The sequence below is a fragment of the Bubalus kerabau genome, chromosome 21 (genome assembly GCF_029407905.1).
Source record: "Bubalus kerabau isolate K-KA32 ecotype Philippines breed swamp buffalo chromosome 21, PCC_UOA_SB_1v2, whole genome shotgun sequence".
In the NCBI taxonomy this organism is placed as follows: domain Eukaryota; kingdom Metazoa; phylum Chordata; class Mammalia; order Artiodactyla; family Bovidae; genus Bubalus; species Bubalus kerabau.
Window position 1 is genome coordinate 49,209,307 of NC_073644.1, and position 121,896 is coordinate 49,331,202.

Here is a 121,896-nt window from a genome sequence, read left to right on the forward strand (position 1 = left end):
AGTGAAGGACATGTGCCTGCTGTCTTTTTGTGTATTTCTTACTTTTAAAAAATCCAATATAAACTGCATTTGTCAGAGTTCTCTGGAAAAATGGAACAAACAGGACACAGCTCTATAGAAGGAGATTTTTCAGTAAAAGATTGACTCACATGATCACAGACACTGAAAAGTCCCACAGTACACTACCTGCAAGCTGGAGGCCCAGGAAAGCCAGTGGATGTGGTTCCAGTCAAAACCCCAAGGCCTGAGGACCAGGAGAGTCAGTGGCCTGCATCCCAGCCTGAGTCCACAGGTCAGAGAACCAGGAGCACAGTGTCTGATGTCCCAGGGCGGGAGACAATGCATGTCCCAGCTAAGCAGAGAGCAAATTCGCCCTTGACTTGCCTTCTTGTTCTAATGGGGCCCTCTGTGGATTGGGGGATGCTCACCCACATTGATGAGGGTGGTCTTTACTCAGTCTACCCATTCAAATGCTAATCTCTTCCAGAGACACCCTCACAGATACATCCAGAAATAATATTTTACCATTTATCTGGACATCCTTTAGCCAAATCAAGATGTCACATAAAATTAACCATCACATAAACAAAAGTAGAGAATAATATGATGAACCCTCATGTATCCTTCATTTAATTCCAACAGTTATCAACTCAATGTCGATCTAGTTTCATCCATATCCTTCTCTCTGGGTTTATCATTTAGTATATCTGTAAAGCAACTGAAAATAAGGGTTTGTTGAGGAAATACAACCACAATATGATTATTCTATCTAAAAACCCAACTAATAGCATTAGTATCGAGTCAACTTGCATTTCCCCAGTTATTTTTATAGCTTATTTGTTCATCACATCTCACAAAAGTCTGAATGCTACACTTGGTTGATATATTCCTTATGCCTCTACAGGGAACCCCTCCATCTCATTTTGTCCTCCTTGAAACTCCAGTACTTTGGCCACCTCATGCGAACAGTTGACTCATTAGAAAAGACTCTGATGCTGGGAGGGATTGGGGGCAGGAGGAGAAGGGGACGACAGAGGATGAGATGGCTGGATGGCATCATGAACTCGATGGACATGAGTCTGGGTGAACTCCGGGAGTTGGTGATGGACAGGGAGGCCTGGTGTGCTGCGATTCATGGAGTCACAAAGAGTCGGACATGACTGAGCGACTGAACTGAACTGAACTGATAATTTGTTTTTGGAAAAACATTTCTGTCCCATAAAGATTACATGATCTGGATTTTGCTAAGTACACATGTATGTTATTCAGTTGCTCAGTTGTGCCTGACTCTTTGTGACCCCATGGACTGCAGCATGTCAGGCTTCCCTGTCCTTCACTATCTCCTGGAGTTTGCTCAAACTCATGTCCATTGAATCAGTGATGCCATCCAACCATCTCATCCTCTGTCATACTCTTCTCTTTCTGCCTTCAATCTTTCCCAGCATCAGGGGCTTTTCCAATGAGTCAGTTCTTTGCATCAGGTGGCCAAAGTATTGGAGTTTCAGCTTCAGCATCAGTCCTGCCAATGAATATTCAGGACTGATTTCCTTTAGGATGGACTGGTTGGATCTCCTTGCTATCCAAGGGACTCTCAAGAGTCTTCTCCAACACCACAGTTCGAAAGCATCAGTTCTTTGGTGCTCAGCCTTCTTTATGGTCCAACTCTCACATCCATACATGACTACTGGAAAAACCATCATTTTGACTAAACAGACCTTTGTCAGCCAAGTAATAAAGTATTCTTTTAATATATTTCTCTGTTTCCTGTGCTTCATATCAATTGGAAATTAGACCTAGAGATTTGATTAGGTTCCATTTTCTGGAAAGACTACTTCATGAGTGGTGGTCTGTTTTTTCATCAGGAAGCAAATCATGTCCTATATGTCTCTCTCTTGCTGATTTTATCTGCTGTCGATGGTCATTGAGTCAGTGATGCTATCTAACCATCTCATCCTCTGCTGCTCCCTTCTCCTTGGGCCTTCAATCTTTCCCAGCATCACTGACTCAATGGACATGAATTCGAGCAAACTCTGGGAGACAGAGGAGCCTGGTGTGCTACAGTCCATGGGATCACAAAGAGTCAGACACAACAGGGTGACTGAACAACGATGATCATTGTTGTGCTTAAGAATATTGTTTCATTAAGATGGTATTCTCATTATAACACTTATTTATTAGTCAATTCTTCTATAAAGAGAAACTTCCCCTCATCCAGTATTTCATTATCCTGAAATGGAGTTCATAGAAAGAAAGGAAGGCTAGATGCTTGATTCTATTTATCAGCTTTTTTTTTTTTTTTTTTAATGGCTTCTTAGCATCTTCCAAATCAGCTCTTTTCTAAGAAAGCCATCCCACACCATCCCTGCTTCCATCTCTTTGCCTAGGATAGGCAGAGTCACAGGACCCCACCACCCTGCCAGGGTATCTGGGATCTTCAGCATTTAACCTGGGCAGCCAAGTACTCAGATGATTTCCCTAGCACAAAGGAGAAGCGGTTCGTGGACCCTGGGTACCTGCTGTGTTTCCTGTTGGCTCCACCTGCTTGAGGGCTGAGACAAGCTCTTGGGGCTCAGTGAGTAAGCATGTTGCACAGGAGTGACCGGTTCAGTCCCCGCGGCTCCCATCCTTGCCACGCCTGACGTCCCATTCAGTTCTGAGCTGCCTCCTACGCCTCACTCAGCCCAAGCTGCCGCTGCTACTATAGTTCCTTTTCCTTTCTTTCCGCTTCCTCTTCTTCCCTCCCTCTCCTCCTCCTTCCTCTCCCCTGCTCTTTCCCTTCCCCACCTCCAGCTCCTTCTGCATTTACTTCTGGGCCTTTGTTCATGTTTTGCCTCCTTGAGCTGATGCCTTCGCCTACTTTCTCAGTCTGTTGGAAAAGGACCCAGCCTTTAGGGTCCTCTGCTACCCTTGCCCTATCCCGAAGGAGTCCCTGAGGACTCAAGTCCGCCCTGACTTCCATCCGACTCACCATCATGTTTGGTTAAGCCCCTCTTGGATCCTTTTCTTTTCTGGTGTTTATGCCCAGACCCCCCAGTGACTGTCAGTGCCTGGGGCCATGCTTCAGCCCCCAGCAGGCTGCATCTGGACCTCCTGCCTTGCTCAGCACAGGAGCTGTTGTGACACCAATCATGGGGATGCATTGGTTGAGGCACTGCTGTCTTGCACCGATTTTGAAAGCAATGTCCACCTGATACCAACACAACCTGGAGAAGAGCAGGAATTTGGTCATCAGGCTTGGAAATTGTTTGAGGTCTACATGACTGATGAGGTGGATTTGTTTTCATTTGTGGACTAAAGGGCAGTGGTAGTCACAACCCAGATCTGATACTGGGCTCCAAAGGAGTAGTTCTTGAAACAGTTGCTTCTGGGTGCCAGAAACACGATGCTCTATAGAATCCCTTCTGCAGGTGGCCAGAGTGGAAACAAAAGAGAGTGAAGAATCAAAGCGTGGGTCCAGGTTCCAAATGACAGTGCTATTTCTGCTCTATAGAGCCATGTTTCTCCATTTTGGACCAGGAATTATGGACGGACCTTCACCTTGCATTTTCAGTATTTCCTCCTGAGTCTTACATGCTAAGCCTGCAAACATGCTCTAGATATTGATTTCGGCAGTGGGCAAGAATAATATACAAAGAAAAAACCGGGATGAATGAACTTCTGCGGACTTTACGTCATGGGAAGGGGAGAGAAAATAGTCCTCACCAGCATAATGGGAAGAAAATGGGAGGTAGAACAATCTTAGGCTGTGTGCTGGGGAAAATGGATCTAGCTGTAATCCAGCCTTGAACGGTTCTGATCTTGTTCGTGAGCCCATTTCTGAGCCTTGGTTTCTTCATCGGCAAAACAGGGAGGTGGGCAAGACAATAATCAAATTTCATTCTTGGAGAGAAACTTGAGACCAAGTTTCATTCTACGGTTCTAGAATTCTCTGTATTATTTACAGACTCCGTAACTATCTTCTCATTTGATCCTCACAGTAAACCTTTAATGTGGGTTATTATTACCCGTATTAGACAGATGGGCTAATACACTGAGGACTGAGGCTGAGGAATGGTAGGTTTTATTACAAATGAAGCTTGTTCTCCTGACCCACAGTCCTTCTTAGCAGGAGGTGCAGGCCGGTGTGGGAATGTTGTTACATTGATGAATATGGGCAGCTGCCAGTTATGTGTCTCTGAAGCATATGAAGGCAAGAAGGGTATGGTTAGTAGGTGGATTTCCCTAGCCATAGTGCTGGTCTGTTCCTTGATGATTGCTTTTGTCTAATGGATGTTCCACGTTATGGTATAATGTCCCCTAAATACATTAACTAGGCAGTCATAAATAACAACAGGAGGACAAGAGAGTCCTTGTTAGTGGACAAGGAGAGATGGACAAGGGGAAAGAACTAAGGGCTGCAGAGCCAGGCACTATTCTATGTCCTTGACAAGTATTAACTTACTTGGTCCTCACCTCAGTCCTTTGGGGAAGGTTGCTATAATCATGCTCATTTTACAGCTACTGAAACCAAGGCCCAGAGAAGTTAAAATAACTTGTCCAAGCTAGTAAGTGGCAGAGCCAGAATGTGAAGCCAGGCAATCTGACTTTGGAGTGTGTATCCAAATTGCTCAGCTGACAAGGTCAGGCTGGGCAGTCATAGCCTTTGTGAGCTGCTCTAATATAAAGTAAGATAAAGAATGCTCACCCAAAGCTAGCCAGGTTGCAAAGGAACTGGCATACTATAAAGCATCAGCCTGCAATGTAGGATCTGCAGGAGACCCAGGTTCGGTCCCTGGGTCGGGAAGATCCCCTGGAGGAGGGCATGGCAATCCACTCCAGTATTCTTGCCTGGAGAATCCCATGGACAGAGGAGCCACAGTGGGCTACAGTCCATGGGGTCGCGAAGAGTCAGACATGACTGAAGACTTAGCACACATGCATGCATATTGCTGGTAGCATTGGCAATGAGCTTAATCTTTTTATAAAGCTTTTAAAATGTATGGCAGGCAACATAAAGTTTTCTATATTTACTTAAGAATGCCAGCCAATCCTCAAAGTTTATTCGAAGTTACAGCTCAACAAAAGCTACCAGCTACAAGAATGCAAAAGTTCCTTGTATGATTTGCAGAAATGAAAAACTGAGAGGAAATTAAGTGCCCAAGAATAGAGGATGATTAAGTAATTTCACAGTACATTCACTTGTTGGAATACAGTGAAAACATCTAAAATGAAAATTAGGAAGATAATTATGGGAAAATATTTCTGATAAAATTTTATTATTTTAAAATTTTATTTATGTACTTATTTATTGCTGTGCTGGGTGTTTGCTGCTGTGTACAGGCTTTCTCTAGTTGTGATGAGTGGAAGCTGCCCTCCCATCCAAGTTCTAACCAGGCCCGACCCTGCTTAGCTTCCGAGATCAGATGCGATCAGGCGTGTTCAGGGTGGTATGGCTGTAGACCAGGGCTACTCTCATTGCATTGCCAATGCTTCTCCTGGTGGTGGCTTCTCTTGTTGCAGAGCACAAGCTCTAGGGCACTCGGGCTTCAGTAGTTGGGGCGCATGGGCTTAGTTGCCCCTTGGAATGTGGGATCTTAGTTCCCAGATCAGGGATTGAACCCATGCCTCCTGCACTGAGTAGATTTTTAACCACTGGACCACCACTGAAGTCCCTATTACTATTTTTATTATTTATTTATTTCCTTAGATACTTGGCTGTCCTGGGTCTTCATTGAGGTGCTCTGACTCTTCGTTGCAGTGGGCAGACTTCTCTGCAGCACAGAACCTTAAAAAGTTTTGGCGTGTGGGCTTAGCTGCCCCCAGGCATGTGGGACTTTAGTTCCCTGACCAGGGACTGAACCCACATCCCCTGTATCGGAAGGCAGATTCTTAACCACTGGACCACCAAGGAAGTCTCTAAAATGTTGAGTTTAAAAAGCAAGGTAAAAATATGTAGATTCTGATGACAAAAGCTATATTATATAATTAAACTGGCAAAGCCTGAAACAGAAAAGGAAAAAATTTTAGTAGTTAGGTGTTCTTAAGTTCTTTTCATTTAAAATTTTATTAGTGGTGGCATTATGTTTATTCGATCGGTAATGAACAAAGGAAAGAACTGGGGGCAGGAGTGGGTTGAAATGATTGTCAAGAGTGGGGCTTGGAACTGTTGGTGTGCTCTTCTGACTGCCTTCATCTCCGAGTTCTCTGAGGGCAGTGGAGGTGTTCAGGGTGGGGAGAGGTCTGAGGAATATGCATGCACTGGGATCATGCCCAGCTGTGGCCACCCGGAATACGGTGGGTGTCTTGGCAAAGCTTGCCTGCAGTTTTCCCTTTGCTGTGTTCTTCTTCTCCTGACCTCACTTCTCCCGTTCTTTATTCAAGTCGCACTTAGAAGTCAATTTTCTGGAGTCAACCCTGTCTGCTCTCCCCCCCTCCCACCCACTCTGCTAGGTGCTCTTCTTAGGTGTCCCCTCCCCAGCACCCTGTGCTGACCCCCGTCTCTTCCATTTCTGAAGCCCCTCTGGGCTGCAAGTGTTGGGGCCTCCGTAGGATTTGGATCACCTCCTTAGGCCCTGACAGCACAAAGTGTATTCAGTAAATGGGCTCCTTTTCCTTATCTCAAACATGGAAGCAGGTTTGGTTGAGTAGATTCTTTTTTTCCAGTTCCACCTACTGCAATTTTCCCATCTAATTTTCCCAAACTCATAAAATAAAGGAGCCACTGAAGACAAGTTGAGATGGAGGAAATGTCCTCTGCCTTGTGGATGCCAAGCTCACTCTGGTCTTGCCTTGGACTTTGAACTGTGAGCCTGGTCTGGGGGCTCTGCTGGGAGTTGCCATAGCAGGTAGGCTGAGTGTAGGAACAGGGTCTTAGCAGTCCACCTGACAACTGGGCTGCTGGGTGAAGCCTCTTTGCTTCTGTCTTGCTTGTACCTGGCAGACCAGCCACAGGACCCATGAGACCCCATGGCTGGGCAGCCACGTGTGACTCTGAGGAGCCTCCTAACCCTGATATCACATATGTGCCTGTCAGCAGTGGAAGTGGGCGTGTCTGTGCACATGGCTGGTTGCACCTCTGTCAGAGTGCAGAGAATGGTGGTCGAATGGTTTTCTGGGGTGAGCATGTCTCTGTATGGAACCTGTGCACACATCTCAGTCTAGGAACAGGGTTTTCCATTCTGCAAATACATATTGTGAGCTTTGTGCTCTGCAGAAGCATCATAGCGGTGCGACAGGCAGAGAGCCTGGAAGTGTGCATATCTGCATTGTGTGTCCTCTCTGTGTGTCTTTGGGAATGCGTTCTTGGCACGTGTTCGGTTAACCAGGCTTTTGGTGTGTGCATGCCCGTGTGACAGTGCCTGGGTCCCGTGTGCGGCGCTTGCTCGCTTTCCAGCTCCACTTGTGCCCGCAGTCGGGCTCTGCACGTGTGCCTGCCTCCATGCACACGTCCCCAAGTGACCCGGGCGCGTTGTGCAAAGACCTCTGGGTCGTGTGCACTGGAAACGCTCGAGCCAGTCTCTCCGCACGCACGAAGGCACCTTCACATGTCTGGGTGCACGTCGCTCTCGGTGTGTGCACGTTCCGTGTGCACGCCGCGCGTGTCTGGGTGCAGGGCGCTCCACGCGCGCGCGTTCCGGCCCGTGGGCGACCAGGGACCCATGCGAGGCTGCAGGAGCCCCGCGGGGCTGACCCCCTTCCCGCGCCCGGCCGCGGGCTACGGCGATTGGCCGCCCGCTGCTTCTCAGCCATCACCCCTCCCTCCCTGCACCCCCGCCCCCCCGCCACCCGCGCGCCCGCGGTCCCCGCTGTCCCCCGCGGTTTCGGCGAGGCCGCGCCGCGCTGCGCTCCGTTCCCATTGGCTGGGCGCGCCTTTGTGTGGCGGCAGCTGCGGCCCCAGCGCCTTTGAATGTCGAGAGGGGCCGGGAAGGGAGCCTTTCCATGGGCCATCTGTCTCTCCGCCAGCCGCCGCCCCGCCGCCGCCCGCGCCCCGCGCCCCGCCTCCCGCCCCGGCGGCTCCCGCAGCCCCGCCGCCGCCCGCGCCCGCGCCCCGGAGCCGCGCCACAAAGGGCCCGCGCGCAGCCGCCGCCGCCGCCGCCGCCGCGCGAGGAGCCAGGATGGTCCTGGTCCACGTCGGCTATCTCGTGCTTCCAGTGTTTGGCTCTGTGCGAAACAGAGGTATCGCTTTTTGCTTTCGGGGTCCTCTTCCGAGCGTGGATCGCCGCGGACACCCGGGCGGGGGCTGGCGCCGAGGGCGGCGGGTGGCGGCGGGGGGGGGGGGGCGTTCAGGGCACACCCGGGAGGACGCGGGGCGAGCGGTGGCTTCTCCCCTCTCTCTTCTGGGGGACCCCGAGTGTGGAGGTGGCCGCCCTCGTGGGAGCTTTTGCAGTGAAGTTAGGGTTTGGCGAATTCGAGTCCCCTCCCTCCCCGGCCCCAATTTTTTATTCTTTGCGGCGGACGCGGTTCCCCCAGTCATAGCCCCTTCCCCCAATACCTAGCCCTGTGTGATCGAAGGACGGAGAGAGATACATGACTGTGTGCGCGCGCGCCTCTGTGTGTGTGTAAGCCTACTTGGCTTTCTGTGATTTTTTTTTTTTTTTTGAGATGTATGTGTGTTTCATGTCATTTGTGTTCGTGTTTCTCCATTATTTAGTCACTGATACCGATGGCTGCCTAGCTGGCATCTGGCATCTGCCCTGTCCCATGCCCCAGCCCCCACCTTCTCGTGGGCACTTGCACGATTTCCCGTCCCATCTTTTCCTCCCCTTTAACCCTTTTTTGTGTATCGCCCTTCTGCTATCCACCCCCCACACCATGGTCTTTGTATGACAGTTGTATTTATGGGTTCAAGATGCTTGTGTGTGTGTGTGTGTGCGTGCGTGCGCGCGTGTATGTGACTGTGTGCAAGTGTGTGCGCGCCTTGGAGAGTCAGGCGTGCACTGCTGTGCACCCCTGGACCTGGCCGGCCGGAGAGGGGTGCTGGCCCTTGGGTGTTGCGCTGTGTGTGCGAGGATGCGGTGGGATGCTGCCCCCAGGCCAGGCCTTTGCCCCCGGCAGGCGTTGACAAAGCAGCAGGCCGGCGCCGGCTTTGTTTTTAACTGTGATATATGGGGTGTGTTTGCACGGTCCCCTTCCCCACATCCCCTTTCCCTTACATTCTGCTAACAACAATAGCTTGATTTTCCCCCTCTTCTCCACGCTTCACATTTCTTCCATTTTCTTTTAATCAAAAACTCCCACCTCCCAAAGCAAACCCGAGATGCATTTAGATTCATTATTATTATTATTTTTTTTTTTTTTGCATTCTGCCTCTGGACTCACATTGCTCTTCTTGGAAATGTTTCTGCTATCCTCTCCCACTCCACGTCTGCTTCAATCCCACCTTGGCTGAAGCCCTCCCCCGGCCCCCCTCCCTCACGCACGGAATGATGTCTTCCCTTTGCGACCAGGGCTGCTCCCCCAAGTCAGAGTGGGGGGTGGGGTCGCGGGCTAGCGCTTTCGTGCGCCCCAGGGGCCCGATTGGGCCAGAGAATGAAAGCCCAGCCCTCTTTCTTCCAGCCCAGCTGTCCCCAGCCCCAGCCTCTCCCCAGAACCTAAAAGGCAAGGTTGACCCCCTTAGGCCTGTTTGAACCGCAGTTTTTTTGTGTGATGATAGAATGATGACATTCTGCATTTATCAAATCTTTTTTTTTTTTCTTCATTGTGTAGCTCAGTGAATGGTCAACTCGCTGCTGTGTGCGCTGTGACCCTTCTGCCTCCGCATTTAGCTGTATTGTGACACCCCTCTTAACCATCTCCTGTCTCCATCTGAGGAAGGCATTGCTATTTAAGCGGCAGTATCCCCTGTCTCAGGCCAGCCTAGCAGTGGGGGGCAGGGGTGGAGGGGATGTGTGAAGAATAGGAATGGGGGGGGCTGGGTGAGATCTCCCTTGAAATGCCAACCCCTCCCCCAATACACAATTATATCTCATTACTTGGCATTTCCGTTTAAAACGGGTGTGGAACATTACACTAGGCAGAAATTCAAAAATGATTAAGATGGATGTTGAGCCTGAAAGTATAATTATCCTGATTAAATCATTATCATCCTCATTAATACCACCGATCTCTAAATACCATTGCAGGATGCTGATTCCATGTTTTGAAATTCAAATTGCTCAGCTGCCTTTAAATTTTGTTTTTAATACACCCCCCTCAAAAAAACAAAAAACACCTAAGAAAACAAATTCTGCCAGTCAGTCAAAGTTTACTTTCATGGCAAACACGCCCATAGGAAATCCAAGGGCTGAGGGTTAGTCGGGCTGTGAGTAAAATTTAGCACAATGTGATAAGAATTCATGACCTTCCGATAGAGGATACTAATGCTTAACCCAACAAGGTCCTAAACCACAATCTTCTTGTAAAACTATTAGATAGCTTGCCAGCTTAAATCTGTTCTTTTTAGTTTCCATTGTAGTAGTATAGGATGTAGGCCATTTCAGAATAGATGTAGAGAAATAACCATTTTTGTATCTCATCTTGTTTAGCCGAGTACATTGCACTGTAAATCCCTGTTAAGTGGACTCCTTTTGCCTTGGCTTGGAGGCCGTAGCACCCCATTTGCCACTTATCTGGGTGGCTTCAGCTAGCTCCCTGGTAGCACCCTGGCATAAGTGAAGAGATTACATCTAGTCAGAGGCAAAAAATAATAAATATATATATATATGAACAATTTTGATAAAATGATAGTTGCTGCTACTCTGAAAATTTGGTGCAGCAAGGTCTTTGGCTTAAGGGGGAGCCCTGGCCACGGTGTCTTAATTGTTTAATTGTACAATGTCAAGAGCATCTTTGGACATCCGCCCTGGCCCTCAGAGCTGCCCCTTTAACAGCCGGCTCCCTTCTGCTGCCTCGCTGGCCAGACCTGCTTGAAAACTGAAACAAAACAGCAGCAATAAAGAAAGAATAAGGCCCCTACTTTGAGGGCCCTTCCAAAGTAAAGTCCCAAGGGGCCTCCCCAGATTGCCATTTGGCAATCTGAAAAGAAGAAGAGAAAAAAACGAAAAGAAAAAGAATCCCCAGCAAAATGGTTTTCCATTAAACAGGGATCGCGTGTTCTGCTGTGCTGAATTACTTCCTGTTCTTATTTTGTGGGTAATTTTTTCTGTATCAAATATCCTTTTGGTTGTGTATCTTTTTCACCTTTTCTTGTACTAAAACTAAAGCATGATCTGTATTTTTTTACATCCCCCAGTTGACAATGTACAGCGCTCGGTTAGAGATGTTACCCTGCTGAAACCTACTGTGCTCGTGTAGCCCGGGCCATCTGCTCATTGTACGCTGCTTTTGTTCTGTTGCCCTTCCGAAGCATGGTGGGCCCAGCCTTTTTTTTTTTCTTTTTTTTTTGTATCGTGTGCATGACGACATTGTTACACACAGAATCCACTAATACTAATATACAATCTCTCAATAAAGAACTAGTTTCCTATATTAACCTAGTGTGCTTTTTCTCTTGCTGTTTTCCCATTTATTGTCGTATCCTGCTGTTTAGATTTCCCCCCTTGCTTTTCTATCCCCACCCCTCACCCACCCACCCACCACTCCCACCTCCCATTGTAAGATTTGAGTGAATGCCTTCTGGTTTTTTTTTTTTTTTTCTTTCTTTCCTTTTTTTTTTGTGATACAGATATGGTGACTTTAATCTCATCTAGTCCATATCTTTCTACAGTAGATGTCTGGGTAATGTGGTGGGGGATGGGTCAGTTGTCCTGACACACCAAAATAGCTCTATTACATAGAAAGAACTCCTATCTTTGGCCACCTATGTACCCACCCGATAGCCTCTACTTTTCATCTCAGTTTCCAAGTTTCATGGGCACCCGGTTTATGATGTTGATGAAGAGATGGGCTATAACCCTTAGGTTGAGAAAAGGGATACTGTTCTTAACTAGCAATCTTGTAGCATTTCAGACTCGCCTGAAAAACCCATTTTCAGTTGTCTTTTTTTTCTTTTTACTGTTTCATTGATTTACTGTCCTTCTAAGTCATGCTGGGGGTGACATGTTACATGCAGTTGAAGCCTTGATTTGGAATTTGAAAGTATCCTCTCCCAGGTGCATATTTAAATTGTTGGGACCTGCGATGTAAGTTTTGCATGGAGATCCTGCATAAGGAAGATGTTTGAAACAGAAACCAACTCAGACCACTCCCACATTCATCCCAGGGCCAGCAGCCTGACCTGTTACTGCAGGAATAAGAGGGTCTGTGCCCTCTGTAGGCTGTGAGCCAGTGAACGCTGATTACAGCCCCGTTTCCTGACAGCTGCCTCATCTGTGGCCGGCCGGAGTGCCCCTCTTGAGAAAGAAAGCCAGATCTCTGTCATTGTCCGATTGTCGGGGGCGGGGATCAGGAGGGAGGTCCGAATCTACCCCCAAACTGAACTGGAAGAAGAGCCCTTAAAATATATCTTTGTTCCATAATTATATTTGAGGAGCCAGTGGAGAGGTATTTTTTTTTTTCCCCCAGAGTGGAACCCAAATTCAAACATTTGTCAATTACACCTATTCAATTTCAGCTCAGAATAAGCCTTGCTAAATGAGGCGTTTTAGTCACCGAGGAAATTAGTTGATTAAAGAAATTCACGGTTCCTTCAAAGGGTCATCATTTTGAAGCTGCTCTTCCTTGGGCCCAGGTGCCTCCTGCTCGCCTCTGTGGGCTGTCTCCCAGCTCGCCTCTGCCCCCTGCCAGCCTTCCCTGCCAGGCGGGCGCAGCCCTGCCTGACCACAGCGCTTCCTCGCCTCCTTTGTGGCTCACGCAGCTCTGCTCTCCCCCATGGCTGCCCTCTCTGCTCTGGCCCTTTGTTCTCGTGCTCTCCCCAGCCCGGGTGGGAAAGCTGAGCTGATTTACTGTAACACATGGACACACATGCAAGCTCCCAGCGGAGGCTCGTACTGCAGTTTGCGTGAGGCGAGATAGGCAGGCCTTGGGGATTCTGTTTCTCTCCCTCCTTCTCCCTCCCCTCCGCCTCCTTTTATTTTGGTTTTCATGAAACTTTCAATTTTGTTCCCAGTTTGAGAAAGCAAAATAAACCATCCTCCAACCAACCTCAACAAGAAGGAAAACGATCCCAACTCAGGTGATCACCCTAGAGAGCAGTGGCTATTAACCAACTCTCGGATTTTATTTCTTTAAACCAGTATTATGTATTATATTGGAATTATCTGGTCAATGTTTTGAGAATGGTTTAGTAACCTAGTAATAACATAGAAAGTTAGTAGGTTACTGGGAAGTCATGTTTTAGCAATTTATCAAATGCATGCCATATTTTTGTCTAGACTGTCAGAATAAACTTACTCATCTGAAGGAGCCTTTTTCTCTAACTGGATGGTCCAGTCATTACAAAGCCACTGTACTTTGCATCTACTCTCTCAGCCAACAGACACATACCTGTTTTAATCAATTTTAACTCTTAAGATTTTGGAAAATCCATCTACTCTGTAGATTCTACGCTGGACTTTGTAATAAGATGGAACATGGTTTTTATTTACCACTTTTCCTTTCGAATAAGAGAACTTCTCTCCTGAAACCAGCATTGGATAAGGCCCACCTAATTGAGGGGCTTACTTAAATAATAGTTTCTCACAAATCGGCAGATACTATTAATTACTCAAGGCTAGGGGAAAAGACGACCAAGAGTCTCCATGCCGCAATATGCAGATAACAGACACTGGGTCACCTCTCATCTCTCTTCCTTGCTCACCTCCTGCCCTACCTGCCATGTCCTTCCCGCCTTTAAATACGCAGCCTGCAGTGTCCATTGGAAAACTTAATGCTTTTCTGAGCTAGGGAAGCAACAGCTCTGTGCTGGATCCAAGTGCCATGGGAAACTCCTGGCCAGGAGACACAGGCCCTTGACTCCAGCTCAGGACATAACTTTGGGTGTCTCAGACCTTCCTGACCACAGTTGCTCAAATGTATAAGACACTTACTTGTACACTTGCGCCTTGGTTCCTCTATGAATCTAAATAGTTCTTTAAAAAGTCCTGGCTTAATATAATATGAATCTGAATTTGCTTTTATGAGGATGGTATGGTTTGGCCACAGATGAGCCAATATATTTCTAAGAGAATTGGAGGGAAAGGCTTACCTTAGGCTCAGATTTTCTGGCTGATTTAAGAACTAAGAGCAAACATTCATAACCCCACTGCTGAACCACTTGCAATGCCTGTATTTTCATGTATTCATTCATTAAGTCATTCATTCACTGACTCACTTGTTTGTTCATTTAGTTAATGAGTGTTCACTGAATTCCTACTTGGAGCCAATTGAAGGGGGATATGAAAGCCATGTGGGACCTGGATACCTGCCCTCCTGAGGCTTATGCTGAGGCTGGGAGATGGATGCTTAGGAAACCAGACACTGTCTAAGGTATTCGGTGCCTCGGCACCCAAACAGATGGCACAATGTCCTGATTGGTGCGATGGGAAGAGCTTGGAGCAGTCCAGGAGTTGAGTCCTATCCCAGTCTTGACCAGGAAGGGTGAACTTAGGCCACTGCTCTGAGTGTTCTCTAAACAATGACCATCACTATATCTACCTGATAGAGTGTGTGGAGACTTTTCAAAGACACCGGGCACAGAGCAGGTCCTGAGGCATGCTGGGTGGCCGCGTGCATCCTGCACAACTCTTGGAATATACTGGCCAAGGGATCAGATAAATCAGGGAAGATGTGCTGAGGAAATGGGGTTGAGTTGTGCCTCAAAGGTTGGTATGTATACAGGAGGGAGAGGAGAAAGACTCCAGGCAGGGACAGGAATGGAGGGAGACTTCGGTCAAGGCCAGGTAGCTCTGCTGACTGGGCAAGAACAGAAAGCACTTATGAGGAGGGGTTGTGTGTGTGTTGGGGTGTGGGTGCGGCCTGTCACCTTGCATAGCTATGGGAAGCATTGGGACCATTGTCCTGTCTTTGAATGGTTCTCGGGAGAGCATTACTCCAGGGGTTAAGCAGCGTAAGGATGGAAGAAAATGGGAGAAAAGTCTGATAGAAATCCATTTCTTAGGCCTTTGGAAGCTCCAGTAGAGGGATGAGCCCAAAAGAGCTTAGCTGGGGAGGAGTCCACGGCAGGCATCCAGGGGTGTTGGAAGTCCACACACCAGTGGTCTAGAGGATGAGGAGGAGGGTTTATGGGGGGCGGGGGGGCTTCCCATAAGAGGAAATGAGCAGAGCTGAGTTGATGTGGAGGGGCAGAGGGGTGGGGAGGTCTGGAGGTGCCTGGGAGAATGTGAGACCAGGAAGGCAAGCAGGGATGGTGGGTGGAGCAGACAATTTGGGGGAGAGGTTAGTTCAGCATGTAGATAAATAGAATTTGAGATGCTGAAGGGGGCAGAAGGAAGGGCACTGTGGCAGTGTCCTGGGATTTGAGACTTCTAGTCCTGGATGGAGTACTAGGTGATAAATGTATGGGACATTTATGGGACACACCCTCAAAGAACTCTCACTCCCTGCCTTATCTGGCCAGGCACCTGCATCCTTAGTCATGCAGGTCACGTTTTCAGCAACCTCTCTACCAACATGCACTCCCTCAGGGAGCTGTGCTCTGGTATCTCAGTTTGAACTTCTATCAAACTTCATCTTTCTTGAGAAGAGGGACCCAAGGCCAGAAAGTGGCAAGTTTATTGCCTCCACGGGTTTGCAAAAAGGTGGGGCCTACCCATGTGGGGAGGAGGGCAGAGTCGCAGAGAAGGAGGGGGTGGGGGGGTGGCAGCTGAGGCCAAGGACAGGGCATGAGGGGTGAGGTGTGGGCTCCAACCTCAGGCTTAGCTCTGTCTGCAGAGAGTGGATTTTCCCTAATTCAAAGCTCTTCTCTTCTGTTATCTCATTTCCTCCTCAACACAGTCTGGGAGGAGGTAACTGGGGACCAGAGGAGACAACTGAGGCCAAGGGTGGGGAAAGTTGTCCCCTGCTCGCCTTGGGTTAGGGAATGGCTGAGCCAGAAGTGGATGTGGTATGACTGGCCGGCCAGCTGTGGCTCCCTGCAGCGCTTCCCAGGGTCTGCACACTGTTAGGAATCCTCTTGAAACCAAGAAAACACTGACTGGAAAGGAATCCCTAATTTTCCTCCACATCTGGGGACATCGGTTTGTCTGCTTTGGGAGAGGCCTCAGTCTAGCTTGTGGCCAGCCAAGCTGTGAAGCAGGTCAAGTCCCCAAACTAGAGCCTCCACCCTCTGGAAGGGGAGTCTGAGAGACAGGGAGGGTGCGTGGTGGACCAGAAAGACCCCAGGGTGGGAAACGAGCAGGGGCTGGAACTGGGTGGTGAGTCCTTTAGCCTGCAGACTCCGGCTCGGAGGAGGCCTCGCCAGCTTAACCGGGGGACCCCTGCGCTCAGGTTGCCGCCAAGATAACTAGGTGTACCCCTTCAAGGACTTTGGCTCCCAAGTCATGAGCACCTCTCCTGGGTTTTCTTAGGTCATCATGATGCCTTCTATCTGTGTTATATCGTCAAGTAATACACTCACATTTTAATACACTCACATTTTGGAAAGTTTAGAAAATAGACCAAAGGGAAAAAATCTCTTAGGAGTCCACCTGTCTGTGATCACTTTAGTGAAAGGCCTTCCATCAGTTTGTTCATACTCATGTACATATTTTTTGTAGAGCTGTAAACACAGTAATATACACTTTTGCATTCTCCGATTTTTCAGATTTAACCTATTAAAAGCCCTTTCATGTCTTGCTAAGCTGTTTTCACAAGCATCACTTTGACTGGCTTCAGCAAATTCCACTCGAATGGTGGCTCTGTGTTCAGACTCGTGGCTTGTGAGGCACCCAACGGCTCTGGGTCTCAGGCCACTCCTGCTGGTGTGGTCTGTGGCCTCCCTTGGGCTGTTGTTTGGCCACGGGGAGGGTGGGGGATGGTGGACTCTGACAGCTCCCAGGCCTCTCTGCTCACCATCAGTCCAGGCCCAAAGGGGCGGGAAGAGGGGGCAGGAAAGAGGGCATGGGGAAGGAAGCTTCAGATAAATTCCTCTGAGATTTGGCTTCTGGTCTCTGTTCTGCCACCAAAGTCCACTGTGATCTTGAGCCAGTCAGCTTCCTCCAGTGGGTCTCAGTTTTCCCATCTGTCAAATGGGGGCGATGGGTCTACCTTACAGGACTTGTCACATGAAGTGTGACTTACGCGAAGTGAAGTTTGAGAAGCCAGCCAGAGACAACAGTTAACAGTGATGCCCATTATTCAGGCTGGTGGGCCCAGCCCTGCTTCGAGGCTGCTCTGCCAATAACCACCCTTGTGACAGGGCTGGCGAGCCTGACTGCTCTGGGTCTGCACTTCCAACTTGCCAGGGGAGATAATTGGCCTAATTGCCCCTTCCTGCTGTAAAAAAAATGGTGATTTCCTCTGGATGAGAGTCACTTACACTTCCATTGTCTTTTGGCCCATTCGCGGGGCAGCAGCCATGCCTCGGAGCTCAGTAGAGAGGCTCCGCCCTTCCGCCGGCCGCAGAAGTGACTGCAGGCAGCACAGGCCCCGCTGGGGGTCCAGAGCCTCGGGTCCCTCCTGCCTCCTGGGACTGCCTCCTGGGACTGCCCCCGCTCCCGTTTGGCTCCTCAGCAAGAGCTTCCCTGGGGCCTCCTTTCCTGAGGTGTGCCACTGCAGGGGAGCAGGGGTCAGCCAGCCCTCCCGCAGGTGACCTCAGCAGAAGGGCTCAGCCGCACCCCCCGGAGGTGGGGGCTGGTCTCCCCGAGTGGAGGAGAGGAAGAGGCGCTGCTGACTCAGCACCGGCCTGCCGAGTGGAGAGCGGGTGGAGGCGCTCTCTGAGGCTGGGAGGAAGTGAGAATTCAGCCAACACCTGTCTCGAGGAAGGGCGGGAAGCTTTGGAACAGCTGCTGCTGTTTCTCTGGGGGCTGCTGAGTGGGAGGCAAGGGGGCGGAAGCCCTCCCAGGGCTTCGCCTCCCCGCACAGCCTGCTTGCTGGGCTCCAACTCGCCTCCCCCAGCGGCCAGTGCCTCCAGGCAACCCCCTCCCCATAGCTCCCAGGCCCCTCTGTGGCGCCTGTTCCCAAGACCACCCCATCCTAGAACAATTAGTTCTGCTCCCAAACTCTGGGTGCTGACGGGGTTAACGTATCCCCTGCCCCAGGGCTGCCTACACCTGCCATCCTTAAGCCAAAGGGTGGCTCTTCCAGTGGGGCCCTCCGTCTCCATGCTGTTCTCTGGAGCAGGAGCTGGCCTGGGCGGGCCTCTTCTTCCACCAGCCTGGACCTGCTGAGCTGCGCGGAGAAGTTCAACTCGGGGGCAAGTGAGGCAGGGATGGGAAGACCTGGGTCCGTGGGGTGATTCCCTCCTACAAGGCCCCCCGAACTGCCAGTCACCCCTGGCCCAGCACCAGGACCCAACTTGGTACTGGTGGTACAACTTGGTACAACTTGGCCCAGTACCCAACTTGGTTGTCAGGGAGGGACCCCAGAGAGGCAGCTGGACAGAGCCTTGACCCCAGTGCAGTCAGAGGTGGCCAGAGCCCCTCCTGGACACCAGGTGGGTCGGCCCAGCCTTGGTTTCACCTTTGGTGGACTCACATCCTTTGGAGCACAAGGGGAGTCGGGCATGAAGAGGAGCCCAGTTGGCTGGTCTAGGGAAGCTGGGCCTGGGTGGTGGGGGTGGCGGGCAGCTCTCATCTTCCTGTTTCTGGCTGGGAGAAACTGAGGCTCCTGGGCAGGGTTGTCAGGAAGCAGGGCGGCCACAGAGCCAGAGCCAGAGTTGGGGAGGGGGCAGGGTAGGGAGTAAGGGGCCCCCAAGAGGGAGCCTGGGCCCCCTGGAACCTGAGGAATCCAGCCTTCTCCCCAACAGGAGGGGTGGGGCTGAGGGAGGGGTGGGGGGAAGAGGTGTCACGGGGGCAGGGGTGTGGAGGAGGGGGGAGGGTGGGTAAAGGGAGCTACAGCCATCAGCCCTCACCTGAGCAGGTGAGCAGGGAGTGTGACGACGAAGGTGGTCCAGGAGCCCAGAAAGGAACCTGGGATGGCCTTTCCCCAGCCCATCCCACCCTCGAGGGCCCTCACCAGCCCACGCCGCCCCCAGGAGAGGGGTGGAGGAAAGAGGAGCCAGAGGCACAGGAGGGTGGGGGTGGGTGAGGTCAGAGACCTGCCTCTGTCCCCGTCCCCCAATTCTCAGCAGGAAGCGCCCATCTCTCAGGGACTCGCTAAGTCCATCCTGGCATCTACTGCAGGTGACTTTGGACCTCTCTGAGCCCCAGTTTCTTCCTTAGAAAAAACTGGAGATAATTGTTATCAATACCATTGTCCTGGGGAGGTGAGGATGAAAGAAAGTTTTGATACATGTAAAGTAACAAGACACGGGAACCTCTGGGAAGTACTTAGAAAAAGATGTTCATTCTTGGTTCCTCCCTCACTGGAACAATTTCAGGGGCCCAAAAGGAGTGCAAGGGGAACAGGGAAAGAAGGGCATGTCTCAGCTTTCTTGGATAAGCAGTTACTGAGAATCTACGCCGGGCTGCGGGCATCTGAGGCACAGATAGGATCTGGCCTGCAGCCTGGCTGCGGAGACCCCTGAGGACCCCTGGAGTTGGGTGGAGAATGCACAGATTAGGCTACGGTCTAATGAGGGCCAGGCTGATAGTCGTGCTGGCCGGAAATTATGACCCAGCCTGGAGGCCGCTGGCCAGTGTTGGTGCCTGCGCTGGGAAGTCACGGGGGCCTGGCAAAGTCAGGAGGGCCTCTTGGAGGAGGCGGAACTGGATCTGGTTTCCGGAGCAGGGGGTGATCTGCGGCTTGCTGCCTGGGACCCTCTCAGGTCAGCCTGCACCCTGCTCTCTCCCACGGAGGCCCAGAGCTGATCCAAGAGGTGAATGTTCAGAGTCCTGGGGCTGTCACCTTGCCTGATTTTTCTTTTTCTTTTCTGGAGCATCGGGCCCTCTCATTTCATTGTCATCCTACCCATGCCAGTCTCCATCTTCCCTGCTATTCCCCAGCCCCAGCCATTTCCCTGGTAATCCTCTGTCCCCTCCCGCCCCTCTGCCCAGCCGGACTGCCTGAGTGCTCCCACAGGTCAACGTGTTTTTCCTGGGAGGGCCACGCTGAGGGGGAGGCTGCCTGGGGGGAGCTGAGGGCTTGTGACCTCCTCTGAAGTGGGTAACCCTCTCGACCACGGGTTCTGCTCCCTGCAGAATTGGGTACTCAATCTTACCTGCCAGGCTGAGTGACAGGTGAGATGGTGGATGGAGTATATCCACTGTGACACCTGGCACAGAGCGTGGGGCTACTCTCATTGTTATACATGGCTACCTGCTAGGTCATTGCCATGTATAGGATCCCTTGACTGCTTCTAGGAAGCACTTTGACTTTGGTAAAGGAGACAAAGGGTAGGGGGGGGAAAAAAAACCCTCCAAGTCTCAGTGTTCTCATCTGTAAAATGGGAACAATTCTAGTAACCTTTGCAACTGGTTATAATGAAGCTCAGATCTGATCACGGATTTGTTAAGCTGACCTAACAGATGTGTGTCTGAGTTGGACCAGGCACTCTGCCAGGCACTGGAGACATGGGGATGATAACAATAACATGAGCATCAGCAAATGCTCACGTAGCACTTGCTCTGTGCCAGGTATTCTCCCAAGCACTTTAACTGCCCTAAAGAAAGGTAGTCCCGTGGGAAACCAACATGTGAACAAACAAGAAAGTATGGCTCAAGGTATGGGCTGAGTGCTCTTTCAGGGGGAGCTTGGGCTGGGCACAGTCTTAGAGGATGCATGGGGTTGAATTGGAGCAGAGGTGGGGGCAGAGTGTTGCAGGCAGAGGGGCTGCAGGGCACAGGGCAGGCTGGGGAGCAGAGGACTGCAGAGGGGACGGGAGAAGAGGCAGATGTCCTATGGGGCAGCTGGGCCCTTGTCACTCCTAATTGTCACAGCAGTGTTGCCTGTTGATCAGCGTTGCCAGCGGCTGACTGGCCTTTGTCAGGAACAAAGGGCACACTGCCCATGCGCAGCTCTGGTGTGTCCGGGATGAGCTAAGGGCTGTGCTGAGGCCTCAGTCTGCTCAGGACTTCCTCCCCCTTTGTATGTTTATGACCTTGCCCAGGTTCCTTGGCTTCCCAGGTGGCTCAGCAGTAAAGAATCAGCCTGCAATGCAGGAGCCGCAGGAGACGCGGGTTCGACTCCTGGGTTGGGAAGATCCTCTGGAGGAGGGCATGGCAACCCACTCCAGTATTCTTACCTGGAGAATCCCATGGACAGAGGAGCCTGGCAGGCTACAGTCCATGGGGTCACAAAGAGTCAGACAACAACCGAAGCGACTCAGCACAGCACAGATACACACCAGGTTCCTTGGGGTGGGCTTTCTCCCTAGCTGCCTATGTTGAGAGCGGTACTCACCTGTGAGTACGCGCAGCAGCACCGTGATACCCAGGCATGCTGTCTCTGGAGACACAAGTTCAGTGTCCGCTTCCCCTTCTTTCCATTGACAGGTCTCTTGAGCCCCATGAGCTGGACACTGTCACTGAATTCACACAGTTAATATTCCCACGAGACTTTAGCCGGGATAACGCCACCAGGCCTGACCATGGCCACGTGCCCCACTAGACCCTGTGGCCCCCAGTTCTCACCGTCCTCAGGGCTCTGCTGTTTCATCGCTCTCACACGACCCGTCTAGCACTTGACGTGCACATAATTGTGCACCTGGATGCTCAGCCCAACACACGCCTGTCTGTACACAGTCCCCGAATCATGCACATTTGCATAGTCACACACAGCCGCACACCCGCGTGATGTCAGCACGTCCACTCATCAACACGCGTAAATATCTGTACACACAGCACATTACACAGTCTCACACACAGGTGACAACTGGCACACACAGCCACTTGCTGCTCACACCCGTGAGTACACGCAGCAGCACTGTGATACCCAGGCATGCTGTCTCTGGAGACACAACTTCAGTGTCTGCTTCCCCTTCTTTCCATTGACAGGTCTCTTGAGCCCCGTGAGCTGGACACCGTCACTGAATTCACACAGTTAATATTCTCACGAGACTTTAGCCGGGGTAAGGCCACCAGGCCTGACCATGGCCACGTGCCCCACTAGACCCTGTGGCCCCCAGTTCTCACCGTCCTCAGGGCTCTGCTGTTTCATCGCTCTCACTGCAGCCCAAGAGGGGCAGAGGCTGTGTGGGCTACGGAGGGAGGGGCCGCTGACTCGCCGTGGTCTCCACCCTAGCGCCCGCTGATGGATGCTACAAACATGGCGGAGCTCCTTTGGGATGCCATGTGGCCTTGGGGGCTTTGTGGAGGAGGTGGCCCTCGAGCTGTGGTTGAAGGCTGAGGTCCCTGTCAGTAGGAGGTGAGAGAGGAAAGGGTACCCAGGTGGGAGGAGGCCCCGTGAGGGGTATGGGGAGGCCTGAGCATGGGTGGCAGCCCCCTAACCCTGAGAACCCCGGCTGTGCTTATGAGGGCAGTTTGGGCAGGGATGGAAGAAGAAGCCGTGGGTCCAGGAGATGGCCAGCAAACCCCGCTCTCCTGGGCTTTCCACCCGCCACCCTGGGTGGTGGTCCTGGCCCCTGGGAGACCCCTCGGCCAGTGCTCAACCTCGGCGTGCAGATGGCGGGGGAATTAGACCATGCGGTATTAATGGTGCTACCCTGCTTTATAAAGTGCCCTAACAAGCTGGCGAGCCAGGCACACTCAGTCTTATTTACGGCTGCTATTATTTCTCTGACATCGAGATTAATTTGACGATAGCTGTTTATAAGCTCTTCTATCATCAGATGGGCCCATTACCTGGGAGGAGAGGAGGGCTGAATTTAATTTGTGAATGGTGTGCTGGGTTCTCTGGTTCCTGGAGTGTGTGTGGGAGTCACAGCCATAAATCATGGAAGAGACCAGCAGTGCCGAGACTAGAGGCCTAGGAGTTGCCCGGCCGGCCATGTGCCAGGGAGGGATGTGGGCAGGTGGGCGAGTCTGCAGATCCAGGGAGCCCGGCGGGATGCACACCATCTGTGCTGGGAGAGAGACCTGGGGCTTCACCTGGCCAGAGAGCTTCAGACTCTAGGGTCTACAGCAAGTGAGAATCATTTGGAAGTTTGTTAAAACACAGGTTTTCCCAGCCCTACAGAGTGACCACCTCTGGGTGGTGGGGCTTGTGACTTTCCCAAGTCTGGAGTGTATCTCTGTCAGGTACAGTCCACCTTGCTGGGCCTTGGCCTATGGACAGGATGAGCAGCCCCTGGGATTCCCCCTGCTCCAGGCACGGCTCCCCTCTCCTGGGTATCTGCAGAGAAAGGCACAGGAGAAGGGCTGGCAAAAAGTAGACCCCGAGTGACAAGCTAAGAGGTTGGGTCTTGAGAAGAACAGTAAATTAGCAAAAGCTGCCTCCTTCCTCCCACGGGCCCCTCCCAGCATGGTCACTCCTCAGCTGTGAGCCCCTCCTGCGGACAAGGGAGAAGCGTCACCTCATGAATGTCGTGTTGGGAGCTTACAGACACCATCTCTCTGTCTTCTTGCATTGATCTTTGGGTTCAGTTCAGTTCAGTTCAGTCACTCAGTCGTGTCTGACTCTTAGTGACCCCATGAATCGCAGCACGCCAGGCCTCCCTGTCCATCACCAACTCCCAGAGTTCACTCAGACTCACGTCCCTCGGGTCAGTGATGCCATCCAGCCATCTCATCCTCTGTCATCCCCTTCTCCTCCTGCCCCCAATCCCTCCCAGCATCAGAGTCTTTTCCAATAAGTCAACTCTTCGCATGAGGTGGCCAAAGTACTGGAGTTTCAGCTTTAGCATCATTCCTTTCAAAGAACACCCAGAGCTGATCTCCTTCAGAATGGACTGGCTGGATATCCTTGCAGTCCAAGGGATCTTTGGATTACCTTTCATTAAACGCAATTGAGAGATAAGAAAACTAAGGTGTTGTAGGAGGTGGTTTAAAATTTCATGGCCTAGAACTGAGGCTGGGGTTTCAGTGCAGCTGGGACGTCAGGTCCCTTCTATGACCCGAGGCAAAGTTCTCCCCTCGCCAGGGGCAGGGGCCCGGCTGTGCAGCTGCACACTTCAGACTTCGCATCCTTCAGCACACAGTGACTCTATGGACTGTGTGTGTCAGGTGGGGACAGGGTCCCAGAGAACTCAAGCTGTTAAAGGGGCCCCTGTGCTCCTGAGAAATCTTCCTCTGATGAGGGGTACATTTCCCTGGTGCCCCTGGAGCCCAATGCAGCAGATCTTTCTCCACTTGTGGCCTGGCACACACTGTCACTGCAGATCTCTGGGCGAGACGGTTGAGGAGCAGGAGGGCCTGACTCACACACATAGCCCCCGACTTGCACTGATGGAGATCGGTGGCCCGTGGGCAGCGACCAGGCCCCTTGCCTTTCCTGGGCCTGTCCCAGGATGCCAGGCTCTGTCCTCTGCCTCCCAGACCCTGGCCTTTCCTTCCCCACCGCTGACTCTCCTCTTGGCAGCCTTCGCAGGGCTCTGCTGGGCACTTTTAAGAATCCTTCAGGCCAAGCATCCCTGGTTCCACCAGTGTCGTTGCTTCCAATCAGATGCTGACCTGGATGAACTCCAGTTGGTCAAATTCCATAAAATGAGAAGGACGCCAGTGGGAATTCCATCAGATGCCCCCCTCTTTGTTGAAAATCTACACTTCCGTTACTGTAGTCTGAGTGTGCATCAGATGTTTTGAACACACATCGCCTTATTACTGAGCTTAATTCATGCAGACCTGAACTCTCGAATCTGTTAACACCTGCTTGGAGATGCTTATGTCTTCACGTGGTGAAATTGGTTTATTGGGTAGGGTTTAGTCTGGTTCTGGTGCAGAGACTCCAGATAAAGGGGGTACCAACTATCTCAGGTCAGCCTGGAGTTCGTGGTCCTGGGCAGGCAAGGCAGGCAGGTGCAGGTGGCAGGGACTCGGGTATCTCTTCTTGCTCCACCCTCCCTGGGGTATGGCCCTTTTCGGCATGTCCAGGATAGTTCACATCATGTCCACTTTCTAAGTACCGGGATGGAGGAAGAAGAGAAAGGACAGGAAGAGCATGATGTATTGCTGCCTGGCACCTCCACTCTGTATCTCATTGTCCAGAACTTCTTCACATGACCATGTGTTGCCGCAAAGGAGGCTGGGAAATGTGGTTTTTATTCTGGAAGGCCAAGTGCCGAGCTAAATTTGAGGGTTCTACTACAATCTACCTGCAGTGCAAGAGACCCAGGTTCCATCCCTGGGTTGGGAAAATCCCCTGGAGGAGGAAATGGCAACCCACTTCAGTATTCTTGCCTGGAGAATTCCATGGACAGAGGAGCCTGGCGGGCTACAGTCCATGGCGTCACAATGAGTCAGACACGACTGAGCGACCAACACTTTCACTTTACTGTAGAAAGAGGGGACGGGTATTGGGAGACGACCCATCATCTCTGGCCAGTTGGTCTTAGTACCCACAGTTGAAGCCTTACGTTGATCTATTTAAAAACTGTCTTGTGAGCAAAACTTACAGACTCACAGGGAAACTCCTTGCCTGTGGGAATAAAAGAGACTGTCTGTGTCCACGCCGCTCAGTTTAGTGTCATGGTGGTGGGCTAACATGCCTGCAGGGCTTCGCCTAATAGGCAAGGGGCAAGGTCCCAAGGCGAGAAGTGAGAAGCCACCTGTCCAAGTTGGTGTCCGACCACTGACCTGGGTTGACGGGTGGTGCTCATTTGTTTATTGACAAATTCTTCTCGTTGTCCTGGCAACTAGCTTGCGTTTTCCATCTTGTCCAAAGAACACAGTAGAATGTGTGAGCTAAGGAGGAGGTTGTAACTGGGAGCGCCCAGCCCGGGTATGGTGTACAGACCCTCCACAAAAGCTGTGTGTCCTGGGGCAAGGCATGTAATCTCTCGGAGCTTCGTTTTCTCATCTGAGAAATGGGCATATAACCATGACCCGCTCCTGGTTGTTGGAGAGACTCAGGGAGAGCCCCCGGGTAGCACCAGTGCAGTGCCCGGGGCAGGGATGGAAGCTGCCACCGCGACAGGTGGCCTAGGGGTCAAGAGCACAGGCTCCAGGTCAGACTGCTGGGAGAGAGGTAGACTCTACCCCCCGGAGAGATTGTTTCTGTAAGAATTAGTGGGGTATGGACAGCATCAGCACAGCACCTGATAAAGGGTGGGCACTGGGCAAATGCTAGTCTGCCACGGGCAAGGAGCACCACTTTACCCCTCTGCAGATGGGGGGTGGGGGCAGGGGAGGGCTGAGAATCAGAGCAGAGTGACGGGTCATGGAGACAGGAGCTGCTGGCGGGTAGAGGCCCAGGGCTCTGGCCCCTCAGTCCAGCGTGGTGCCCACCGCCCCAGGCTCTTGCCTCAGGTCCTCCCTGAGGGAGGTGTGGGAAAGGAGGTTTGCTCTCTAGAAGTGATAACCAGACACAGATATCCCAGGTCGAGGACTCGGGCTCGCAGGGGCTCCTGGTGGCCTGGCTGGGCCTTGTCCATTGAGACTCAGCTCTCAGGGTTTGCACTGGAAGCCCAGAAAAGCAGGGCTGGAAGGGACCCCAAAGATACCCAGCCCTTCCAACCAGCCCCATTTTGCAGGAAACAGAGACCCAGAGAGAGGAGGGGACATGGCCAAGGTCACTCAGTCAGGGTGGAGACCCGGGCTCCCTCCCCTCACTCCTGGACCAGGGGACAGAGGCCACAAACCTCCAAGCTCCCACTTTCTTTCGTCTTCCTTCTACCCCCAGTTACGAATCATTCCATTTCTTCTCAGCGTTGGGTCCAGTCTGAGGGAGGTCAGGGAGGGGCAGACACGCTGGCAGAAGTGCCTGCAGGGAGTTGGGATGACCTCTTGAGGGAGGCAGAAGGAGCTTCTCAGGGTCAAGGATGGGGCCTGGGCTCCAACGCCAGTCCCGGGGCTCACTGGTGTGTGCTGAAGGCGAGAGTGGGCAAATGAGACCCGCTTCCAAAGCCAGGGTGAAGATTTACCCACATAAGTTTGTGAACTATGAAAGAGTGTATATACATGAAAGTGAAAGTTGCTTGGTCGTGTCCGACTCTTTGCCATCCCATGGACTATACAGTCGATGGAGTTCTCCAGGCCAGAATACTGGAGTGGGTAGCCTTTCCCTTCTGCAGGGTCTGTTCCCAACCCAGGGATTGAACCCAGGTCTCCCACATTGCAGGTGGATTCTTTATCAGCTGAGCCGTAAGGAAGTCCAAGGTTGCTGGAGTGGGTAGCCTATCCCTTCTCCAGGGGATCTTCCCAACCCAGGAATTGAACTGGGGTCTGCATTGCAGGTGGATTCTTTACTAACTGCGCTATTAGGGAAGCCATTCAGATACAAGGTTGCCTTCATTCAGGCTGAAAAGCTGAGGTTCTCATGCACAAAGCGCAGGATGAAAAGGACTGATCAGGGTGTGTAAGTATCTGACTCCAACACCGCTATTGACAATACAGGGTCTCCTTTTATCTTAGAGGCCAAACAGGAAAAATCTTTATGAGAGTCTGAATATCTGGTTACAGTATTTGCAGGGCGTTCGCGCGGTACTACAGGGTTTTATGAAACACACTCAGTCAGTCAGTCACTAAGCTCTAAGGCGCATACACTTGCATGTCTCCCAGCTCTGAAATTGGGATGCATCTTCTAGACGTGTGTCCCAGTTACATTGTCTTTTAAAAACTGGTGGTGGTTCATGAAGTGACAGTGTACCATCCAACTGACGGCTTCCTAGAACTGATGCAATTTAACACTTTTTTTTAATGCGTCTCATCCACAAAACTTTGAGGGCCACAAATAAGTCTGTAGAACTCTCGAAGGCAGATAGTGCCAAGTTTGCAATTCATAGGATCTTGGTTTCTTTCTCATCATAAACATCCCCCTCCCCTTGTCTTGTTTTTGACATTGCACGACCCCTCATACCCAAGGGCCCAGGCGAATAAGCACGTCCTGCAGGACTGGAAGGCAGCAAATCTGGAGACAGGAGTCCTGGGGCCACTGTGAGCTTTGTTAACCTCTCTGGGGGCTTTGGGCTCCTTATAGATCCAAGGGAGAAGAGCATCCACGTTGTGCTTCCCTCCTCAGGGGCTGGTGAACACTTCAGGGAAACTTGCTGTCTAAAAAGCTTTGGAAAGGACAGATGTGCTCTAGAGTTAATATTCTAGGAAAAATGCTAACCTCCTTAACTTTCCCTCTCTCCCCAAACCAGCTAGCCCCTTCCTATACCTCTCTGAGAACCGCCAATCTTCTAGACACACAGGTGACCCTGCTGGAATGCTGACCCCTCCTCCTCCCACTCCTCCAGCAGCCACAGTCTCCCAGAACCCCGGGATGCCCCTTCCCGGGGCCTCTGCCCCCCTGCATTCAGTGCTTGCTGGCTTCCCTCCATCTCTCCCCCCGCCTCCTCCCCGTGTACTCAGCTGCCCTCTCAAGACTTTCCCTACCCCAGCTTTGTACACATGATCCAAAGCCTTGCATGGCCCCATAGTACCTGCAGGACCTCTATACCTACATGCCCGGTACAGCCCCACCTCATGGACTGCCAAGAGTGATAATGACATGACAAGGATGACACAGAAGGACCTCTGTGTTGGTGGGGGCATGGCCAGGTAATGGGGCCTGCTGAGCCAAGGCCACGGTCTGGTCCTTGGCAGGTTTTCCATGGCTCTTGGCCTGAAGTCAGGATGAGGTTGGCTCAATGCAGGCCCAAATCTCTACCTTTCCTCCCTCATTCTCTGCTTTATCTATTACTTTAATATTTATTAAGCCCCTCTTCTGTGCCAGGAACCGTTAACCCTGGATTCAGACCCATTCAGAAGACCCCAATGTCTGTGGAGAAGCTGAAAAAATATTGCTTCATCTTCCTTCTTTTCATTCATTTGTTTATTCACTCCCTCATTGCACAGATGTTGACCGAATGGCCTGTCCTGCTCCAGATTTGTTCTAGGCACTGAGGACACAACAGTGGACAAGTCAGGGCCCCTCCCCTGGATTTAGGGAGCTTACCATCGGGTGGGGGGATGATGGCAGACAGCAAATGAATAAGCAGGTAAAAGATAGCATGCAGGAGGTGATGGGGCTAGGGTGCAAAATATCACAGCCAGGGGCCAGTGGTGCTGGGAGGGGTTGGGGGAGCGGCAGGGATGTCACTTTACTTCCACAGTCAGGGGAGCACTGTTGTCAGTGTCAGGCTTACGAGGGCCCAGAACTTCAGGGCAGTGAGAGAGGAAGCCCAGAAGGTGTAAGGGGGTGAATCTTGGCTCCCTTGTTGTTGGGGAGGGGGGCGCTGGCTGCTTCTTGCCTCCTGATCAGGGCAGGGTACCCACACTTCTGGTACCACTCTGTACTAGGCACCCTAGTAGCATCGTCTTCACACCAGGAAGGTAGAGACTGTCATCCCCATTTTACAGATGGGGAAGCTGAGGCACATTACATGTGTGCTCAGTTGCTAAATTGTGTCCAACTCTTATGACCCCATAGATTGCAGCCTACCAGGCTCCTCTGTCCATGGGATTATCCTGGCAAGAATACTGGAGTGGGTCACCATTTCCTCCTCCAAGGGGATCTTCCCAACCCAAGGATCGAACTCGCGTCTCCTGTGGCTTCTGCATCAGCAGGCGGGTTCTTTCTTTACCACAGGGCTACCTGGGAAGCCCTCTGAGATGCAAAGAGGTCGTGAAAGGCTACACAGCTGGGAGAGGTGGAGCCAGGAGTTAGACCCGGCAGGGGACCCTGGAGTCTGATCTGTGACCACTGGGCTACCCCGGCTGCCCATGTCTCTGTCACACCCCTGGTCCTCTGAGCCTTGGGGTCCCCTCTGCAGGGTGCTGACTGGTGGGTGTGGCAGCGGCCAAAACCTTTCTCAGTTCGTGCCTTGCTGTGGCCCTTACACGTGAGGAAACTGAGGTCCAGGGAGGGGAACTGACTCACTTAAAACCATATACTAATTAATGGCCAAAGAGTTTCAAAGACTTTCCTCTCCTTTGCCTCCTCCCATTGTCCGATTTCTTTGCCTGGGAGCTTCAGGGCTCCTTGGTGGGGGGCGGGAGGAGGTGGGAGCAACGTGGGTCTGTGCATATTCTGGGAACCATCTCTGAGGACAAGATGTGTGTGTGTGGGGGGCGCATCTGTATGTCGATGTGTGTGTGAGCTGTGTATGTGGGTGTGTGCACGTGCATGCACATGTGTGTATTTTCAGATTCCACCAAGGACACCCAAGAATCGAGTCTGAGACACGCCAATTGAGGGTTGAGAGGGCACCAGGGCCTCAGCACCCGCTTCCAGGACCCTACCACCCCAGGCCTTTCTCAATGGCACTGCCATCTGCTCTTCTCACCGTGTCAGCTCTCCGGCCCCTGACTCCCTGCCTCTGTTCTAGACCTTAGTCACACCTGGTCATGGTGCAGGTGTCAGAGCTTTTACCCTTGAGACCCCAAAGGTTGGAGGATTCTGTCAGAGCCGGATGGAGCCCTGGTCGGAAAGGCAACACTATGCCTTTGAGCTGCAACATTGGCTTCAGGTGGGACAACTGGCTTTGAGAAGTCCTCATATCTGTCACCAGGGTTATCTGGGGAGCTTGCAAGGATCTGTATGTCCAGCCTCCAAGGCAGAGCTACCTTAATGAAGTAGGAATCTGCATCTATGGAAATACAGATTTGTGAATTTTAAATACAAGCCAGCTTGTATTTGAAATTTAAATACAAGCCTGTCCTTTGATCATTAAAGAGGAAAGATGTGTATGTAGGGAAGGTGGAGGCAGTGCAGCAACTCGTGGCTGAACTCCAGCTGCCACTCCTAGCCTGCGCTCTCAGGCCCCTCCCCAGAGGCAGGGACTGTATTTCTCACCCCTGGTTTAGTAGCAAGTGCTACACGAGACTCGGTGCATGCACACGTGCACCCGAACGCCCCTGCCTATGTGGAGTGTATGGTCTAGTGCAGGTGACCGGGAGTAAACAAATGACCCACAAATACACATATGATCATGAAATGAGACAAGGGCCAGGCATGATCAGAACGGTGTGCTGGGGCCAGAATAGCAGGGACAACCTCATTTCGGTGGGCTGTGCCGGAGCAGGTGGTAGTGGACGGAATGAGGCTTCCTCATCTCCTGTCCAGTCTCGAGCTGGGGGCTGGTGGTGGCAGGGACAGGGGACCCTCTCCACTCACTTCTCACTTGATGTCTGGGGTACAGAGAGGAGAAAGACCCCTCCCATTTAGGGGGACTCTCCATGCAGGTAGGGAGACAGGACCTCGCCCACGATAAGGATTGTATGGGTTTCCTAAGGCGGCCGTGACAAATAAATGGAGGGCTTGAAACAATGGAGACTTATTGCTTCTCAGTTCTGGAGGTTGAGAGTCTGAAATGAAGGACCATGCTTCCTCTAAAGACTCTGGGGGAGGATCTTTCCTTTCCAGCCTCTGGTGGTTACTGACGATCCTGGCCTTTTAGACCCATCACCCCAATCTTCACCTCTGTTATCTCATGGTGTTCTCCCTGTGTGTCTCTCCATCCCTACATGGCCTTTTTACAAGGGTATCAGTCATTGGATTAGGACCTACGCTAATCCAGGGTGACCTTGTCTTAACTGGGTCACATTAGCAAAGACTGTATTTCCAAATAAATCTCATGGGCTGAGAGTTCAATGTATCTTTTTGCAAGGACACAACTCCACCCACAACAAGGGTGAGACCCGTAGGCCCAGGAGTGGGACAGCCTGTGAGGGCTGCAAGGATTCATGGGATATCTCCAGGGTTTGTGAGGAGCCAGGTACTCCGGGAAGAGGACAGAGAATGAGCAAGTGAATGAGTAAAAGACAAAAGAGGCAGGAATGCACAGTGTGTACACAGCCATAGGGAAGAGGCTCCCAGGACCTGCTCAGAGCTGCCTTCTAGAACTGCGAGTCCAGGGAAATGAGGCCACCAGGTGTGAAGCCTGCAGCGCATCCTAAAGGGAACCCATTTGCTCCTCCCCTGCAGGAAGCGATGGGGCCCTGGGTGTTCTCAGTCTTCCTCTGTGAACTTCTTCCCTCCTGGCTCTGGCTTTCAGGTGTGGCGACTGCAGGAGGAGGAGTGATTGTCACCGGGGCTCCGGGGATGAGCTAACACATGTCCCCAAAGCTCATAGCCTCTGGCCCTGATGACACACTCCAAACACCCAAGACTGTCCCTTCCTCCTCTGCAACCAACTTCTTTTTCCAACCAACCATTTTTTCCTCACTTATGAAGGGAGAAACCTGTGGGTGGGATCACCCCCACTTTGTCATCACTTATTCCCAGCATCTAGAGAGGGTCTGCTAAGAGCATGCAGGCAAAAAATATTCCTTAAAAAAAAAAAAATTATTTATTTAGGCTGTGCCAGATAGCTTAGTTAGTAAAAGAAACTTCCCGCAATGCAGGAGACCCTGGTTCAATTTCTGGGTCAGGAAGATCTGCTGGAGAAGGGATAGGCTACCCACTCCAGTATTCTTGGGCTTCCCTTGTGGTTCAGCTGGTAAAGAATCTGCCTGCAATGTGGGAGACCTGGGTTTGATCCCTGGGGTGGGAAAATCCCCTGGAGAAGGGAAAGGCTACCCACTCCAGTATTCTGGCCTAGAGAATTCGTCCATGGGGTCACAAAGAGTTGGACACAACTGAGTGACTTTCACTTTTCAGGCCTTAATTGTGGTGTGTGGGATCTAGTTCCCTGATCAGGGATCAAACCCAGGTCCCCTGTACTAGGAACACAGAGTCTTATCCACTGGACTCCCAGGAAAGTCCCAAGAGATCTTCTTTGACTTAAAGAAAAACCGCAGTGAGATGAGAACATCTGGACAGTCACACCCTCAGATTTTTGTCCCTGCAGACACCCAGTCCCCCCTGCCCTTCACATACACTACTGCTCAGGAGGACTGCGCCCAGGTCTTACCACAGCCGCTGAGCTAACCTGATGCTTGGGCACATCTCCTTCCTGGGCCTCAGTTGCCCTCTTTGTAGTTTGGAGGTGATAGTACCCACTTTATACCCTTACATGTGAATAGCTGTCACGAAGCTGCTGCTGCTGCTGCTGCTGCTAAGTCGCGTCAGTCGTGTCCGACTCTGTGCGACCCCATAGACGGCAGCCCACCAGGCTCCCCCGTCCCTGGGATTCTCCAGGCAAGAACACTGGAGTGGGTTGCCATTTCCTCCTCCAATGTCACGAAGCTAGAACTATGCAATTTATTTCAGCCCGACCGTGTGCACTCCTGCTTTGTAATCTGAGCCCTACGCCAGGCCAGCAAGGCAAGGTGGACCAGGCAGGCTGCCCACTTCTTGCGGAGGGGGTGGATCATGTGTAAGGAGTTCACAAGATGAGGAACACTACAAGGGGTGGGGAGGTGCAGGCAGCGCTGAGAAGGCATGACCAGGATTTCAGCTGGCTCAAGGGGCAGTAGAGTCCTCCTGAGGACCTTCCTATAAAGAGGAGTTAGCCAGGCAGAGGGGAGCAGAGGATTTCTCTGCAGAGGGAACAGCCTCTTGGACATGAGAGTTCAGGGCTTGCCCTAGAAAGAGAGCAGTCTGATGTAGTTGGAACAAAGAGAGCAAAGAGGACGTGAGAACTGAGCCCAGAGAGACCAGATGGACTCCAGGGGAGAGGCCATTCCATTAGCATTCTGTTTGGTTTAGCAAGTACAGTCATTTCTCTCACTTCTCTAAAAGAAGTCTGGCAGGAGGAATTCAGGGCTGGTGTGGTGCCTCACAGTGTCAAGGACCCAGGCTCTTCCTAATCGCTCTGCCATTCTTGACTTCCATTCCCAAAGTCACTCATGGCCCAACAGAGCTGCTACTGCTCCAGCCTGTGTCTGCATTCCACCAAATACAAAGGAGCAAGGGATGAGGATGTTTTCTCAAATTAGGGCACTTCCTAGAAATTGTACACAGGGCTTAACAGGTGGCAGTGGTGGTAAAGAACCTGCCTGCCAATGTGGGAGACATAAGAGATACAGGTTTGACCCCTGGGTCAGGAAGATCTCCTGGAGGAGGGTATGGCTATCCACTGCAGTACTCTTGCCTGGAGAATCCGATGGACAGAGGTGCCTGGTGGGCTACAGTCCATGGGGTCACAAAGAGTCTGACACAACTGAGTGACTGAGCACAGGCTGTGTATCAGTGTATGTATCAGTAGATACTGATGCATAACCAACTACCCCCAACTCAGTGTCTTAAAACAGTAAATATGTGTTGTGGAGGGGGGTTCCCAGGTGACGCTAGTGGTAAAGAACCCGCCTGCCAAAACAGGAGACATAAGAGATGCAGGTTCAATCCCAGAGTCGGGAAGATCCCCTGGAGGAGGGCATGGCAATCCACTCCAGTGTTCTTGCCTGGAGAATCCCATGGACAGAGGAGCCTGGCAGGCTATAGTCCACAGGGTCACAGAGTCAGATACGACTAAAACCACTTAACACACACACAGAAATTGTACACGCCATTTCCATTTAAATCTTACTGGAGAGATTTTAGTCTTGTAGTCAAACTTAGCCTCAAAGGAAGCTGGGAAAGGGTCTTTATTACAGACAGCCGTGGGTCAGCTAAAAATAAGGAGTTTTATTGTTATGGAAATGGAGGAAGGTGGATATTGAGGATAACTCACGGCCTCCACCGCAGTCAGCATGTTTAGTATTTCACTTGATGAGGGCACTCTAGAAAATCCCGAGAAGCATCATGAATCCACATCCTGGCTTCAGTGAGGGGCTTCCTCATCACTCTTCCAAACAGAGCCCTTGTCCCTCCCACCAACACGGTTAATCAAGGGCATGCCTCCTGTCCTCCATGGGCCTCTCGCTCCCCACCCAAGGTGCTGTGGCTGTGGGAGATCTTCAGTGCTGCTAGGGTGGGAGGAGGAGGGACCCTGTGTTTGTGACCAGCCCTTGGAGGAACAGAAGCTGTTTGTTCTATGATGGGACTAGAGGGGCAGTCAGGCCCAAATGGAAAAGCTGTCTTCCTGCTGTGGTGGGAACCTGGGAGCCCAGAGTCCTTTAGGAAAAGGCAATTGAAATTCCAAACAACATGTTGACTAACTCTTGAGACTGGGTTGCCGGTGTCCTTTTCTCAAAGACAATACCATGGCAATCCCTGCTTTCTGGCCTGGCCCTCCTGGTCTCTCTTTTGGGACCAAAGCCCCAGGCAGCACTAGGCAAAATGTCCGTGCAGTAGGAAAGGTGGCAGATTCTCCTGGGGGCCAGGACCTGGGGTGCAATGGGAGGACACCGCCTTGCTTCTCCCAGGCGCACGAGACGGGGTGTGGGTTCTGCCTGGGGTGGTGCCAGGCAGGGTCAGGCACGGAGTCAGGCAGGGCCCAGAGCACTCAGGTTGGGAGATAGCTAGATGTTGTCCAGCCTTGGGGTGTTCAAGCCACTCTTGGGGACCCCTGGGACCTGTAGAGGGGGCTGTGGTGGAGCCAGGGGCTCCTTTGAATGCTCCCACCAGCTTTCAAAAGTGGGCTTCCACACACATTCCATCTGAAGGAAGATCTCTGTGACTAGAAAACGCAGGACTCCTGCCAGCTGCTCAGTGAGCAGCTGATGGGAACCGGGCAGGGAAGACGACAGCGACTTGCCTGCGGTCCATGCTGCTTGCTGCTGCCCCATCTCCAGGCCGACTGGGTGCGAGGGCCTGCCCCTCCCCGGATGCGGGCCGGTCGTCTCTGGAGCCTGCTGTCCAATGCCTGCTGGCTCAAGGGGGAGCAGTCTCTGACCCTCCCTGGATCTCAGTCTCCTGCTCTTGGTGATTGATGAGGCTGGGTGAGAAGCTCCTAAAGATCCTTTTTAGCTCAAACTCCCATGATCCTATTATCTACTTCATGCCCCGTTTCCCCACTTAAAGAAATTAAGAAATAGGGCAGCACTGAAGATAATAGCTCATTTATGTCCCAGAAGGATTTTAAAGGCCTTTACGGCATGCAAGCAAAATACTGCTCAAGTTCAGCTGTGGCCAGCCTGCCCCCGGCCTTGCTCCCACCTTATCCCCATTCGGGAATGGGGGTGTGGTGGGCCGGCCCCGGGGTCTAGGTCCAAGGTCACAAGGGGGTCAGGGGGCAGTGGTTTGCCCTCCAAGGCCATTCTCTTCTTCACCAGGCTGTGCTGTGCACCCTGTCAGCTCTTGGAATGGATTCTTGAAAAAGCCAGGTTTTCCCTTCAAGTTTTTTGCGTAAAAATCGGTTTCTACTCATGATTTCTTAGGCCCCAGGTTTACTTACTTCCTCTTAACTTCCTCACTCGACTTCCCTGGTGACTCAGACAGTAAAGCATCTGCCTACAATGCGAGAGACCCGGGTTCCATCCCTGGGTTGGGAAGATCCTCTGGAGGAGGAAATGGCAACCCACTCCAGTACTCTTGAAAATCCCATGGACGGAGGAGTGTGGTAGGCTACCGTCCGTGGGGTCGCAAAGAGTCGGACACGACTGAGCGACTTCACTTTCACTTTTCACTTTCTTAACTTAGAGCCACCTGGGCAAGTCCCTCAGAGCGCCCCTAAAAGAAATAGCAGGTTTTCCCACAAGGCTTGTCTTCCAAGAGCCAGCGGTCCCGGGACTGCCTTCAGCTCTGTCCTGCATATTTTCCCTGTGACTTCTTCTGGTCCTGGAAACCCCGAACGCAGCCCAGAAGCAGCCCAAGTAGATGGCAGCACAGCCACGCCTCACTCGTGTGAACAGGGTGGGTCTCAGAACTTTGCTACTTACAGACTCAGAGCCACGTGACCGTGGCCGATGACACTTGGAGAACCTGCCTTGGTGAACAGATAAGAGGGATGCGTGATAACCCCACTGAGCTCAGCTGTACATATGTCAGTGGATTCAAAGTGCTTGATGAGTTCCTCTCCCCAGTGGTCCCCGCCTCTGGTCCTTTTCTTCAAATTACAGAAACTTAGCACATCAGAGCCGAAAGGACTTCAGAGAGGTGTTCACTCAGCCCCTCCATTTCACAGAGGTGGAGACTGAGTCTCCAAGAGCAGAGTCGCAGGAGGAGAGAAGTAACCAAGGGCTCTTGTGCACAGGCTGCAGAGACCTTTCCGCACCTGAAGAAAGAGCAAAGAGTTAAATCCAGGTCAGCTTCTGCAGCACCCAGGATGGGGGTCATGAGGGCCCAGGATCTGCCCGACTGCCCACTGTGTCCCTGGGGCTGACCCAGAGCTAGCGCTCAGTAAGTGGATGGGAGTTCTAGCACATTCTAAATCAGAGGGGTCAAGAGAGTTGTGGCTTTGCTGTGCTGCCAGTCTAGAACATCCCTCCTTCTCTGGGGTTTGAACGTGGCCTTGAAGATGAGCGAGCGCTCTTAATTCTTTCACCTCCTTCGGTCACAGAGGAAGCAAAGGCCAAGTCTCCTGGAGAACAGGCAGCTCTAGTCTAGGTGTTATTAATAAGAAGATTGAAAGGAGTACACCTCAGTCCTCCAGCCAGACCTGCTGTTTGCAAAGTCTCCATGGGAGCCGTGCCCACCCCGAAGTGGTGCCTGTGCCCGACTTCTCCCAGCGCCTTAGCTGCTCCCTGACTCCAAGCACTCGTGAATCCAGGTTCACTTTTGTTCTCTGGGTCCCTGATTCATGTGGGGAGACCAGGTCGCCAAGTCACAGCCCAGCGCTCAGGGGCCCGTGGGCAGGTAGAAGAGCACTGCCTCTCATTGCCGTGATGAGCTGACCTTCAGGGCAGGGAACATGCCTCCGTGTCTTGGGTCTCCCTGGACTTTCTGAGTGGAGTTTCAGATGTCTCATGAAGTTGCTGGGGCCACTGGTAAGAGGGTGACCAGCAGACTCACCTCTCAGAGGGCCTGAGGGCCGGGCTGTCCTCCCTCAGCTGCCTCCCTACAGACAAGAGATCTTCCAAGACCTTCTTGTCCTCCCCACCCCCTACCAGAAGTTTGCTTGACCAAAAATCCTTAAGAATTACCCAAAGCATATTTTGGTGTGGTGAGCTTCCCAGGTGGCTCAGTGGGAAAGAATCCTCCTGCCAAGCAAGAGATACAGGTTTGATCCCTGGGTTGGGAAAATCCCCTGGAGGATGAAATGGCAACCCACTGCAGTACCCTTGCCTGGGAAATCCCATGGACAGAGGAGCCTGTCAGGCTTTAGACCATGGGCTCGCAGAGTCAGACATGACTTAGCAGCTAGATAACAACAACAAAGCTTTAGAGAAAAAGCTGTAAGGACACGAAATACACGCACTCTAATGTGACCCCAGGGAGGCTCACTTTGTGGGGTCCCTAGGAGGCCCTTCCGGATGCCCCCTCACTCCTAGGTGAGATGACCACCCAGACCTGTGATTTCAGGTCATTTCCACCCCTCACTGTAAGATGCCTTCCTCCATCTAATGCTTGGTGCGGAGATTTTAGGATTGGTTTACAATTGGATTTTTTTGTCTTTAAAAGAGGCCAGAGGCTAGAGGTACCATGAAGTCTCCTTTGGTGGCTTCAAAACGTTGTCCTTTGGCTCCCTCTGACAACCGAGCTGGCTGGGGGCCCCCAGGAACATAGAATCACCAGAAGAACCAGGGCTGATGGATCCCTCTTTGTACCTCCTTGTTGGGCTCCAGGCTGGAGGCTGGTTGGCCAGGTTTCTTCATTAGGCCGTCAGGGTGCTTCAGGAGGTGAGAAAGAGCCCTGGCCTAGGATTCGGAAGGGCTGGGCCCTCTGATCCCTGCTATACCCCTCGCAGGCTCTTGGGGGTCTGTTTCTGTTTCTGACGAGAGAAGGGCGGATGGGTCGGGGGTCTTTGGGACTCCCCTTGCTTCTCAGCCCTATGAGTCTCTGCTTCCCCAGGGCGCCTCTGCTATATCACCTGCCCCTGCTTCTCCTGCTGCGTCCTTCCCAGGCAGTTTCCTGCCTTCTTGCCAGAGGAGGGGGAGGGGAATTTCTCTTTGGAACCAGACGGAGGTGAGAGGGGAGGGCGCTTGGATGGCAGGTGGCCTGAGCCTAGGCTTTAAAGCTCCATTGTGGACTCTTCCAGAACCCATCTCCTGTCTGTGTTACCCACCCCACACCCTGGGTCAAGGGCCCAGGGGTTCTGTTTGGGGTGACCAATGTTTGCCTCCAGAAGTCTCTAGAGGAGGCTTTTCTCCGCTAAGCAAACGCAAGTAGTTGTTCCTTTACAAGGATGTGGGCTCTTGTTATGCAGGGTCCCAAGTTCAAAATCTGGCGGGGGTAACTTTTATGGCCTTGGACATCTCACTTCACTCTGGGTTTCCACATCCTCAGGCTAACTTCATGGTTAGATTGTCCTGAGAGTGCAGGGTGTAGGTGAGGCGTAGAAACAATGACAGAAGAGTTATCAAGCAAGGGGGTCACCCTGCAGGAAGTTAGAATCATCTGCAAAGGAAATGTCGTATCTTGTGACCAAACCAAAGTGGGACTTGTCAGTACAAGTTGGGGTCTAACTAAGCGATAGGTCTTATGACACAGGCTTAAGCCTTGCGGAAGATAAGGGGGCATGAGCTGGGACCAGCTGACACTGTTACTACCTCCTGTTCCCCCAAGCCCAGCCCAGGCCTGGACAACACCTGGTTCTTCTCAAGTGCTCCTCAGATGCTGTAGTTCATGTTATGAGATACCGTCAAGAACTTGGTGAGGGTTCTGGAGAGTTGCTCCCTGGTTTCCTTGTGCTCTTAGTAAGTGGAGTGTCTAGCAGTGTCTTCTGGAGGATCCTGGGAGAACTTGATGCCTAGTGATATCATTGATATCAATGACGAACCTGGGTCTCCTGCATTGCAGGCAGACTCTTTACTGTCTGAGCCACCAGGGAAGGCCCATGTTGATAGTGCAGTTAAACACTGGAGTCCTGACTGAGAGGAAGAGTCGGATTTCTGAAAAGCTTCTAAACTGGGAGAAACGTGTTTCGTTCTGGAAGGGCTCAAGTGCAGCTCTGCCTTGGGACTATTCTCTACCCTTCCTAGTTCTGAGATTAGGTCAAGTTCATTCATTCATTCTTGTATTCATTTACTTAACACACATGTATGGATTGTCCCCTATCAGTCAGGTGCTGTGCTAAGGGCCAGGGAAATAAGAGCCATCAAAACAGTCTTGGAGAGTGAGCATGCAAGTCTAGTAGGAGGCCTTCTGTGTCCTGCTGGAGAGAACGGATTTGCTGCAACTGGCTTAGGGCCCAGTCCTCCTGTTGGGCTTCTGGGATTCACCCCAAGAGGAAATTCATCATATACTTAATTTCCAAGAAAAAGGAAATAAATCAGCAAACGAAGCAACATTGTGGACCTTATAAAGCAAACACAACAGGGAGACCCTGGCATTGGAAGGATAAAAGGCTTCTTCCAGGCTGCCCATCTGCTGGGGGATGTGGGATCTCTCCTTACAGATGCTGAGTTTTGGGAGTTTTCTAGGAACCTTTTGGGATTTAGCTTCCTAGTCAACTGGTTCAACTCTCTGCAGATGTAGGGTAGACCAGATGACCCCTGAGGTCTCCATCTGCTTTGAAATTCAACAGTTCAGGGACTTTCAGAATCTGAGCTCAAACTGGAGGATTGTATTAATGTTCGGTTCGGGTGGTGGGGAACAACTTGTCCAGAGTAATGACCTGGAAAGGAAGTGGGCTCCTGCTAGGAAGAAAAGTGGCTTTCTGTTCCAAGCATCTGAGCCAAAGACTTATGCTGATTCTCTCTGAGGCAGGGTAGAATTGGCTCTTGAATTACAGATGGGTCTACTGGAGTCATAATTAGGCAATTTCAATCAAAAGTGACCCCCAAATGGGGCCTTAAAACTTATGTTGCATAAAGCTTCTAGCATGGAGCAAGATGGGTTTATCCATCTGACCTTGGTTTTCTCCCACCAGCAGCTATGGCTTTGTGTTTCAGTCATTATCAGACACCAGCTCCCCTGAATAGCAGGTTAGGGGTGTGCTTCTCTAGGCTTCTCGAGCACCAGCATCTCTTCAATGCTTTCAACAAATCAGACTGCTGGGCTCTATTCCTGAATATCTATTGCAGCTGGTCTGGGATGGGGCAGACATCTCTATTTTTTAACCACCTCCCTTCTTGATTTTGATGTCCTGTTAGGGTTGAGAACTTTGGGCCAATAAATCTCCAGGTATGGTCCCCTGAGCAGTGCCCTCACCAGGGGCACATGTTGAATGTGCATGTTCCTGGGCCCCAGAGCTACTGAATAAGCATCTGCATGGTAATTTGGATGCACACAAATGGTGGAGAACCACCTCTCCAGGGCCTGTCTACCCACCTCTGTGCCCGTGCAAAGAAGTCCTTCCTGGGGGAGTTCTTTGGAGGTTCACTGTGGGTTCATCCCTGGAGATGTAGGTTACACCCATCTGATGTGGCTGAGACTGGCTTGGGATGTGAACCCCTGAACAGAGACTAGATATGTTGGTTAGATCATTCGCTGTCCCCTACACCCTGCCCACATCATCACCGAAACCCCAGGGGTCCTGAGTGGGAAACCAAGACTTTTGGGGCAGGGCCCAGTGAGGGGATAGAGGAGCAGGAAGAAGCCCATGGGTGTCCCCACTTCCTTGGGGGCACCCTGGTCACAGTTTGGCACCAGCGTTATCCTTGGTGCCCTTGGCGGTCCAGGAGAAGTCAGCTGGCCTTCTCCAGCGCTGTCTTGGTTCTGCAGTCCTGTTGTTTTGAGGAAACTCCATGGAGTTGAATCTTTCCAGGCACGTAGGGGCCCTGAAGCACTAGCCATGGACCAAGGCCTGATTGTGAGTAAAGAAAAGTGGTCTGGCTCTGCCTAGTGTCTAGTACATTCTGGGGTTCAGACCCCAGTTCTGCCATTCACTGGCCGAGTGGACCCCTCTGAACCTCCACGTCCTCAGGTTTGTTTACTCTTATCCCATCAACCAATATCTATTTATTAAGTACCTATTGAATGATGAGCTGGACTTGGCCTCTTGTCATTTTTGAGAGCTGTCAGGAAGTGTGACCTGGGGACCAGATTGCTTTTAGGGTAGCACAAGGGAGTATCTAAACAGGAGTGCCCCGGGGCAGCGCTGGTGGCCGAGCACTGGTGGCAGGTCCTTGCAGGCTGGACTGTCTGCTGTGTCCAGGGGTCCTCTGGAACCCGCCAGGTCTTGCATGGATGCTTCAGGGCACGCTGATCAGGGTGGCAGCATACTTTTCTGCAGGCAGCCTGGTTGGAGAATGGGGAGCCCAGTGTAATGCCGACCCCGCCTCTCCCTTGCTGTGCCTCTCTAGGGAAGTCACTTCATTTCTTCATGCCTCAGTGCTGGAAGCCTTAAGCCTACCACTGCCCCTCCCAGAAACCCATGCAGGGACCCCAAAAAGTAGAGCACAGGACAGCTTGGAAAGCAGCCTCTGTGACATTAAGCGTGGCACCGTCATCTCCACCATCCCTGTGTGGGCCCCTATGTGAGCTCACTCCCACTTACTCCACATTCTAGCTTATTTTGTCCTGGAGGAGAGGGCCATCAGCTATAGAATGAGTCCGTGTCTCCATGGCAACAAGAAGACAGAGCCTTGGGAGGGGCTGGCCTGAGGGGTTAGAGTTTCCTGTTGGGACTTGGTGGAGGGGAGACGGGACTGGGAAGCAGGTCATCTCTTGCTCTGGCTACAGGAACCAAAGGCTCTGCTGCCTCTGGCTGAGCCATTTTATCCATACATGTTATTATAAAACCTGAAAGGGACAAGATCTGTGTTTCCTTTAATCGAGCCACACTGCAGTGCTGTTATGTAAGGGCTGCGTGGTGTCCAGGAAGCCTCTGGGGCACAGGGAAAAGGAGATTTCTCAACTCTGCAGCCTCTGCCTCGCTCTTCTTTTCCCAAAGTCTTGTAGGGGCACCACCAGCCCTCATGTGTGTGTGTGTGTGTGTGTGTGTAGGAGGAGGATATGCCTTCTTCTATGTCACACACAGTAAACTGAGCAGAAGAGCCTTCTGCCACTCACTTGGCCCCTGCCAGGCTGCGGTGTCCTCTAGGGGCGTCCAGGGCCATGAGCTGGATGCCAGGGCTCTGGGTCTGGTGTGGCTGGTGCTCAGCCCTGGGGGTGGTGAGTCCAGCCAGAGCCTGGGGGTAATAACAGGGCACGTTTCCTCCAGAGCTCCACCCGCGCTTTCTAAGGATCGGTTATTCCTTTTGCGTCCTGATAAGCACCTGTGAGGACGGCTGGCCCACCAGGCAGGTGAGGAAAGTGAGGCCCAGGGGAGCCGAGGGAGCTTGGTGATGGCCCAGTGGAGGGCCCTGTCCATGCCCCCCGGCTCCCCAGTGCCCACGGTGTCCTGGCTGGGATGACAGGCTGACCTGGCTGCATCCCACAGAGCAGGTCAGTTCAGTGCCGTTTCTCGCCATTGATGAGCCAGTTGACAGCGATGTGGTGACAATTGAGAGCACAGTGTGGGGGACACAGAGTGTTAATAGACCCCTGCTGACGCCGAGGATGGAGCTGGGCACCCCTGCGGTGGCTCAGGGGCTCTGGGCAGCCAGCAGTGGCCGCCCGACCGGATGCACGTGCACCCAGCCCCCCGGTTCTTCCCTGGGACCCCAGCTGTAGGAGGCGTTGTCATCTGCACCCCGCATGTGGGAGTCTGGGCTCGGGGCGGCCTCAGCCCCCAGCCCCATGGCCGTGAGTGCCCTGGCAGCTGCCTGCTTTCCTGAAGCAGACAGACAGTGGCTCCCACAGAAGGGCTGTGTGGTGCCCATGCTGCGGTTCCCATGGCAAACTCAGCACCCCCCCCCCCGTGTTTTTCTTTCCTCCTGGGGTATTTTTCTCCCCTCCGTGTGAGCATGACCAGGCTGGTTCCCCCACCTCCCCTCCCCACCGAGTGTCCCCGAATGGAGCCCTTCTCGCAAACAGGAAAACTGGGGCCCAGGCAGCTTGTGCACCAGCCAGGCAGCTTTGAAACTTGTTGTAGTTTCATCAATTAATTAACTAATTAACCATTTTTTATTGTGGTAAAATACACGTAATATAAAGTTTATCATTTTAACTAAGTGCACAGTTCAGAGGCATTAAGCACATTCATGGTGTTGCATGACCATCCCCCGATCCATCTCCACACGTTTTTCATCTTCCCAAACTGAGACTGCTCCCAATAAACACCAGCTCTCAGCCCCTCTCTCCCAGCGCTGGTAACCTCTCCTCTACTTTCTGTCTCTATGATTTTCTTTAGCTAGGGACCTCCTATAAGTGAAATTATACAGTGTTCATCCTTTCATGACCGGCTCCTTTCACAGAGTAATGTCTTCAAGCTTCATCCACGTTTCACCGTCTGTTAGAATGTCCTTCCCCAGACAGAGAAAGGCGGCCTTTTGCCTTTTCTTTTGCTCTAATTCTTTGGTTTTTAAACAAACAAAGCAAGGGAATCTTCCTCCAGCTATTTGTTTTCCGAAACAAAACCGTACCTGGAGCCCCAGTGTGTAAGGCACACCAAGCAGAGACACTCTGGCTGAACAAGGTGAAGGGGGGCCCTACACCCTGAAGACTCTTGGCAGAAGCTCCCAGGCATATGGCAAGGCTTCTGCCCCTGTTGCACCTGCGTGTCCCAGAAGGGGGTGACAATTTGGTTCATGGTGGGCTCCCCTGCAGGCACTGGGGGCCTGGGCTCGCTCCTGTCTCCTCTGCGTTCTTCCTAACCACCTCTTCCTGCCTGTGGGCCCCAGCCAGGACCCCAGGATTTAACACAAGGGAAAATCCAGAGAAATTAAAGACATTGCTTCCCTGGGGGGTTTGGAGTTTCTCCTTGCAAACCTTCCCAGGCTGCCTTGATCGCATCTGTCTGTCTGAGTCTCTTCTGGGACCTGGTGGAAGCCCCCTGCCTCCCCTCCCCTCCGATCCCCACTCCCCTCTGTTATCTCCCATCTCTCTCTCTGTGCTCAGAGTCTTCGAGCACCTTCCAGGCTGCCCATTCTGTTCTGTTCCCACTGAAAAAAGGAAAGTGAAGTCGCTCAGTCGTGTCCAAGTCTTTGTGACCCCATGGACTATAGCCCACCAGGCTCTTCTGTCCATGGGATTTTCCAGGCAAGAATACTGGAGTGGGTTGCCATTTCCTTCTCCAGGAGATCTTCCCAACCCAGGGATCGAACCCGGGTCTCCTGCATTGCAGGCAGACCCTTTACCCTCTAAGCCACCAGGGAACTCGTCTATATATTGGCTCTAGATCATTCCTTTCCTTTTCCGCAAACATTTCTGGTCCTGAGTTCTGTTTCCTTAGCATCTAGTGAGTATTCTGTTTGTAGTGAGTATTAATCTGCATCTAGTGAGTATTAATTAACTGCAGCATTAAGTCCAATGTTAGTTGCTGCATGAGTTTATATGCTCTGAGGAGTTCCCCATTATCACATAGCAGTTCCCTGCAGTTTTACATAAGGTCTGGAGCACACAGAACTTCAAGCCCTATGAGAGGCAAGGTGGGGGCGATATTTCAGGATAGGAGAAGCACATGGAATAGAATACCTTTGGATGTTCTGAAATCCATCACGATAACCACTGACTCTGCTACATGACACACAGCTGTGTACAGATCATTGCCTCCGTCCCAGGTCTTGGGCTGAGAGCTGGTGGTTTAGCCCAACCCCATGGACTGTAGCCTGCCAGGCTCCTGGATTCTCCAGGCAAGAACACTCGAGTAGGTTGCCATTTCCTTCTCCAGGGGATCTTTCCGACCCAGGAATTGAACCCAGGTCTCCTGCACTGCAGGCAGATTCTTTACCAACTGAGCTATAAGGGAAGCTGGGCTAAAAGCTGGGAAAATAGCAAAACAGGCTTAGACTCCTCTGCCCTCAATGAGAGCATGGTTTGGGGCAAGTTACTTCCTTTCCTTTTGCTTCTGTTTCCTTATCTTTAAAATGGCATGTAATCTCTTGGGTTGTATGGGGATTACGTGCGATGGAGCCTGAGGAATGCTCCCAAGGGGTGGGCACGGTTGGTCACAGCCAACACTGGCCACTCTGAGCCTGCCCCTACCTGTGTCTGAGGGGACCACGGACTCCTCTATGCGCCGCAGTTGGGCCCCTTGCTTCAAACAGCAATACAGCCGTCACCTATCACCTGAGCTTCCTGTCCACTTTGTCCTGTTTACAGTTAACATACAATGGGGAGGGAACTGACATTAGCTGGGTACCTTCTCTGTGTCAGCATCTCTGTGAGGTAAGCGTTAGTTTGCCCATCGTACCAACAAGGACAATGAGATTCTGAGTGTTGCCGAGCATGCCCGGGACAACATGGTCAGGACATGGTGGAGGCCACAGGCAGGCCAAGCCTGCCCAGGCAGGTGAAGAGGAGGAACATAGACACAAAGGAAATAGTAGAAGCAGTCCCTGGGAGGAGTCTTTTGAAGCTTCCTGGGTGTGGGACCTCATTTGTGCACGAAATATTAGACCTATATCCCCAATGTGTGGGATGTTGCAAAATCATGGCCTTGTGACTTGAAAAGGAATTTCTTTCGAGGCCTCAATCCAGTTTATCTGAAGTAATTCAGCAAACACCACTTGAGAGTCTTCTAACTGCAGGCACTGGAAGAGACTCAAAAATGCACAACTTACCCCTACAACCTAGGAACATCTAGGCTACTGGAAGGAGGTGGTCAGACATGGGATACGCACTTAGAGAAGTTCAGATGTGGCCATTGCATCTGAACCCCAACTCAGCGCAAGGTCTGACAATGGGTTGTTTTAAATTGTGAATGTATTTATAGGGAAGACGTTAAGAAGGTATAGATTGCATACCATTTCATTACATCTTCAGTAGATAACTTAATGAAAAGAAAAATCTTTCATAAAACTGAGGCTGGAAATATTTGACTTGTAGTTAATGTCCTCTCTCTCTCCCTCCTTCCTCTTCTCCTCCCTTCTTCCTTCTTTCTTTCCCTCCCTCCCTCACTTCAGCAGGTATTTATTGGAGCTTACTATGTGCTAGACACATAATGAATAAGGAGCTTTCAGGAGATGAGGGAGGCAGACAAATAAGAGGCAATATCAAACATATGACTAAAAATATCTATTTAAAAAGGCAATATCAATATTGCTTCAAAATGACTATGCATGGAGATGTGAGTACTCAGGAGGGTACCCAGTCAAATCTAGGGCAGGGAGAGGCTGGAGGAAGTTTTCTGGGAAGAAGTGGTGTGGGAGAGATAACTGGAAGGACAGTAGTATATTGTCAGGTGAAGCGATGGAAGATGGGGTGGGGAGAAAGGGTACGAGGCAGAGAGAAAAGCTCTACGAACCGAAGGTATAGGAGGTCGAGAGAGAGGGTATAATTAATTTTGCTTGCGGGTAGAAGCATGGGAGATAGACAAAGGCTTTAGGGAAAGGCTGGTGTTTGGGGCTTTGTGGGATGAGTAGGAGTTTGATAACCAAAGATTGAGGGCACTCTGGGCAGAGGAAGTGGTGTGAGCCAATGAATGCATTTAGGGTGTGAAGTGCAGGCCACCATGTCTAGAAGAAAGAGTATAAGAAAGTGTGACTTGACATGATCAGACATGAGAGGATGATCTGGGCAGGAGGACTGCTAACAGGTGATGGAGGGCTGCCTGAGGGAAGTGGCACAGGAATGGAGAGGCAGAGTAGATTCAAGAGGCATTTGGGGAGAGGGTGGTGGATCTTGGCAGCCAAGTCTCAGTAATTGAGGCCAGTAGAAAATCGCCTTGGGGTTTGCATTTTAGCTAACTGCTCTGCCAGATCCCCACACCGACTTCATTACTGCTCCATGGCACCCCCAGTCATTTATCACCTTGTACTGAAGGAGCAAGTACAAGGGTATACAGTACCACACAGTACCACTCATCTGTACAGTACTGCACAGTAGCTTCTCCCTTTGCCCACACTGCAGATGAGAAAATAAGGCTGGGTGTCTGCAGAAGTCCACACAGCCCAAGGCCTAACAGTCAGGCTCCTGGGGCACACCCTCTAGAACATTCTGAGCATGCTCTGTGGGAGGTGCTTGGTAAAAGTGGTGGCCTTTTGCACATCTTTCTCTAATCAGTACCCAGACTGCAAAGGCTTAGGGGAGCTTGAGTGGAAGCCCTGAGCTGTCTTCTCTGCAGGTGTCTAACTTCCCTCCCCCTCCTCTTCCACTAGTACTACTTAGATGGATAAACAGTTGAAAATAGCCCTGTGTCAACAGGTGGGACCCTGGTGCCTCTATGGGGCTCAGTTCAGTTCAGTTCAGTCGCTCAGTCGTGTCCGACTCTTTGCGACCCCATAAACCACAGCACGCCAGGCCTCCCTGTCCATCACCAACTCCCGGAGTTCACCCAGACTCACATCCATCGAGTCAGTGATGCCATCCCGCCATCTCATCCTCTGTCGTCCCCTTCTCCTCCTGCTCCCAATCCCTCCCAGCATCAGAGTCTTTTCCAATGAGTCAACTCTTCACATGAGGTGGCCAAAGTACTGGAGTTGCAGCTTTAGCATCATTCCTTCCAAAGAAATCCCAGGGCTGATCTCCTTCAGAATGGACTGGCTGGATCTCCTTGCAGTCCAAGGGACTCTCAAGAGTCTTCTCCAACACCACAGTTCAAAAGCATCAATTCTTTGGCGCTCAGCTTTCTTCACAGTCCAACTCTCACATCCATACATGACCACTGGAAAAACCGTATCCTTGACTAGACGAACCTTTGTTGGCAAAGTGATGTCTCTGCTTTTGAATATGCTATCTAGGTTGGTCATAACTTTCCTTCCAAGGAGTAAGTGTCTTTGATTTCAAGGCTGCAGTCACCATCTGCAGTGATTTTGGAGCCCAAAAAAATAGAGTCTGACACTGTTTCCACTGTTTCCCCATCTATTTCCCATGAAGCGATGGGACCGGATACCATGATCTTCATTTTCTGAATGTTGAGCTTTAAGCCAACTTTTTCACTCTACACTTTTACTTTCATCAAGAGGCTTTTGAGTTCCTCTTCACTTTCTGCCATAAGGGTGGTGTCATCTGCATATCTGAGGTTATTGATATTTCTCCTGACAATCTTGATTCCAGCTTGTGCTTCTTCTAGTCCAGCGTTTCTCATGATGTACTCTGCATATAAGTTAAATAAGCAGGGTGACAATATACAGCCTTGACGTACTCCTTTTCCTATTTGGAACCAGTCTGTTGTTCCATGTCCAGTTCTAACTGTTGCTTCCTGACCTGCATACAGATTTCTCAAGAGGCAGATCAGGTGGTCTGGTATTCCCATCTCCTTCAGAATTTTCCAGTTTATTGTGATCCACACAGTCAAAGGCTTTGGCATAGTCAAGAAAGCAGAAATAGATGTTTTTCTGGAACTCTCTTGCTTTTTCCATGATCCAGCGGATGTTGGCAATTTGATCTCTGGTTCCTCTGCCTTTTCTAAAACCAGCTTGAACATCAGGAAGTTCACGGTTCACATATTGCTGAAGCCTGGCTTGGAGAATTTTGAGCATTACTTGACTAGCGTGTGAGATGAGTGCAATTGTGCAGTAGTTTGAGCATTCTTTGGCATTGCCCTTCTTTCGGATTGGAATGAAAACTGACCTTTTCCAGTCCTGTGGCCACTGCTGAGTTTTCCAAATTTGCTGACATATGGAGTGCAGCACTTTCACAGCATCATCTTTCAGGATTTGAAATAGCTCAACTGGAATGCCATCACCTCCACTAGCTTTGTTCGTAGTGATGCTTTCTAAGGCCCACTTGACTTCACATTCCAGGGTGTCTGGCTCTAGGTCAGTGATCACACCATTGTGATTATCTGGGTCATGAAGATCTTTTTTGTACAGTTCTTCTGTGTATTCTTGCTGCCTCTTCTTGATATCTTCTGCTTCTGTTAGGTCCATACCATTTCTGTCCTTTATCGAGCCCATCTTTGCATAAAATGTTCCTTGGTATCTCTGATTTTCTTGAAGAGATCTCTAGTCTTTCCCATTCTGTTGTTTTCCTCTATTTCTTTGCATTGATCACTGAGGAAGGCTTTCTTATCTCTTGCTATTCTTTGGAACTCTGCATTCAGATGCTTATATCTTTCCTTTTCTCCTTTGCTTTTCGCTTCTCTTCTTTTCACAGCTATTTGTAAGGCCTCCCCAGACAGCCATTTTGCTTTTTTGCATTTCTTTTCCATGGAGATGGTCTTGATCCCTGTCTCCTGTACAATGTCACAAACCTCATTCCATAGTTCATCAGGCAGTCTATCTATCAGATCTAGGCCCTTAAATCTATTTCTCACTTCCACTGTATAATCAAAAGGGATTTGATTTAGGTCATACCTGAATGGTCTAGTGGTTTTCCATACTTTCTTCAATTTAAGTCTGAATTTGGCAATAAGGAGTTCATGATCTGAGCCACAGTCAGCTCCTGGTCTTGTTTTTGCTGGCTGTATAGAGCTTCTCCATCTTTGGCTGCAAAGAATATAATCAATCTGATTTCGGTGTTGACCATCTGGTGATGTCCATGTATAGAGTCTTCTCTTGTGTTGTTGGAAGAGGGTGTTTGTTATGACCAGTGCATTTTCTTGGCAAAACTCTATCAGTCTTTGCCCTGCTTCATTCCGTATTCCAAGACCAAATCTGCCTGTTACTCCAGGTGTTTCTTGACTTCCTACTTTTGCATTCCAGTCCCCTATAATGAAAAGGACATCTTTTTTGGGTGTTAATTCTAAAAGATCTTGTAGGTCTTTATCGAATCGTTCAACTTCAGCTTCTTCAGCGTTACTGGTTGTGGCATAGACTTGGATTACTGTGATATTGAATGGTTTGCCTTGGAAACGGACAGAGATTATTCTGTCGTTTTTGAGATTGCATCCAAGTACTGCATTTCGGACTCTTTTGTTGACCATGATGGCTACTCCATTTCTTCTGAGGGATTCCTGCCTGCAGTAGTAGATATAATGGTCATCTGAGTTAAATTCACCCATTCCAGTCCATTTCAGTTCACTGATTCCTAGAATGTCGACGTTCACTCTTGCCATCTCTTGTTTGACCACTTCCAATTTGCCTTGATTCATGGACCTGACATTCCAGGTTCCTATGCAAATTGCTCTTTACAGCATCGGACCTTGCTTCTATCACCAGTCACATCCACAGCTGGGTATTCTTTTTGCTTTGGCTCCATCCCTTCATTCTTTCTGGAATTATTTCTCCACTGATCTCCAGTAGCATATTGGGCACCTACCGACCTGGGGAGTTTCTCTTTCAGTATCCTATCATTTTGCCTTTTCATACTGTTCATGGGGTTCTCAAGGCAAGAATACTGAAGTGGTTTGCCATTCCCTTCTCCAGTGGACCACATTCTGTCAAATCTCTCCACCATGACCCGCCCGTCTTGGGTTGCCCCACGAGCATGGCTTAGTTTCATTGAGTTAGACAAGGCTGTGGTCCTAGTGTGATTAGATTGACTAGTTTTCTGTGAGTGTGGTTTCAGTGTGTCTGACCTCTGATGCCCTCTTGCAACACCTACAGTCTTACTTGGGTTTCTCTTACCTTGGGTGTGGGATATCTCTTCACGGCTGCTCCAGCAAAGCGCAGCCGTTGCTCCTTACCTTGGACAAGGGGTATCTCCTCACCGCCGCCCTTCCTGACCTTCAACGTGGGATAGCTCCTCTAGGCCCTCCTGCGCCCGCGCACCCATAGGGTGCTATGGGGCTCACCTGCTCCTAATTAGGACTGGGGCAGGAGGAGAATGGGCACCAAAGAGCAGCTGCAGTGGTCCCCAGGACCCATGGATGTGTGGGAGGCAGTGAAGGAAAGAGAAGGCTTTGGGGCTTCACACCCCTTCTGGAAGCCCCTGTTCCCCCACCCCGCCTCCTGGTTTTCCCCCCAAGATAAGGGAGGATGTGGAAATGCAATGGCCCTGGCAAGTTATTCAGCCAAGGAAAACTCTTTTATCTTCCTTTGTGGGGGCATCTAGTCCAGGTGATTTTAAGCTTTTTGACCCTGCTTTGGCCACCTGATGCAAAGAACTGACCCACTGGAAAAGACCCTGATGCTGGGAAAGATTGAAGGCAGGAGGAGAAGGGGGTGACAGAGGATGAGATGGTTGGATGGCATCACCGACTCAATGGACATGAGTTTGAGCAAGCTGCAGGAGTTGGTGATGGACAGGAAGCTGGCGTGCTGCAGTCCATGGGGTCAAAAAGAGTCGGACATGACTGAACTGAACTGACCCTGCTTTGACAAACAAAATACCTTCTCCTTCAGATGGAACTTGAAACTTAAGAGAACAAATCAATCTATAGGACAAAGTGCTGGTTTCTTTTCAGGGCTGATACTCTATCCCTCCCGCTACTGGGCAGCCCTTCCTACTTATTTCCTAGGACACACCTCCCCCACCCCTAGCCATTTCACAGGTGAGGGAATAAGCCTAGATAGATTGAGTGATCTGCCTGAGGTCACATAGTAATTTTGGCCTTTGAGCCTGGACAATAACACTGGTCCTCATCTCCTTGCCCTGAGCCTTTCTCTTTTCACCAGGCCCACCTGGCAAGGTTCCTCCTTTAGGCCACCTTCTCTCTGCTGAGGGCTCCCTCTGCTAACTGCAAACGTCTGGCCTCTGCAGGGGTGGCCACAGTTTAGATAGCCACCCTGGGGAGCCAGTGAGCTTTCTGAACCTAAAGGATGTGACTCAGGACACAGAAGGGGAGGAGGAGCTTAATGCAAAAGGTCTGTTTCAGAGTTGCTTCCAGATGTTTCCCTGTGGGTAGTTACCTACTGAGTCAATTGCAGAAGGGGCTATCCTACCCCAGGGTCCTGGGCCGGCAGGCAAGTTCCTGCCACCCATGCCAAAATACTAGGTGCACAGTCTCAGAGACAGAGTTTTGGGTGAAACAGAAAAGAACGGTTTTATTGTTTGCCAGGTAAAAGGGGACACAATGAGCTTCTCCTTCCGAAGCTGTGTGTCCCAATCCTGGAGGATCTGGTGAAGAGTTTTAAAGCAATGGCTCAAGGGTGGGTTGCTGATAAGATTAGGGTGTGTGGAGGGCCCATCTCCATGGGGTCACAAGGAGTCAGACTGAACAACAACAAAAACAGATAATCTCTTGATGAGCTTCTCGGTTCCTTTAATCTGGCCCCAGATGGTCTTCTCAGAATGAAGAATGATGAATTGTCCACTTGTTTCAGGTTTTAGTTCTATAGTTCTATCACTCAGCTAGAGCCAGGCATCCTGGAATGTGAAGTCAAGTGGGTCTTAGGAAGCATCACTACAAACAAAGCTAGTGGAGGTGATGGCATTCCAGTTGAGCTATTTCAAATCCTGAAAGATGATGCTGTGAAAGTGCTGCACTCCATATGTCAGCAAATTTGGAAAACTCAGCAGTGGCCACAGGACTGGAAAAGGTCCGTTTTCATTCCAATGCCAAAGAAAGGCAATGCCAAATAATGCTCACACTACTGCAGAATTGCACTCATCTCACACGCTAGCAAAGTAATGCTCAAAATTCTCCAAGCCAGGCTTCAAAAGTACTGAACTGTGAACTTCTAGATATGCAAGCTGGATTTAGAAAAGGCAGAGGAACCAAAGAGCAAATTGCCAACATCCATTGGATCATCGGAAAATCAAGAGAGTTCCAGGAAAATATCTACTTCTGCTTTATTGATTATGCCAAAGCCTTTGACTATGTGGATCACAACAAACTGTAAAATTCTTTAAGAGATGGTAATACCAGACCACCTGATCTGCCTCCTGAGAAATCTGTATCCTGGTCAAGAAGCAACAGTTAGAATAGGACATGGAAAAACAGACTGGTTCCAAATAGGGAAAGAAGTATGTTAAGGCTGTATATTGTCACCCTGCTTATTTAACTTATATGCAGAGTATATCATGTGAAATGCCGGGCTGGATGAAGCACAAGCTGGAATCAAGATTGTCAGGAGAAATATCAATAACCTCAGATACACAGATGACACCACCCCTATGGTAGAGAGCAAAGAACTAAAGAGCCTCTTGATGAAAGTGAAAGAGGAGAGTGAAAAAGTTCACTTAAAACTCAACATTCAGAAAACTAAGATCATGGCATCTGGTTCCCTCATTTCATTGCAAATAGATGGAAAGAATAAGAGACTTTATTTTCTTGGGCTCCAAAATCACTGCAGATGGTGACTGCAGCCATGAAATTAAAAGACCCTTGCTCCTTGGAAGGAAAATTATGACCAACCTAGACAGCATATTAAAAAGCAGAGACATTACTTTGCCAACAAAGGTCTGCCTAGTGAAAGCTATGGATTTTCCTGTAGTCATGTATGGATGTGAGAGTTGAACTGTGAAGAAAGCTGAGCACCGAAGAATTGATCCTTTTGAACTGTGGTGCTGGAGAAGACGCTTGAGAGTCCCTTGGACTTCAAGGAGATCCAACCAGTCCATCCTATAGGAAATCAGTCCTGAATATTCATTGGCAGGACTGATGCTGAAGCTGAAACTCCAATACTTTAGCCACCTGATGAGAAGAACTGACTCCTTAGAAAAAAGACCCTGATGCTGGGAAAGATTGAAGGCAGGAGGAGAAGGGGATGACAGAGGATGAGATGGTTGGATGGCATCACTAACTCGATGAACATGAGTTTGAGCAAGCTTCAGGAGTTGGTGGTGGACAAGGAAGCTTCAGGAGTTGGTGATGGCGTGCTGCAGTACATGTGGTCGCAGAGTCAGACAGGATTGAGTGACTGAAATTAGTTCTATAAAGAACTTAAAGATACTGTTCTGTGTATCCCTTAAGGTGAACCAGGACCCTGCCCCAAGGCTCTCCTATTGTTTCTTGGCTTCTCTTTCCTGGTTTCTGCATCCCCTCCCTTCCCTGATTAGCAACTGTTTAAACCTGCCCTTTGGAACTCAGGGAATTTCACAGAGGCTGTTCCCTTACAAATGAGAGACACCAAACAGAGAGACGTCTGTGTTCTCGAGCCCCACAGGGTCCTGCTCAGTTTCACCACCAAGCCTGCTCAGTTTAGTTCAGTCGCTCGGTCGTGTCCGACTCTTTGCGACCCCATGGACTGCAGCACGCCGGGCTCCCTGCCCATCACCAAGCCTGCTGGCTGACCTCATCTCAAATGGACTTGGAATGTGAAGAAAGAAGAGATGAAGGTCCAAAGGCAAAGGCCATCTTCACCCTGAAATTCCTCCTGACTCTTCTTCTCAAATTGTCTTCATCCCAAAGCTGTGCTCAATACAGCTTTTACAAAACAGCTCACTCCTCTGGCACCCCGCCCATGCAGGGGGCAGAGTGGAAGAGCCTTGAACCTCACCTCCCTCTCCATCCCACGCCTCTGGGCCTCAGTTTCTTCCTCTATAAAATAGATGACTGGGATTGGAGGGGTTGTCCACCACGTTCAGCTCTGCTGGTCCCTCACTCAGCGACTCTCAAGGAGTCATTGGAGGTGTGGGAACCGCAGGAAGCCTGTGTGCGTGCGCACGTGCCCCTGGGCGGGGCTGCGGTCTCAGAGCCCCCCTTTCCTCCTCTTGGCCAATCTGTGGCCCATCTGGAGCTGCCAGGGATGGGGCCTGGAGGCGGGCACCCGAGGAGCCCAGGGCAGCCTTCCTTCCTCCCCCGCTGACCCGGGTGGGGGGTGTGCAGGGACATCCGCTGGAGGAGGCCCCGAGGACCTCGCCTCAGGTCTCACTGAGAGGGAGGTAAACGCAGTGATGGAGGTGACAGCCACGCGTCACAGCCAGTGGCAGCAGCACCCTGCTAACGAGCACTGGCGCGTGTGCCAGGCATGGCTCTCAGCGGTTTGCCGCATCACCTCTGGCCCCAGGGGACTGCATTCCTCAGGCCAGATGCTTCTGAACCTGCTGCTCAGGGCTGGGTGCTGGTGACTCTCCCTGTGGGTGGGAGCTGGGAGCCGGGGACTTTTGAGGTCACTCACTCTTGTATCTGGGAACCCCGCCTGGTACTTGGGTCTGGTGTTTGTGAGTGACGCCCACCCACTAAGAGGAAAGAGAGACGGGCAGGCAGAGCTGCCTCCTGGGTCAGGTCCCATCACACCCTCCCCGGCCTGTCCTCCTGGCGGTCTCAGAGGAAGCCCAGAGCCAGGCCTGTGGTAAAGAAGCAAGGAAAGGGACTGGGGAGATTGACAACCCCCGCCAGCTTGCATTTTTCTCTCTGAAACAGCTCGTCAAGAATGCTTGACTCTTGGGTTTCTCGGGTCACGTGTGGGAGTGTGGTGAAGCCTCAGGCTCCACGCAGCACTGGGTCTCGGTCTCCTTGTCTGCAGAAAGGGTTCAGTGCTACACTCTGCCCTTCCCATAGAATGAGAGAAGAGGAGCCCAGCTGGTCTGATATCGCTACCAGGCAGGCCCGTGCTGTGCCGTCCACAGCAGCCACCAGCTTTCCAACCACGCTTGCTGCTCTGGCTCTCGTCTCTGAGGAGCCAGGCTCTCCCATCTCAGGCCACGGGGGCAGGGCAGCCCAGGAAACAGTGGCCTGCACCACGGCAATGCTGCGCTTCCCTGCGCCTCTCCTTCTCCAGGCTGCCCCTTGCCTAGAGCTCCCCAGGCTCCAACTGCATCAGGTTTGGCCCTTCTCAGGATCCTCCAAGTTCCAGAGAGGCCTCCTGGAGTGGAAAAGTACCATTTAAGACTCTCAGGAACAAAACTCTTGTGGTGGAGTTTGGGGCACCACCAGTGAGAAGGCTTTTTGGAGAAATGCACTTTTCCCTGGCCCCCACAGCTCTGGGGGCCTACAGTTCCTCCTCTTCCCTCAGGCCTTGCAGCCAATGTGCTCCTCAGGAGCCCTGCAGCTCAGCTTCCAGGGCCTCTGGGACACAGGACAGTGCAGGCCCGCTTCGGTGCAGCCTCACTGTGTGGGGCCGGGCGGCTTTGGGAGGCTTGGTTTTTAAATAAGAGGCTGCAAGGATGTCAAAGGCCAAGTTTTGACATCTGAGAAGCTGGGTCCCTGGCATCACGGCTCCCTCCTGGACTGATGTCTTCCCCTCCTCCTGAGAGGGGCAGGCCCCAGGGAGGCAGAGGTCTCTCAGGCCTGCGGCTGGAGAGAAAGCCAGACACTGGAGTCAGGGCGTCGTCCGCAGGCTCTGTCTGGCTTCAGATTTACAGCACAGCTCAGAACCCTGGGTGGCGCCCCTGGTGGGGCTGGGTGTCTGCAAAGCTGTGGCTTTTAGAGATGAGTTGATCATTTTTTTTCTTTTTTTTTCCAAAAAGGAATTCCTCCCCTTGTATGTCATTTAATGTTTTAACATTATGCATTCATCTAGTGTCAGCTTCCCCATTGTTTATTTTGCCTACTGCTGAAGGTAAGATCCTGCCCACCCACAAATCTCGGCAGGCTCCGCTGACAGTTATGAATCTTAAGTTTCCAGCTTTTCTAACCATCCTCCATCTACAGTTCATCTCCTCTGATGCCACAGTCCTGGGAGGTGTGATTTTCTCTGTGGGCAGAGAAACAAAGAGGCTCATGGATCTTCCGTGCTGGTCAGCGGGCACGGGCAGAGCCTGAGCTCTTTGCCTCCCCATCCCAGGTCTGGAGCCTCACGCACACTCTCACCTGCTGGGGCAGTGTGGCTGGGGCAGAGGCTGGGGGCTGGGGACAGAAGGTCAGCCCAAGATAGTTTTGAAATAAGATACCTAAAATGTGAAAAGCATAATTCTTCTACAAATATACAGCAAGCATGAACCAAAGATTTACTTAAGTCATTAATGAGGGAACCAACACGATGATACACATACAGATGTACACACACACACACATGCATGCACGCACATGTGTGTGTGTTAATGGGGGAAAACGAAGACTGAAATAATATCACTAAATTAGATACAAAACTGATATTCTCCATTGGGTAAAAACCATTTGCACCCATATCAGTTTCCTAATGATAACTTTCCTAACGTCTAACTTTACAGGGACTGGACTCTGTGTGCGTGTGTGTGTTAGCTGCTCAGTCATGTCCGACTCTTCGTGACCCCATGGTCTATAGCCCACCAGGTTCCTCTGTCCATGGAATTCTCCAGGCAAAAATTCTGGAGTGGGTAGCCATTCCCTTCTCCAAGGGTTTTTCTGGACCCAGGGATTGAACCTGGGTCTACTGCATTGCATGTGGATTCTCTATCATCTGAGCCACCAGGGAAGCCCTGATTGGACTCTACCAGCAGTAGGAAAAGGCAGTGGCACCCCACTCCAGTACTCTTGCCTGGAAAATCCCACGGACGGAGGAGCCTGGTAGGCTGCAGTCCATGGGGTCGCTAAGAGTTGGACACGACTGAGAGACTTCACTTTCACTTTTCACTTTCATGCATTGGAGAAGGAAATGGCAACCCACTCCAGTGTTCTTGCCTGGAGAATCCCAGGGACGGGGGAGCCTGGTGGGCTGCGTCTATGGTGTCACACAGAGTTGGACACGACTAAAGTGACTTAGCAGCAGCAGCAGCAGTAGATAGTAAGTCAAATACAGTTCTGTTTCCCTAGAAAGCCGGATGATTCTTAGGCCTATTAGACAGTGTTCTAGTATGACTTTGAAAGGATGCACAGTCTTCTTTTTGCCTTATTTCAAAGTTTTGGATATTTTTCCTTTATAACTGATAGAAAGTAAAACTGAGGGATGGCAGCCAGAGAGAGCCCAAGTCAGGGATGGCAGGGCAGATTTTACTGTCCAGGGCTTTTACCCTTTTTTTGGACCCTGTTCCACCCTTCCTTCATCTAGAATCCCACTCTGTTATTAGAATAATCTCAGTATTTTGTGATACCTGAGTCTCGGGAGGTTCCCATAGGTGCCCAGACCCCCCAGGGACCCGCAGCTGGTGTGTCTGTGCATGAGTGCCTGGGATTTTACTTCCTTTCATCAGAGAGACCTTCTCCTTCAGGGCTCTGCCCAGAACTGGGGCTCAAGGACCTCTTCTTTATTGAAACACCTCTAGTCCCTATTTTCTGTCCTCTTTCAAATCCAGTGCTTGCTCTTTGAATTTTTCCTGTGGACTTATTACCCACTGTACCCCTGCCCCAGCGCACATAAACCTCCTATGTAAGCAGATGCACTCACTCTGATGCCCCGTGAAGCACAAGAGCCTGCAATGGAGAGGGGGCCTGCCTCTGCCTTCTACTTCTTCCCCAGGGTGCCAAGGCCAGCTCATTCTGCACCTCTGCATGGATGATGCGGACGTGGCTCCCCCACGCCAGCAGTCGCAGCCAGTGCCAGGGCACACACGGCTGCTTCAGCTCCATGCATCCCCTCACAGGACATCTCCGTGCCTGTTAGAGACGGCACCAGCACATACATTGACCCTACTCCCTCCCCCTTGGAGATTTCCAGAATAGTCTCCAGGGCTATCTTCAACTTCTTGGTTGGTGCACCTTTGAAGTCCCAACGGGAGATAGTCCTACTCTCGCTGGCCCAGGTTCTCTGAGATCCTGCTCGCCACACTGGTGCCAGCTCTTTTCTCTTGGCTTGGAAACTACGGTTGCCTGGGTGATATGATGTCAGGGGCCAGGCAGGTCCATCCTATCCCACAATTACACCTTCTTCCTGGGCTCTAAATGAAATTGCACAGAAATGAGAGGAGCATGGTGTGTTTTCTTGGGAGATGAAAAGGGGTAGTGTATCTCTGTTATTGAGTGTAAATGACTGATGACTGACTGTCTGGTCTGGGGGCCTCTAAGCACTAGGAAGACTGTGTGTGCGCGCGCGCGTGTGTGCGTGTGTGTGTGTGTGTGTGTGCGCGCAGGGAGGGGTCAGAAGAGGAAGTGCTGTACAAGGTCATTGAGGCTGAGACTGGGACTTTTTCCAGGTTGGCTCTGCTGAACCTACTTGACCCTACTATCCCTGGAGCCTTTAAATACCCAGATTTAGAGTACTGCTCTGTTCTGATGATAGTTGGAAGGAAGGCGAGCCTTGTTTTAAGATGCACAGAAAGAAAATCTAAATACAAGCCCCACTGCCCCTCAGCAGAAAGTGTTAGCTCTCATTCTCTGGCATGTGAGCTGAGCACCCATCACCTCCTCCCAGAGCTTCTCCACCACCACCCAGCCCCCAGCCCCTTGCTCCCCTCCTGTGGTTTTGGCAGGACCCATTGGAGGTCATTAATTAATAAATCCAGGGTTTGTCTTCCTCTTGGAGAAGTGACCTTCCCCCTCCTCTATGAGTAATAAGTGTTTCAGCTGAGCTCAGTGAGGTGTCTGGGGCTGGAGGAGTTACTGCTATTAATACGTGCCAAGAAGACTGGAAAATTCTCTCTATAACATGAGGGGATGGGGCTAGATGACCTCATGGTGGTGTCTTCCAGCTCTGATCCTCTGGCTCACTGGACTCCACATCCACAAGAGGGACCTCCGCTGTCATCTGGGCCTGCCTCTCAGTTGTTTTGCCAAAAAGAGGTACTAGGGTCCACTCACGGCCTTGTGGGGCATTGGTGGCAAATGCCTTGGCCCATCCATGCAGGGGGAATGTTCTCATGGGTGAGAGGAAATGGGTCCCCATGGTGCCAGGATTTATCCTCCTCCTGACTGCAAGGAGATCCAACCAGTCCATTCTAAAGGAGATCAGCCCTGGGTATTCTTTGGAAGGAATGATGCTAAAGCTGAAACTCCAGTACTTTGGCCACCTCATGCGAAGAGTTGACTCACTGGAAAAGACTCTGATGCTGGGAGGGATTGGGGGCAGGAGGAGAAGGGGATGACAGAGGATGAGATGGCTGGATGGCATCACCGACTTGATGGATGTGAGTCTGAGTGAACTCCAGGAGTTGGTGATGGACAGGGAGGCCTGGCGTGCTGCGATTCATGGGGTCACAAAGAGTCGGACACGACTGAGCGACTGAACTGAACTGAAGTGGCTGCCTCAGTGCCCACCCTGGTGAGGCAACCTGAATGATAAGTTTCCCCATCCTTGTAAAAGGATCTAAAGACTCTGACACCCAGCTACTCTGTGAAGTACTGATGAGCTTGATCATTATCATTACCATCCCTTCTGGCATTTGTGTAATTTGATCGTCTACCAAGTACCGCTGTTATGCGGTGATCCTATTAGAGGTACAGACTCCTATGAGGTGCGTGTGCGTGCTCAGTTGCTTCAGTCAGGTCTGACTCTAGGCGGCCTCATGGACTATAGCCCAGCAGGCTTCTCTGTCCATGGGATTCTCCAGGCAAGAATACTGGAGTGGGTTGCCATGCCGTCCTCTAGGGGAACTTCCCAACTCAGGGATCGAATCCACATCTGCTGTGGCTCTTGCACTGCAGGCAGATTCTTTACTACTGGGCCTCCAGGGAAGCTCCCATCCACCAGGATGGGGCTGTTGCATATATAACCAGCACTGTTTAACAGGAAGCAGTAGCTCATAAAGGTTAATATCAGTTTTCTTCTAGGGCCACTAAGCACTGGGGCCAGCAAAAGAATCCAGGTCTCGTTCTATGGTATATTGTCTTGATTTCAATCCATCCATGAACCACCTAACCATCCCTCCATCCATCCATACCTCCATCCATCCAATAGACAATTACTAAAAGCCCATTTCATGCCCACATGAATGAGCAGTAAACAGAAACAGCCCTGCTCCCTACCCCTAATTGTTGCCAGTTAAGTGCAGATTCTCTTTTCTGTAGATAGAAAGATCCAGGGTGTGGAGTGGGCACCTGGGCATGAAACTCTCAGAGGAAGATTCTGTTTCCTTTCCTACATTTTCTTCTTCTTCCTGTCCACAGCAGGCTGGTCATTTGGGGGGTTTCTGGTTTCTAGATCCTTTGGCAAGTGAGCAGGTTTTGGGTAGTATAGGAGGAGTTAAACAGTAATGAAGGGGAGGAAGGACATTGATGTTTATGAGCAGTGCTGGAGGCTGGTGCACTCCAGGCACCACTGCAAACACACTGAATTCATTTCTCACCACACTGTTGAGAGCGGTGCAGGTCAGGGAGACAGTGATGCCTGCTGGTCTCCCGTAGTGATGTTTTGCCGTGTCTGGTTAGCACAGGGCTCTGGTCGGGGCAGCTCAGCAGACAATTTACATGATACCCTGTGGTTCTCACCTTGTGGAAAAGATAACCAGGCCCCACCTCTAGAGAGTCCCATGGTGGGTGTGGGAGGTTCACACGAAGACCTGCATCAAAATAAGCCTCTGTCCCAACCCAAACACAAGCTTCTGGTGCAGCTCCTGGGTTTCTCTGAGGATGGGAAGACGCCTTTCCTCAGGACAGAGGATGTCTTTGAAAGACAGTCCAGTATGAAAACAGAGCTTAGCTCTGGGGCAGGCTGTGCGTACAGAACTTGCAATATTCCTGGATGTGTAGGGGAGAAATTAGTCCAGACCTCTGTGCCAAAGCTCCCTCGGGGCTGTCCAAAGCAGGAAACCTCCTGTGCTTCCAATTCCACCCGAGTGCAGGTCTGGGGGGCTTCGCAGGTAGTGCTAGTGGTAAAGAACTCACCTGCCAATGAAAGAGACGTAAGAGACGCAGTTTCGATCCCTGGATCACGAAGATCCTTTGGAGGAGGGCTTGGCAACCCATGCCAGTATTTTTGCTGGAGAATCCTATGTAAAGAGGAGCCTGGTGGGCTATACAGTCCATAGGGTTACACAGAGTCGGGCATGACTAAAGTGACTTAGGATGCACGCATGCACGCAGGTCTGGAAGGTAGGGAGTGAGAGCGGCCTCACAGAGCTGGCAGAGGCCTGGAGCCGAGCAAGTGGGTGGATAGGTCGGTGGCGCAGGGCTCACCATCCGGAACAGACAGACACCCAGGCAACTCCCTCTGAGGCGGCCGCAGCCAAGGGAGAGCCTTCCAGTCTCCACCGTCGAGGACTTTTGAAACCCCAGGCTTAGGGCCCGGAAAGCAGACTCTTGAAGCAGAAGGTGACCTTAGGCATTGACTGGTCACAGGGACAGCGGGCTGCCAAGCGGCTCCCGGGACGGCAGCAGATATCTTAATTGACCACGGCAGTTTCCCCCCAAGCCTGGAGGCAGCGTCAGAATTCTTCTAACTGCAGGACCGCAGGCCAGGATGTTCCAAGATCTGAGTTGGCACATGAGTTCCATACAAGCCTCTTTGCCATTCTCTATCTAGATTAAGTCCCCTACTTGACACATGAACATGAGGCTGGGAGATGGAGAAAGGCTTGCTCAGTGACTAATAGAATCAGTGCCAGGAGATGAAAAGAGGTAACCAGGTAGCAAGGTATTGTCGAGGGTGCTTGGGTCCTAGCTTGGTAACTTTGGCATATCCTGTGGGTATCCTGTGCGTGCTAAGTTGCTTCAATCGTGTCCAACTTTGTGCGACCCTATGGACTGTAGCCTGCCAGGGTCCTCTGTCCATGGGATTCTCCAGGCAAGAACACTGGAGTGGGTTGTCATGCCCTCCTTCAGAGGATATTCCCGACCCAGGGATTGAACCCGTGTCCTAGGTCTTCATTGCCAGGTGTGTTCTTTACCACTAGTGCCGCCTGGGAAGCCCACCACCATGCCTCCCTTCAAAATTCACCACTCACTGTCACAGTACAAGCTTGGACCTTTTAAAACCCACTGCTTTCTAGATGCAATTGGTCCCAGGGCTGCTCAATTATCCAGAACAGTTTGTTTTTGAAACACACTATGGGGCCTGCAGGCTGAGCAGAAAGAAATGAGGTGATGAGATTTCAGGGTTTGCTTCAGCCATGAGTGAGTGCTGGGGAGCAGTGAGTGGGCACCACACAAAGCTGCCCTCGGCGGGGTCTGTGGGGTCGCTGGTCTTTACGGTTACTTTTCGCTCTGGTGGTTTAGGCTTCTCAGGTGGGCGTGTGGTGTGTGTGTGTTGGGGGCGTGGGCGTGAGCATGCGTGAGCCTACCAAATCCTAATCACATGAAAAAGCAGCTCTTTTGGAAGGTGGTTTTATGGAAAAAGAGAAAGTTGCCTTTCGCAGAGTGAGGAGTGAACCTAGAGAACTCCAGGAGATGGGTTTGTGTGGAGAGGTGGGTGTGAGTGAAAATTTAACACCCCTCCCAGGGTGGTCAAAAACAGATCTATGAACACAGAGGTGGAGAAAAAAAAAGAAAAAAAGCCACAAAACACTGAAAAAGTTATCATGGAGCTCAAGCGCTTGACTCTGGGGCCCAGTTTCCTGGATTTCTTTTGTTGTTTATGTAGTTTATAGTCTACAACAAATTGGCAACAGCCGATGTGAAGAGGGAAGACAGACGCGGGGGAGGATTGGGGACAGTCGTCCCATCCCGTTATGTGCTGTTACATGATTCTGACCCCAAGGAAACCGAAAGGTGAACGTGGTCTTTGGTCACTGATTAAGGAGCTAGGCAAGCTAAGCGGGTGAGCGTTTAGGGAAGGTTTCCATCCTAAACGATGGAGATTAAAGGGATAAGTTTCTGTTATGGGGAAAATTCTCTTATGTGAACCTTTCTCAACAAGGTTGATAAATGAAACATCACTGTAAGTTCCAGACACTCTCGATAAATTCCTGTGGGTCATATTAAGAGACAGATACATCGTGTGTTTACAGAAAATGAAGCATATCAGAATCACCCGGTTCAAGCTTTTTATTTTGTTGGTGGAGACAAAGGGATGGGGTGGGAGGGAGCCCCCCAACACCCCCGCCCCCCCGCCCCCCTGCCCACGCCCCCAGTCAGAGGGCCACAGGGGAAGGAGACAGGAACAGTCTGAATCTCCCCTGTCTTCCTCAGCCAACAGGTCCCTCAGCCTTCCCTCAATCTCCTCTGGACCCTGTGACTTGCTTGCTCCCGCATCCCCAGGGCGGAGTCAGCCCAGGAATGTGGAAGGTTAAGCCGGGGTGGGGATCTCTAAGGAAAATGACTCCATCAGCCATTCGTGGTCTGGGGGCAGGTGACAGAGGTTGAGATGGGTCACTGCCTCTGTGTCCTCAGATCGGGTGGCTGGTTTCATGGAAGCCCTGGCATGTATATTCTATTTTCTGGGGAACTCAGAGATAAAGCATGCGGACCTCCTACTTTCTGTGAAATGGACCCTTCTCTGAGCAATGGAAATAGGCCAGGGTCTTCTATTCTCTCTCTGCCCCACCCCCGTGCTGGACAATGAACCCACCTGCCCCATCCATGGCTGCTGATGGTGTGTGGAATCTAAGACTAAGGCGGAGCAAAGGGAATGCTACTTGGGGAGTCAGAATTGCAGTCTGCTGTTTACTTCTGAGCTGGGAGCCCTGGGCCTTGGTAGTTACTGTCCCTCACCTGTAGGATGTGGGCATGGATGCTCACAGGGACATGAGGATCAGACGAGAGGATGCATATAAATAATTTAGGAAGCATTCAATGAATGGGAGGGATTTTTCAATAAGGGAGATCTTTATTGACTAGAAACCGCCACCAGGTAGGAAAGTGTCATTGAAACTCTTGAAAGCAGTGAGCACAATGGAAATACTTCACAGTGTATAATGGTCTGCAAGTGTGCTGGACTAGATTTGAATTGAGCTCTGCTTTGGCCCACTGGTGGCTGAGCACGGGGCTCCTAGCTCACGGGGCTGAGGACAAAACAGCGCCAGTCAAGCCTTCTTAAACAGGGCCACCACTTCTCTGTTCATTTTTCCCAGTTTACCATTCACAAGCACTTCTTCGGGGGTGGTATTCACAAAAATTGGCTCTTTCAGCCCTGAGGCTGCGCCCTCAGGAGCTTGCTGTGTGTCAGCTGAGCCATCCTCTCGGGCTGTGCGACGCACAGCCCATCAGTGGGAAGGACCGAGCACAGAGCCAGGCTCACTGCATGCTCCCGCTTCAAGGTGGACATGGCACCAAGAAAGGGCCCTGGGGTATGAATTCTGACACTTGTCTCCAGGACGTGCCCACAGTACCACCCTGACAACATCTGGTGAAGTTTGAGAAGTTTCTCTGAAAGAATCCTCCCAGCTCCTGTTCTGGGCAACAGAGGATGGTCCTGGCTGAGAGGGCTGGGCCAGGGCCCTGGGCAGTTGACCGGGTCACATCTGATGGGTGACATCCTCCTCCTTGTTTAGCGGCCTAAACAGGGTCTTCCGGAGGTCAGGTCCTAGGCTGCACTGCTGTCCCTCTCTCCCTTCCTCCCGGGGTTTTAGAAACCTGGTCTTCAGCACTGGGAGGCTGTCTCTACTTTCCTCTAAGCCTTGCACTCTGCCTGGACCAGGGCCCCTCCTCTGCCCTCCAGGCAGGACGAGAGCCAGACCCCAGGCTGTTTAACTCATCAAAGTGTGAGGTCTCAGACCTGATGTCCTCTCATTCTAAATGCTTCTTAAACCTCGATGTATCCTCCAGGTTCTAAAACCTTCCACCCAGGGAAGCCATGCCCCAATCCTCAGGGACACTGGCTAGTGTGCAGGGGTCGGCGGGAAGCTATACAGATGATCCATTAAGTAGAAAGGACTGTGGAGTCACGATTTGGAGAGCCTGGAAGTCGTGAGAACTCATCTCGCCCACCTGGGCTCTGAGTCTGCAGTTCAGGGTTCAAAGCCTGTCTCTGCTACCTACTAGCTGTGCAGTTACTTGGTGGTGGTTTAGTCACTAAGTCACGTCCAACTCTTGCGACCTCATGGACCGTAGCCTGCCAGGCTCCTCTGTCCATGGGATTCTCCAGGCAAGAATACTGGAGTGGGTTGCCATTTCCTTCTCCAGGGGATCTTCCTATCCAGAAATCGAACCAGGGTCTCATGCATTGCAGGCAGATTCTTTACTGACTGAGCGCTACAAGGGTGCAATTACGTAACCCTTCTGAATCTTGGCTGATGTGAGACTTGGAAGAGATAAGGTGCCCACTGCCTGGCAGGGATCCAGGTGGCTCCAGTGGGGTGGCTGCTGGGAGGCAGGGAGAGCTTGTCTCAGGCGCTCAGACCTTCCTCTTTGGCTTCCTGCTGTGGGGAGGGTGGGGAGGGAGAACTCCCACAAGCCAGACTCTCCTTCATTTCCTTCCTCCAGAAACCTTTTCTCACTTAGGTGCAAAAGACTAGGGGTGGTGGGACAGGTGGGGGCCCTCCTACAGACTTTAAACAGGGTGAAGACAGGAACATAAAGTGATGGAGTGCGTGCCTGCTTTCACTGTGGAAGTATAGGCTTTCTGGGGCATATGTGAGAGCCGCAGCCTGACCATCAGGGTGGCTACCTTTGGGCCATAGTATCTTAACTGCCAGAAACTCAGACATGTCGTCTCCCTGTTGGAACTCAAGCTGACACTTAAAACCTGTCCAGTCTAGCTAGACTCCCATTTACGGACCTTCAGAGCAGATGGAGGGCTTCCCTTCATCCGGGGAAGTGGTAAAGAACCCACCTGCCATTGCAGACCTAAGAGACCTGGGGTGTGTGATCCCTGGGTTGGGAAGATTCCCTGGAAGAGGACATGGCAACCCACTCCAGTATTCTCACCTGGATAATCCCATGGACAGAGGAGCCTGGTGGGCTACAGTCCAAAGGGTCGCAAAGAGTCAGACATGACTGAAGCGACTTAGCACACACAGGGCAGATGGACTCAAAGACAGAAAGTGGACTGGCTAGTATCAGTACCCAACTTGCCATTGGTGCTTTTCCCTGAACCTCCCAGGAAGCGTGCTGGGGTCTGGGAGCCCCGCTTCTCCAGAGATCTGTGTGGCCACTTCCACGGCTGCTTGCTTGCAATGTGCCTGGAACCAGGGCTACAGACCTTGGGGTTTCTCTCCTTCGGCACCCTTGACATTTGGGGCTGGATGATTCGTTACTGCGGGGCTTGACTGCATCGTAGGATGTTTAGCAGCGCCCGGGCCTCTCTCCACTATGTGTCAGTAGCAGCACCTGTCCCCCCTGCCCCCACCCGGTCTCACTTTGCGGTGATCAATAAAATCTCCCTGTATTGCCAAATGGCCCCCGAGGGGCTAAATCGTCCCCACTTGAGAACCGCTGCTTTACACATGTCATCTCATGTAAATCTCATGTCAGTCCTTGGAGGAACCAGCTTTCTCATCATCTCCACTTTACAGGTGAATTCACAGAGGCTGAGTGAGTTAAGTAACTTACCTACAGTTAGTAAATGACAGAGCTAGCTAGGTCTTTGACACCAGAGTCCATCATTTTACCTTGATATCCGGCAGCAGAGGATGATATCTGAGTCCCTCTTTAAGCTCCAAGTTGCCCAGAATCTCACCTGGTGTTCACCTGGGGATGTGCCCAGGCTGGAGTTTTGAAGACGTGAACTGGTAGGTGGCAACGCAAGGGTCCCAGCCCTTCCGAGGCTTCCCCAGGCCAGGCGGGAATGGGAAGTAGCTGGGAGGTAAGCCTGCTCTCCTGCAATAGGGCTTGAGTCAGTAGCTAGAGCCACAATCTGCTGCCTAATGTCGACCAACACCAGTGGCAGAGAACGCAATCACTTATTACAGCTCATGATTCTCTGGGAAACCTGCACAGTTCTGGCTCCGTGGCTGCTCAGCAGGACCCCTGCGTGTGTGGTTTCCTGCTCTTTGGACTCTGCCACCGGCTATGGCCTTGGCTGGGACTACGGGGCTGTCTCCGCTTTGTTCTCTGCCGTCTCATCACCCAGTAGGTTAGCTCAGGCTTGCTTACAAGGAAAGCAAGAATCTGAGAGAGAGAGAGAGAGAAGAAATGTGCAAGGGCTTCCGAGGCCCAGGCTTGGAACTGGGAACAGTCACTTTTTCTGCCTTCTGTTGGGCTTCCCAGGTGGCTCAGGGGTAAAGAATCCACCTGCGGTGCAGGAGACGCAAGTTTGATTCATGAGTCAGGAAGATCCTCTGGAGGAGGAAATGGCCAATCACTCCTATATTCTTGCCTGGGAAATCCCACCGACAGAGGAGCCTGGCGGGCTACAGTCCGTGGGGTCGCAAAGAGTCAGACACGACTGAGAGACTGAGCACTTGCATACACATACGTTGGCCAAAAAATTTCACCAAGATATCCCAGATTTTAGCCTCTTAATGGGAACGGCTACAGAGTCACATTGCAAGGGAGTGGAGGAGGGGAGGGGAAGCCGAGGCCACCTCTGTCTTCGTACTCTCCTGGTGCTCAGCTGGCATCCATCTCAACCTCTGGAGGTTCGTGAGAGGGGGAGGGTAATGCTAGAAGTTTCAGACTGCTGTGAGATTCTTGCTGCTTGGACACACCTCTCAGGATGGTGAGCTCCTTGAGGATAAGGATTTTGTTCACTCCTGAGTTCTAAGAATCTAGCGTGTGCCTGGCACCAAGGAGGTTCTCAGCCAATTGTTGTTAAATATGAAATTACTTCTGTGACTTAACCTGCAGTCAATTCAGTGTAACTTGCCTTCCTTCAGGTCTTTGTTAAGTACCTGCTGTCTGTTGAGCTCATCCCTACTTAATCCAAGAGAGTTAGGAGGCTGTCCAGTTCTCAACCTAGCTGTTAGGACCATCACCAAAGGTCGGCATGACTGATAGGGGCTCCAGAGAAGGGATCAAGACAGCTTGGAAAGTGCTGTCTTTGCAAACCACACCTGTGAGCGCCTGGGCCGTGTACGGAAGGGCATGGTGGAGGCCGGGAGCTCTGGAAGCTCGTCCCTGGTCTTGGCAACACGTGGATCGGGTGGATTTTCTGCTGCTTTTCCAAATGGCTCCATTTAGTCAAAGCTGGCGGCTGTCTTGACAGCCTGCTGGCTTCTCTTTTTCTTTGAAAGCCTGTGAGCTCTGGGAGAGGAATCTGAGACTGGCTAGAAATTCCCCATAAGCCGTCTGTGCAAGGGCGGCTAGGACCGGAGAAGACTTTCAAAACCCAGGTTCTTAGAAACAGGAAGTTGCCTGCTGCCTGGAGTCTCCGAGGTTTGCCTCGGTGGTGTCCCTCCTTCCTGCCCTCCAGGTTAGGGGAGGAAGGAAAGGACCTTAATTAGACGTCATTCCTCTCCCTCATCTCTACCTTCAGCCTTTCCCAGGGTCAGGAGTGGAGCCTGGGGGTGGGAGGTAAAGGGGGATTTCTTCCAGATCAGAGAAGAACCAGACCAGTGTGCGTGGTTTCTCAGTGGTGACTGAGAGTGAAGATCACCATGTTGAATTTAGGGCAGGGGTGTGTGGAGTGTGTGTATGTGTGTGTAGGCAGGGTCTTGGGGAGGTAGCAGGGTGTGTGTGGATGTGTTTGTATGTGTGGAGATAGGGGTCATGGGGACGTGGCAGAGCGTGAGTGTGTGTGTGTGTGTGTGTGTGTGTGTGTGTGGAGGCGGGGTCATGGGCAGTGGCCAGGGTGGGAGGAAGGAGGCAGGGAGAGGGAACAACGCTAGGAGCCCAGTCATGTTTTGTGGAGTGTTAAGTGCCAATTTTTGTTAGGTGGCCTGAACCTTTGCCAGAAGCTCTGGATGGTCCAGCAGAAGAAACCCAGCCCCCTGCCCCCAAGGTGCCCACCACTGGTGAGGACGTGAATTTGCCACAGGGGAGACCACCGGCCAGCCATGACGGACAGGGTCCCATGAGGTGTCAGAAGGTGTGGCCTGGACGTCAGGGCAGGAGGGACACAGAGAAGGGAGGTCAGGGCAAGTTTGAGGAGGAGGAAGGCTTGGGCTGGAGTGACGCTGTGGGCCTGGTGGGTCTTGAATGGCAGGCGGTCCACCTGCTGTTGAACTGAGGGCACGCAGTCCAGCTCCAGGCGATCTGTGGAGACTTAAAGCTGCTGCCATCAAGGGGTCTGTTGCCTGAGACAGGAGGGGCCGAGTAACCCGCATGCCATGACTCCTCCATCCCTGCCTCAGCACTCCTGGGAGGGTGGCCTGCAGGGTTAGGGAGGAGCAGATACAGATCCAGACTCAGGGCTCTGATCTTCAGGCCCTTTGGGTGCTGGGCACTCTGGCTTTCAGAGACCACCTCTCCAAACTCAGGCCGGGACGCTGACCCCCTCTCCTGCCCTTCACCTGGCTTCATTTCTCATCGTCGGACGTCCTGGCTTCGCTCGTGAGCACTAGCCCTGACTTTTGAGAATGGGCCGGGTATTTCTCCTCTCTCACGAGCTTCTCTTCTCTGAGCTCTTCACTCTGACTATGTCTTTGTACCTGATCTTGGCCAGAGTCTGCCCGGACAGCAGAGACCCGACCGCCCACTTCTCTGGGTCCCTCAGAAGAGGGACAGGGCACCCAGCAGGTTCCCAGCCCATCACCGTGAGTTTATCAAGAACTCTTCTGGCTTCTTCCTGACCTGCTAAGAGAGTGCTGTTATGTTATGACTCAGGTCAAACGGGGACCTTCGGTCTAATGACGGGCAGTTTGTAAGGTTGTGTGACCTGCAGAAGCAGGGAGAAACAGTGCCTGCATAGAGCAACTGGAACGCCTCCTCTATTGGCACAGTCCCCAGTTGTTCAGAACATTCCTGTGTCCGTTAGGGCCGTGGCCTGAGCCTCCCATGAATGTTTCATCTCTCTAGGTCTGAATGCAGCCTGGACTGTGCCAGCTTGTCAGCAGCCCTGTCACTAGATCCTGCCCCTCCAGCTGTTTGCATTCTTCCTTCCTTGGTCTTCTGTTTGAGTAAAATATGCTGATAAGGGTTCAGGATTAAGCTTGGTGGCATTTATAATCCCCACTCCAACCAAGAGTTTATTGGGGAGAGCAAATTTTGGATGGGCAGATGGAAGAGGTTGGGGCAGGGCTATGGGGAGACTGAAGATGCTACAGGCAAAGACTGTCACCATCAAAGCCAAGCCTTGTACTGGAAATGCTGGAAGGCCAGACATCCCCATAAGACAAGTGGGGCGGTAAACTGGGCAGGCTGACAGTCCCGAAACTGTGGGACATGAACCTAGAAACCAGAGAGAGGCGAGAGCACAGAAGACTGGGCCTGGGCCCCCAGGGGCTGCTCGGTCCTGCTCAGAGGCAAGGACAAAGCCTGTTACCAGGCCCTGTCTGAGAGTGTGGACCTGGGCCGTGGGCCCACTGCCCCACGGCCCAGGGAGCCACTTCACCGGCCACACCAGCCCAGGCCAGGTCTGGGGCCCCCACTCGCTCTGTCGGTCGCACCTAACTCAGCAGATCCACAGACTCCAGTCGAGGTGGTCGCTGGCCACCACATAGCAACGTTTCTCCCACCCTCCACTTCTCAATCAGCTGGTGGCACTCAAGGACATTTTTTTTCCTTATTGTGGAATTTTCCAGATCTCTCTGAAATCTTTCTGGAGAGATGTGGAAAACTCTTTGTATTTAAATTCTGTAATAATGGATCCAAGAGCATGAGGGCACAAAAGGACTTGAGCAAGCACCTAGTCCCATTCTGGACAGTTAAGTCACTGGCCCGGGGTCACCCTGCTACTTGGGGTGTTTGGCCTCGCCCACTCCTGGGTCAGAAGACAGACAGAAAGCACATAGGTCTCACCTTGTCCTGTGGTCTTCCCACAAAACCCTCTTTAACAAATGTCAGCCACCTGCAGGGCTGCCTTTAAAGTGACAAATCACGGCAAGACCCTAGTGGGTCTTCCTGGCACCTGGGACCTTAGACTTCAGAAGCCCTTGGAGGTGTTGCCCCCTAGGGTCCCCAGATAGAGCAGGAAGTCCCCATGCAGGGTCCAGGAGTCCAGCTGACGACAAGCATCTCCTGCCAATGTGGGGAGCTATACGCTCTGGGAGGGGCCATCTGCTTTTATTTGCTCTATGCTGGGGGTGGGGCTCTCAGTAAAATCAATTTACACAGAAAAGAATTTGGAAATCATAAATCTGATGCAAACTAGGAAAACCTCTCCTTGCTGCCCAACCACTTTGTCCAGGAAAAAGTGAGGCAAACCAGTCTTCCCTCCTCCATAAAAAAAAATATTAAACTGCACATATTTACACTATACAATTGGATGGGTTTGGGCATATGTATACTGGTGGTTCAGTGGTAAAGAAACTGCCTGCAATGCTGGAGACCTGGGTTCAATCCCTGGAGATCCCCTGGAGAAGGAATTGACAACCCACTCCAGTATTTTTGCCTGGAGAATCCCATGGACAGAGGAGCCAGGTGGGCTAGAGTCCATGGGGTCACAAAGAGTTGGATACGACTGAGTGACTGACACTTTCGCTTTCTTTATGCATCTGTGAAACCACCTCTTCCCTGTTGGCTAGGTCTTCTTGATCCCTTATTAATTCATGTATTAGATCAGCTACGTATCGAGCATGCACTGCGCGCTATGGGCTGTTACGATTTTATACTTGGAATCTGCCTTCCTCTAAATTCTATTCTCTGACCCCAGCTTCACTGGGGCTGCCAGATAAAATACAGGATGTTCAGTTAAATTTAGAATCACAGGCAAAAAATGAATGGATTTTTAAAAGCAAGTATGTCCCAATTACTGCATGTGACATTTTTAAAAATTTAGTTTTAATTGGAGGATAATTGCTTTACAATGTTGTGTTGGTTTCTGCCGTACATCAACATGAATCAGATGTAAGTATACAGATACCCCTTCCTCTTGAACATCCCTCCCATCCCCCCATCTCACCCCTCTAGGTCATGAATGTGACATTTTTTTATACTAAAAAGCCACTCATTGTTTCTCTGAAATTCAGATTTAACTGAGCAGCCTGTATCTTTGTTTACTAACTGGCAACCCTAAGCTCTACTCACTTGTATAGAGCTGTATAGAAATCACGTGCTCTTTGTCCCAGGACAGCCCCTCTGGGGGCTGAAGATGGGCCCCAGTGCTCCCACGTGCTGTGAACCTTCCTGGTGTTCAGAGCACTGGATGGCGCTTGCTCTGGTCTCAGTGCCATGAATTTAATTACTGATGTTAAGACTGTATTGATATTTGGCAAAACTAATACAATTATGTAAAGTTTAAAAATAAAATAAAATTTAAAAAAAAAAAAAAAAAAAAAAGACTGGGAACCAGGACTTCCTTGGTGGTCCAGTGGTTAAGACTCTGCTTGTCAGGGAACTCAGATCCTGCATGCTGTGCAGTGTGTCTGAAAAGAAGAAAAAATTGTGTGTGCTTTTTGAGCCAAGTCCCACGGCTGCTGTTAAGCTAGTCATGCTGAGAACCCCTGGCTCCCTTGGGGGCCATCAAGCAGGCCTCCCCTCCAGCCCTCAGGCAGGGGTTTTGAACAAAGCTGTGGCTTTTCCATCTGTGCTGATGAGATTTCGTCTTGGTTTATTCATGCTTCTAGGCCATTGGAATCTCATGGAAGCCAGAGTCTGTCACCTAGCAAAAGGTCCATCCCTCCCAGGTTAGAATATATTTAAACTTGATTATAAATCAGACTGTAGATTTCCCGTCAAGTAACTGGTGGGAATGCGGACAGGCCAAGGCTAAGCGCAGGCGATTACCGTTTGCTGTGAAGAGAGCCTGTCTCCTCCCTCCCTTCCTGTGGGTTGACATTGCTAACATTCATTGGCCAACTCACCTAAGTGTAGTATCTATTACCCAGATGGCATTTCTCATTTTTATCTACAAACATTTCATAACAGTCTAATCCAGTTTTCTCACTCATTCACTACAGTGGATATTTATTGCCTGCTTCCTTGTGCAATGTGTCAGATGCCTGGTGAAAATCAGATCTGTTACACTCTGGTGTCCTTCGTTTCCCAACCCAGGTAACCCCATCACCGAAGCCCATTCTTGAGGGAACTTGCTGGTCCCTGGGGATGATCAGTCCCCTCTTACTCTCCCTTCCCTTTTAAATCATCACAAACCATTTAAAAATCCATCACAAATTTGTCAAGGTGTTTTATAGTCTAGTATAAAGTTTCTGGATTTTCATCCTTTTCCCTATGGGAAAATTGGAACACAGTTTACAGTCTAAAACATCGGCTCCTCTGTTGTGATTCTTGCTCCTCACGAATTGCGCAGTAGTTCTGGGGTCCCATCAGCAAGTTCCCTGTTTGTGAAAGTGAAAGTCGCTCAGTTGTGTCCGACTCTTTACAACCCCATGGACTATACGGTCCATGGAATTCTCCAGGCCAGAATACTGGAGTGGGTAGCCTTTCCCTTCTCCAGGGGATCTTCCGGACCCAGGGATTGAACCCGGGCTCCCACATTGCAGGTGGATTCTTTACCAGCTGAGCCACAAGGTCCCTGCTTGTGCTGCACTATAATTTAACATAGTTGGAAGACATAGTTCAGTGCATGTGTGGAGTGGTTCCCTTACTCTTTTGAACTTAGAATGAATTCTCATTCATTGGATGGATGTAGGTCAAGGGCAGGAGAAAGGTTAACAGAAGGAAAGTAACAGGTATTAAACACTTACTTTGTGTCAGATGTGCTATGCTTTTGGTATTCCTATGTCTTTTCACACTCACCAAACTTGATGAAGTAGAGATTGCTAGCCCCAGTTTTGAATTGGAGAAACTGAGAAATTCAGGGAAGTTAAGGGAGGTACTCAAGGTCACACAGCTAGGATGGCTATGTGATGCATGTGGAATTCACGTCTGGCTTTGTTTTGGTTCAAAGTCCATGTACTTTCTACTGTTCTGCAGAGCTGAGCTTAACTCTAATATGGCAAAACCTATTTTGTTCTGGGAGAGGGGTGGTGCGGTTCATCATAGAATTCCTTCTTGTGTCAGAGCTGATTCTTCACATGCGCGGATTATTTTGGAACCGTCTACTGTGTACGGTATGGCAGACTGGGTTGCTGCTCTCTGGGATGCAGAAATTGAGTGATCTGTTGAGTGTCCTGTAGTGGAGTTTTTAGATGAGAGGAGAGCTAGCCTTCAGCTCTGAGGGCTCCATGGCAGTCGGAGTACCTGTGGGAGGTGCCTGTGGGCAGCAATGTGAAAATGGATTGTCAGTTGGCACTTGGACTAGGGGGCGCGGAGCTTGGACTGGGGGCTGTGGATGGCCTGACTCCCGGAAGGCAGCCTGGCGGAGTGTGCTTGGCAATAGAGGCCTTTTGGGAGGAGGGGCCAGCGAGGCCCACAGTAGTGACCCAGGTGGGGACAACGGGGACAACGGGAGCAGCAGACACAGCGGAGGCTGTGAGGCCGGTGGGGGCCAGCTAGAGGCGGTGGAAACAACCGAAGCAGGTGAAGGACTGGGCAGGAAGCGTGCAGGAGAGAGCCAGGGAGAAACCCTCAGAAGGCTCCCAGGACCCCGGTCTGGTCCTCGGGTCCCGGTGAGCTCTGCACACCCCCAGGCGGAGGAGCAGATGAGAAGAAAGATCCAATTTGACCCGGTTGAGTGGAGTCTGAAGTGTCCGTGGGACGCCCAGACAAAGAGCTTCTTAAGGTCTGAGCTGACTGACGGGAGAGAGCCTGGTTTACTGTTGTGAGGGCAGGTGTTCTGTAGGGTTATTGGTGTGGACGACCTTCCCTGCCATGAACCCCCCTGCAGAGCCAGCATTCCCGCCTCCCTCCCAGGTGAGCTGCAGCCTGGGACTGTGTGCACGTGTGCATCTTTGCACACATATCCACACACAGCACATGTACACTCACGTATGCATAGTCAGACATCCTTACTCTCTCACCCCCACACACATACACACACAATCACACACATTAGTGCATCTTTATGCACTCACCCATACACTTTCCTCACGCACTCACACACTAGAACATTCACACACACAGTGTTTACCCTTGCAGAATCCATATCCACATGCACCTTCCTCTCAGACACACACACTCCCATCAGACACACACTCACACGTGAGTACACACACAAACGTACATCATGTACACCCTCACCCACTCACACACACGTGAGCCATTGACACACCCATCATCCACACATGCTCACCCTCACTCACTTGCAAACATTCGTACACTCACACACGGGAGCACTTACTCATGCCCATCCCACCCAGGAGCTGCTCCCGCTGCGTTAGGTCAGCCCCTCCTCAGCCCCCTGGGGCACTGAGTGCCGGACTCTACCGTGGGAGGCCCGTTTTGGGGGGCTCTCTACCCCTAACTGCCCCCCACCCTGCGGGTGCTGCCTGGGCTTGGCCGTCTGGAGTCCGCCCCCTGAGGGATTTGCAGCCCTTCTGTGCTTAGTTCCAGGAAACATGAGACGGGGTGTCCTTGGAGTGGAACAAAGTGTGAGGACTAGAGTTCGGCGTGAGCCTCTCGTCTGGCTCGTGGGACATGAGAAGCCTGCCTTGCCCAGGTCAGTCTGCCCTCGGCGGCAGGTTAGGAGCTAGGGCACCACATTCTGGGGCGGGGGCTCTCTGAGCCCTGGCTGATGAGGTTGACCAGAGAAGGGTCGGAGCTGAGCCCAAGTTTTGAGGCTGGATGTTGGGGTCCCCTATGCTCCTGTCCTGTCCCATGGGAGCTGCCTCCCCAGGGCATGGCCTGACTGGTGCCCTGGCCTTGGTAGGGAGGGCAGTGTCCGGCGGCTCCGGGTGCTAGCCGTCCAGCCCAGGGACATACTGGGGTAGGGGAAGCAGAGTGGGGCTGTCTTTGCTGACCTCACCCTCATTCTCCCCAAACAGCCTAGTTTCCCTTTAAAAATAACTATTTATGTAGCTCTTATTTAAGAGTTTTCTAAAACCTTCTCGAACCTGGCTTTTGCCCCCGCCTCTGCCCCCTCTTGGAGAGATAGGAAGACTATAAATTGCATCCTACTGCAGACAGTTGGGCTTCCTTTGATTTGCTTGAATTCCCAAACAGTTTGAGAGCTGTTTGAAGTATTGGGATTGGTGACAAAGGCTGCTGCCTCCCTTTCCAGGGCTCTCATGGCCTTCACCCCCTAGAGAGGAAGACCAGCTCTGGCCCAGGCATCCAGCAGCAGACCTGCCCAGCCCATTGGAGGAGCCAGATCTCCACTGTCAGCCAGTCTCCTGACATTCCCTCCAGACACTGGCCAACGTCTGGTGTGGGGATTAACTCTTGCTTGCTTGCTTACCTGTGCTTCCTCTTTGGCACATATTGTCTTTAATATTATTATATGGCTTTATTTCTTCTGCCATGACAAAACCATGTAACAACACATTTGGAAAATATCCTTCCTAATCCAGTCACCCAACAGAACCATGCTCACCTGCTGCACTTCCCTCTAGAATTTCTCTCTGGGCAGATGAGGTCTTGTTTAGTTTAGTTTAGTTCTTTAAGTTGAAGGTTAATCCCTTCTAATGCAGATGCCATTTCCAGACCTGTGGCTCCAGCCATGGCTTGCATGGAACAAAAAAAAAAAAAAAAAATGAGTCACAGCTGCTATTCATAGCTGGATTTTTAAAATTAAGAGCAGGGAAGCACGGGCTGGGAGCTGGCTCTGGGCTTGATGCCTTGAGGCATATCAGGTAGTTCCTGCCTGGAAGGAGCATACGCTGCAACTGAGGTGACGAGATGCACCCAGGACAAGGTGGGTGAGCTCACAGGCCATCACAGATGTTGCAGGGTGCTTGGGAGAGCCCTGCCTACGGACAGGCACAGAGATTGGCGGGCCCTTCAGGAATCCAGGGTGGCGAAGACCCAGTGGGGTGGTCAGAGAAGCCTTCCTGGAAGAGGTGGGATGGCGGCTGGGCTTTGAAGTCTTTGCAGATGGATGTTTGGGGAAGGGTTATGTTTCAGACTGGGGAAACGGCCCGGGGAGATGATTGGAGGTGGTAGAGCTCCAGGGCTTCCCTGATAGCTCAGTTGGTAAAGAATCCACCTCCAATGCGGGAGACCTGGGTTTGATTCCTGGGTCGGGAAGATCCCCTGAAGAAGGGAAAGGCTGCCCAGTATTGTCGCCTGGAGAATTCTATGGACATTCCATGGGGTTGAAAAGAGTCAGACACGCCTGAGCGACTTTCACTTTCACTTTCAGAGCTCCAGTATATCTGGAGGCCTGGACATAGCTCAGCATGGCAGGGGCAGAGACTGGAGTCAGAGGCCAAGGGTGCCATCTGCTCTGGAAAGACTAGGGAACCATGGAGGTGCCTGATGAATATGCTGCCATGGAGGCTGCTGAGTCAGGGGAAGGAGGGCAGGAGGAAGGGCAGGTCTGCTTTCAGGAATAGTGAAGAGGCTGCAGAAGGGGAGATTCTGCCAAAGAGCAGGCCTTGCCTTACTATCCCTTGACCCGATCTCCCTCCTGCCCAGAGCCAGGGCTGACCTTGGGCTAGGTTGGCCGGCAGCTATGACAACAGCCTGGAGAGTAGGACGCCTATACAAGAGGAACACTCAGAACACAGACCAACTTCCTAGGTTCAAATCCCAGGTCTATCCCACGAAGGGCTTCCCTGGTGGCTCAGACGGTAAAGAATCCACCTGCAATGCAGGAGACCTGGGTTGGGAAGATCCTCTGGAGAAGGGAACAGCTACCTACTGCAGTATTCTTGCCTGGAGAATCCCCATGGACAGATGAGCCTGGCGGGCTGCAGTCCAGGGAATCGCGAAGAGTCAGATATGACTGAGCATAGCACATGCATACATCCCATGCAAGCCCACCAGCCAAGACTACCAAGAACACACCTGGAGAAAAACAAAGTCAGGCATGCTAGCCTGTTGCAGCAAGGCAGAGCACGCACCATGGGAAACCGTGGGGCACCTCAAAAGGGGCTTTAGAGAAGGGTCGCTTACGGAGTTTGGGGGCTAGAGTTAATTATAGCCCAGTCTTGGTCAGGGTTGCTCAGCTACTGCTTCGCTGGAACAGTCAGAAGTCATATCTTTAGAACATGCAAGCCTATTTGGAATCGCTGTCAGATCAGCTCGTCTGTGGTCTTATCTTGGAACATACGGGTGTGAGTGAGCTGGTGTCAAAAGAATCTGAGCTTAGATAGTCTGGGCTGTGCCATTTATGTGTTTTGTGAGTCACTGCACAGGCCTTTTTGTAAGTTGTGGCTTCTGCTTCAAATCTCAGTTTGCTACGTACTGCCTGGCTGCCCTCAGGGCCATTTCCTACCTCAGGTCGGTCTGTGGGCAGGTTACGTTGCCCTTGCTGTGCCTGGTTTCTTCACTGAGCAAGTGGGGACAGTAAGAGTAGCGACACCATGGGGTCCTGGGGATCACAGAGTTAATATATGTGATGCATGTAACAGTGCCTGGCACACAGTGGGTCCAGTGGAAATGTGAGCCCTCCTTATAACCACAAAGCTTTAAGACTGAGATGTGTGGAAGGCTGCACTGCCCTCAAAGAAAAGATAGCCCTTAAGTTTATTTTCTACTGAACGAGGGGAAAGGGCACATTGATATGAGTTACTCTGATCAGATAGGATGGTGTCCTAGGGAGCAGGCTCCACCATCTAGAATAAAGCGGTCTTCTTTGACTGGTGTCATCTTCTAAGAAGGTGGGAAGGCAGGGGATCAGAGGATGCTTTGAGACTGGGGCACATCTTCAGGGAAAGATGGTGACGCCCTCTTCCTTGATTTAGTCAAGGGCAGAGCAGGAGGGAAGGGACTAAAGCTCGGGCCCTACAAGTGTGGATTTCGTAGAGAAAGACTAGGCTGACTCTGGGTTGTTAAGTATCGGGGTGGGGAGGCTGAGGGGCTGTGGACTCCCGGCCACATCTGAGTATGGCAGAGATTGTGGTGCAGTGGTGGGACCTCTAGCCTGGGCATCAGGTCGCCTGGGTCCCAGCTCAGAACTGCTTCTAATAGACGGGCATGCCTGCTTAATCGCTCAGTTGTGTCCAGCTCTTTGTAACCCTGTGGGCTATAGCCCACCAGGCTCCTCTGTCTGTGAGATTTTTCAGCTGAGAATACAGGAGTGGATGGCCATTTCCTCCTCCAGGGGATCTTCCCGACCCAGGGATCAAACCCGTGTCTCCTGTGTCTCCAGCATTGCAGCTAGATTCTTTACCTGCTGAGCCATCAGGGAAGCTCTAACCGAGAGATGGCTTTCTGCAACTCATTTCTCATCCCCTGTGTCTTAACCTCCCTATTTATAAATGAAGAATTCAAAGGATCTTTCCGAGTCCTTGTTTTCTTCACTTCAAGGCATAAGGCATCCTGGAGACCATGGTCTTTCTTTCTCATGGTTGTACAGTGTTTCCTGAACACACGGTTCACTATTGATGGACATTTGGCTGTTTCAGTCCTTTGTACTTACAAGCAACGGTGCACATTTGTGCGCATATCTTTATTGGAGTTGTATGCATTTACATATAGGATGCCAGATGGAGTTGCCTCTTGACAAGGGTTGTGTATTTACGATTTTCCCTGCCATTGCCAAGCCTCTCCGTTGAGGTTGCAGCAAGTTGGACTGCCAAGTTATGAAATGGTGAAGGGGTGGTGGGTGGGAGGTCCTTGGTGACCCCACCGATACATCTTCCACCCCTAAGGTTACATGCTACCAGGGTCCCACTCTGCTTCGGCTCCATTTCTTAAGGCACCAAATGCTTCGCCGGGTTGGGCTTCGTGCTCCTCCCCTTGCACTGTGCTTTTCTGCTCTTCAGCTGGTCCCAGAGGGAGGGAGAGAGAGAATGAGAATGCATGAATGAGAGAGTTCTAGAGGCTCAGTGTCTCATCTGTGAAATGCCAGCAACCGTCATCCTTCCAACTTCTGCATCCACACACTTGGCTCCCCACAGTCAGCGTGGAGAAAGAGGAGCCGGCCAGTCAGGTGTGTGAGTTATGGTGAAGGTCAGAGCCCCCTAGGTCCTGAGACTGGACCCCTCAGGTCCAGTGTTCTGTCTTCAGGATCAGGATCATTACTCGTTAGCTTCACAAGACTCCTGATTCTTGGTGGAATTTTACCCCAGAGAGGTGCTTAGGGCCTCGATCTTGCTTGTGACCTGGAGACCTGCCCAGAAACACTCAGAGCTGTGATCAAAAACCATCCATGGGCTTAGCTTTAGGAAGGGCCTTTCTGACAGACAGACAAGTTCAAGCCATCACAGAGGAAGTGAAACAGACCCAGAGGGTGGAACCGCCGCTGTCCCCCCATTTTCATCACTGACGTGGCACATGGTGAACCAGCTTAATGAATCCTTTCCTCAACTGTCCAGGCTACTAAAAGTGGTCAGCAAGCAATCGCCTGATTTTCTACATATGCCTTTGTAATGTTCACAGGACACCCCCACCACACACACACACACACACACACACACGCGCGCGCGCGCGCACATGTACACTCATTAATTAAACATCTCTTGGGCACCAGTGTGTGCCAGGTGCAGATGATCAAGACCCCGCCTCCACCCTGGGGAAGTTGCTGAGACAGGCTCCTTGTGACAAAGCATGGGGCGGAATTGACGAGTGTCAGAGACAAGACATGCAACACATGCCTGATGGCTCCAGGCTCTCTCCTTCGCTCCTCAGGGGCAGCTCTCTTAGTTTGCATTCCCCTAGCAGCCAGTCATTTCCAGAGTTGAAGGAAGGGAGAGAACTGGAGTAGAAAGGAGAGGACTGCTCCTGGAGAAGGTGGATGAGGCCTTGCAGAAGTCAGCTACAGCTCTAGCCTTTGCTGGGTTCACAGGGTCACCGGAGGTGGCTTTGGGTTGGGCAAGTTTGCTGAAAGATGCAGTGTCTTTGACTGGAGAAAGGAAAGAGACATATTTCCTGGAGGCCCCTGGGTTAGGGCTTTGCTGATGAGGTGATGCCGCGTGGCCATGATTAATAGGAAACGTGGGTCAGTTGATGGTTTTTCACCTTTGCACCAAGAGGGGCTGCGTGGAGTCATTTGCATTTTCCTGTCAAATCCCCTTTACCACTGGTCCATTCAACACACCCTAGTTAAGTACCAAGTGTGCCAGCAGTGAACTGCACCATGGGAGTCTTGCCTCATGGAGTTGACACTCTGTGTGTGTCTTCAACTGTGGCCCAGTACCCATCCCAGGGAGGGTCACTTGGATCTTCGAGAGGAATTCCCAAGGGGTGAAGCTCTCCTGTGGAATCTCAGGCATGAGTCAAATATTTAAGATGGTTCACCCGATGTGAACACAATTGGAGGGTGTTTGAGGAAACCAGATTCAACCAAGTAGCTGGATGTGTCCTAATGATGATCCTGGGGTGGGCCGTGTGGGTGTGTGATCTTTGCCTCTCCTTGGTCCCTTTCTCCTGGACCCTTGGGTGCCCTCTGGGAGGAGGAGGGTCTAGGGTACCATGATGTCCTGCCCCCTGGAGTGGCATCCAGGATGCCAGGCTCCCTGGGCTAAAAGCCTCTTGTCAGTAGAGTAATTGGATCTGACTTGCAGCAGGCAGGGAGCAGAGGTATTCAAGTCAGTCATGCTATTTTTAAACGCCCTGTCTTCCCCAAGTGCAGATCTCAAGCTCAGCGGGAGAGAACGGCTCATCTCAGAGCCTTGGGAATTGCAGCACAGCCCCCTGCTCCCACGTTTGAGTGTCCCCACCCCCATCCTTGAGAATCAGATCTCACACCGGGCAACTGTCCATGAACCCTGCCACGACCACACATCCTGTTTGGGAAAGGGTGGACTCCAGGGGCCTCAGGGTTGTGGGGACCCATCCCGGTGTGGGCTGACTGCTCAGCAGGCTGGAGGCAAGCCAGCAACCCTTGTCTCTTGGTTGCCTGGCAGTCCCAGAGGCTCACCACTAAGCTTGCAGGCAAATATGCCCCTGCTCGTCTGCCGCTGTCTTTGACTCTCAGGAGCAGCTCATAGCTGCCTGTCAGCTCTGAAGACGGTGGGAGTCAGAGCAGAGAGTAAGAACCCTCCTGCCAACCTCCCTCTGGGAGCTGAGCCCCGTCCTGTGTGCAGCCTGGGGTGGGGAGAGGCTCCCGGGAGGCCAGCGCTCAGTTACACACCATTTGTCTGTGGATTCATGCTCACTCCTCTCCCCAGCTTCCGCAGCAGCTGCAGCCCTGGGTGGAAGGCTGTATGAGCCACAGGTTGGCTGTGTCACGTTCTCCCTCCGGGGGATGCAGACAGGAAGGGCAATTGCTGAAGGGCTGGACCAGCCCCCACTTTCGGAGGAGGACAGGCTGCCTCTGGAAGGAGCTGTCGTGGAAGTGGAGGCACTGCCAGCAGCCACCATGGAGCGCGCGCCATCCATGCTCCAGATAGCACGCCTGCGGGCTACGTGTCGCTGCGCCCTGTTACAGACGAGGCCACAGAGGCCCAAAGGGTAGCCCCTGGCCAAGGTCACTGGCAGGTTCTCCCTGCTCCTAAGAATTCTCAAACCCTTCCCCCCACCACCAAATTCCTGAGGTCTTGGTGGTTTAGTTGCTAAGTCGTATCTGACTCTTGCATTCCAACCCAGGGATTGAACCCAGGTCTCCTGCATTGCAGGTGGATTCTTTACCGACCGAGCCACCAGGGAAGCCCCTCCTGAGGTCTTGGGTTACTTCAGATGAGGCACAGTTCAAGTTCAACACGGCTCTCTCTCTGAGAAGCTGGAGGTGTTCCCAGCCTTCCAGCCGTAGCCAGGGGGAGCCAGGCTCCCAGGCACGCTGCTAAGGCTTGTTGCTTCAGGTGACAGGTCTTGAACTTAGTTTTCAAAATTGTTTGGTTAAAACATTGCAAGCTGGGAAATCTGCCAAGGCCTCTTCTCTCTCAAATGGAATTAGAATGAGGCAGCTGCCTAACCTTGTCCAAGGGCCCTGATTCCCAAGTTGATACTGCAAGCACCTTCTGTAAAGCTGTGTCACTGGAACCCATCCTACCCCCGAAGCAGACGTGTGGTGACTTTGGGGGGAAGACTCTTTCCCCTGCAGAATACGCCTCCTTGGGTGTCAGACAGGCCTGGGCCCACGGCCTCGCTGTACCTTCTTGGCAGATCTGAGTTAGAGGTTAAGAGTGGAGGAGGACACTCTCTGGGGTCTACAGAACAGACCCCAAACCCACCCCATGTTAGCCCTGCCAGCTGGCAGGTGGGACAGCAAGGTGTTTACCTTCTTTGCACCTCAGCTTGCTGGTCTTTTATGTAGAGAGAGACAGTTGAAATTTGGGGAGAGGAGTGGGAGACAGTCACGGGAGGTCCTGGGACCCTGGGGTGAAGCGGGGGGAGGATGAGAAAGGGGAGCAGAGCAACCCTGAAGACTGACCACCTTTCCTGTTTTGCTATATGGACATTTTTTATTATTTTATTTTTAAAGACTCTTCTGTATTTTAATAGCCACATAATATATACACGTGATTCAAAGTTCATGTGGCACAAAAGGACATGTACAGAGAAAACCCCATTCCCCTCCCTCTGCCCCCCTCCAGCCACCCAAGTTCCCTCTTCATGGGGAACCATGATCCTTCCAGAAATCATTTGCTTATTATTGATACTTTTGCTGCACATGTGTTGTAATCTAACCCACACAGTGTACTTCAGACTCTTCCAACACCCTCATTTCAGTTCAGTTCAGTCGCTCAGTCCAACTCTTTGTAACCCCATGGACTGCAGCATACCAGGCTTCCCTGTCCATCACCAGCTCCCAGAGTTTACCCAAACTCATGTCCATTGAGTCAGTGATGCCATCCAATCATCTCATCCTCTGCTGTCCCCTTCTTCTCTTGCCTTCAATCTTTCCCAGCATCAGGGTCTTTTCCAATGAGTCAGCTCTTCCCATCAGGTGGCCAAAGTATTGGAGTTTCAGCTTCAACATCGGTCCTTCCAATGAACACTCAGGACTGATCTTTAGGATGGACTGGTTGGATCTCCTTGCAATCCAAGGGACTCTCAAGAGTCTTCTCCAACACCACAGTTCAAAAGCATCAACTCTTCGGCCCTCAGCTACTCATTTATGTGCTTGTTGTAACATCTTTGATACTAGGCCTCATTATGTGTAAGTGTCTTTACAGTTTTCAAGATGTGTATCTCAAATGAATCCATGACAGTCCTGGAGGTAGAGATGGTGATATCCTTATGCCCATTTTGCAGGTTGGGAAGTGGAGATTCAGAGAGGTTAGGCTATTTGCCTAAGGCCACACAGCAAGTGAGTGATTAAGATCCATTTAAATGCAACTTGCCTGACTCCCCAGGCAGATACATCCTACTGCTTCCACAAGGGAAAATTCTTCACTCCCTGTGTATTGTGTTGGGTAGAGCAGGTATTTAATAAACAATAACTGACCTGGCAAACCTGGACTATGTGTAGGCACTGCTAACAGGCGAGCCTGACTAATCCCAGCAGGCCATGGGGCAGGTTGTGGACCCACGTGTACACTCACAGGCACTCAGTCCTTCCACACACCCAAACTCCAGAAGAGCAGACAGCCTGTGGAGTCCCCTACCCTGGAGGAGAGGGAGGGGTGCAGTGGGAGCTGGGGAGGGTCTCCCCAGAGACCCTACTAGGTTCAGTTGGGGCCAGTTTGCCTCCAGTAAACACCTTCATTTTGTCCATCCCACCCTTTTAAGGGGGGACTGTGGGTGCGCTCAGGGCCTGATCGGAGCTATAAGTCTTTTAAAGAACCTGGTGATGGGCCCTTATTCTTGACTCTTGGATTCCCTTCTAGCTTCAGATGACTGTTGGAGCCCCAATGAGGCAGGCAGGTACAGTCTCTGGGCCTGGGAGTCTCTTAAAAATGCCCCCTGCCTGGGCCTGGCTGACTGCAGCCAGAATTTATCTAACATGGATTATATACCCTTGGGAGACCTAACCTAAAATTACCAATAATCTGCCTAAGGAGCCCATCTGCCCCCTTTCTCAGTGTATTTGGCCTGTTATTGAGAACGTATTTTGATGGTGCCAATAGTGAAAGAAAGACCGGTTTGGAATCAGAAAACCAGGCTCTAAATTTAGCCATGGGTCAAGAGGTGTGGGATGAGTCTGCCAACTCTCAGAGCCTCAGTTGCTTCATCTCTAAAATGGGAATAGTCTTCTAATTCACCCAGCTTGGATGGTTGTGGGGCTGGCTGCACTTGGGAGGCGCTTTGTAAGAAATGATCTGATGTCCCGACATTACCAAGAGCATCACAGAAGCACCAGTGTGGGTTCCTAAGGGACCTGGCGCACCTGGGGTGGAGGGAAGACAAACAGAGCAGCAGAAAACAGTGCCTGAAGCCCTGGAAAAGGACACCAGCCCTGGGTGGAAAGTCAAGACGCCCAGTGCTGCACCAGCTGGCTACTCACAGCTGGGGATTGTCCTCAGCCCTTTTGACTTCGCTGTTGGCATTTCCCCTGCTAATTAATGTGTCATGGGGGTGTCGAGGAAGAAAACCCCAAACGATTGATTTATCTGTTTGCCAGCACATCTGGGAAAAGGCTGCGTGTGGGAGGTCAAAACAGGCTAGAAATCAGTGCTCCGTGTTCTCAAGGAAACACACGGATCTGTGGGTTTAAGTTCTCTGTTGCTATTGCTGACGGAAGCTCTGGGAAGTCAAGGTTCAACTGCAAACTCTCAACGGAGTAGCAGGCAGTTGGTAGGGGGGAGGAGGCATTTAAAGCTCATCTGGCTTTGTCAAGGGAAGGGTGATTCAGGGACCTGGCTGGTCCTCGGGGAGACTATTAATAAGTCATCTATCAAGTGAATTCATCCATCCATCCATCCATCCATCCAAGTGTGCACTGAGCACCCAGATTCCATCTAGTCCTTTCCTCAGGGTACTCTGAGTGTTTCAGGGAGAGAAGACAAGGATTTTGTTCTCTAAACATCCAGACTCCCATTCAAAACAATCAAGCATAATTAAAAATTGAGTCGCCACCTTAATAAATGGCAATATCATCTGTATCAGTATTTTTCTGCTTGATAGCTATTCCAAAGCTTGTTTTAAAACAAGAACCATCTATTCAGCTCACAATTTAGTGGGTTGATGATTTGGACATGAGTTTGAGTAAACTCTGGGAGTTGGTGATGGACAGGGAGGCCTGGTGTGCTGTAGTCCATGGGGTCACAAAGAGTCAGACGCGACTGAGTGACTGAACTGAACTGAATTTGGGTTTGGGCTTAGCTGGGAGTTCTTTTGGTCTTAACTGGGTTCATTTGTATTTTTACAAATCAGTTGGGACAGACTGGTCTAAGGTGGTCTCAGCTGGAAACTTATCTCTGCGTCACATGGTTGCTTATCCTTCACTGGGTTAGCCTGGGCTTGGTCACATGGGAGGGACAGGGCTCTGAATGAGAATGGAAACAGCAAGGTCTTTTGAGGCACAGGCTCAGAACTGTCATGATGTCACTTCCGCTGTGTTCTATTGGCTAAAGTCAGTCATACAGTGAAGCTCAGATTTAAGAGGTAGGGAACTAGATTATGCTTCTTGGTGGGAGGGGCTGCAGAGTCACCTTGCAAGGGGTGTGCATACCAGGAGGGAAGGATTGGGGCCACTTTAGCAAACTGTTAACACCCTATCCTTCTAGTTGCTCAGGACAGAAGATCTGGAACCCTGGTCTTCTGTCTCTCACACTTCATGTCCAATCCATCAGCAGATCTGGTCACCACCGTTGACATATGTTTCGGAGCTGACTACCTCTTATCTCTCTGCCCCACTCCCACCCTGGTCCAAGGAACAACTGTATCTTTCTTGGTCTCCGCTTCTGCCCTTTTGTCCCTGTAGCCTGTTCTCAACATGGCAATCAGAGGGAGTCAGAGTTTGTCATTTCTCTGCTCAAACACCTGCCTTTGGCTTCTCACTAAGAGTAAAAGCTAATCTCACTCAGAGTAAAAGCCAATATCCTATAACAGACAACAGGGTCCTACACAATCTCAACATTTATTGAGCCCCCAATATTTATCTTACCTAAACTCCTACCATTTCCCCTTGCCCCCCATCTCATTCTGCTTCTCATTCTCACACTGGCCTCCTGATATTCCTCAGTGCCAGGCTCACGCTCATCTCAGGGCCTTTGCACGTGCAGTTCTGTCTCCCTGGAAAACTCTTCTCCTGACATCTTCATGCTTTTTCAGCTCTTTACAGAAAAGTCACCTCGGTGAAGGTTTGAAAAATTAACTCCCCCTTCTCGTCTTCCTTCCCTATTTGTTTTCTTCATAGCTTTTATCATCATTGATAAATGACACTTATTCTGATATACCTACTTACTGTCTAGACCAGTACTGTCCACTATAATGTAAGAAAAATATAAATTAACATTTTCTAACAGCTACATTTTAAAAAGTATGGAATTTATTTTTAATAGATACATTATTTAATTCATTATATCCAAAACTTGTTATTTCAACATAAAAGCAAATTGCCAAGTTTCTAAATTTGTTACAATGTTTTGTTGGTACAACACCTTTGAAGTCTGGTGCTGCAGACTTATTTTACACTGACAGCCTTTATCAATTTAGAGTAGCCAATTTCACATGCTGAACAGTCACACACGGTCACACTGGTGACCACACAGGACAGCGCAGGACTATAGTCCCATGAAGGCACATGTATTTGACTGTTATTCATGGCTGTGTCCCAACGTTAGAACAGTTCCTGGCAAGTAATAGACATTCAGTAAATATCTAGTGAGTGGATAAGCCAAGTTTAAAGTCAAATGCAATTGGCCAATCAAATGCATGTGGCCAGACAGCAAAGAGCTGTCGCTGGCTGTCTCCATCCTCAGAACCGCTGGGGCAGAGCTGTGAAGGAGATAAAGTCAGGCTTTCTTTCCCAGCCTTGCCACCTCACTTGGCATCTCAATGATTTTTCCATTCATTCTGGACAGACAGAAAGTCTTGCAGGTTCATCCACACCGAACAGTAAGGCTTAATGTGCAACCCTCTTGGGAATGTTTGCATCTTAAAAGTGGGAGTGAGTGATGCTTAATTCAAAGCAATGACTCCCTCCTGGAGAATTGTTGGCTCCAGTGGGAATGCTATTACTGACATTCCTTTAGTGTCCCTGGTGTCCTGGAGTTCACCCCAGGAGCCAGGAGGCCACTAGAGACCATGTTGGGGCCTGATGGGGACAGAGAGGACTTTGAAGACATAGGTTTTCCTTGAGCTTATTCTCTGCACCAGGCTGGTGGAGGGTGAGCGCCTGTCCTCTGTAAGGCACCTTCTCAGGTGGGGTCTATGGTCACCCTGCCAGGTGGCCAGGTGAGGCCCTGCACGCTCATTTTGCTGATCAGAATCTCAGTGCAGAGCTAAGAAGGGGAGTGACTCAGTCTGGTGCACAGTCTTGGCCTCTGGGGGCTCTTGGTCCAGCTGGGGTGACTTGATCAAAGGGACATTGGCTGGAGATGATAACTATGAAGGATACCTGGTGATGAGCAGATAGACATGGGCACAGCTGGACATGGCCTGCCTAGGGGGGACCCATCGTGCTGGTGGAGGAAGGAGCCATGGCAGGCCAAGCCAGGGGCCCCAGGGGGCCTACAGAGTCCCTGAGGTGACCCGAGACAGGCCTTTGCTGGTTGAGGCATCACCTGCTGGTTTTGAGGCGGTGAGAGCACCGTCTCCCTTCCACCCTCCTCTCTCTTCCCTCTCCCTTCAGATGTCCCCTTCCTCTTTCCTCCTACAGCCAGTCTCCTGCCTTCCCTTCTCAGCTCTCATGGATTTTAACCAACGCCCTCCCTCCCTCCTTCCTCTCTTTCTTTACTCGCCTCCCCTCCCCCAACCCCACCCCCCTACACACACATCCCAGGGTGCCAGACCGACGTGCCCATGGGTAGAACCAGTTGGGAGTGTAATTTAATTGCTTCTGACTCCCTTGGAATTTAATTTCAGGGTGAGACTGGGCTCTCCCCACCTTTCCGTGCCAAGACTCACTGGCTGCTCTCTGAAATTCCATCATTAGGACTTCATGATATGATCTTGCTGAAACATAACCACTCCTGAGAAAAGCCACCATTGCAAGTCCATCATTGCCCGTCACAGTGAGTGGGCCCTGAGAGGCAGTCTGGGAATAGGGCAGAGGTGGTGCAGGGGAACACAAAGTCAGAAGGAACAGGATTCTCCTGGGGGAAAAAGGAGGCCAAGGAATGAAGTTAATCTCAGTCCTGCCCGAAGTATTCATAGGGCCAGGCCTTTATGTGGGTGTCACATGGAAGGTCCATCTAGTCAAGGCTATGGTTTTTCCAGTAGTCACGTATGGATGTGAGAGTTGGACTATAAAGAAAGCTGAGCACCAAAGAATTGATGCTTTTGAACTGTGGTGTTGGAGAAGACTCTTGAGAGTCCCTTGGACTGCAAGGAGATCGAACCAGTCCATCCTAAAGGAAATCAGTCCTGAATATTCATTGGAAGGACTGATGTTGAAGCTGAAAGTCTAATACTTTGGCCATCTGATGCCAAGAGCTGACTCATTTGAAAAGACCCTGACACTGGGAAAGGTTGAACGTGGGAAGAGAAGGGGATGACGGAGGATAAGGTGATTGGATGGCATCACTGATTCAATGGACTTGAGTTTGAGTTAACTCTGGGAGTTGGTGATGGACAGGAAGGCCTAGCGTGCTGCAGTCCATGGGGTCACAAAGAGTCGGACATTGCTGAGCGACTGAAGTGAAGTGAACTGAACTGAACTGGACGTGTATTCTGCAGATCTCAAGAGAGTCCCAGGTGAAGCGGCTTTCTGAACCTGCTGTGTTTTGGGCACCAGGAAATGCTCATGTGAGGTGGGCCCATAAGCTGCCCTGGCACTCCTTGAAAGTTCTTGGGGCTTGGATTTTTTTTTTTTAATTTACTTGCATCTTTATCAAGAATATTAGACAAGTATGGCCTAGAAGGAACTATATATGGTTTATAAGAAAGTTAACCAATGCCATCAACAGTTTAGACCCCTCCTTCCTTGGCCAGGGATGGCAGGAGGCTTTCTGTTCTAGGTCTGAAACTGTATCTTCTTCTGGGTTGGTTGGTTGTGATTCACACTGACCACCGGGTGTGCTGGGCCACCTCAGTCCATGGTGACTGGTAACTGGGTCCCTAGACTCATTGAAAGAATTCCCAATCCTCCTGTCTGCAGCATCTCCCAGATCAGTCTTTCTATTGTTACATCTTACCTCCTTGAGTTGCATTTATTCCTCTGCCACCATGGAAAACTCCCAAGCACTGAATTGCTGGGAGGTGGCTGTTTTGCACACTTCCCAAGGTTTTTAGCAAGATGTTATTGCCTACATGTTCATTTTTCTCCCTCCCTTCCTTCCTTTTTTCCTTCTGTGAATTCTTACTACATGTCAAGGTCTGTGCCATGCACTAGGAATACGGGTGCATGAAATAGAGCTTGGTCCTTTCCCCAGGAAGTGAGGTCTCCTAACCGTAGGTAGCCTCTACAAAATGCCCTTTTATGACTCTAGTGGGAATATTTTTATAGTGCTCATCGGCGTTAGACAAAAAAAAAAAAAAAAAAAAAGGCATCTTCCGGGATGGATGATGCCTGGAAAACTGTCTTCTGTAATTGCATCCTGTCTCTAGCTGACCTTGCACTCCTGGGCTCCCTTCCCTTACTCCTGGTCTGTGACCGCAACTGGAGCACAGATCCTTTGCTGTTTCCCGGAAGTTTGCTGTTTAATTATCTCATGCCCATGGGCAAGCAGGTTTCCTTAGGATGGAAAGTTCCCTCCCACCAGTGCTTCGAGAGCCAGGAATTCAGTTCCTCGGAAGAAGCTGAGCTTTTCATTAGAGATCAAAGCCTGGCCCTGGGGAAGCATTCACAAAGTTGCTCTTGGCGGTAAAGAATCCCTCTGGGCATATCATTTCCTTTCTAAGCCTTGTTTGTTCCCGTTGGTCAAAAAACCAAACTATGCCGAGGAAGGAAAGCAGACCAACAAGCTGAGCCAGGGTATATTCTTTGGATCAAGCAACTAGATCAAAAGAGGTTAATTCAGTTTACCTGGAGTAAGTAAGGAGGCCAGGAAGAACAGCCTAGGAAGCTGTTCTGGGCAGATGATCCATATTCTTCATCTCTGATTTCTCTGAAGTAGTTGTCTCACGAGGTATACCCCAACCTCCTGGTCCTGCCATTCAGACATCCCACAATTTGCACCCTCCTCCATCTGTCCAGTATCATCTCCCCAAGCATCCTGCATCTGAGAGGATCACAAAGGATGCACTACCTAGCAACGTGAAACTTGAACATGTCCCAGGATGGAGAAGTCAGTGGGGGCCATTGGGAGGCTCAGAAGATGCAGGAAACCAAAGTTCTGAGCTGTATCAGTGCAGAGGGAGGGGAGGCTCCTGGGACTGTGTTGAGTAGAGGAAGGAGTCTGTCTTTGGTTGCCTGCCGAGGCTTGCTCCTCCTCCTTGCGCCTGCAGGTCTGGGCCCTGAGGACTCAGGTGTGCTCTCTGCTTGTTGCCGTGTTCCTTCCTCTTTCCCCCCTCACCCAGAACAGGCTTTCTGTGCCTCCAAAGACCCAATTTGGCCTACCTGTGCTCAGGCAGGGGGTAGATGCTGCAATGAGTTTGCATCATCTCCTAGTGAGCACAGAAGGGGCCCTGGAGGTGATCCAGGGCCATCTCCCTCTCCAGTGTTCACACTCCTCTGCCAGGCAGCTGCCCAGCTTCTGCATGGACATGCCCAGTGATGAGGAACTTTGGAGGACAAGTGAATTCTAAGAAGTGTCTTCCTAACCTTGACCCAAATCCACCAAAAAGTGTGATTCCCTTTGCCTGAGTGTTCCCTGACCCAGGGTCGCCTCTGCGCCGCTCATGCCTGGATTCCTCAGCTGTTCCTCCTTTTGGGCAACTCAAGTCCCCTCCCAGCCCTGGTCTCCTCATCAGACTTCAGTTTAGGTGTCCGTACTAACACAAGGTCCTCATAATTGGTGCCAGGACCCTAGAATTTCCCCCATTCCTCTTTATCAGTTAAAACTGTGAGTTGTAGGGCCAAAGCTTTACATGGGAGGATTCCCAGGGACCCTGCTAAAGCAGCAGTTGCCTTCTGCCAGGAGGACCCAATGGGCTGCAAAGACCTTGGCCTACTCCAAAAAGCTGGGCCTTGTTCTTAGGCCAGGGAAGAGGCCTGGGGCTGCTGGCCAAGGTGAACTGACTGGGCCTAAGCAATGTCAGCCACCACAGCCCCTCCTCAGCATCTGTCACAGCAGAGATTCAGACTGCTCTCACGGGCACCAGCTGCTGGTCCTTGTCACCTCCCAGTTACTCCCTTCGGAAGGAAAGGCTTCCTCCTGGGGGAGGCTTAGGATGGGGATGGGGAGGGGCGGGGAGACCACCAGGGCCTGGGCACTGCGTATGGACTGGTGTGGGCACATGAGGAGCTGGTGCTGGGTGGGGGGACTCTGAAGTGCAGCACAGGGTGGAACACACCACACGGGGACTCAGAGGCCTGGACTCCAGTCCCAACTCGGCCATAACTACCTGAAAGCACTTGGAAAAGCCATCCCCCCTTTCCAGCCTTCTCGAGATCCTCATCTTGTAGAACAAAGGCTGTGTGGTCTCTGAGCCTCATTTAACTCAAATATTCGAGGATTCCCTGCAGTTGTGTATTTTCTTGTGTGTGTGCACACGTGCACACACACATGTGTGTGTTATTTGCTCAGTTGTCTCTTTGCTACCCCGTGGACTGTAGCACGCGAGGCTCCTCTGTCCATGGGATTTCCCAGGCAAGAATACTGGAGTGGGTTGCCATGCCTCCTCCAGGGGATCTTCCCAATTCAGGGATGAAACCTGGGTCTCCTGCATTGCAGGCAGATTCTTTACTATCTGAGCCACCACGGAAGCCCTTGTATTTCCTTACTAGCTAATAAACTAATAGTCAACTTTTCTAAGATAATAAAAGTCTTTCTCTTCTTTCTTTCCTTCTCTTCTTCCCACTTCCATTCTTTTCTTTCCCTTTCTCTCATTTTCTCTCCCTTCCCTCTTGTAAGTTTCCTAAATCCTTCTAAGAACAAAGGACACTTACTGTAAGGTATTTGTCCTGAAATACTCACTTTACAGCCGATTATTAGAGATAAAATTTGTGCAGAAATGAAACGCAAAGTGTGAAAGCCAATGCCACAAACCCAACAGGAGGTTCTATCCCAGAGTTAGCATTTGCCTTGGGTGTTTAATGCTGACAGAATGCAGACAGTCTTGGGAGGTAGGGTATGGGGTCAGGGGTCAGGCAAGTCCCCTGGGGGTCTGGGAGAGGTAAGAGAGAAGGTCACGGGGAGCAGAGAGAGAGAGAGAAAGAGAAAGGCTAGAAAGGGTGTTTGCAAGGGATGGATTGCTCAAAACTGGCTTTAGAATGACACAGCAGCCACTGGAAGATGGATTTTGAAAGTGAGCGCTGGTTGACTATTGCCTCTCACCGCTTCAAGCTCACTTCCGGTGCCGGACATGGCACAGAACACACAGGCTTTTCCCAGCAGGAGGTGGGACGGCAGACCTTGTGAACTGAGTGTTGTAACTGCCCTGGGGTCCCCCACGAGCCAGAGAGAGGCTGAGCCAGAAGATGCCTGCCGTGCCCCCACCCCACAGCTGAGAAACATTAGCAAGCGTGTAGGATGGGGTGTCATCATTGTGGGTCACAGTCTGAGGCCCGGAGAGGTGGACTGTCCCTGCAGGTCTGACAGCGAGGGGAGGCACCCTGGCCCTACGACTGAGCCCTTCCACGGGGTAACTCTGCCTGGCTCTGAAAGCCTCTTCGGTACCAGAGGCCTTCCGGCTGCTTTCAAAAGACCGATTTTCTTTGCTACTTGAGAGCTTGGCTTTTCAGAGAGGAGCAGACTCTGGCTCCAGACCTGGCTTCAAGAAGTGCTCAGCAGAGACAAGGGGGAGCCTCCCGGGCCTGCTGGCCAGCTGGTCTCCATCCCTCCATCCCAGGGTCTGTGGGAGGGGGCCTCTTTGACCCTCCCCTCCCCTCCGACTCTTCTGTGGGTGCTGCCTTCCTGTGCTGCCTCCACTTCCGAGGGAGAGAGAGGCGGGCCAGTGACCCGAGGACAACAGGAACCTGGGGCCCGAGAACTGGCCTGGGGAGGGGGGATGCCAGCTTCCCTGGAGACCCAGGAGGGTTTGGTTCCATCCTTTTCTCCCAGGGTCCTGCACCCATCCATGAGAGAAGTGGGGGACGTTTGGCCTGGCTGGCCGGGAGCCTGTGGCCTCGTCCCCGAGGTCCCCGCCAGCAGGAGGTGGTTATCCCCGGAGCCATGGGGTGGGCAGTGGGCCCCTCTGGTGGCTGTCTCCACATTGCCTGCTCCTTCCCTTCCTTCTTGGTCTGAGGATTTGAAGACAGTGCCCCTCAGCTCTGGGGTCTGGAGGCTGAAAGCCCCTTTTCCTTGAGGAGATCAAGCTGGTGCAGGTGAGAATTCAGCTAGAACATCCCTCCAGCACAGGACGCTCTCTGCTCTGGAGAAGCCCGGCTGGCCACACTGCTCTGCTGTCTCCACTGCCGTCCCTGGCTTCCTGACTTCTCAGCCTGGCTCCTCTTAGGTCCCAATCAGCCTCCTCTGCCCCCTTGCCCCTGTTCCATTGTCCTCAGGAAACCGGGCCTGGCCCAGAGGATGCTCTGGGTGTCGGGCCTTGTTTCTGCCCTGCTCTCCTCGGAAGGGCCTCTCACTTTATCAAGCCTCCTGGTTCCCGGGCTCCACCCCTCCTCCCCGTTGACAGCTGCCTTTCAGTAAAGGCCTCAGTTCAAGTCTCTGCTCTGTCACTTACCAGATGAGTGTCAGTGAACCTTCCAGAGATGCGAGAGCTCCGTCACTGTCTTCTCCACCCACCTGGCCCACAGCCCGTGGCCCCAACATCCTCCACTTCTCCTTCACCTTCCCCTCCCCATGGGGCTTGTCCTCTGATCCATGCACTCTCCAGCTGCCAGCCTTTTTGGCTCCCCGCCCACGAGGCATGGATCAAACACCAGCTCTTGTGGGGTGCCTGTACGTGCCAGGTGGCCACTGGGCAAGGCCTGCATGGTGGCCTGCCCCATCCCAGCCTTGCCCTGGGGAACACCCCTGCTTGAAGGTGCTCCCAGCTAGCTCTCAGAGGGACCCAAGAGCACCAGTTTCCAGAATTCTAAGATGCACACATTTCTTTTCACATTTCTGAAACTACTGTGTGTCTTATACTTTGCTGTGTTCCTTTAATGTGGTACTTAAAAAAAAATGTAACCCCTCTTTTTTCCCCGACTCCCTAATCATGTTATTTCGTTCACGATGAATCTTCCAACTGCTGTCATTTCAGCCCTGGGGAAATAAGATAAATGGACAGTATAGTCAAGGACATCTGGAGATTATTTCTTTAACCCAAAGGAGTAACTCTAATGGGAAAAATTGCAGGTTGTCTATTGATGGGGGCATTGTGGGATGTAAGTGTTATTCAGATGTCACTGATCGTTGGCTTGCCAGGGGCCCAAATTGTGTACCCTAAGAACTTCACTCCTCTGCTCTTAGAGCCCACATACAGCAGCTGCTATTTGCTGATTTCATAGACGGTACAGGACACAGGCTGGGGAGAGGCCGGGGCCCCAGAATGGGTGTCTCCTGCCTTTAACTACTTTCTGAGTAGGGCGGCTGTGACTGAGAGCCCTCTGGGGATGGAGGTGAAAGGGGAGAGGGGCACAGAGTCCCAGAACAGAGGTCAAAGGACTTGTGCATGTAGAAATTGCCTGAAACAATCTGGGACCTATAGATACTTTGGTTCACTTATGCTGTCCACCCAGGAGAGAGGGCAGCCGTGTTCACTGCCCAGCACATCGGAAACCTCTCCAGGCTGGGGTGGTGGCCTGTCTTCTTCCTAAGGGGCCTCCACAGGAATCTGAAAAGCTCCCCACCTCACAGGGTGGGCACCCTCATGGCAGGAGGGGACTGTGGGAGGAAGGCAGCTGCTGTTCCCCATGATGGGAGAGACTCCACCAGTGCCTGAGGTGGAGGATGCCAGCCTACTCAGCCTGACCAGCCCCCGGGTGCTGCAGCTTTAAGACCGAGAGCTCACCCCAGCCCTATTGGCCACCTTCCTTCCCTCTCAATTTCATATCAGTTTGCCTTCAACTGGCCTCAGCACAGCAGTCCCTCCAGCAGTCAGTCAACCAGCTATTCACTGAGCACCAGCTCCAAGGAGGCGTGTCGGGATCCAGAAACAGCGAGACACGAAGCTCGGCCAGCTGGGGGTGGCAGGCATGAAGTCACAGCCCAAGGTAGCTACTGCCAGGTGCCAAGGGAGTGGTAGCGACAGGGCCTTCTATAGGAACACGGAGGAGGAAGGTGTCCCCGGGGGCTGGTGGGCACTAGAGGCATTTTCTGAGTTGTCATGATATGACCTTTAAAGGTGGGGAAGGCAGCCACCAGTGTGAGCAGTGGCCCCGGAGTGGGAATGTGGATGTCTGGAGATTCGAGTGGTCCAGTGTGGATGATGGTGGAGGGTTTGGTGGGGGTGGTGGGGATCAGGAGGATGGAGCTGGACAATCAGGTTAAGGTGTGTGAATCTCACCAGCAAGCCAGGGGGGCCACTGGCAGACATGTTAGCAAACTTGGCTAAAATGCTTTGCTCTGTGTGTGGAGCTGGTCTTTTTCCTTTAGAGCTGCACTGTCCAACATGGAAGCTGCTAACTGCAAGCAGTCAAGATATACTGTGCTAGGTGTACACTGGATTTTGAAGACTTAGTATGAAAAAAAATGTAAAATATCCCAATACTTAAAAAAAAAATTTCATTTATTTATTTAGGCTGTGCTGGGTCTTCACTGCAATGTGCGGAGAGCACATGGGCTTCAGAAGTTGGGAAGCACAGGCTTAGTTGCCCTGCATGTGCAATCTTCCCGGACCAGGGTTCGAACCCATGTCTCCTGCATTTGCAGGTAGATTCTTAACCACTGGGCCACCAGGAAAGTCCCTCAATAAATTTTTATATTGAGTATATGTTGCAATAATAACATTTTGGATATACTGAGTTATACAACATACATTATTAAAATTGCATTCACCTGTCTCTTTTGACTTCTTTAAAGGTGGATACTAGAAAGTCTACGGTTACATATATGGCTCACATTGTAACTGAACAGACAGTGGTGGATTGGAGTCTTCACAATATTCTTTGTTTTTGTCACCCCATTCCTTCCCTCTGCAGTTGTGGCTGTCTTTCACTTCGTTAGCTTCGACAGCTCTCCATTCCTCTCTTGCCCTCTTTCCTTCGGTCGCGTGGGCCTTCTCCTCCATTTTTTACAGTTGTGTTGATGATAGATGGTGGTGAGGGAGAAGAAGGAAGCCAGAGCCAGCTTGCTCAGGCCACAGCCCTGGACTCCTGGAAGCCAGAATTCACCAGGCAGGGAGGCCTACTGATCTGTAATGCTTGTGGGAATTAAGCTTCCAGATAATTCTTTTCTGGCTTACTTGCAGTGAGCCAGAAATACATTTTAGTTCCCTTTTGTTTTAAAAATATTCATTAAAATTTTTTTTAAAAAAACCTATCAGTGACATGCATGTCATTTACAAAGACAATAACTCCAGTACAAGATACATTTAGTAAAACAGGGATTGTCTGCCCTTCACCCTCCCCACCCCAGCCCCACCACTGGAAGCTCAACACTCCCAGATCTTCTTTAAGTATTTACTTCCTGAAATACATAAATTACCAAGTAAATTCCTAAATAAATTCTTATAAATATAAATTCTAAATAAATTCTTCTAAATAAATTCTAAATAAATGCTATTTGTTGATTTTTCAATTTTGACATTGTCCATTTTCTTCTCCTTATGGAATAAATGTCCTTTTCTGTTCTAAAATAGTTTATTAATGCTTATTGCATTATTAATATATAGAGATTGTTCACTGCTGAACCAAGTAGTACATAATAATTACACTTTCTGAACAATATTTTCCCTTCCCAGAGGTAATAATTGTCTGCTTTCTATGACAGTTTTATAAATTCTTACCAAATGCTCTATAAAATTGGAAAATTTCTTCAAGTATTATTTTATTGTGGCCAAATCTAATGGTAATCCTATATTTTTTTACTTACCCCCAAGATACCTTCAGTGCACCCTCCCTCCTGCCCCCCTTGAAATGGTTCCGGGAGTGTCTGTACAGCTGTGTGCTTGGGAAACACCCTCTCTTCCAGGTGTCACCCCCTATTTCTTTTCTCCTTTCTCTTGGCTTGCATCAGTACCTCTTTGAGAAAGGGTGCAGAGAAGTTTAATTTTTTTTGCATGTTTGAAAACAGTCTTGTTCTAGTCTCATGCCTGATTAAGTTCAGCTGGACACAGAACTCTAGATTGAAAATCTCCCCCTCCCGCATCTCTGCAGTACCTTGAAGGCAGTTGCTCCGCTGTTTTCAAGCTTCCGACACTGCTGTTGAAAAACCTGGTGCTGTCCTGCTTCCTGACCTTCAAATGGGACTGGTGTGCCTTCTCTCTGGAAGGTGTGAATCATCTCTTTGCCCCCAGTGCTTGGGGGTTTCCCTGTGAGATGTCTCACTGTGACCTTCTCCCTATCCCCACCCCATTTTGCTGGGCACTCAGAGGGCCTTTTCTATCTAGAAGCGGACCTTCAGTTCTGGGAAATTTTTTAAATACTTTTTTCCAGAATTTTCTCCATTTTTTTCTCTTCCTAGAAAAACTGTGGGCTCTTTTGACTGAACCCTTCAACTTTGGCATCTTTCTCCTCATCTTGTTTTCTTGTTTTACTTCCTGGGAAATTATCCAGTGTCATCTTCCAACCCTTCTGCCAAATTTCAGAGTTCACCTCTTATAATTTTTAAATTCCAAGCACTCTTTTGTCTCCTCATTGCTCCTTTTAAAGGAGCTTACAGTTGTTTCATGGACCCAATATCTTATTTTTTCTGAGGATATTAATTTAAATGTTTTGAAGTTTATTGGTCTTTTTTTTTCTTTCTTTTTTGGATCCCTGCATTACTTCTGTTTCTCTGAGTTTTTTTCTTTTCTTTTTTTTAAATTTAGTATATTCTCTCTCTCTTTTCACTTTTCCTCAAGAGACTAGCCATCCTTGGCTGTCTGTTCACATTGAAGAGTAGGTCACCAAAACTTCCAGAAGCTCTGTGTCTATGCGTGGACCTTTCAACTTGTGGCTTTATTATGCAGTGGCCGGTTGAGGAGTCTACCAGTTTACTGGGTACTCCCAACCAGAAGGATCTGTCGAGCTCTTCCTGGGATCAGTTTCCAGCCTGGAGCTGTCGGGTGTGGGGGAGAGTGGAGGGGCACATGAGGGCAGCATCCACCGAACCAAGTGCCAGAAGGGAACAGAGGTTTCCAAAGTTCCGTGTGTAGACTTTCACTTTACCCCCCTGTTGGAGCGCAGTGCTGCATCCCGGTCCTCCACTATTGTGGCCTTTCTGGCTCAGTTTCCCTGCAAAATGCCAGGGCGAGGGAGGAACAGTCACTGCGCTGGAAAGGGCAGAACTGCTCCTCATACAGGTTGGCAACCAGCCTCCCCATTCTCAGCACCACCATCTCTCCCACCTTCCCAAGGAGTCACCACCTCCAACTCCACACCATTCCATGTGTGTGGCAAGATCTATCCATTTCTCACTGACTGCACCTTCATTGTGTGTGTGTTTAGCTGCTCAGTCGTGTCCAAGTCTTTGTGACCCCACAGACTATCTGCCAGGCTTCTCTGCCCATGGGATTCTCCAGGCAAGAATACTGAGTGGACTGCCCTTTCCTTCTCCAGAGGATCATCCAGACCCAGGGATCGAACCCTGTTCTCCTGCATTGCAGGCAGATTCTTTACCCTTTGAGCTACAGGGAAGTCCACACCTTCATTGGGGACTTTGTTTCCAATTTCTCAGCTCTGCTAATTCCTCCAACTGCTTTCTGTCTTCCAAAAATCTGTTGACATTCGTTTCCTGCTGATGTCGCGCCTCCTGTTCTCCCTGTCCTTGTCTGTTTATTTTCTCTTTATTCCTTTGCTCTCATTTCAGTGGGGTTTGAGAAGGAACAGATATGTGTTGAACCTGCCACATTTAACAGGAAGCCTCTTTAAAGCTTCCTGAGGCGTCAAGTCTATTTCCTTCCTTATTAAAGGACTCCAGCACTGAGAGCTGGATCTCTGCTTATGGAGAAGTTGCAAGACTTTCCCATCATCAAGGTCAATTTTATTTAGAAGGTGGTGGAGACCAGATTAAATGAAGCATGAGCCTGGCTTATTGCTGGAAATTTTTGCTTTTAAAGAAATTATTATATTACAACAAATTAATTATACTTAAAATTTTGTGTGATTAGTTTTTTTCTTAAAATTGCATGGAAAACAACTTGTTTTCTCAGAAATTTGGGCTCTCTGCAGGCTGGGTCCTGGCCAGCCAAGGCTTCAGACCTTGACTAGGCTGGACTATATTTTCTCGTGTGTGTGTGTTGGTTGCTCAGTTGTGTCCTACTCTTTGCAACCCCATGGACTGTAGTCCACCGGGCTCCTCTGCCCGTGGGACTTCTCAGGCAAGAATACTGGAGTGGGTATCCATTTCCTTCTTGAGGGGAATCTTCCCAACCCAGGGACCAAACTTGGGTCTCCTGCATTGCAGGCTGTTTCTCTAGGCATCTATTTAAAAGGTAGTAGGATCAATAAAGTTGCCTGGGAGAAATTCAAGAAAGCCAAACTGTCTCCTGGGACCTTAAAATTCCTTTAACTAGTGTGTTAATTTAAAAGAGAATGCTTAGCTATTTATTAAACAAAATACGCCTCCTCCCTCCAACATCTTCTGCACTGAGCCTTTACCAGGCAGCACTGATGATCATTTGTATATAAAAATAATGACACTGTTGGGTTCTAAAGAAGGTTTTGAGTTTCAGGGGCTGCAGGTTGCGGTAGGGGGAGATGAGACCCGTGGGGGAGGGTAGCAGGGCTAGTCCTCATGGGGTCTTTGTCATTGCTTCTCCAGGTGCCCCCTTTCAAAGGTCTCAGCTTCCTCACGCTACCTCCTGCCGCCACTTCCACCTGGGCCCCCCGCAACCGCAGCAGCTCGCTCCCGACTTCCCCCTGGCTCACCCCGTGCAGTCGCAGCCGGGCCTCAGCGCCCACATGGCCCCGGCCCACCAGCACAGCGGCGCCCTGCACCAGTCGCTGACCCCGCTGCCCACCCTGCAGTTCCAGGACGTCACAGGTCCCTCCTTCCTACCTCAGGCCCTGCACCAGCAATACCTCCTGCAGCAGCAGCTCCTGGAAGCCCAGCACCGCCGGCTCGTCTCGCACCCCAGGTGTGTGCGCCACGTGGGCGAGGAGGGGCGGGGCCGGGGTGGGGCCCAGGGCGCGACCCCTGATCTCCACCCTGCCAGGCTTGGCCCGCCATCAGTCACCAAAGGAGTCTCCCTGTAGGAGGCAGCTTTTGCTCTGGTTAGAAGCATTCATTCCGGGTAGTGAGCATGGCTTTAACCTGACACCGGTTCCCTCTGTTGCTAGTGTGTGTCCTTGTCACACGGCCCTGGTAGCTGGGCTAGGATGGTCACGGTGGACTTTTCATAGTGTGGGAGACTAGACTAGGGGACCCCTCGCATCCTCTCCAACTTCATGGTCACCTGATTCTAACACTGGAGGTCCCTAAGGGATGCCCTGGGTCAACCCTGCCCACAAAGAGCCCATCCTGTGGTTGGAGAGACCAACAGTGAAACAAATGCAAAATTAAAAGAGACAGTACTAATCAAATGGGGCCGAACTGACCGTGGGACCTTGGGCAAGTCACTTTACCTCTCTGAGTCTCAAGTGTTAAGAGGAGTTGTACAAGATAAGTGTTTCTCTAACATTTTTGTCTCAGGACATTTTACTCTCTTAAAAATTATTGAGGACTATAGCAAACTTTTGTTTATTATGACTATTGGTACTTACCCTATTAGAAATTTAAAATGAAAATATTTAAATACTTATTAATTCATTTAAAATGACAATAACAAAGTTATATTAACGCCAATAACGTTTTTCAAAAAATAGCTATATATAATGCAGTAAAAAGAGTGACTTTTAACAATTATATATTTGCAAATCTCTTTAACGCCTGGCTCAATAGAAGATAGCTGTATTCTCAAGTCTGCTTCTGCACTCAAATTGTAGCTGAATCACATGTCATGTAGTTTCTAGAAAATTCCGTTGTTCACTTGTGAGAGAACGAGACTGAAAAAGCAAATACATGAGAGTATTATCATGAAAATCATTTTGACCTCAGAAACACTGTGAAAGGGTCACAGGGACTGCCAGGGGTCGCTGGAGCATACTTTGAGCACCTCTGGACATGATGATCTTTAAGGCCCTAAGTGTTCATATCTATAGAGGCTGGGGTACCTGGGACAGAAGGTAAGTATTGTAGGAGGTCAGAGGAAGGAGAGGTCACCATGATCTGGAGTGTTCTGGGAGGCCTTCCTGGAGGAGGCCTAGTCCTGGGCCATGAAAACTGGGAAGAGTATGGAAAAGGGTGGAGCAGAGGAGAAGAGCATGATGGCAGCAGAGGGTATGGGTGCATAGACGGAGATGCTACAGGAGGCAGGTCTGTGTGTCCTGAATACAACCCACCAAGGACAGAGGGGAGTAGAAGGAGAAGGAGCAAAGGAGGCAGAGAGCCTGGGTGAGATAGCAGGCCAGCAGCAGTAAGCGGCCTTGGTGTAGTGGGCAGCCCACAGACAGCGGGAATGTCTGAGTTATGAGCTGCTGCCCAGGAAGCTTCCTTGGAGCTTGGGAAGAGGGCTGAAGGCCGCTGCTCCATACGTAGGCATGGGTGGGGGCTCAGCGCTCTTGCAAGCTGGGCTGGCCCAGGGCTGCCCTGACGCCTGGGTCCTCCTTCCCTTCTGGTGCAGGCGGAGTCAGGAGCGCGTGTCTGTCCATCCCCACCGCCTCCACCCCAGCTTCGACTTCGGCCACCAACTACAGACACCTCAGCCCAGGTATTTGGCTGAGGGCACTGACTGGTGAGTCTTTGGGGCCCCTGGGGGAGGGAGAGAGGAGGGTGTTGCCTGATCCTTGGAGCTCCTGTTTCCTTCACATCAATGATGCAGGAGTTCTAGTTTTCAAGCCCCAGCTTTTGCCTTGTCCCCAGCCACCTTTGGAGCCAGATGGGCCCCCAGGGGCCTAGTTCTGGCAGCAAGCTCAGATGTGGCTAAGCACCACCATGTGCCAACCTGGGGCTCAGTTCTTGTGGTTCTGCCTGGGAGGAGCTGACAGGGATGCAACACATTTCCCAAGTCCTGGGAGTGTTGTCAACCAATAGTCCTTGGTAGGAGGGCAGATAGGAGAGTCTCAGGAGCTAGCATGATGGTCAGGGAAGGCTTCCTGGAGGAGGTGGGCCTTGAGGAGTCCAGAGAGAAGTGCCAGGGCATGCCAGCCATGCAAAAGAGGCTCAGGGAGATAGAACCAGCTAGGTTGGAGGCAAGGCCTGGGGAGACTGCCTGGGGAGAGGTTCAGCGCTTGGTTGAGGGGTCTTTGTAGGCAGTGGGGCCTTGTGAAGTCTTCCCACAATCTCTTGAGCTCAGGACAGAGGTCTTTCTTGCCCTGAGATGCAGTACTGCTTGGTTTTGGGTCCTTGGTCCCACCCTACTCACAGGTTCTAGCTCAGGGAGGGCTGACCTAACGTAGGGTCAGATCCAAACACCCGAACACTTGAAAAAAAAGAAGTGCAGTTCACTAAAGTACTTAGAGGTAAAGGGTATCCTGCCTGCAACTTACTTTTAAATAGTTTAGAAAAAAAATCCACGGGGAGCTGTGTATGGGTGTGTATAAGTAGGTGGGTATGGATAGATGAATGTAGAGAGAGAAGGAAAAAGAAATTCAGTGAAGTAGTAAAACTTTAACATTTGGGGAATCTGAATGAAGGATAACCAGGAATTTTTTGGTGCTGTTCTTACAACTTTGAGGTTAAAAAAATTTTTTTCTTTAAAAGAATGTAAAAACAAAAAAACCTCAACGAAAGGGAGTGGACTATTTATAAAACAGACATACAGTAGTGTCATTACTTAGCCATTTAGTCTGTCTAACTTTCATGGGCAAGGGTTGCTTTGGAAACGCGACCGGGACTGGACACCCAGGAACGGTTCTGAGGGGCAGTTCTGGTTGATTGGAAATTAAATGTGCCTCTAGGTGCAGGAGAGGGTTGTTTTCACAGGTTCCATCGTCTCCAGCCCTCACTAGTTCTCAAGTTTTTTCTGATAGATTTAATGCTTCCTTAAGAGATTGTACCACAGCCAGCTTCAGCCCAGCCTCTTTCTAATTAGCAGATTCAAATTAGGAAGATTTAATTGTTGTTTGGATGAAATTCTGTCCCTCAGCAGGCAAGTCAATTCAATTTGATTCACTTCAGCACACAGAGCACCCAGGGTCCTTGTGTGTGGCTGAGGGATCTGAATATACACACGGGGTCCCACGTGGCAAGTGGGAGGGGACAGGTGAGGGTGATGCTGCAGAGATGTCAGGAGGAGGGTGGTGTGCCGGTAAGCCTGCTGGCTTTAAATCTCCTGTCCTCCTCAAATTTCTGTTGCTCTGCATTCCTGACCCCTGCCTGCACCGAGGACTGGGAGAGACTGAGGCCCTGAGAGGCTGGGAGGCCCCTGTGCCCAGGGCCAGCTTGGGCCTTTCTGCCTGTCCTGTCCCCACTTCCCAAGCAGGAGGCCCCCCTCTCCTCCCTGTAATGAGCTCTGCTCCAGCAAGGGCCAGCCTAGTGGTGACAAGGGGCTTTACATACCCGCCCCCCCTCTTTTCCAGGGAGGTCTCTTCTGCCAGGAGATGCAAGGTTCTGGAAATTAGATGACAGGAAATGCAGTAGAGGAGGGGCCGCTCTCATGCTCTTCGAGGACCCCTGGGAAGGGGGAGGTGGGGAGTGTGCCTGGACCCAGCCCCACCGCCCCTTTCCTTTAAAGAACCATTAGGAATCACTGACTTCTGCCCTAATCATTCCAGGATCCGGCCCCCAGAGCCTGTTCCAGCCCCAAGCCTGAGGCTGACTGGCCTTTCCCTGAAATTCAGGCGATTTCAGCCCTATCCATGTAGCTGCTCTCAGTTGAGCACCCCGGCCTGAGAGTGTGTAGGGGCAGCAGGCCTTGGGGGATAAATCCCCCCATGAAGCTCTGCTTTCTGGCCCAGGCCTGGTAACTTGACCCCAACTTCGTGCCCCGCTCCAGTGTCTCCATTCTCATCGTGCTCCTCTGACTCAGTCCTGGGTTCATGATTCCATCTCTGCCCCCACTGCAGGCCACTCCACCACCTCGTCCTAGCCCTACTTGGGCATCTGGGACAGGTAGAGAGGGGACATGGAGATGAGAGCCTCCTGGCTTCCTTCCCCTGCAGGCAGCTGTTAGGGGACCCTGGGTTTTGGATCAGATTTTTGATGAGGTAAAAGGGGATCCCAGAGCCCACCCAGGCCCACCCTGGGCAAATCGTTCAGCTCATCTGAGGGTGAAGGTGTCTTTTGCTTCTCTAGTCAGCACTCTCGGAATTGGAGCAATTCTGTTCTCAATTCCTTGGGGCTTTGCTTTTGGTAGAATTCCCTGAACATCTCTCTGCAGCTGTGAATCTGCTGGGACCTCTGGGCAGCTGCTAAGAGTCCAAGTTTCTGCCCATGAGGTGCCCCATGGAACTCCTTTTGTCGAGGCAGGTCATAGGATGAGCCCAGGTGAGGGTCAGAAACCCTGGAGTCCCAGACTGGCTATCCCAGGGCCGTGGATCGGGCACTGCCCTTCTTCAGGCCTCTGCTGGGCCTGCAAAAATGAGGGGTTGGACTCAGAGAATTTCTAGGTTTACTTCCAACCAACTCCAAGAGTTACCTGATTTCCCAAGGGGGCAGACTCATCAGGAGTTGTTCCAGGGATCTGGGCTTTGGCCACCTGATGCAAAGAACTAACTCCTTGGAAAAGATTCTGACGCTGGGAAAGATTGAAGGTGGGAGGAGAAGGGGATGACAAAGGATGAGATGGTTGGATGGCATCACCGACTCAATGGACATGAGTTTGAGTAAGCTCCAGGAATTGGTGATGGACAGGGAAGCCTGGCTTGCTGCAGTCCATGGGGTTGCAAAGAGTCGGACACGACTGAGCGACTGAACTGAACTGAACTGATGGAGGAAATATAGGAATATATTTACATCACACTGTTCAGACATCACAGATGGAAGCAGAAATTCCTGTCACATTCCTCATGTTTTAAACAAATTGCATTTGCTCAGGTGCTCTTTGGTTTGCTATGTTCCCTACACCCTGGCACTCAGGTTGCAAGCTGAGCAGGTTCAGCTTCAACTCGCAATTTCTGGTAAAAACACTTCAGAGGAGATGCTGGGTTCTTCCAGCCAAAAACTGGTTGACTCTCCTATGTGATTTTAATAGTAATTGATGATCTTCCCCCAGATCCTTTATTTCTTTAGGGGACGTGAGAAGGTGACAAGTAATTCAATCATTCCTTATTCATTTATTACACAGAAAACTTTCATAAAGAGCAATTTCCCTTCATCATGATTTGGTTACCCTGAAGTACAGTTAATAGAGGAAAGACAGGATAAATGTTTGGTTCTTCTCCTGTATTTATTAGTTTTCAAAGTGAAGCATTGGTTCCCTAGTATACTTCAAAGGGGACCAATTTGCTTGAGCATCATTTCACGCTCATGGATTTGAACCTATTTGATGTATTTCAACCTACTGCGGTTATACTCATTGATGCAAAATGTCCAAACTCTGCCAGTGGGGGCCTCTTTGAGATGGTTCCTGAATCCTTTTGACCTGACCTTGATGACTTCCTTGCTTTCAATTATGACAAGATGTTTAATCTCATTTCGCACATTTTTTTGGTACTCAGTCATTTTTTTTGGTACTGAAACTGAGTCATTAGTTAGCCATTAAACTTAGCCATTTTTTCAAGAAACCCTGGTTCCTTTTCAGTATTAACTGATTGATTACTAAGTGAAGTGAATTTCCTGCATGGTTAAGAATGGGGGCAGTGGTTCAGGAGAGTTTCCTGCCCCAAGGCTGCAGGTCCCTCTCCTGTTATTTTCTTAAAGTGGTAAAAGCATGGCCTCTGACCCCTCCACTTTATCTGGACCTGTCTTTCCTTTGCTCTGTATGTGTCTGGCTTATTTGGATTCCTCTTTCAGCATTTCTCTTAGGAATGGACTTTGCCTTGGGAAGGAGATTTGTGCACTAGTCCCAAGTAGTATGAGGCTCAGAATATTCTAGTTCCTTCAGATCTCGAAGAGCCCTTCCTTCTCTGAGTCTTGGTTCTCCTCGTCATAAAGAGGGGATGGACTAGGCGAGACTGGGTCCCTTGCCTCTGCAGCAATTCGTGACCCTGATTCTACTCGATGGGCTTGATGTCTGGGGTCCCTTCGCACCCGACAGCTGAACCCCCTATGCCTCACTGTGGCCCTGTCCCTGCAGGGATCTCAGTGTGGACGCCGGCTTGAGTTCTGCTCAGTTCCAGGTGCGGCCTGTCCCTCAGCACTATCAGCATTACCTAGCAACTCTTCGAATGCACCATTTTCCCCGAAACTCCTCCTCCACGCAGATGGTGAGTGAGAGGCTTTGCCAGGCGACTGAGTCCTCTGCCGCCTGTTGGTGCCAATGGCGGCCTGAGGTCTGCGGCTCTGTTCCCCTGTGACCTGCGCCTCTGTGCCCCACGCCCAGGCAGGTCCACTGCCACCCTTCCCTCCCAGCTCCCAGTCCCAATCAGGCTTGAAGGGGAAATAAGGGAAAACTGCTGGGCTAGAAGCTAGCACTGCTGGAAGGAGGGGTGGGGGGTGCTGGGGGAGGGGCAAGGGGCAGTGTGGCAGGCTGTGGTCTGGGGGTGCTGGGGGGTGTGGGGATGGAGGTAGGAGTGAGTGAGGATGGGGGGTGGCTGGGGGAAAGGCTCAGGGCTAAGAACAAGCAGGGTAGTCCCCCAACCCCATAAGACCTCATTTAGGGTGGCGCCTCTCTGGGCTCTGGTTTTACTGATCTGTGAAATGGGATGAAGACACCTGGTGTGGGAACATGAGACCCCAGAGGTGGCCCTTAGGGCTGCCTGCTGGTCTGGGGTGGCCTCGTGTGGAGCGTAGGCCTTCAGCACTGCAGGGGCAGGGACTGTGGGAGGGTCAGGTTGGGTTTGGGGGCCTTTGTGTTCCTGGCCTCCCAAGCTTCATGATGCTTCATGAATGAAGGTGAAGTGAATCTGTTAAGGCAGCTGAAGACCGACTGGAAATCTTATTTCCAGACATCTTCTCCATGTTGATGCCCTCGAGTGTTAATTCTGCCCTCCAGTACTGCCTTTGCCCTTTAACCACCCAGCACCTCAGTCTCCTCACTTGTAAAGTGAGAGCTAGGATGCGTCATCTCAGAAGCCTTGTCGGCTCTGAAGTTCTAAGGTTCACGTATGAAGTACCACCCCCTAGGAATAAAACCTTGTGTTTACTGAGAACTTAGTGCATACCAGGCACCGTTCTAAGCTCTGTATGTTCAGTTGCTCAGTCATGTTTGACTCTTTGCGACCCCATGGACTATAGCCCACCAGGCTCCCTCTGTCCATGGAATTTCCCAGGCAAGAATACTGGAGTGGGTTGCTATTTCCTACTCCAGGGGATCTTCCCAACCCAGGGATCACCCCACAGGAAAGGTTTTATCCCTATTTTACAGATGGGCAAACTGAGGCCTAGAGAGGTTAAGTCCAGGATCATGCAGGAGTAAGCTGAGGAGCTCTGACTCACAGTGAGTGAGGTAGGGCCGTGCCAGGAAAGGGTCAGATCCTGTTTTTCTTTAAAATTTTGATATTTTTGTTCATTATGGACTTTTTGGTATTACTTTGATTTTTAAATATTATATTAAAGTACTATTTCTCTTGGTTACTGAGTCATTAAATTTTGTGCCCTCGCTTGTCCCACCCTAGTCTGGGCAATGCAGTGCAGAGGGGAAGAGAGTGAATTTTGCCATCTGACTGCCTGGGTTTGAAACCATGGTTATGTCACTTACTTCATTTGTTCGCATCTTGTTTACCCTATCGGTAAAATGGGGATAGTAGTTGCACCCACGTGACAGATCAGGTGGGATAATTCAGTTAGTCATGAGAAGGGCTTCGAACAGGGCCTGCTATGAAATAAATGCCCAGTCAGATTAGTCTGTTACTTTACTGATTTTGTGATTCTTTCTGGGGCTGGTTCGGCACAGGCTTGGTTCTTGATGAACAGAAAAGACAGGAGGAGGAAAGACAGCGCTTCTCCTCCCTTACCTGCAGCACCTCAGGGTTGCGCTGACTGGCAGCTATGGGAGGGGGATTCAGAAGCTGGGCTCCCGGATCCTGGAATCCTGTCTGAGGCATTTTCTCCCCAACAGGTCGTCCATGAAATCCGAAACTACCCTTACCCTCAGCTTCACTTCCTTGCTCTCCAAGGACTGAACCCCAGCAGACACACCTCCGCTGTGCGGGAGAGCTATGAGGTACGCCCTGCCCCTCTGTCTGGGGGGAGCCCTCCCATTCTGCCTGGTTCCCTCTGGGTTGGTGGAGACCCCACCATCTCCTGTCCCTTCCTCTCTGGTCGGGGAGGCACAGGTGGTGGTGGGGAACCTCAGGGTTGAGGGTAGGAGGGAGAAAAAGAGTAGAGATCTCTCGGTCTTTGAGCCTCTGACAAGTTAGTTCTCCCCATGTGAATCTTTGCTGATGTCTCCCAGTGCCCCCTGCCTTATCGTGTGTGCATCTATGTGTTTGCACGTGGGGAGTGCACGCATCCACGTTTTCTCTTTGTAGGAGCTGCTGCAGCTCGAGGACAGGCTGGGAAACGTGACTCGGGGAGCAGTACAGAACACCATCGAGAGGTTCACCTTCCCTCACAAGTATAAGAAGGTAAGCTGACCAGCAGGTCAGCCTGCAGAGTTGGGAGGTGGGGTGGGGAGTGGTCTAGTTGATCCTGGTGCAGTTTAAAATCTAGAGGAAGCTCTGTCTCCTTTCCAGGGCCTTCTCCTGCACCTCTGCTGGTGTGATTGGGAGGGCTGATGGCAGTGTCTCATTGGTACAGGAGGGGAGCTGGGTGCATGTGTGTGCACTTGTGAGTGGTGTGCTGGGTGGGTGTACAGGCAGATGAATGTGTGTATCTGAATGTGGAGGGCCAAGGGAGCACCAGCACTAGAGGCTAAGGTTTGCCTTAGAAAAGACTCCAAGTCCAGCCTCACCTGTGGACAAATGGGAGGCTAAGGCTTCAGGGTGTAGGTTCCCAGTCCTCAGTGAGTGTCAGGCTTACCTGGACCGCTTTTAAAGCCACAGAGTCACAGGCTCTACCCTAAGCCTGCAGAGGAAGACTCTCCAGGGCTATTTCTTGGGAATCTGGAGTAGGATTAGAGCCTAGGAATTAAAGTTAAGGTTTTTTTTTTAATTCAATAAATAAAAAATTTGGAAGCAACTGAGATGTTTTTCAATAAGGAAATAGATAAACTGTGGTACATGTGTATATTCCATGATTTTAAAAACATATTCAGTCATGAATAGATGTCATACAGAAAATATATATTAAAAGCATGTTACTAAGTGAAAAAAGTTGGCTTGCAAAGGCTGCATACTGTATGATTCAAAATGTACAGCATTCTAGAAAAGGAAGACTGGACTGTAAAAAAGATCCACTGTTGCCAAAGGCTCCAGGGGAGGAATAGACAAATAAGCAGGTGGACCACAAGGGATTTGTTGTGCGGTGAAACTATTTTCTTATGCTACCATAGTGGTGGGTACGTGACACTGCATTTGTCAAAACCCTAAGAACTCGAATGTAAACCAACAGACTTATTAATGGTGATGTGTCACACTCTCGGTTCATCAATTGTAACATATACACCAAACTAATGAGAGATATTAATTGGGCAGACTGTGTGAATTTTGAGAGGGGAAGGGATGGAACAGGCTGTATTTTCTGCTTAGTTTTCATATAAAGTAACACAACTCTATGAAATGAAGTCTGCTATGAAAACAAATAAATAGTTATTTAAGTTTAGGAATTAAAAGCTTGATGAGCACTGAGAATCTTGGAGCTGGAAAATGCTCGTGCTGGTCAAGCTGGAGCCCGTCTTCACCCCCTCAGGAGGTCCTAGGCTGCAGTGGTTGTGAGCACTAGGTGCTGGAATCAGTTTTAAATTTCAGTTTTACTACTGTCTTTGGGCTGCTGTAACAAAATACCATCTGCTTGGTGGCTTGGTGGCACTTATTTCTGATGGTTTTGGAGCCTGGGAAGTCAAAACCAAGGCACTGGCCGACTTGATTCTTAGTGAGGGCACTCTTCCTGTCTGGCAGATGGCTCACTTCTTGGTCTGTCTTCACGTGGCAGAAAGGAGGCTCTGGTGTCTTTTTCTCTTCTTATAAGGGCATCAATCCCATTATGGGGAACCCACCCTCATGAATTCATCTAGACCTAATTACCGCCCAGAGCCCCATCTCCATCATATTGGAAGGCTGGTTAGGGCTTCAACATATGAATTTGGGGTGGGGAGAGAAACATTCAGACCATAACCACTACGTATAGCTGTGTGACTCTGGACAGCTTACATGACATTTCTGGCCCCTTGCCCTTTTTAATTTAAAATGGGAAAGATATACTAGTAGCTGCCATAGAGCGACTCTGGGGATTCAGTGGGACAGTGCGTATACACAGCCCAGCATAGTGCCTGTACCTGGTGAGAGCTTGGGAGTGGGGAGCTGCTCTTACCTTGAGAGCAGGCTCACACACTCTAGGCTTGCCCAGGACCCATGGTGTCAATGTCAAAGACCATGACCCTTGGCCTGTGCAACTTCTCTTGGAGGCACTGGATTTATCCATCAGTGATTCCAACCAACATCTGTAACACACCTATTATGTGTCAGTCATGCATAGCATGTTAATAGGGGACATGACAAACATAGACAGCATATTAAAAAGCAGAGACATTACTTTGCTGACAAATGTTTGTCTAGCCAAAGCTATGGTTTTTCCAGTAGTCATGTATGAATGTGAGAGTTGGACCATAAAGAAGACTGAGTGCCAAAGAATTGATGCTTTTGAACTGTGGTGCTGGAGAAGACTCCTGAGAGTCGCTTGGACTGCAAGGAGATCAAACTATTTAATCCTAAAGGAAATCAACCTTGAATGTTCATTTGAAGGACTGATGCTGAAACTGAAGCTCTAATACTTTGGCCACCTGATGCAAAGACCTGACTCATTAGAAAAGACCCTGATGCTGGGAAAGACTGAAGGTGGGAGAAGGGGACGACAGAGGATGAGATGGTTGGATGGCATCACCAACTCAATGGACATGAGTTTGAGCAAGCTCTGGGAGAAGGTGAAAGACAGGGAAGTCTGGCATGCTGCAGTCCAAGGGGTCGCAAAGAGTCAGACAAGACTGAGTGACTGAACAACAACAAAGAGGAAATGACAGTAATTCAGTAACTAAGGGGATCACTGGCATGGAGAAAATGACCATTCGTGGGTTGGAGAGCTTGAAGCTTATGGAGAAGAATGCGGAAGGGAGAAAGGTGTGTTCAGGAGCCCAGGAACAACTTCTACCTTCCTATGGCCTCACTTACACCAGATTGCACACTTTATTTGCCATCACTTCAACAAGTTGAGAGGAGATAAGGAAAAGAACAAATGCTAAGAATGAAAAGGAAAAATGAACTGAGCCAATGAGATAAAGAGTTGAGCTAAGAAATTATAAGAATAAAAGGAGAATTAGGGGAATAAAATATTTTAAAATAAGGAATAAGAAGAATTAAAAATGCAAAATGATAGCATTTAAAACCCTTTAAAATATAAAAATAGCTTAAAAAATTTAAACTCAGTAAAATAATATAAAATAGAAAAGGATATTTTAAAATAGTAATAATGATAAGAATAATTAAAATATAATCTAAAAAGAAAATACAGAAAAACAAGAATTAGGAAAAGATATGAAAACAACATACAAAATTAATATCAATAACATCAAAGTAAAAAGGGAATGTTAATGAAAATGAGAAAGTAAGGGTAAAAGAGATAAATATTAAATTTAGAATACTGAAGAAAGTTATAGTTAAGATAAAAGTTTCATGGAAAATGAAAAGAGAAGACAAAAACCAGAAGACCTAAAAGATTAAAAATACTAAAGAAGAAATAGGATAAGATTTGAAAAGAGACAATAGTTTAAAGAAATATAGATTAAACATAGCAAAACAAAGTAGGAATATTAAGTTAAAATTCTTAACTATAAAAAGGAAATCCTGAATAATGATGGGAGAAGACAATAGAAAATAGTCTCCATGGTATTTTTTTATGGACCTCTCTTTTCTCAAAGGGTCGACTAAAAGAAGGCCACTCCTCCAGCAAACACAGCTGGGCTCTTAGGCAGGCAAATGATCATAACTCCATTCATAATCCAAACCCATGACCACTGTATGAGACCATGGATGTAATTCTGATTTTCTGGATTATGGCTAAGAGTAAACTTATTGCAATGGGGCATATAGGGCACAGGGAAGCTGAGATCAGAAGGCATGGATTTTCTTGTATGCCCTAATGAGGTTACACAATTCCCTAAACTGCCTCAGACTCCAGAACTGAGGATTAGGAACCAGACTGCGGAGACCTGGAATTTAGGCCTGGCCCCAAGATCAGAGTCATTCTCTGGGTGGTCTTTATCTCGTGACACTTCAGATTTTTCTCTTGGTTAAATGACCTTTAAGTCTGCTTATCCCTGGAGAAGGGAGAGAAGTGAAGTGAAAGTTGCTCAGTTGTGTCTGACTCTTTGCAACCCCATAGACTGTACAGTCCGTGGAATTCTTCAGGCCAGAATACTGGAGTGGGCAGCCCTTCCATTCTCCAGGAGATCTTCCCAATCCAGGGATCAAACCCAGGCCTCTCACATTGCAGGTGGATTTTTTACCAGCTGAGCCACCAGGGAAGCCCAGGAATACCAAAGTGGGTAGCCTATCCCCTCTCCAGGCATTCTTCTCAAACCAGGGTCTCCTGCACTGCAGGTGGATTCTTTACCAGCTGAGCTACCAGGAAAGGAGCTAGTTTTACTCCCATGGGTGTTATCAGAATGTTTTACTGTTTGGCATGGAGATGGGGACAAGAAAGTGGGCTGACTTCATTCACTGATTAGATTCCTTCCTCCCCAGAATATTTTTTTTAAGCACCCTTGTACTTGACCAAGTGTGCACAGAACCTAAAGAAGGATGAGCCATGGTCCAAGCCATCTAAGAACTTGGAATTTTCTACATAGTAGTTGTTCTTGTGCAGTCCCTAAGTCGTGTCTGGCTCTTTCCAGCTCCATGGACTGCAGCACGCCAGGCTTCCCTGTCCTTTACTATCTCCCAGGGCTTGCTTAAATTCACATCCATTGAGTTGGTGATGTTATCTAACCATCTCATCCTCTGTCACCCTCTTCTCCTTTTGCCTTCAATCTTTCCCAGAATCAGAGTCTTTTCCAATGAGTCAGTTCTTCGCATCTGGTGGCCAAAGTATTGGAGCTTCAGGATCAGTCCTTCCAATGAATATTCAGGGTTGATTTACTTTAGGATCGACTGGTTTGATCTTCTTGCAGTCCAAGCGACTCTCAGGAGTCTTCTCCAGCACCACAGTTCAAAAGCATCAATTCTTCAGCACTCAGTCTTCTTTCTGGTCCAATTTTCACATCCATACACGACTACTGGAAAAACCACAATTTTGACTATATGGACCTTTGTCGGCAAAGTGATATCTCTGCTTTTTAGTACACTGTCTAAGTTTGTCATAGCTTTTCTTCCAAGGAGCAAGTATCTTTTAATTTCATGGCTATAGTCACTGTCCACAGTGATTTTGGAGCCCAAGAAAATAAAATCTGTCATTGCTTCCACTTTTTCCTCTTTTATTTGCTATAGAGTGATGGGACTGGATGCCATGATCTTAGTTTTTTGAATGCTGAGTTTCAAGGCAGCTTTTTCAAATACTTAGCATAGAATTTAAAACAAGACAATTAAAGTTAACAAGTATCAACAGAGTGCCTATGTGATGGCTAACATGATATTGAAACTAGTGCTTAACTTATCCTTTTTTTTAATTAATAGCTTTTAAAAATTGAAGTACGGTTGATTTACAATGTTGTGTTCGTTTCTGGTGCACAGTGGAACTAGTACCTATTTTAAAGGAACTTTCTGGGCAGGCAGAGAGATCCAACAACCTAAAATAAGCATGGTACGAAAATTAAGAGGTAAAGCCCAGATGCCTTCATCTAGTAATGAATGAATAACTGAATAGACATTAGCTGAGGGACGGAGAGGAAGGAAGGAAGAAAGTGGAGGGAAAGTGTGGAGTTAAGGATCTAGGTTGGAGAGAATGTAAGGAGGAGTGGACAGCATGAGGGGACTAGAAAGGGGGCAGCTGTTTACCCACAAGCCATAGATTTGCCAAGGCTGATTCATTCAGTTCAGTTCAGTTCAGTCGCTCAGTCATGTCCGACTCTTTGCGACCCCATGAATCACAGCATGCCAGGCCTCCCTGTCCATCACCATCACCCAGAGTTCACTCAGACTCATGTCCATCGAGTCGGTGATGCCATCCAGCCATCTCATCCTCTGTTGTCCCCTTTTCCTCCTGCCCCCAATCCCTCCCAGCATCAGAGTCTTTCCAATGAGTCAACCCTTCGCATGAGGTGGCCAAAGTACTGGAGTTTCAGCCTTAGCATCATTCCTTCCAAAGAAATCCCAGGGCTGATCTCCTTCAGAATGGACTGGTTGGATCTCCTTGCAGTCCAAGGGACTCTCAAGTCTTCTCCAACACCACAGTTCAAAAGCATCAATTCTTCGGCGCTCAGCCTTCTTCACAGTCCAACTCTCACATCCATACATGACCACAGGAAAAACCATAGCCTTGACTAGACGGACCTTTGTTGGCAAGGTAATGTCTCTGCTTTTGAATATGCTATCTAGGTTGGTCATAACTTTCCTTCCAAGGAGCAAGCGTCTTTTAATTTCATGGCTGCAATCACCATCTGCAGTGACTTTGGAGCCCAAAAAAATAGAGTCTGACACTGTTTCCACTGTTTCCCCATCTATTTTCCATGAAGTGATGGGACCAGATACCATGATCTTCGTTTTCTGAATGTTGAGCTTAATCCACCTTTTTCACTCTCCACTTTCACTTTCATCAAGAGGCTTTTTAGTTCCTCTTCACTTTCTGCCATAAGGGTGGTGTCATTTGCATATCTCAGGTTATTGATATTTCTCCTGGCAATCTTGATTCTAGCTTGTGCTTCTTCTAGCCCAGCATTTCTCATAATGTACTCTGCATATAAGTAAAATTAGCAGGGTGACAATATACAGCCTTGACGTACTCCTTTTCCTATTTGGAACCAGTCTGTTGTTCCGTGTCCAGTTCTAACTGTTGCTTCCTGACCTGCATACAGATTTCTCAAGAGGCAGATCAGGTGGTCTGGTATTCCCATCTCTTTCAGAATTTTCCACAATTTATTGTGATCCCCATAGTCAAAGGCTTTGGCATAGTCAATAAGCAGAAATAGATGTTTTTCTGGAACTCTCTTGCCTTTTCCATGATCCAGCGGATGTTGGCAATTTGATCTCTGGTTCCTCTGCCTTTTCTAAAACCAGCTTGAACATCAGGAAGTTCACAGTTCACGTATTGCTGAAGCCTGGCTTGGAGAATTTTGAGCATTACTTTACTAGCATGTGAGATGAGTGCAACTGTGCAATAGTTTGAGCATTCTTTGGCATTGCCCTTCTTTGGGATTGGAATGAAAACTGACTTTTTCCAGTCCTGTGGCCACTGCTGAGTTTTCCAAATTTGCTGGCATATTGAGTGCAGCACTTTCACAGCATCATCTTTCAGGATTTGAAAGAGCTCAACTGGAATTCCATCACCTCCACTAGCTTTGTTCGTAGTGATGCTTTCTAAGGCCCACTTGACTTCACATTCCAGGATGTCTGGCTCTAGGTCAGTGATCACATCATCATGATTATCTTGGTCATGAAGATCTTTTTTGTACAGTTCTTCTGTGTATTCTTGCCACCTCTTCTTAATATCTTCTGCTTCTGTTAGGTCCATACCATTTCTGTCCTTTATTGAGCCCATCTTTGCATGAAATGTCCCCTTGGCATCTCTGATTTTCTTGAAGAGATCTCTAGTCTTTCCCATTCTATTGTTTTCCTCTGTTTCTTTGCATTGATCGCTGAGGAAGGCTTCCTTATCGCTCCTTGCTATTCTTTGGAACTCTGCATTCAGATGCTTATATCTTTCCTTTTCTCCTTTGCTTTTCGCTTCTCTTCTTTTCACAACTATTTGTAAGGCCTCCCCAGACAGCCATTTTGCTTTTTTGCATTTCTTTTCCATGGGGATGGTCTTGATCCCTGTCTCCTGTACAGCGTCACGAACCTCATTCCATAGTTCATCAGGCACTCTATCTATCAGATCTAGGCCCTTAAATCTATTTCTCACTTCCACTGTATAATCATAAGGGATTTGATTTAGGTCATACCTGAATGGTCTAGTGGTTTTCCCTACTTTCTTCAATTTAAGTCTGAATTTGGTAATAAGGAGTTCTTGATCTGAGCCACAGTCAGCTCCCGGTCTTGTTTTTGTTGACTGTATAGAGCTTCTCCATCTTTGGCTGCAAAGAACATAATCAATCTGATTTCGGTGTTGACCATCTGGTGATGTCCATGTATAGAGTCTTCTCTTGTGTTGTTGGAAGAGGGTGTTTGCTATGACCAGTGCATTTTCTTGGCTAAACTCTATTAGTCTTTGCCCTGCTTCATTCCATATTCTAAGGCCAAATTTGCCTGTTACTCCAGGTGTTTCTTGACTTCCTACTTTTGCATTCCAGTCCCCTATAATGAAAAGGACATCTTTTTTGGGTGTTAGTTCTAAAAGGTCTTGTAGGTCTTCATAGAACTGTTCAACTTCAGCTTCTTCAGTGTTACTGGTTGGGGCATAGACTTGGATTACTGTGATATTGAATGGTTTGCCTTGGAAACCATCAGAGATCATTCTGTCATTTTTGAGATTGCATCCAAGTACTGCATTACAGACTCTTGTTGACTATGATGGCTACTCCATTTCTTCTGAGGGATTCCTGCCCACAGTAGTAGATATAATGGTCATCTGAGTTGAATTCACCCATTCCAGTCCATTTGAGTTCGCTGATTCCTAGGACTGCATTAAGTTTATACCCTGGACATAGTTTGCCTGAAACAACAAGAATAAGATTCTTTTGGTTTCTTCCACACTCTGTATGCTACACCAAGGAGGGGGATGTGGGGAGGAGGCAGGGAGAAGAGTCTGGGAAGCACACAGAAGTCTAGGTGTTAAAAAACAACACAAAACAAAACAAAGTCTGCTGCTGCTGCTGCTAAGACGCTTCAGTCGTGTCTGACTCTGTGTGACCCCATGGACAGCGGCCCGCCAGGCTCCTCTGTCCACAGGATTCTCCAGGCAAGAATACTGGAGTGGGTTGCCATGTCCTTCTCCAAAAACAAAGTCTAGGTGTTACTTAAGAACTTCAAAAGTGACCAACACAAAGGGAAAGGAGGCTGAAAGGCAGAGGGGGAAGTGCTGTGGATGAAAGACTCACCACCATGTGAGTTGGCTTCAGGTAACAGATGCTCTCCTCTGCTTCTCCCAGCGAAGACCCCAGGATGGGAAGGGCAAGAAGGAGGAGGGAGAGGAGTCAGACACCGATGAGAAATGCACGATCTGCCTGTCTCTGCTGGAAGATGGGGAAGATGTGAGGTAGGAGCGCGGCCCCTTGAGTCCCCCATCCTCCTTCCCAAGGCTGATCCAGTCCTCTGCTGCATGTTGGGGTGGGGGGAGTGCTTGCTTGTTTGCCTGGGCACATGCATGAGTGTGCAAGAGTGTGTAGTATGCTCCGTGGTGGTCCTAGGAAGGTAGAGTGTGGAACATTCTGGATGTGTAGTGCCCATTGTGTGGACACCCGGACACCAAGCTAAGAGAGCAGAGGGGCATTTGGCCTGGATGGATCTCAGATTAAGTCCTGGCTTTGAGTTGGAGGGCCAGGAGGAGGGGGGTCTTGGGACTCTCCTCCTGTCATGCATTTCCATCCCAGCCACAAGCTCATTCCATGGCAGGGCCCCCAAGACCCTTTGGGTGTGAGTCTCCTGGTCCCCCGAGTAGTCGGTTTCCCTCGGCTCCTGGCGCAGCGTGGGACCCTTCCCCTTGACCATTGCTCCCACTTACCCTTCCCTCTTCCAGGCGCCTCCCCTGTATGCATCTCTTTCATCAACTGTGTGTGGACCAGTGGCTCGCCATGAGCAAGAAATGCCCCATCTGCCGAGTGGACATTGAGACACAACTGGGAGCCGACAGCTGAGGGAGGAATCAGCCAGTGGACACCCCATTTTCCTTCACCAGGTCCCCCCACGGCCATAGCCCTTGCAGCCAAACTTTGCCTTCTGAGCCATTTGATGTAGAGGAAAAGCCTGCAAGCACATTTTTGTGGAAAGAGGAGTTGGTGGTAATCTGTATCCGAGGAAAGGAGGGGGTGGGGGGAGACCCGCCTATGCAGAGTGGTGACTGCCCCATCCGTCCGTCCGTCCGTCCGTCCATCCGCCTGCTGCGCGGGAGGGAGGGAGCTGGCGTTGCCCGGAACAAGGGTGGGAAGGGGGGGCCACGCTGCTGAGAGTCTAGAGGCGGTCCTGCAGATCCCAGCTGACAGCCCGGCCCCTCGATCCTGTCCTTCAAAGGATTGTATATATACCTCTCGACCACGTAGAAACCATGTAGGGGTCTCTAGCTATTTCTGTGGATGGCAGCCAGAGCATGTTAGCTTCAGAAAAAAAATGTCCTGTGTGGTGCTCCAGTCATCTGTGGTGGACATGTCGCTGTTACAGAATCCGCACCAAATATTTCTCATTGAGTTTCTTGTTTTGGTGCCTGACTGAACCAACCAATGACAGCCCAAAATCTTCCCGTCTTTACGAGAGAAAAGAAAAAAAAACAAAACAAAACAAATCAAAGGTGAAAAAAAAAAAGAGCCAAATTCTGTTTAGGGTGAAAAAGGATGATTTTTTTTTTCACCCAAGTTGGGAGGCGGGAGGGGGTCCTGGTTTTGTTTTTGTCTTTTTTCTTGGCTTTTGTTTTTCTCATGTTTACAAGTGCACGGAGCGAGCATGGAGGGGGCATGTGAGAAGAGGGTGGGGACTGGAGACGGAGCAGATGGGGGCCTGAGATGGGCCTCTCAGGGGCTCAGCCAGGCTTGGGAAGGCAGCATTTGAGTGGGTGAAAGGCATAAATCTGTCTTGAAGGAGGGCTCCCCACTTCCAGAGCCCATCTACTTAGCTCCAGCCATCCCTCACCCCCTCCCGTCCCACACTGAACTAGGAGGGGTTCAGCTAGAGCTGCCCCAGGCTCCTCGGAGCCAGGATAGCCCTGCTCACTCCAGCTTCTTCCTTTGGCTGTGCTCAGACCCTGCCACAAAGAGGCAATGTGGCCGCTGCCTCCCTAATGCAAAAAATTAATCAGATGTTAAAGGTCAAGTCACACAGGTGAAGGACACTTAGTCTTGGCCAAAGTGCTCTCTGCTAGCACGTGCAGGCTGAGGTCAAACATGGGACCCTGAGAAGGATCTTGAGCTTCTTCACGGACGTCTCGAATCCTGATCGAGTCCCTCAGAGAGGACCCTGGCCCTGACACCACCTTGGTGGGTTTGGGAGGCCCTCGTCTCTAGCCCTTTCTCTGACTCTTTGATAACCTTGGGCAAGTCTCTTTCTTTTTCTGTGCCTCAGTTTCCTTCTTCTTACAGTGGGGAGAAGCAACAGTGTATGCCAGTTTCCACTTCCTCTACCTCACGGAGGTGTTGCGAGGAGTACGACTATCCGCCCAACGACTTCTGTGCTCTCTCCTGGGAACCTCCTTGGGATT

General features: G+C 50.4%; 1 protein-coding gene across 1 annotated transcript; it reads left to right on the forward strand.

Moving 5' to 3' along the window:
* The first annotated feature begins 8,093 nt into the window (after nt 1-8,093).
* On the forward strand, nt 8,094-120,438 carry ARK2C (arkadia (RNF111) C-terminal like ring finger ubiquitin ligase 2C). The gene is made up of 8 exons (XM_055559048.1): nt 8,094-8,154; nt 101,992-102,307; nt 103,892-104,002; nt 108,446-108,575; nt 110,369-110,473; nt 110,781-110,876; nt 119,642-119,748; nt 120,229-120,438. The coding sequence occupies exons 1-8, from the start codon at nt 8,094-8,096 to the stop codon at nt 120,344-120,346; spliced, it is 1,044 nt and encodes a 347-aa protein (XP_055415023.1). The 3' UTR covers nt 120,347-120,438.
* The last annotated feature ends 1,458 nt before the right edge of the window (nt 120,439-121,896 follow it).

Bases quoted from the DNA above. Each gene is read 5' to 3' on its own strand.
- ARK2C (XM_055559048.1), top strand. From the start codon at position 8,094: ATGGTCCTGGTCCACGTCGGCTATCTCGTGCTTCCAGTGTTTGGCTCT. The intron at 102,308-103,891 runs GTGTGTGCGCCA...CTTCTGGTGCAG, and splicing joins CGGCTCGTCTCGCACCCCAG to GCGGAGTCAGGAGCGCGTGT. The intron at 110,474-110,780 runs GTACGCCCTGCC...TTCTCTTTGTAG, and splicing joins CTGTGCGGGAGAGCTATGAG to GAGCTGCTGCAGCTCGAGGA.